The sequence below is a fragment of the Trachypithecus francoisi genome, unplaced genomic scaffold (genome assembly GCF_009764315.1).
Source record: "Trachypithecus francoisi isolate TF-2019V2 unplaced genomic scaffold, Tfra_2.0 Lachesis_group17, whole genome shotgun sequence".
NCBI lineage: Eukaryota > Metazoa > Chordata > Mammalia > Primates > Cercopithecidae > Trachypithecus > Trachypithecus francoisi.
In genome coordinates this window covers 79,397,804-79,541,982 of record NW_022681462.1, presented here as the reverse complement: position 1 = coordinate 79,541,982, position 144,179 = coordinate 79,397,804, and the positions used below count along the sequence as shown (strand labels likewise).

The following is a 144,179-nucleotide window of genomic DNA, read 5'->3' as shown; positions in this document are numbered from 1 at the left end:
TTCTTGTGCAGGAAGGAGAGGGGACAAAAAGAGTAGGCTCTTACACAGTATGAAAGCTTTCGAGTAAAATCTTGAGATGGAGAGATTGAGATTCAAGTCCTAGTTTTGCCAGCAAATCAATGCAATTTACCTTTCTTTTTGTTTTCTAGAGACAGGTATTGCTGTCACCCAGGCTGGAGTACAGCGGCATCATCATTGCTCACTGCATCCTCAACCTCATATGCTCAAGGGATCCTCCTGCCTCAGTCTCCAGAGTATCTAGGACTACAGGTGCATGCCACAGGGCCTGGCCAAGTTTGAAATTTTTTAGCAGAGATGAAGTCTTGCTATATTGCCCAGACTGGTCTCGAACTCCCGGGCTCACATGAGCCTTCTGCCTAGGATTCCCAAAGTGCTTGGATTACACACATAAGCCACCACGCCCAGCCATAATTTAACCTTTCTAGATCACAACTTCCTCAATTGCAAAGTGAGTGAGATTAAAAGTAATTGTATATATTTTTTAAAAAGTTCCCAGCACAATATGTTCACTGCCTTTCTTCCTTCTGCCTTCACATTCCCTATCCTTTGGTTTGGGAGCCAGTTCCTTCCTGGCAACCAAAGCCCAAGACATCAAAAACTGTGCTCAGCCCACCACGCCCTGCCCTCACCCCCTCCCCCGCCCCCCAAGGATTCAAAGGTATCAGAGCATCCCTTGCCCTCCATGCTGCCAGCCCAGCCTTTGTCTCCCATATAGGGTCCAGGTCTGTCTGTAAATTGGAACTAGAATTGTCTTCACGCCTATTGCTCAAGGTAGTAGAAAACACTGAAAGAGGTTTTCTGCCATGCCAAATAGGAATCCTCAATAGATTTTCCCCATCAAGTCTGTTATAATTGGTGGCTAGAGTCCATATTGCCATGGACACTCTTCTATAGTTACATTAAGGACTAAACTGATTTTGCAGACTGATCTGAGAGTTTAACCACCATTTGTATCACAGTCTCTGTGGGAAAATATATTCCATGTTCCAAACAATTGACCCTTTGGAGTTGATCCAGTTCCTGAGCTGGGGACGGCATGTACAATATTATGTTACATTTTGGGTTTTATTTCTATGTCTTAGAATCATAGACTTGTTTGAGCTGGAAGAAGCTTTGGAGATCATTTATTAATGGGCACATTTTGTAGGTAATGAATCTAAGGTTCAGAAAGATAGAATTGTCTAAGGTTATTCAGCTGCTTTGGTCTCCCATCTCCAAGCCAATGCTTTTCCCACTATCCAAGTCATTTTGTGGTCATTTTCCCACATAGTCATTAAACAACTTGAAAGTTGGGAAGTCATTTCTTCTTCAACACAGACTCAGACTCACTAAGTGTTTCATAAATATCTAATTGGTTCATTATTCTTTTTGCTTCAAAGTTCTATTCACTGTAAGGTTTTCTTAAATAACAAGTACCATAGGGCATTTCAATTAAGAATTTATTATGATAGACTGGATCTGGTTTAAATCAAGATTTAAATAATAATGAATAAATATTCTATTTAACCAGTGTGTCCTATATAAAAGACCCATTGACATTGGATGTAACCTGCTGAATATATTTCACAGCTCACAAATAGTCTGGCTTTAGTTTTAACAGACATATGCTATTAATGTTAATGTGGTCTCATATATTATGAGAAGCTACTCATTTTATAACTACATAAAAAAATGAATGCCTTCCTTGTCTTATCTACCAAAATCCAATTGAAACAGACACTTATAAAAACCATTTAGGGCCAGGTACGGTGCCTTACGCCTGTATTCCCAGCACTTTGGGAGGCCAAGGTGGGAGGACTGCTTTAGCCCACGAGTTTGAGACCAGCCTGGGCAACACAGTGAGACGCTGTCTCTACTAAAAACAAAAAAATAGCCGGGTGTGGTGGCACATGCCTATGGTCTCAGCTACTAGAGAGGCTGAGGCAGAAGGATTGCTTGAACCTGCGAGGTCAAAGCTGCAGTTAGCTGTGAATGAGCCACTGTATTCCAGCCTGGGTGACAGAGTGAGGCTCTATCTCGAAAAAAAAAAAAATTTAAGCCATTTAGCAGTAAACCTCCAACTGAAAAGATGAATTATATGTGATTTGGATATACTACAGGAGAAACAGAGCAACAAGAAACAAAATATTGGCCGGGCGCGGTGGCTCAAGCCTGTAATCCCAGCACTTTGGGAGGCCGAGACGGGCGGATCACGAGGTCAGGAGATCGAGACCATCCTGACTAACACCGTGAAACCCTGTCTCTACTAAAAAATGCAAAAAACTAGCCGGGTGAGGTGGCGGGTGCCTACAGTCCCAGCTACTTGGGAGGCTGAGGCAGAAGAATGGTGTAAACCCAGGAGGCAGAGCTTGTAGTGAGCTGAGATCTGGCCACTGCACTCCAGCCTGGGGGACAGAGCCAGACTCCGTCTCAAAAAAAAAGAAACAAAATATTTACAGTACATTGTTTTATTTGTAACAAATATTCACCTATTGTACACTTTCCTTCACCAAACAGTTATTTCCTGGTATCCCTTTCAGTGAGCACATGGGGGGTGGGGAGGCAATAAAAGAGAAACATTCTTACCTGTGTAGATGACTTGCTTTTATTGTAACAAAGGCAACTGGCCCTGTAATCTAATTAGGAGAAAAAAAGGCCACAGATCAATTCTTCAACAATTAAATAGTCATTACTTGTGGTAGCTGTTCATCTAGCTTTAATCGCCTTATAGTTAACAGTTCTAAATAGTCAGTTAACTCCTTCAATTACTAGACATTTATTTTTCAACCAGTTTATCTTGAAAGATACGGATATACTATGGAGTTAGCTTAAGACAAACAGAGAGAGAAGAGAGAGTGGGTTGGGGCCACAGGGGAGGTTATTGACTAAGGACAGAGAAGGAAGCATTTATTTATATTTGCCTTATAATTCTGGGGGGCTAAACTGGCTGAGGACATGCCTTATGGCTTAGCTGATAACTTTGGCACCTTGACTGTTCTCATATGTATAATGAAATGAAACCAAAACTAAATTTTAAGAACAAATCTTGGCCCTGCCTGGCTGTACCACCTAGGCCTGGCTCTGTATTGAGAGGGGTGGCCTCCTACTGATGCATATATGTCCTTGTCTGGTTTTTCAATTTTGTTGAATTGCACTGACTATAAAAGCTTAAGGCATGTACTATAAAGAATGGCTGCCCTCCAGATACAACTAGTAAAATTTAAACTTACTGCTACTTAAGACTTATTAAACACTTGATTGAGAAGAATCATATTTATGGAAGGACAGCCCAATGAATGTTGATTCATTCATTTAAAAGTCATCTTGGATTAAGCCAGAGCAGCAAGAAACTATATATCACCACCTCCACGTTTTGCTACCTAAACTTACTCACTTTCACACCAGATTGGCTACTGGCTAATACTGAGAGGCATATGAGAAAAACATCCCTATGAAAGTCTTTGCTGTGTTTACTAACCAGAGTCACCAGGCTGCTGCTTTCTGTGTTCCAAAATGCCTTCTCTGAGGACTATCCATAGAGACAGTTCTCTGGTCTCAATACAGAGATGGTTGGGTTTCTCTGAGCACTGGTTTGCCTTTATCTGATAGGTAGAGACATTAGCTATTAGTAAAAATAAAATAATAATTTTTTTTAAGACCCCTAAGTCATGATGCCCAAACCCCTACAATCAGGAAGTCTAGATAAAGAACAGGAGTTTCCCTTCATAGACATTTCTGTAATTACCCAAGTATATTAACATGCATGACCCAGATGCCTCCCTAAGCCTAATGGTGTGCTGGTAAATGTTTAACAACCATTGTTCAGAAATAAGACAGGAAAACTGCTATCTATGCCTGGTAAGATTACAGATGATTTTTATATTTTTTTTCTTCATTTTCCCAACTCCTTCAGTAAACACATTTTACTTTGAAGAGGGTTAGGGTGGCAGATAATGTTTGGGATTATGGTGAGCTGCCCCAGAAACTATTGGGTTATTAAGTACCATTTAATTTATGTACCAGTTTCACTTCAAAATCTGAAGCATTCCGAACTCTTAGATAATTATTTTGGAGGGAGATCCCACATAAAAGTTGGCTGAGCCCCTAGGGATAAAGCTCTTTCATACAGTGGCCCATTCTTGCCCAAGACTCCAGGCACTGGAAAACCTGGTGGGGGTGGAGAAGGTAACATCAGCAGGCAAGTACTCAGAACCACTCTCCTATGTCTTCAGAACCACTCTCCTATCTCTTCTTCTCACGACCTCCAAAACTCTGCTGAGACCGGCCTCCCTCTGCCTCACTTGTGATCTTCTCTCGGACACTCGCTTTCTCAATGTGCAATCGTTTCCTTTGGGTGTCCCTTGTCCTTTAAACATGTCTGCATACACTTGAACTCTAATTGTGGACAGGGTTCAAAGTTCTTTTTCATGGGATTCATTGGCCCCATGAAAATTACAGGCCAAGGAGGCATCTATTTACATGCTCCCAGGCATTCTGTTACACTTAAAGAGGCTCATAGAAGAGATCTGGGCAAGTGGCATAACTCCACAAGCTGCTATATTCAAGTCCTAGTTCCAGCTTAGCCAAAACACCTACTCTACTTGCAACTGATCTTTTTCGTGGTTGCTAGAAAACTGGGAGTCATATGTGTGGCCTATCTCCAGCAAACCAATAGGACCTTACACCATGCATTTTGCATATGAAACTGCTGGCTTAATCTTATCTTTCCCACTCACAGTTTTCTTTTGTCCTATTTTTCTCTGTACTCATTTTTAATTTACCCTGCTGTACACATTTATGTAAACTACGTTAAATCCTTTCCTCTGGAATAAAGTAGGGTGTAATAAATTTAATAAAACAACAAAGAGCGATGATGAGCCAGGTCTTCACTCCTGAAGGCCTCAAAATGAACTGGCAGTGATCTGTGAAAACTACAGAGAACTGCCAGTTCATCTCCACAGATTACTGCGGTGTCTGTGAAAACTACTCCAGCGAGGACCACCATTACAGCTTGCTGCCAGTTGTGTTCACAATCGATGCACAAACTCAGTCCTGAAATGGAGAGAAAACTAGGGGGAAAAAAGCATTAGGAAATCCTAGCTCTATGTCATCTGGACATCAGAAAGCACTTGGTTGGACAAAGCTGCTTCTCCCCCACAGCACGTGCCTGTTTCAGCATCTCAGCCCACATTCACGGAGAGGGAGCATATCGCAATTGTTAAGAATGCAGACTCTAGCACTACATGCCTGGGTTTGAATCCCAGCTCTGCTGCTTATTTGTGTGATTTAGGCTAGGTTTTTTAACCATCTGTGCCTCGGTAAATCTCATCTACAAAGCAGAGATAATAATAGTACCTACCTCACAGGGCTGTTATAAGGATTAAATGAGGCAATGCGGGTGTACCATTTAAAACAGTGGCACAGCACATACAGGGATATGAACAAATGTTAGCTACTATTAGTGATATGTGAGTGGGGGAAGTACTGCCTTGGACTCGGAGCAATATCAGATCTGAGTTTCTGGAAAAACACCTGTGGAATAAGTAAGGGTTGGCCTCCTCCTAAAACAGGACAAAAGATCTGGCTTGCTTACTAGATCCTTAGCGTGACTGCCTCTCCTCCTGCCTTTCTAGAGGCAGTATTACGTGATGGAAATATTTGGTGGGTGCTGTGGGCACAAAGATAAGTTAGTGTGTTTTTATCCCCTAGGAGCTGAGTCGAGAGTGGGAGAAAAATGCATAAATAATTACCAGGTAGGATGATTAAGCAATATACTGGAAGCAGCAACAGAAACACACTGTGGAAAAAAGATGCCCACGGCATGGATGGAGATACAAGATGTGTGAAAGCGCTGGACACAGACAGCCATATGCACCCATGTAAAATTGTATTATTGCTGACTCCTACAGGGCCCACTTTAACGCTTCTTTCAACCAGAATCCCTGCGGAACTAATTTTGTAGAACCACCGGGGGTAAAGACCTTTATTTGCAATGTCGAACTCCAGCAGAGTTAACCCCTTCTTGCTTTTCAAAAGCGCAAACCCGGGTTCCAAATGCTGCAGTTCGCGTTTCCCGGCTAACGGAAGAAACACGAGGAACTGCTTGCAGATCTAGAGTATGAAGCCACGAAAAGGAAAGCGAGGCCGAAAGGGTGCAACCACCACGTCTGGAGAACGCCAGTGAAGCAGAAGAGGAGGAAGGTGAGCCCTGCCCCAGCGCGCTCTGCGTAACCTGGGATTCCTACGAGCGGCAAAGCCGGGAACCTCCTTGGCGCCTGCGCCGCGGCGGCGAAACTCGGCGCCGTGGACGTGGAGAGAGAAGGCGACGCACCTGCGCGAAGACGGCGGCGGCAGAAGCCGCTCCAGTGCGGCTGCGCAGAGGCCCAGGCGTCGAGGGGTGCCTCGGCGGGGAGCGCGCTACGCGCCTGCGCGGAGAGGTGCGTGACGCGGCGGCGCGCAAGGGACGTGCGGAGTGAGTGGCGCTGCGGGTGGGGCCGTCGGCGGCGCTGGTGAGCTTTGCGGAGCTGGGCGGTGCCGAGGACGAGGAGGTGGCGGCCTTGGTCTGACGCGGCTCTGTTTGTGGGGGCTCTTCTTGTTTATTTATTTATTTTCCGTGGGTGCCTCCGAGTGTGCGCGCGCTCTCGCTGCCCGGCGGGGAGGGGGTGGGGGGAGGGCCCGGGAAAAGGGGGAGTTGGAGCCGGGGTCGAAACGCCGCGTGACTTGTAGGTGAGAGAACGCCGAGCCGTCGTCGCAGCCTCCGCCGAGAAGCCCTTGTTCCCGCTGCTGGGAAGGAGAGTCTGTGCCGACAAGATGGCGGACGGGGAGCTGAACGTGGACAGCCTCATCACCCGGCTGCTGGAGGGTGAGTGCGCGCCGGGCCGCGGGACGGAGGGAGGTCGGGCGCCGCCGCCGACCCCTGCGTCCACCTCCGCCGCCGAAACGCGAGGGGACCTCTTTCCCGCCCCGAGACAGTCTCTGGGAGCGCGGCGTGGCAGACCAGCCGAGGAGGGGGCGAGGAGGCTGCTGCGCGCCGGGGAGCGGCCTCCGGGAGCGCAGTCAGGGGAGATCGGGGGAGAGGGGGCCGTCCCCGCGGACCCTTGGTGGCCAGGCCTGCCGGCCGGCGGCTGTGCGGAGCGGGTCTGCGGGAGACAGCCTTTCGGAAAGGCCGCCGGGCTCCGCGCGCCGTCGTGCTCGCCTCCGGTGACCCCTCCGAGGAGGGGGAGAGGATGCCTGCCACCGTGCTTTGTGTGTCCGTGGAATCAGTGTTTCTTCTCTGTTCTCTTTGTGCATTGCCCTTGGCTGCCTCCGATTGTCGTTCCGGGAGTGAATTTTATGTGTATATATAAAAACCTGTCCTTAACAGGAATGCTTCGTCTGCTCTGCATTTTTACGCGATGCCATAGAATGGATGATTCTTAAAGAGAGGATAAAATTAGCGGGAATTTATCTACCATTTGTTACTTGGCCTAAAAATATTGTAAGACAAAATATTTGATCAGGTTGAAGATACACGTAAGAAATGTGATGTATGTAGATGATATAGCTTTTGCGTTTGATTTGAGCAGAGCTTAATTTCTGCACAACTTAGTGAAGATCTATTTTTAAAGCCTGTCTTGTGTTCGAAAGGTATTTGCAAGTCTACGCAGCATTTGAACTTTCCGGGCCCTGGTGTGCTTATCGAATAGTTTTATGTTGGTGGGAAGGCAAGGTGGGGAAAGCGAAGACTTGGACTAGCCAGGAGTTAAATGTATTGATTCATTGCAGGATATTGTTCAAAGTTAAATGCCAAACAGTCCCTCTACCCTAAAATTTTCGTCATCACTAATTGTTTTGTGAGTGTGTAGAAAAGCCTTTAATCCCTTTTAAACGATTTAGAGGCCTCTTTGTTAGCTGCTATCGAAGGATTGCATATGTACTGTTTGCTTTCAAATTACCTTAAGATAATTGTTTGCTACAGTAAAGCAACATGTACTTACATTTGGAAAATCATCAAAGAATATTTTAATGGGGGAAGGGTAACTCGTTTTTTTCAACTAATGTGTCGGTATCTAAAACCCAAGTTCTGTGTGTAGCCGTTCTGTAACTAAATACTGTATATTTGCTCCAGATGTGAAAGCCATCTAGCAGTCTTAAGACTGAATAGGAAGCAAAAGTTTTACCAGGAACTCGTATTTACCTTTTCCTTTACTATCAAGTTATTCCTGGGAGGCCCCCTGGTGCCTGCAGTCAGTGTTCACTACCTAAGACTTTGTTTCAGATGTGAACAAGACGTTGCTGGGTCTTTGAGAAATTTGCTTTGAAAAAAAATTGTATTTTGTAACTGTTCTATGAGAGAAATACAGTTAATTTAAAAATGTATATGTCTTGTTTACATTTGGGAAAGTAGAGGCCTACTACCCGCACCCCGCACCCCCCCCCCTCCGACGGAGTCTCACTGTGTCTCCCAGGCTGGAGTGCAGTGGCAGGGTCTCACTGCAACCTCCGCCTCCCGGGTTCGAACGATTCTTCCGCCTCAGCCTCCCGAGTAGCTGGGATTACAGGCACTCCGCCATCATGCCAGGCTGATTTTTTTTTGTATTTTTGTAGAGACGGAGGTTTCACCATCTTGGCCAGGCTGGTCTTGAACTCTTGACCTCGTGATCCACCCGCCTCAGCCTCCCAAAGTGCTGGGATTACCGGCGTGAGCTATTGCGCCGGACCCAATTTTATGTATTTTAAACTTTGCTTGTAATTTAAATATTTTAAAAATGTTTGTATCTCAACTTCTTTATATTTTATTTCATTTTCCATATATTTTATAGGCATAAAATAGATTTATATTTTAAAATGTTTGTGTCCTTTTAAATTAGACGCACCTTTTTATGATTACAGGTACTTAAACTTCACCAGTGGGTTGTGCAAGGTTACTGGAAAAGACATTGGGGGAAAAATAGTCTTAAGTGATTCCATTTGTTTTTGTGAATTCAAATTAAATATTTGGTTTTGTACGATCTTTTTTCCTTTTTTGTGGGGCGGTAAGAATTGTAGTCCAGACACATTTCTCTCAATTTAGCAAGCGTTAACATGTTGACCTCCTCCTTGCCAGGCACCAGCAATCCTAAGACAAGACACAGTCTCTTCACTCAAGGAGCTCCCAGTCTAAACAAGTGACTTTCAGGCTTTTTCAGCCTTCTCTCTGTCCTGTGTTCAGCACACATTCTATCAGTAGGTTTCAGTACTTCTTCATCCTACAGAAGCATATTTAGTTTGACAGTGCCACCCAGGGATTCTTAAATATTCTAGGTTTTTCACCTCCTTCCCTTTTGAGACCTGTTGAAAGACTTGTCCAGAGCAGACTTGAATTTTCCAGTAAATAATTATTTTTAATCTTCAAAGAAAATTTTGTCCACTTGGATTTCAATGATATTACATTCTAGTTCATGATATTTCATAAAGCTGCCTAGCAAGAATAACTGTGGTTAGTGTTTTTAGTGTCAAATGAATGTGTAAGTAAAAATTTGGCAAGAATTTCTCTGCGTTGGGGAGAACATTCAGCAGGATCTGATCTCATTTTAAAATGCTGATTGTAGCCCCACAACATATTCCTGATTGTTTTTTCTTTTTTACTATATTAAATCACCGATCAGCTGTAAACACTTCTGGTGACTACATTTTATGAGTTGCTTTGTTTTTCTTTTTTAGGTGGGCATATTGTTGATAAGTTTTGTTTTGTTTTGTTTTTTTGAGACAGAGTTTTGCTCTTGTCAGCTAGGCTGGAGTGCGGTGGGGTGATCTCAGCTCACTGCAACCTCCGCCCCCCCAGGTCCAAGTGATTCTTCTGCCTCAGCCTCACCAGTAACTGGGACTACAATCGCATGCCACCACACCGCGGCTCATTTTGTATTTTTAGTAGAGTTTCACCATGCTGGCCTGGCTGGTCTCGAACTTCTGTCCTCAAGTGATCCACCCGCCTTGGCCTCCCAAAATGCTGGGATTACAGGCGTGTGCCACCATGCCCGATCTTGATATTTTTGAAGAGTCCTTTAGGTCATTTTAATACATACATGCCATTTAATGTAAAATAAATATTGATTTTATTATTTGGATGGTGCATATTCTTTCAGTATGTTTTCTTGGATTAAGTTTTGCTTGGAACAAAAAACCAAAGACTTCTACTTTATCCCCTGTAGTGACCCTGTTGGCCACATTCTTGTGGCTTATCATAGTGTTTTTGATCATTTAAATTGAAGCTAGTTTGTAGACTATTCTGGAAAATCTTGTAAAAGCTTCTTTCTTAGATGAGTGGTTCTCAGAGAGGGGTGGGAAATGAGAGTATAGCAGAATCATCTGGGGGAACTTCATTCAAACTATAAGTGCTAAGTTTATTTTGGAGGAAGTGAAGTGAATTGAGTAGAATCTAATGCATTTGGGAGGAGGTTAGTATGGAAAACTGCTGCTGGGTGAATAAGATAGTGCCAGCTCTGTTCCCAAGCACAGTCTTGATCCAGGTATTTAAAAACTGGAATGTGCTAGTTGATATGTCTAATATGTATCATATATGTTATAATATGAAACTGTTTAGAATTTGCTTTTTTCTGATTATGAAAGGGCAGCATTCTTTCAAGAAGTCCCCTGTAATTCCACAATCAAGAGATAACTTGTTGAAATTTTGATATATTTTTGTTTAAAGTATACTTAACTTTGTAAAATTCACGTGCTTTACGTCATTAGAATATTCCTTACATAGCTTTTTTTTTTTTTTTTTTTTGAGACGGAGTCTTGCTCTGTCGCCGGGGCTGGAGTGCAGTGGCCGGATCTCAGCTCACTGCAAGCTCCGCCTCCCGGGTTCACGCCATTCTCCTGCCTTAGCCTCCCGAGTAGCTGGGACTACAGACGCCCGCCACCTCGCCCGGCTAGTTTTTTGTATTTTTTAGTAGAGACGGGGTTTCACAGTGTTCGCCAGGATGGTCTCGATCTCCTGACCTCGTGATCCGCCCGCCTCGGCCTCCCAAAGTGCTGGGATTACAGGCTTGAGCCACCGCGCCCGGCCCCTTACATAGCTTTATGAGTTAATTTTTCATGTAGTGTTACATCATAAACATTTTCCCTTGTCATTAAATTGTCTTCAGAAATACCCAAAAGCGATCTGCTATGTGATAGAATAGTTTTACTTAAAGTGTTTTTTAACATATTACCACAAAGCCGAACTTGACTATTACAATATGAGTTGTAGAATATTAGCACTGTGTAAAGTTCCATAGCAAAATGTGATTGTGTTACATTTTTGGCCCACTTACAGTTTTATGAAAATCTTGGGATATGTGTGTACCTGTTTTGTTTTTTAAATTCATTTTTCATTTAACTTTGACCTGTCAGATGTCTGAATTTGTGGCACTGCTTGTGATCTTTTAGTGTCTTTCTTTTCTTTCTTGTGAAACATGTATAGTACTCTTAAGATTTAGTTAGGCTGACAGGCTACACTTTTAACTTTTCCTTTTCAAGACAGGCTGGAGTGCAGTGGCTTGATCATGGCTGACTGTGACCTCGACCTCCTGGTCTCACTCAGTCCTCCTGCCTCAGCCTCCTTAGTGGGTGGGACCACAGGCACATGACACCTCCCCTGGCTAGTTTTTTTTATTTTGGTAGAGACAGGGTCTCCCTATGTTGGTTGCGCAGTCTGGTCTTGAACCTCTGTGCTCAAGCAATCCTCCAGCCTTGGCTTCCCGAAGTGTTGGGATTACAGGTGCGAGCTGCTGCACCCAGCTTTTAGTGGTGTCCTTTTGAAGGTTAAAAAAATAAATGAATGGATTTGAAAAGTGAAATAGATTTTTTTTTTTTTTTTGAGATGGAGTCTCGCTCTGTGGCCCAGGCTGGAGTGCAGTGGCACGATCTCAGCTCACTGCAAGCTCCGCCTCCCGGGTTCAGGCCATTCTCCTGCCTCAGCCTCCCTAGTAGCTGGGACTACAGGCGCCCACCACCACGCCCGGTTAATTTTTTGTATTTTTAGTAGAGACGGGGTTTCACCGTGTTAGCCAGAATGGTCTCGATCTCCTGACCTCGTGATCCGCCCGCCTCGACCTCCCAAAGTGCTGGGATTACAGGCATGAGCCACCGCACCTGGCCGAAAAGTGAAATAGATTAATGAAAGCGTATTAAAGCCCTCTGTTTTAAGATAACAGCTTTATTCAGATATAATTCACATACCATACAGTTTGCCTATTTAGAGTATACGATTTTTAGTATACTACAGAGTTGTGCAGCCATCAACCACAGTAAACTTTATAACATTTTCATACACAAATACCCCCCAAAAAAACCCTATTTCCAGTAGCAGACACTTCCCATTTCTCTCCATTCCCTCCCGGCCCCCACTAATCTACTTTTTTTGTCTCTTAGGTTTGCCTATTCTGGATGTTTCATACAAATGAAATCATACAATACGTTGTCTTTTGTGACTAGTTGCTTTTAATGTTTTTAACATTCATCTTTGTTGTAGTACGTATCAGTACTTTATTCTTTTGTGACTGAATAATATTCCATTGTATGTATGTATCATATTTTTAATTCATTCATCAGTTGATGGACATTTTGTTTTCTTCTTTTGGCTATCGTGAATACTTGTAGTGCTGCTGTCAACATTTGTGTACAAGTATTTTTTGTGGGCATATACTTTCAGTTCACTTGGGTATATAGCTGGGAGTGAAACTTCTAGGTCATATGGTAACCCTATGTTTCACTTTTTGAGGAACTGCCCGATTGTTTAAGGCCACTTTACTGATTAAATTGTTTAATTCCGACCAGCAGTCTAAAGGTTAGGCAGTTTGAAAGAAGTGTCAGTTATTCCTGACAACCTCCACTTCTGTAGGGAAAGTGTTTTGTGTGGATGTACAGCTAGACTCGTTAGAAAAAAAGAGCACGTTGGGGAGTGGGGGAGATCACCTGAGGAATATTTTATCTCCTTGATTCTTCTGGATGAGATACTAGAGGAGACATAAAGGTCGTGGCTTATTTTTTAACTGATTCAGAGATTAGGTGTTTGTTTTCTCTGAATTAGTTCAGCAAGTAAGGGAAACTGACAGTTTGAAGAAGTAGCCCAGAGGTGTTTTTATTTTGCTATCTGAAGGCAGACCTGGAGCTTTTCTGGTAAATATCTAAATCCAAGATGAAAATTCTTTGGAATTTATGAATTATTTAAATTGAGTCTAGAGACAGAGCCATATTAAGATTCAGGATTCATGGGGAAGATAGTTGCATCTAGTAGGTTCTTCTTCTTTCTTACTCTCCACGTTTATTACTTTTAAAAGAGTATACATTCCAATGCCATGCATTATTTATTTATTTATTTATTTTTTGGCGGCCAGGTCTGGCTCTGTCACCAGGTTGGAGTGCAGTGGCATGAACACGGCTCACCTGCAGCCTCAACCTCCTGGGCTCAACTGATCCTTCTACCTCAGCCTCACAAGTAGCTGGGACCACAGGCATGCACCACTAATTAAAAAAAATTGGTAGACACAGAATCTCACTTTGTTGCCCAGGCTGGTCTCAACCTCCTGGGCTCAGGCAGTCCTCCCACCTTGGCCTCCCAAAGTTCTGGGATTACAGGCACCCAGCCCCATTTTCAAACATTTCTAACAGGTAAAATAATACAGGTATGAAGGAATGTTACGATATTTAGAAATACTGACTAAAATTCTGTTATGTATTTCTGAAAGGTTATTCTGGAATCTTGGTGGCATATAGGGAGGCAAGGGGAAGAAATAGTTCATAAATGTTAGTAAGTTTAGCAGTGGTGTGGTGGATGGGGATTCCCAGTCGAGTCTTCTAGGATTTGTGATTGGATACAAATTTATACCCTTAGGCAGTAAGCACTGCTTCTAGCAGCTTTAAATAGCCATTTCAAGGCTTATTCAAGTATAAATAACCAGTAGCCATTTTTTTCCTGGTTTGATAGAGGAAGTCAGTCCTTGGTGTAGATGGGTACTTGTCATACAGTAGGGAAAAGGGCAGGGGCTGTTGTCCTTTATTCTGCCTCTGAACTATTCACATAGAGCACAGTGATTTATGAGAGTATGTATAACCCTCATTGAATATCACTGGCCTCAGAACCCTCCCTTGCCAAATTTACCTGCATCTGTGCAAAGACGAATGGATATGTTGATGATATGTGCATATCCTAGAGGGAATAGCCTTTGGTTTTTGATGCATACCCACACTTGCATAACTGGGAGGTTTTAACATAGCATATTTCACCATAAAGGAATTTTGTTCTAGGAATGTTAATCAGAATATCCCTAAGTAACAGCAGTTCCTGTCTGGTCAGTTGCAAGGTGACCAAAACACTTTCTTGCTTTGAGTATAGTCATATGCTCCATCAAATGATGTTTTGGTCAACAGTGGACTTCATGTAAGATAGTTAGTGGTCCTGTAAGATTAGAATGGAACTGAAAAATTCCTGTCACTTAGTGACATCATAGGTATAATGTCATAGTGCAATGCATTACTCACGTTTGTGGTAGTGCTGGTATAAACCTATTGCACTGCCAGTTGTGTAAAAGTATAACACAGGCCAGGCGTGGTGGCTCATGCCTGTAATCCCAGCACTTCAGGAGGCCCAGGGAGGTGAACCACTTGAGGTTAGGAGTTCGAGACCAGCCTGGCCAACATGGTAACACTCTGTGTCTACTAAAAATACAAAAATTAGCTGGGCTTGGTGGCATGCATATGCCTGTAATCCCAGTTACTCAGGAGGCTGAGGCAGGAGAATCGCTTGAATCTGGGAGGTGGAGGTTGCCAAGAGCAAAGATGGCACCACTGCTCTCCGGCCTGGGTGAAAGAGTGAGACTGCATTTCCAAAAAAAAAAAAAGTATAACACAATTATATAGAGTACATAATGCTTGATAGTGGTAATAAACAGCTATGTTATATACTTACTTTTTTTTTTTTTTTTTTGAGACGGAGTTTTGCTCTTGTTGCCCAGGCTGGAGTGCAGTGACGTGATCTCAGCTCACCACAACCACCGCCTCCCGAGTTCAAGCAATTCTCCTGCCTCAGCCTCCTGAGAAGCTGGGATTATAGGCGTGCACCACCACACCTGGCCAATTTTTTGTGTTTTTAATAGAGACAGTGTTAGCCAGGATGGTATTGATCTCCTGACCTCAGGTGATCCGCCCACCTTCGCCTCCCAAAGTGTTGGGATTACAGGTGGGAGCCCCCGCACTGGGCCCTGGGCCCTGGGCCCTGGAGTGTATTCTTATTTTTAAAAACTAGTTAACTTAAAACCGCCTCAGGCATGTCCTTCAGGTGGCATTCCAGGAAAAAATGCGATGTTATCCTGGGAGGTGATGGCTCCATGTGTGTTACTTCCCCTGAAGACCTTCCAGTGTAGATGTGGAGGTGGAATATTGATGATCCTGACTGTAGGCCTAGGCTAATGTGTGTGTATATGTCTTAGTTTTTAACAAACGTTTAAAAAGTAAAAAATATTTTTAAAGATAGGAAAAGGCTTATAGGATAAGGATATAAAGAAAGTATTGTACAGCTGTATGATATGTTTTTGTTTTAAGCTAATCGTTACTGTAAAATTCAAAACGTTTAAGAAAATTTTTAAGTTTCTAAAGTAAAAAATGTTAACAGTAAGCAAAGCTTAATTCTGGAAGAAAGAAATATTTATATCTTTATTACTGTATATATGTTGAGCCTTTTCTGTGTTTAGATACATAAGCACTCATTGTGTTACAGTAGCCTACAGTATTCAGCACAGTAACATAGTGTGCATCATGCTTTGTAACCTAAGAGCAATAGACTGTACCATCTAGGTTTGTGTGAGTCCACTCTATGATGTTTGCACAACAACAAAATCACCTAACTGCATCTCTCAGGAAGTATCCCTTTGGTAAATGGTGTATAACTGTATTTGTCTGACACCATTTTAACCTTCCCCCTAGTCCTACCTCTCATTCTCAAGATTTGGAGAAATCAAAATCTAAGTTTTCATATCAAGGTTAGGGATGTCGGATATTACATAGCTTTCACTAATGTCATATCTAGCAGTTGTAATCACTTATTTTAAAACTTTAAATAGTAAATTAAGAAGGAATCTTTATAGGTACTTGTATGTTTCCTCAATGTGGTTTGCATCAAGCCTTTTATTTGAATTACTATCGATACTTGAGCCAAACTAGCGAGACAAAAAGACCAGACTTTTTTTTTTTTTTTTCCCGAGACAGAGTCTCACACCATCGCCCAGGCTGGAGTGCAGTGGTGCAATCTCGGCTCACTGCAGCCTCTGCCTTCTGGGTTCTAGCGATTCTCCTGCCTCAGCCTCCTGAGTAGCTGGGATTACAGGCGCCCGCCACCAGTGGGCCCAGCTCATTTTTTGTATTTTTAGTAGAGATGGGATTTCACTATGTTGGCCAGGCTGGTCTCGAACTCCTGACCTGATGATTCACCCACCTTGGCCTTCCAAAGTGCTGGGATTACTGGCATGAGCCATCGCGCCTCTGAGGGGGAGAAACTTGCAAACCTGTCAGTGAGAAAGAGTGAGGTCTAATTTTACATGACAGGAATCGCTTTTGTGAATTTCGGACCCCCAGCTACTAGAATTATGTGAATCCTGAATGATAATCAGATGTTTACTCAGTTAAGTGTTTACTCAAGAAATACTAGTAAATATTGATACATTGGGATGCCATCTTATATAATGATTAAGGACACAGATACTGGGTGTATTTTGGCCCTGCCCCAGTGTCTTCTGCATATATGATAGTGCCTTCAAACAATTCTTGACACATTAAAGGTCAGAAAAAGTTAGCCGTCGTTATTGCTTAGTACAAACCTGAGCTAGGAAGTATGTAACAGAGAGCTCTTTGTGCCACTGAGCCCTGGAACTTCCCTGTACTAATTTCGAGAAGGCTTTCTTGTAAGTATGTGACAGATACTGTTTCCTCCACTTTCTGTTTATTGCATATAACCACCATTCTGGTATGTAAGTATGTATAACAGTTTCGTTACTATTCCCATTATTCAGGGTTTATAATCTGGTTTGACATATCAGTGTTGGTGCTGAGAGGGAAAGATATTTCTAGGTAGGATAACATGGTGAAAAGTGGTTTAGCGCTGTTGTGTGCTTGCTTTTGGCCAGGAACTATAGGGCAGTGTTTCTTAAACTTTGAGTCTTGAGACCCCCTTACACTCAAATTCTCCATATGTTTAAAGAATTGGAAACGAGCTTTTATTTATGTGAAGTATTTAACAATGTTGCATTAGAAGTTAAAACTGAGAATTTAAAACTTTCTGTTTTTGGCTGGGTGTGGTAGCTCACACGTGTAATCCCAGCACTTTGGGAGGCAGAAGCGGGTAGAATTGCTTTAGGCCAGGAGTTCAAGACCAGCCTGGGCAACATGGTGAAATCCCATCCCTTCTAAAAATATAAAAAAGTTAGCTGGGTGTGGTGTCACATCCCTGTAATCCCAGCTGCTTGGGAGGCTGAGGCACAAGAAGTGCTTGCACGCGGGAGGCAGAGGTGGCAGTGAGCTGAGATTGCGCCACTGCACTCCAGCCTGGACGACAGAGCGAGACTCTGTCTCTAAATAAATAAATAAATATCTGTTCTTTAAGTAGCAACTTACTACATTTTAGCATAAATGTTTTTTAGGAAGATAACTTTTCTAAAGCAAAAATGTGAGAAGAGTGCCATCATTTTACGCAAATCTAATTTAGTCTTTTAAACAGAAGACAGCTGAATTCACATCTCTGTTTTCAGTCTTTTGTTACCTTGTTCTAGTTGAATATGAAGAAAATCTGTATTCCTACACATATGTAGTTAGAAAAAGGAGGAGTAGTTTAATAGCTCTTTTAGATGATTGTGGGTATTCTCTGATGTTTTTACCAAAAATCAGGAAGTGGTGGTTTTTTAAAGGTTAATTTTAAAAGAGATGTGGAATCTGAAATTATATCCATGAATTTTTTTGTTCTCTTACATTAAAATCCATTGATCTTTCTTGTACTTTAAATGGATCTTACACATTACTTTATAATATGCATTGTTCATTTGGATAATACTGATTCAGCTGAGTTATGCAGATGTCCAGATGTTGAAACAGCTTATTATGTAATACAGTATCGAGAAATGACATTTGTTGATGTTACAAGATCTCATCAGAAGAGTCCTTAACTATGGGGAAGCTGTCAGATTCATGGTGCTAATTACAAGGTTTCTAGAATTTTGGTTTGTAACTTGAAAACTTGAATTTTACCGTTGGCAACAAGTACTGTCAGTTGTTTTCCTTGAAATGACAGGGTCACTTTGTTCCATTTCATGCATATCTGTTGAATATCTAAGTCTGAATAACCATAGTTCGTCAGTTATACTTTCCAGTAAAAGTGTTTAGTGAAAAAAAGTGTCTAGGTCAACTTGGAACTAAAACAGTCGCAGGAGTGCTTTCCTTTGCGACAGCCATTGTACTTTGGGATGGAGTGGGAGTGCTTTGTGAGCATTTCCCTTTTATCATGTAGATTGTTAAATAGGTGTATTCAAAGATCGAAGTTTAATCAAGTTGATCATTTTTACTGCTTTTCCAAAGGGCATACATGAAGCTGCCTTTTTCCTGTTTCACTTTTGTGTGTTGCAATGAACAACACAGTGACTACCAGTGGGGTTTGGTGCCACTGACTTGGTGTGTATTGAGACACTAACCGTTTTACCCATCCTTGCTTTTGTACTATAAAAGCAGATGTCAATGCAGTGAAAAAAAAAGTCCTTTATTCCTGAAATGTCTAGCCCTCACCTATATCTGTCACTTTTCTTCTTCACTCTTTTCTCATTATACTTGCTATTTGTTTACCAGTGTACCTGAACTGATTTTTAACTTATGCTTTGTGAATTCATGAAAGCCATGGGCCGTCTCAGAAAAATATTTTTATATATACACAATATTACAGACAATTTGTGGTATTATACAGAGCCACTAAAGGCCATTTTGAGCTCTGAATCCACATTAGTTATTCTTTTGTTTTGAGGCAGAGTCTCACTGTCACCCAGGCTGGAGTGCAGTCTCAGCTCACTGCAACCTTTGCCGCCCAAGTTCAAGTGATTCTTCTGCCTCAGCCTCCTGAGTAGCTGGGATTACAGGTGCCCGCCACCGCACCTGGCTTATTTTTGTATTTGTAGTAGAGAAGGGGGTTTCACCATGTTGGTCAGGCTGGTCTTGAACTCCTGACCTCATGATCCGCCCACCTCAGCCTCCTGAAATGCTGGGATTACAGGTGTGAGCCACTGCGCCAGGCCCACATTAATTATTCTTAACAGGCAGGCCTAAGATGAGAGGGAAGTATGGCAGCTGCCTGATTTTTTTTTCACTTAAAACCGTGTGTGTGTTGTGTGCATAGAGAAAGACGAGGAGGAAAGGAAGACAGAGTGGGAGAGGGGGAGGGAGAAGGAAAGCGAGAGAGCAAGAATGAAAAAACAAAGGGGGTCGGGTGCGGTGGCTCACGCCTGTAATCCCAGCACTTTGGGAGGCCGAGACAGACAGATAACGAGGTCAGGAGATCGAGATCATCCTGGCTAACACGGTAAAACCCCGTCTCTATTTAAAATACAAAAAAATTACCCAGGCATGGTAGCATACACCTATAGTCCCAGCTACTCAGGAGGCTGAGGAAGGAGAATGGTGTGAACCTGGGAGGCAGAGCTTGCAGTGAGCCAAGATTGCACCACTGCACTCCAGCCTGGGCAACAGAGTGAGACTCCATCTCACAAAAAAAAAAAAAAAAAAAAAAAGACTCCACATTTTAGCCAATTGTAGAATTTTTATTTTTCTGCCTTTTTGTTACTTAAAAGCAAGCTTTTGTGCTAAATATGGCGAAAATGCTAGGAAAAAATTAGGATGTCTAGATTTAACTGCCGTTAATTAGTGTGTAATCTTAGGGGTGGGGGTTGAGTGAGAGTTAGAATACCAGTGGTCAGTGAAGATTACTAAGATTTTTTGAGGCCAAAGTGGGCGGATCACTTGAGGTCAGGAGTTCGAGACCAGCCTGGGCACGAGACGAAACCCCGTCTCTACTAAAAATAGAAAAAATTATCTGGGCATGTTGGCACACACCTGTAATCCCACCTACCCAGTAAGTTGAGGTAGGAGATTCACCTGAAACCAGGAGGTGGAGGTTTCGTGAGCCAAGATCATGCCATTGTACTCCAGCCTGGGCGACAGAGTAAGACTCTGTCTCAAAAAAAATAAAAAATGTATGAGACACCGTGCATAGGTGTTGGAATTAGTGCTTTTTTCTTGCCATCCTTTCTGTTTTAGATAAGTAAGAACTTGCTGGGGAAAGTAGCAGAAGGTTAGTGAAAAATTTAATATACACACAACACACAGACACGTATATATCACATCCCTTGGATATGTGCATTGGAAAGACAAACTTGCAATGGAAAAATTTTTACACTGATACAAAATGTGAAATATAATAGTTGAGTAAAGGACAGAATTATTTTGGGAGAGGATAAACATTTTGCTTAATTGAGATTCAAAGTTAATGTTCTCTGTCATCAAAATTGATTGCAAGTGGTCATCTCTTGATGCTGATCTGTAGTGAGATTCTATTTATTTCATCTTAGAAGATGTCTTTTTACACAGATGGGAACATACTGCATATTCATCACTTGGAAAGCATTTATGGAATTCTCCTGATATTTGCCTTTTAGCATGTCATTACGTTGCAGATTAATCACTTCCAATAGAGGGTTAGGTGGAAGCTCCTCAGCTGCACAGTTAAATGGATTTTGATATGTGGAAATTTTTTTGCACTTGAGTCAAGGTTTGAAGAATGCTAGTTTGAGTTTGAAAAATGTGTCTGCTGCAAAATTGTGTGGGAATGAAGATCTGACTTGTTTTAACTTGACAGCACGGGTTATATATATACAGCAGTTTGCTGACCGGGTGTGGTGACTCGCACCTTTAATCCCAGCACTTTGGGAGGCTGAGGCAGGACGATCACTTGAGCTCAGGAGTTTGAGACCTGCCTGGGCAACATAGTGAGACTTGTCTTTACAGCAAATTAAATTAGCCAGATGTGGTGGCATATGCCTATAGTCCCAGCTACTTGGGAGGCTGAGGCAGGAGAATGTCTTGAGCCAGTAGGCTGCAGTGAGCCTGATTACACCACTGCACTCTGGCCTGAGCAGTAGAGCAAGACCCCATCTCAAAAAGTAAAAAATTAAACAACTTCTTTAATTCAGACAGTATTAGTTGTCAGAATGACTTACCACAATAGAAGTTTCTCATATATATATCTTTTGCCTTATAATTTTAGGCTGAATTTATTTTAAAACATACAAGGGAGCTTTCATTCTGTTTTGTAGAATGGAGGCTACCTGAAATTAAAAGAAGAAATTACTAGATTGGCTGCAAAATCTAATTTCTAAAACTCTTCTGTGTTTGATAATAGTGATTGAGGGTGATTCTTCTTGTTTAGAAAAAATTCAGTATCAGCCCTGAATGCAAATAAATTGCAATAAAGCTGTCACTGCTAAGCCATCAAAATCCTGTGTGGTTGGCCAAATGAGGATATACAGCTTTTATTACTAACAAATACTCATGAAATTGACAGTGGTTAAGTTCATGAGAGCAAATGAAGTTGATCCTTGATGCTTCTGGTTCAGTAATACCTGATTAAGATATTTTTCCACAAAAAAACTGCACCAGACTTCAAACATCCTACATTTTCTCAGATTTTGTAAAATAGTCCAACTAAGTATTTTTCTACTTTACCATCATCAGTTGTGACATATTTTAGCAGATTCCACTTCAGGTTGTACTAAAATAGTTTTTCTCAGCTGCTTTGAGAATATTCTTGCCTGTAGTTGGTTCCACATAGATTATTTATAGAGGGTAACTTTTCAGTCATTTCAAATCAGGATTGGCTCCCCAAATAACAAGTATTGCTAACACCTGTCATCAAGAGCCAAGGAACACCACTCAGAACCATTTGTCTTGTTTTTTAATTGTTTACTAATTTTGCTCCCAATGTCCTCAACTCTTTTTTACACCCTTTTTACAGAAAGGCTGATGGCCTTTAAAAGTTTATTGTCTCAAGACATACATAGTTCTTCAGCTTTTCCAATCAGGCACAATTTAATTAACCCACCCTTGATAAATGACTTAACTTGGCTAACCAATGAGCCACTTGGAAACTTGAGTTGCGGACTCATTTTCGTTTTTGTGAAGAAATTCTGCTGTGATGAGATTTCGTTTTAATTTTTTAAAAACCTCCCTCACCATTGCTTTACTATGAATTGGGAATGTTGTGGTGACTGCTCCATCTGATACCATCAGTATATGTTGTGTTTTTTTAGCACAGCTACATAATGACCGCAATGCCTTAGCACCCAATTAAATAACAAAATAATGAACACTTTATTGTGTCTTAAAAACACAACATTCAAAGTCCACTTTTCTTGCTTTGACTTGATGAGTATGCACTGGTAGTAAAAGTAAGTAAAATGTTGCTGTGCAGCAATAATCGTGACACCCATGACGCTACCAGGTTGTAACCTCACCTCTATAATTTGTGACGCACCAAAAAGCAGGGTGAAATGATGAGAGTACCATATGTGGTCTATCACAGCTGCTCAGCTCTGCCATTGTAGCATGAATGTGTCAAGTGATAAATAAGTGGCTATGCTCCAGTAAAACTTTATGGCCACTAAAATTTGAGTTTCATATAATTTTTATATGTCACAAAGGATTCTTTTGTTTTGCTTTTTGCAGTCATTTAAAAAATGTAAAAAAAATTCGTAGGCCCCAAGCCATACAAACACTGGCATCGTGCTAAAGTCATTGACTGACTTCAGAGGTACACATAAGCAAGAGAAGAAACCCAGCAGAAAACAGTAGCTGAGAAGCTAAAGATCTGAGCAGACATTTCAGTATCTACCTAATGCCAGAGAGGCAAAAATGGAAGTTCAAATCCTGCCGAATTAGAGAGGCCTTATTACACCGTGAGTTGTCTGTTGTGACCCCATCATGACCACTCCCTAAGATTGAAGGCAAAACTAAAACAGACCAGCCCTCAGGAAAATGAGTTACTGCTGTGCTGCTGCTAAAAGGAAACAGCCTTCTTTGGAGAAAGGTCTTATCTAAAATTTTTGCAATTTTGTACCCGTAATTCAGTATTTCATTCACCAAAATAGGATATGCTATTTTGGACAAGCTAATGAAACTGAATTGTCCAAAAAACCAATAAAAATTATCTAGTGCTTATTCACAATAGCAAAGACTTGGAATCAACCCAAATGTCCATCTGTGACAGACTGGATTAAGAAAATGTGGCACATATACACCATGGAATACTACGCAGCCATAAAAAAGGATGAGTTTGCGTCCTTTGTAGGGACATGGATGCAGCTGGAAACCATCATTCTTAGCAAACTATCACAAGAACAGAAAACCAAACACCGCATGTTCTCACTCATAGGTGGGAACTGAACAATGAGATCACTTGGACTTGGGAAGGGGAACATCACACACTGGGGCATATCATGGGGAGGGGGGAGGAGGGAGGGATTGCATTGGGGAGTTATACATGATATAAATGATGAATTGATGGGTGCTGACGAGTTGATGGGTGCAGCACACCAACATGGCATAAGTATACATATGTAACAAACCGGCACGTTATGCACATGTACCCTAGAACTTAAAGTATAATAAAATAAAATAATAAAATAAAATAAATTATCTAGTGCTGACAGAAAAAAAAAAGTACAGAAGAGAGCGTGAGAGACTAATGTATTGCTAATAGACAGTGGAAAGGTCTATCAGGTATAATAGGAATCCTAGAAAGAGAGGAGATAGACATACAATGGGATGGGAATATTGACTAATAATTTTCCAAAACAATGATATCAAAGCATATATTAAAGAAGCTGTGTGATTCCAAGCAGGGTAAATAGAAAGAAAACCATGGTGAACACAACTGCTAAAAATCCAAGAGAAAGAGAAAATCTTAAATGCTGTCAGGAGAAAAAAGTCATTAGCTTCAGGGAACAATAATACGAATGATGGCTGATCTATCACCTGAAGCTGTGGAAGACAGAAGACGATAGAATGGCATTCTCTTTAAAGTACTGAAAGAAAAAAACGACAACCTAGAATTCTTTATTTTGAGATGGAGTTTTGCTCTTGTGGCCGAGGCTAATGGCATGATCTTGGCTCACTGCAACTTCTGCCTCCCGAGTTCAAGCAATTCTCCTGCCTCAGCCTCCTGAGTAGCTGGGATTACAGACTTGTGCCACCATGCCCGGCTAATTTTGTATTTTTAGTAGAGATGGGGTTTCTCCATGTTGGTCAGGCTGGTCTAGAATTCTAAATCTAGTGAGCATATCCTTCAGTAGTAAAGTAAAATAAAGGCAAACTGAAGCTGAGGAAATATATTGCTGATATGCTGGCACTAGAGAATATTAAAGCAAGTTCTTCATGTTGAAAGAAAATAACATAAAAGCAAAGAACTGCAGAAAGAAATGGACAATGGTAAGGATGAATGTGAGTAAATATAAATTCTGTTTAATAGTTGTGGCTTGTGGAATTTAAAATGTAGAAACAAAAATACAACTGTAGAACAAAAGACTGGAGGGTGGTAATCAGTCAAAAGTATTTGTAATCTCTAGAGCAGCCTCTGAATGAAAAAATAATGTATAATGAAAAGCTAATAGAGGAGAAAATGGAATAGTAAAAAAATAGTTGATTACTCTAAAGAAATGCAGGGAAGGAGAAAGGAATGAATAGATGGGAGAAACAGAACAAATGACAGAATGGTAGACTTAAACCCAGCTTCGTTGGTCACATATATGTGAAAGGAGCAAACATTGGCCGGGTGCAGTGGCTCACACCTGTAATCCCAGCACTTTGGGAGGCTGAGGCGGGCGGATCACCTGAGGTCAGGAGTTTAAGACCAGCCTGGCTAACATGGTGAAACCCCGTCTCTACTAAAAATACAAAAATTGGCTGGCCGTGGGCACCTGTAATCCCTGATACTTGGGAGGCTGAGGCAGGAGAATCGCTTGAATCTGGGAGGCAAAGGTTTCAGTGAGCCGAGATCATGCCACTGCACTCCAGCCTTGGTGACAGAGTGAGACTCCATCCCCCCCCAAAAAAAGAAAGGAGCAAACATTGAAATTAATGCAAAGATCAGAAGACCTAACTATTATAGATACTGTTTACAAGGGATGTATTTTAAATCTAAGGACACAAATGAGGAAGTAAAAAAAGGAGGGGGTGCGGGGAGAGAATATGCACGCATTAATCAAATGAAATCTGAGTTGGCTATATTTATGTTGGAAAAAGCTCTAAGGCCGGAAGTAACACTAGAGGCAAAGAAGAGCATTGTATAATGCTAAAAGGATAAATTTAATGGAAAAATATCTTAAATATTTATGTATGTAATAATACAGGTCTAAAACTAAAAGGAAAGGTTGACAACTGTTATAAAAAGTTAAAATAAAACCACAACCGTAGTCGATCAGTGCTCCTCTTTCAGTAACTAGTAGAACAAACAGGAAAAAATCAGCAAGGGTAAAGGTTTGAACAACACAGCCACCCTGACCTACTTGGCAGATATTGAACACTTCACTCAATAATTGCAGGATATATATGCTTTTCAAATATGTATGAAACATTTACTGAAATATACCATATACTATACCATAAAGCAGACCTCAGTACATTTGAAAGAAATGACATCACAGATGTCAGCCAAAATCAATTTAATGAAAAACTGAAAAACTGCCATACTAGAGTGTACAACATTGCTGAGAGAAATAAATAAATGGAGAGCTACCATATTCGTGGATTGGAAGACTTGAAATTGTGAACATGTCCATTCTCTCTAGACTTAACCTATTTATTCCTTTTTTTTTTTTCTTGAGACGGAGTTTCACTCTTGTTGCCCAGGCTGCAGTGCAATGGTGTGATCTTGGCTTGCTGCAACCTCCGCCTCGTGGGTTCAAGGGATTCTCCTGCCTCAGCCTCCTGAGTAGCCGGGATTACAGGCGCCCGCCATCACACCTGGCCAACTTTTGTATTTTTAGTAGAGGGGAGTTTCACCATGTTGGCCAGGCTGGTCTCTTCCTGACCTCAGGTGAACCACCCACCTCGGCCTCCCAAAGTGCTGGGATTATAGGCATGAGCCACCTCGCCCAGCCTTATTCCCAATTAAAACCTCACAAGTTTGGGGGTGGAGGGGATAGACACAAGCCAATTTTAAAACGTATTTGAAAGTTCAAAAGGAAAATCTAAATAACAAAATTGGGATGTTTATATAACTAGATACCGAGACTTTATAAAGAGCTGTAGTAATTAAGACATTGTGGTATTGATGAAAAAATAGGCAAATGGGGTAATGAGCTATATATAAGTGGCTAGAAACAGACCTGTTCCTGTATGGTCACCTGATTTTTCTACAAAGCTGCCATTGCAGTTCACTGGGGAAAAGGATGATCTTTATGATAAATGGTGCTGAATCAACTGGATATCTGTGTGGATAAAAACCTTGACCTTTACATCAAACTATACACAGAATTAATTTGAGATGGGTTATAGAATGAAGTGGGCTATAACAATAAAATATCTGGAAGGAAACATAAGGAAATATCTTTAGAGAAGGCAAACATTTATTGAATAAGATGCAAAAAGCCTTAACCAAAAAAAGATTGACTAAATTAAGATGTTGTAACATTTAAATTCATTAAAGAACTTCTGTTCATCAAAAGATAGCGTTAAGAGATGGAAAAAGTCCAGTTTTAAAGAATGAACAAAAGACTTAAAATGAGCTTGTCCAAAAAAAAGAGGGGGGGGGATAACCTAAATGGTCTATTAAGCACATGAACAAGATACTCAGTGGCCAGGCGTGGTGGCTCACGCCTGTAATCCCAACACTTTGGGAGGCCGAGGCAGGCAGATTATTTGAGGTCAGGAGTTTGAGATGAGCCTGAGCAACATGGTGAAAGCCTGTCTCTACAAAAATTAGCTGGGCGTAGTGGTGTGCACCTGTAATCCCAGCTGCTCAGGAGGCAGGAGAATCTTTGAACCGGGGAGGTGGAGGTTGCAGTGAGCCATGATCATGCCACTACACTCCAGCCTGGGTGACAGAGCGAGACTCCATCGAAAAAAGAAAAAGGGTACTCAACAACTTTCGTCCTTAGGGATATCAAATTAAATCCAACGAATACCACCATACACCCAACAAAATGACTAAAATTAAAAATACTGATAATTTGCAGTATCAGTAAAGATGTGGAGCAACAGTGTTAGGAGGATTATGAATTGATATAGCCACTTTGGGAAACTGATGATATCTGCTACTTAATAAAATAAGCCTTCTCTGTGACCTGAGCAGTTCTACTGCTTTGTTATATACATGCCTAAGATAAATATGTCTGTGGCTATTCATAGCATTTGTAATAGCCCCAAACTTGAAATAATCCAAATGGAGTAGTAAAGATACTGTCATATATTCATACAATGGAATACAGGTTGAATATTTTTTATCCAAAATGCTTGGGACCCCAAGTGTTTGGATTTTGGATTTTTTCAGATTTTTGAATATTTGCGTTATACTTAACAGTTAAGCATCCCTAATTGGATAATCTGAAATCTGAAATGGTCCAATGAGCATTTTGTTTGAGCATCATATTAGCACTAAAAAAGTTTTGGGTTTTGGAGCATTTTGGATTTCAGATTAAGGATTCTCAGCCTGTATTTCAAGTGACTGTTAAACACAATTATATGGCTGTATGTCACAGATGCAATAATGAGCAAAAGAGCATTCTCATGTTTCTTTTTATCTAAAAGTCTAATTCATAAATATATCAAATCAATATATACTGGTAGCAGTAAGGATAGTAACCTTAGGCATTACTGTCATGGTTAGGGCACAAGGGAATCTTCAGGGTTGCAGGAAGCATTCTGTATCTTGATCTGCATGGTGGTTACTCAGGTATATAGATAGTTTAAAATTCATTGAGTTACACCCACAAAGTTAGTATACATGTATGTAAAATGTTAGCCAGGCGCGGTGGCTCAAGCCTGTAATCCCAGCACTGTGGGAGGCCGAGACAGGTGGATCACGAGGTCAGGAGATCAAGACCATCCTGGTGTACACGGTGAAACCCCGTCTCTACTAAAAAATACAAAAAACTAGCCGGGCGAGATGGCGGGCGCCTGTAGTCCCAGCTACTCCGGAGGCTGAGGCAGGAGAATGGCGGGAACCCGGGAGGCGGAGCTTGCAGTGAGCCGAGATCGCGCCACTGCACTCCAGCCTGGGTGACTGAGCGAGACTCCGTCTCAAACAAACAAACAAAAAATGTTAAAATATTTTCTAAACAGTAATAAGTATGGTAGATATTTGCTATAATGGGATTTTATCTGGTCTGAAATTACAATATGCTGAAAATTTCTAGGAAATTTTTGATCCAAAAATGTTATGTGGTGAAGTGGAAAAAGTACTGGCCTTTGAGTTAGAAGACTGATTGTGAATCCTTCTCTGCTGCTTCTCACTCCCATCAGTCTTATAAAACCTGGGCACTGTGATCTTATGCGAGTTATTTAATCTCTGTCATTGTGCAGTGGAGATAATCGCTTCCCTTTTCAGATGCTGAGGTGTGAAAAGGATTGAATGAAATGATTGATGTGAAGGTGCTTTGTACCTAATGAAGTATGCCGATTTATAGTGTCTTAAAATCCAGCAAGGTTCAGATATCCAAACACTGGAATCCCTCATGGATGCTATGATAGCAGTCTAGTTGCCCTATGTAACAGGTTGCCCGGATGATTTCTTCCTTTTTTCAGAACTCTTGAGAGTACGTAAAGGAGCAGGACTTTTGAATTGGAAGACAGCTGGGATTGCCCTGAGACATCTGTCTTATTCTGTCCAACCTTTGGCTAATTTATTTCTAATTTCTAAAACTCGTCAGAGTTTTGAACATTGGGAAAATGTTTAGCTTCTCTAACTGCATTCGTCAGTTCTTCAGATGTGACTGATTATTAAATACACTTTTATGTGCCACTAAGTTGGGGAGGGGGGGACTGCCAATTATAATTGTAAGAAGCTTTTAATTGCAAGAGTCTCACAACTTCAGAAATATTAATTAAGGGAGAAATGTGCATCCTACAAAGTTTCTGTGCAGTGTGTTTTTGTTTTTTGTTTTGGTAAATTGTTAGTTTCTGTGGATTTGCATGACTTACAAGTTGAAGCACTTTATAGCTCTGTAAAAATGTTAGTTACACAATTACTTGAGAAGTCAAAATTATACAGAGGGAGTAAAATAAATACTAGGTAAAATATTCACCACTGTGATTTGAATGTTTTAAATTGACATACTGAAGTGACTCACATTAGTCTTTTGACTTAGTAGTCAAGTTACAACTAAGTTTTGATAATTTACTGTTTTTCTTGTTCATTGCTATTATCTCTATAAACAACTGATACGTAGTAGGCTCTCAAGCATTTGTTGAATGAGTTAATACAGTTTGTAAGTACTTTTAGCTGTTTGTGTGTTGTCTGAAAGCAGTCTGAGACCTTTAATTCTTCCAAGGCAAATACTTTTTTTTTTTTTGAGACAGAGTTTTGCTCTTGTCTCCCAGACTGGAGTGCAATGGCACGATCTCAGCTCACTGCAACCTCCACCTCCTGGGTTCAAGCAATTCTCCTGCCTCAGCCTCCCAACTAGCTGAGATTACAGTCACCCGCCACCACTCCCAGCTAATTCTTGTATTTTTAGTAAAGACAGGTTTTCACCATGTTGGCCAGGCTGGTCTCAAACTCCTGACCTCAGGTGATCCACGCACCTCGGCCTCCCAAAGTGCTGGGATTACAGGCGTGAGCCACTGCGCCCGGCCACATTTTTTTTTTCTTAAACTAAAATCTTCCACATTTAAAACTAAAGCTGAGATGTCTTTTTGGTGTTAGAAAACCCCAAATGTGCATCAGAAGTAGGTAATTGATGTTTGAGAATGAGCACTAAAGAAACTATGTCAGTTCTCATAATAAAAGCAGTTCTGCCGATCATTGTTTTGAATTTCAGGGGTAGTCTTATAAAGTAGCATATTTGCTAAAGCACTTTTGAATATTATCTGTGTCTCCTCTTTATTGCCTCCTTTCTGCTTTTATATTAACATATTAATGGAATATATAGCTTTTGCATGTGGAGGCCCCCCCCCTTTTTTTTAAAGCCTCTTACTGACCTGACAAAGGAATCAGGAATTTTTAGCAGGAAATATATGGACTTTTATTTTATTTTACTTTACTTTTGAGATGGGGTCTCACTCTCACCCAGGCTGAGGTGCAGTGGCACAATCTCAGCTCTCTGCAGCCTCCGCCTCCTGGGGTCAAGTGAACCACCTCAGCCTCTGAGTAGCTGGGACCACAAGCGTGCGCCATCATGCCCAGCTAATTTTTTGTATTTTTGGTAGAGATGGGGTTTCATCATGTTGCCCAGGGCGACCTCTCACTCCTGAGCTCAAGTGATCCGCTCACTTTGGCCTCCCAGTGTGCTGGAATTACAGGCGTGAGCCACCATGCCCAGCCTTTATTTTTATTTTGCAGAGACAGGGTCTTGCTCTGTCACCAAGACTGAAATGCCCTAGTACCATCATAGCTCACTGCAGCCTCAACCTCCTGGCGTCAAGCAATTCTGCTACTATGCTAGGCTAATTCTGTTTTTTTGTTTTTTGTTTTTTTTTGAGACGGAGTCTTGCTCTGTCGCCCAGGCTGGAGTGCAGTGGCCGGATCTCAGCTCACTGCAAGCTCCGCCTCCTGGGTTCACGCCATTCTCCTGCCTCAGCCACCTGAGTAGCTGGGACTACAGGTGCCCGCCACCTTGCCCGGCTAGTTTTTTGTATTTTTAGTAGAGACGGGGTTTCACCGTGTTAGCCAGGATGGTCTCGATCTCCTGACCTCGTGATCCGCCTGTCTCGGCCTCCCAAAGTGCTGGGATTACAGGCTTGAGCCACCACGCCCGGCCATGCTAATTCTGTTTTTTAAAAAAATCTTTTGTTGACACAGGGCCTTGCTTTGCTGCCCAGGCTGGTTTCGAACTCCTGGCTTCAAGCAGTCCTCCCGCGTTGACCCCCCAAAGTGCTGGAATTACAGGTGCAAGCTATTGCTCCCAGCCTATTTTCTTTCCTTAAGATTAAATGAGAGCTCAGCAGTAAATTTAAGGTTAAAGGGAGTCAGGGGAGATGGTGATGAGAGGAAATGATTACAAGTTGAGTTCAGTGGAGCAAGTAAGGAACTCCTCTCTCTCTCCATGCACCATTCCACTCCCCTTCATCCCGCAAGTTACTGGAAACCATATTATCTTATGGCTCAGTAATGCAAAAATGCCTCAGTCCATCTAAATAGCCTTTAGAGGTTTTAATATAATGCTCTATTGGAAAATAACAATATGTTAAATTTTAATACATAGCTGATATCTTTTTTGTATTTGTTTTGATCAGAAAGTGGAGATAGCAGTAGCTAAAATTTTGGGGACTGCTGGTAACATTCCAAGAAAGTGTGAAGCTAAATCACCTACTAACAATTACAATTTAATCTCCTTTTCTTCATAGCACATTGTTCTTAATGATGCTATTGTGACATCCTACTAGATGCAGGATAAGAAAACAGGCCAGACCTTAAAGGGTGCGGGCTCTGAAATCTCTTTTTTTTTTTTTGAGCTGGAGTCTCGCTCTTGCCCAGGCTGAAGTGCTTCTCAGCTAATTGCAACCTCGCCTCCTGGGTTCAAGCGATTCTTCTGACTCAGCCTCCTGATTAGCTGGGATTACAGGCATGCACCATCACACCCGGCTAATTTTGTATTTTTGGAGAGATGGGGTTTCTCCATGTTGATCAGGCTGGTCTTGAACTCCCGACCTCAGGTGATCTGCCCGCCTCAGCCTCCCAAGGTGCTGGGATTACAGGCGTGAGCCACTGCGCTTGGCCCTGAAATCTTTTAGGTCTCTTAGGCTACTAGGCCCCAGGATGGCCACAGTACAGCAAAAAACAGGACTGCATTTCATCAACAGCAGACTTGAGGAGCATCATCAGGAGCCAGTAACATTGAAAATAGAAGTCAAAGATCATAGAATAACATTATTTTAAACCGTGGGACCAAATAGGGTCGTTTGCTGCCTGTGTGAGTTTTCTGATTTTTAAAATACGGGCATGACTCTTTGTAAAAGATTATTATATGAGTAAATTTTAGAAAACTGACTTTCATTTATTGTTTGTCAGTACGAGGATGTCGTCCAGGAAAGATTGTGCAGATGACTGAAGCAGAAGTTCGGGGCTTATGTATCAAGTCTCGGGAGATCTTTCTCAGCCAGCCTATTCTTTTGGAATTGGAAGCACCACTGAAAATTTGTGGTATGTAAATGGGTAAAGTTGGAAACAACTCTTTTGAATCATGTTTTTCCTCCCATGTTTACATTGAGGATGATCTAGAGAAAACATTTTCTGAAAATTTTGTATAAAACCGATCAGTAGGCTTTACTAAATAAAAGTGTATAAAAATTGAAACTTATAAAAATGACAAGTTACAGACAAGATGAAAGTACTTGCTATATTATATACAACAGATAAAAGGAGTTCTCTTTGTAATATATAAAGAGTTCTTAGAAATAAATAAGAGAAAGTAGTATATAAAAATAACATAGGAAGATGAAGATCTTAGAAGAAATTCAAATGGCCAGTAAACATGAGGACCTCAGCCACTTTAGTAATCAGTGATGTGCAATTTAAAACAAGTCTCCAACTCTAGTCAGATTACAAAAGAAAACCAAAGATTGATGTTTAATGTTGTCAAGGATATCAAGAAAAGGGCATTTTACTACACTGGTTAGAGAAAAATAGGTGTATAATTTAGAGGGTCAGTATGGCAACATCTGTGTCTTCTAACTTTTATTTATTTAAATTTGTTTTGAAGATTATGCTACTTTATAACTTGTATTCTTTTAAGTTTTACAGTGGCTTTTTTACAGTCCTTTGTACGGTGCCCAGCAAATAAGAAATACTAGCTGAGTAAATGTTTGTTTTTTGGTTGGTTGGTTGGTTTTTCTTTGAGACAGACTTTCACTTTTGTTGCCCAGGCTGGAGTACAATGGCACAATCTCAGCTCACTGCAACCTCCACCTCCCGGATTCAGGTGATTCTCCTGCCTCAGCCTCCCGAGTAGCTGGGATTACAGGCGTGTGCCACCACGCCCAGCTGATTTTTTGTATTTTTAGTAGAGACAGGGTTTCTTCATGTTGGCCAGGCTGGTCTCGAACTCCTGACCTCAGGTGATCCACCCACCTCGACCTCCCAAAGTGCTGGGATTATGGGCATGAGCCACTGCAGCTGGCCAGTAAATGTTTTTTGAATGGATCAATTAACTTAGAATATCATACTTTTTTTTTTTTTTGAGACGGAGTCTCGCTCTGCCGCCCAGGCTGGAGTACAGTGGCCGGATCTCAGGTCACTGGTTTATGCCATTCTCCTGCCTCAGCCTCCCGAGTAGCTGGGACTACAGGCGCCCGCCACGTCGCCCGGCTAGTTTTTTGTATTTTTTAGTAGAGACGGGGTTTCACGGTGTTAGCCAGGATGGTCTCGATCTCCTGACCTCGTGGTCCGCCCGTCTCAGCCTCCCAAAGTGCTGGGATTACAGGCTTGAGCCACCACGCCCGGCCTAGAATATCATACCTTTAAGTAAGAGGTAGTAGTTCGGAATTTGGGGAAAATAATCAGTCCCCTGTATAAACTTAAATGAAGCAGATGTAGTTACTTAGAGGTGATCTTAAAATTAGAATTAAAGTATTCTTTGAAGGTTTCTTTAAAATGTAATATAGAAATAACTTGAAGGTAATAGAAGTTATTTGTACTACGTATTTCTAAAGTTTTACTATTTGTCTCCATATTTGGCGTTAAAAAGTGACGTAAGCTAAACTACCAGATAATAAGATTGTTTTAGTTATCTATTGTTGTATAATAAATCATTCCAAAACTTTGTGGCTTACAGCAACATTAATTTACCATCTCACAATTTCTGTGGGTCAGGAATTCAGGAACAGCTTAGTGGGTCCTCTGGCTCTGGGTCTCTCCCAAGGCTCCAATTAAGTCGTGATCTCGGGCTGCAGTCATCTGAAGGTTGAACTGTGAAAGGATTCAGTTCCTTATAGGCTGATGGACTAAGAGCCTCAGTTCCAAATGAGCTGTTGGTCAGAGGCCTCCCTCAGTTCTTTGCTACGTGGGATGCTTCATTAGACAGCTGGTTTCATCAGCGAGCATGGAAGAAGGTGAGAGTGCAAGCAAGATGAAAGTCACAGTCTTTTGTAACTTAATCTTGGAAGTGACAGCCCGTCTCACTTTTGCTTGTTAGAAGTAAGTCACTAAATATAGCCCATACTCAAGGGCAGGGGAGGATTACACAGGATGTGAACATTGGGAATCATTTCATAGAAGCTGCTTATAACAGTAACCAGTTTTTCTAAAACTGACTTTTTCTCTTTTTAGGAGATATTCATGGACAATATACGGATTTACTGAGATTATTTGAATATGGAGGTTTCCCACCAGAAGCCAACTATCTTTTCTTAGGAGATTATGTGGACAGAGGAAAGCAGTCTTTGGAAACCATTTGTTTGCTATTGGCTTATAAAATCAAATATCCAGAGAACTTCTTTCTCTTAAGAGGAAACCATGAGTGTGCTAGCATCAATCGCATTTATGGATTCTATGATGAATGTAAGTGAAAATAAAGACTTAGAAAAGTAATTCATGGAAACATTGCCTAATTATTTTCTGGTTCAAAATAATTCCTTTGATTCAGAGTTTTTTCAAAATAAGATCTATCAGGCATAGGCCAGGAAGAGGAACCTGAAACTGGGAAACATGTTACTAATTAAATTGGTTCCTTGAGATCTCCTTGGTCATGTTTCAGATTGACTGGCTGCAGCTTACCTGGCTGAAGAGGCTCTTTTAAAATTAGTTTATCTAGAAACTATTCAGATGAAACAGAAGTCACTGTAGACAGTGGCTCTTGGTTTTCTAGTGTCCGTTAAGGTTTTAGCTCTCAGCATTCTTGTAGTATGACAGAAGCTCTATTAGTCCTGTGTCACACGAATTGAGAAATTCTGTGAAACTCTTTAAAAGTCAGAGTTTAATATTGTTAGAATTTAAATATGTGTCTATAAACCGTGGAAGACAAAGATACTGAATACTCTGCAGTATCCTTATTTTACTCTCTTTTTCATTAGTAGGAAATCACTGATTTGGTATTGTATGTTTCCAAGTGTTATTATTAAAATACCCTACTAGATTCAAATTTGGTCTTTTGGTTTTATTAGAGTACGAGAGTAAGTATATGTTTGGTTAATTAGAATCAATTATAATTTTCAAATTGAATTCTTTTTTATATTGCTGTCTTCCCTGTTAGAATCTATTTTTGCTTTTTTTCAGTCCTTAATTATGTTAGAGACCTATTCAAATTCATATCTCCTTGATTTACATAATGATTTGACAAAGTTTGAGGGTGTGTTATATGTGCCAGGCACTATTGTGAACACAGTGTGTGAAGCAAGACACAATACAGATGATCTCTGTTCTCATGGAGCTTATATTCTTTTTTTTCCCCCCAAGTGTTTATCCAGCACTGATTGGCCTTACCTGTCCACCCAAATAGCAGATCATCAGCCTAGCTGGGATTGTATGTCCTTGTAGTGAAAAAAGGCTCTGTCAGGCTTCCAGTGCTTAATGAAAATAGCCTTTCTTTTTTCTTTTTTTTGAGACGAAGTTTTGCTCTTGTCACCTGAGCTAGAGTGTAATGGCCCGATCTCAGCTCACTGCAACCTCCACCTCCCGGGTTCAAGTGATTCTCCTGCCTCAGCCTCCTGGTTAGCTGGGATTACAGGCATGCACCACCTTGCCTGGCTAATTTTGTATTTTTAGTAGAGATGAGGTTTCTCTGTGTTGGTCAGGCTGGTCTTGAATTCCCAACCTCAGGTGATTCACCCACCTCGGCCTCCCAGAGTGCTGGGATTACAGGCGTGAGCCACTGCGCCTGGCCATGAGCTTATATTCTAATAGAAATGATTCTGTGTTTGATTTGATACTGTATTTTATTTCTGAGATGTAGTGTGTGGTTTGAATTACTTAGACTAACAGAGGAAATGGGTTGGAGTACATCAAACTACAACATTCTTCCTAAAGCTACATCAGAAATGGAGGTATATTTTTAAAGGATAAAAGACGGGCAAGAATGTCCTTGGGGGTAGAAATGACATCAAATGAAATCATGTATGGGAGAGCAACTTGTAAACAGCGCTTTGAGTTACGTACTTACTCATTAAGGGGCAGGTGGCGGCATAAAAGCACAGGAAGTTAGTACTTGTGTCTTTCATCCCTTCCCTAGCTTAGTAGTTGTACCTTATTACCAAATTCAGGAAAATTGAGTAACTCTAAAAAGGTGAACATACACTTGAGGTTGTCTTTGTCGTAGCTTTTTATGCTAGGCTATAGGAAAATTATAGCCTTTGTGCCTCTATTTATACTTCCTATAATGCCAAATTGTAATTCACACAAGAGAGAATACCAGTTAAACACTTGGAAATTTTCCTTCCTTGGCAGTAAGTTTATACTGTGTTGCTCAATGCATTAGTGTTAAAATGGACAGTTTCCAGAGGCACCCTTTCACTTCTGCTTGCTTGTTTGGCTAGGTATTTAGTCCACATATTGAAGGGAAAAAAATGAGCCAAGAGCCTATTAGACTGTTTAAAAATTGCTGTATTGTAGTGATCTTAAAAGACAAAAATTGTTTGATGTATTTCATAAAACACCTAGCATAGTCTTTGGGTTTTGTTTTTTATGTGTTAAATTTGATTAGGTTTATTTTATTTAAGTTGTCAGAAATTGTATGTGTTTATAATGTACAGCATGATGTTTTGAAGTACATATACATTGCAGAATGGTTAAATCTAGCTGATTTAACATATGCATTACCTCAAAAAGTTAGCATTTTGGGAGAAAACAACACTTAAAATTTAGTGTTTCACGAGGATATAATATAGTCTTAACTGTAGTCACTATGTTATACAGTAGATCTTCTGTGTTTATTCCTACTACCCAACTGATACTTTGTATTCTTTGACCAACATCTTCCCATCCCACCTGTACCCCCCAGCACAATCTTTGAAGTCTTGGTAACTTTACTGAAAGTATTGAATGTTTATTATAGTTGTTGCCTTTTTAAAAGTATGTAAATAACATTTATGCATTATAGAAAAAGTTCTTTATAGATAAACATGAAGAAGAAAATTGAAATCATTCATAATCCTGTGGCTTTGAGATAACTGATGAGAACAGTTTTAGATTTTTAAATTTATTCTATCTGTTCTTTTTATAGGCAAACGAAGATTTAATATTAAATTGTGGAAGACCTTCACTGATTGTTTTAACTGTCTGCCTATAGCAGCCATTGTGGATGAGAAGATCTTCTGTTGTCATGGAGGTAGACTAGTAAATTTGCCTTACAGATTTTTTGTATTCTTCTATTATTCGGAAAATACCTATAATAATTAAGAGACTGTGGGAAAACAAAGCAGTGCTTGTGTGAAAACTCAAGTGATTAAAACTGTTTTAAGCATGGCTAAACCTCTTTTAATAATAGAAATTTATTTATAAATAAAAATGTAATGCTTCTTTAAATAAAGTTTCACATATAAAGAGGATAACTAGAGTTGTTTGAGAAAGTCTCCTTTGCCTCATGTTTTAACAGAAAGACACCCCTGCTATTTGTTAGTGAAAATGAGAGGATCGTTATCTTTCTGCCCATATTGAAATCTTTCATCAGAATCCAAATAAAATTGAGTTTAATATTAACATATATCAAGAATTCTAGGCTTCATATAGTATGTTTGCTTTAGTCTTAACAATAAAATAAAATAATTTTTGGTAGATTGGTAAGTTACTCTGTATGGCTTATGATATAAGCTTGAAGTTTATTTTGAAAGTTTATTTGAAAAATTAGTGTATATGTCTTAACACCTGGCTAGATGCCATGAAAATACGTAGATAATGTATGATCTGACGATCTTGAAGAGTTAAAAACCTGTTGCGAAGATATTTATGAAACATAATTGAATAATAAAAGGTACTTAATATGTCAGAACTTACTAAGACACTAATTAAGAGAAGTCAGGAGGAGGAAAGACTGGGCACATATGTGTATGGAGGCATGGGTTTTAGAGGATAAATAGACTTTGGAGAAGTTAAAAGGACTTGAGACACTCTTTGTTGCTAGTTTAGGGAATGTGTAAGAACTGGCGTGACTAGATAGAAAGTCAAGTACATGCTGGGAAATGATGGGATCAGATTGTGGAGATTTGAATATTGAGCAAAGGAATTTGATGAATGATTTAATAACCATATTGGGTTTTTGTACAGGGAAGTAATTTAATGGAAATAGTGTAAGAAAATTAGTTTTTCATCAGTATACGGGAGGAATTAAAGTGGAAAAACGCTGAAAAGCTAAATGCACTTGCCTAGGCCTGAGGTAATAAATGGTTTATTCTCTGGCAGAACATAATTCACTATATTAATTGAAATATGTTTTCCAGTAGATATTAAACACGTAATGAATTATAGTTCTTGTACATTAGTCTAGCATAAGGATAGAAGTGTAGCAGTATGGATATGAATGTTTAGCTTCATTCCTTGTGATGATACTTGGATTGCCTACCAGAGAGGAATAGCAGCTTATATACCACTTTAAAGATTGCAAAGTATTTTTATGAGCTTTTCCTGTTAATCCTTCTGATCAGTAGTTTGTGACTTCATGAAGATAATGAACATGTTAGAGTGGGCTGTGAAAAGAAGGTCTTAGTCTTAGGGAACCAAATGGGGCACTTTCATTTAGAAGTTGAAATGTTTAAGATTAGTGGCAAGAACTGGCAAAAGTGGTAGGAAGGGTTGCAGTTGATTATGTTTCTATGAAGGCCAGGGAATGATTCGAAAAAAGAATAGTGGGTTTTTTTTCCTTAGGAAGTCTTTTGAAATATAAAGGAATTTCTTTTCCCTAGTAGGGAAAAATGGAAAAAAAATTATAATGCTTTATTATTATCAAAGTGGGATTCCTAATAACTCTGTGTTGCCCTTTAAGACATTAAAAGGAGCCAGGCGCAGTGGCTCATGCCTGTAATCCCAGCACTTTGGGTGACCAAGGCAGGCGGATCATGAGATCAAGAGATCGAGACCAGCCTGGCCAACATGGTGAAACCCCGTCTTTACTAAAAATACAAAAAATTAGCTGGGTGTGGTGGCGCGCGCCTGTAGTCCCAGCTACTTGGGAGGCTGAGGCAGGAGAATCGCTTGAACCTGGAAGGTGGAGGTTGCAGTAAGCTGAGATCACGCTACTGCACTCTAGCGTGGTAGATGGAGTAAGACTCTGTCCCAAAAAAAAAACAAAAAAGACATTAAATGGGACACTTTTCAGTATCTTTGATTTCACATGGTGAATCTATTTTGATTGTATGCTTTTTATTCAGTGACTATTAAAATATTAAAATTTTTAGCTATCAGTACTATGTCTCATCTTTTTATTTTTAGGATTGTCACCAGACCTGCAATCTATGGAGCAGATTCGGAGAATTATGAGACCTACTGATGTCCCTGATACAGGTAAGTATAGAGAGAAGTTTAATTATTTTGTGTAAAGTGTTTTCATGTTTGAACCTGATTACATTTAGTGGAAGTAGGATTGATTTATGTAATAAATAAAAGAGTTTTTTTATAGTCAGTAAGTCAGCTGCAGATTACTTTATTTGCAGTAATACAAAATTCTTCACTTTGCACTGATCCTCAAAATGTGGAACCTTTTTATTTATAGTCATAATATGATTCTGTCACCCTTATTTAATCACAAAAAAGATTTTGCTATTGAGTCCTCATACCTATTTTTCTAAATTCCCTCGTTCATCCTGGCATTGGTTGTTTTTCAAAAACTTGTTAAATTAGCCAAAAGTTTTTTAACTAAAATAATTTGTTCTTTGCTTCTTAGGCAAGGATACAACTACCTTCTTTTCAATTGTCTAGTAGTTTTTTGTTATTTTCTGCATCCTCTATTTCACATTTTTAGAGCTTTTTTTCAAGGGGGTGTGGGAGGGATTTCTCTTTGTTGCCCAGGCTAGACTCGAATTCCTAGGCTCAAGCAATCTTCCTGCCTCAGCTTCTGAGTAGCTAGGACTCCAGGCATGTGCTGTACCTGGCTTAAATTTTTAGAGCTCTTAAGGCTCTAGAGACCTGTGGTCAGTTTTGTGAAAATTACATTGGAAATCTGTGGGAAGACTGGGAGCAGTGGCGCTCACACCTGTAATCCCAGCACTTTGGGAGGCTGAGGTGGGCAGGATCACTTGAGGTCAGGAGTTCGAGACCAGCCTGACCAACAAGACGAAACCCCATGTCTACTAAAAATAACAAAAATTAGCTGGGCATGGTGGTGCGTACCTTTAATCCTAGCTACTCAAGAGGCTGAGGCACGAGAATCGCTTGAACCCGGGAGACAAGAGGTTGCAGTGAGCCGAGATCTCACTACTGCACTCCAGCCTGGGCGACAGAGTGAAACTATCTCAAAAAAAAAAAAAAAAAAAAAAACCACCACAAAAAATGCTACTCAGAACTACACATCAACCATTATAAATGGTATAGATCCTCTGATGTCAGTAGCCATGTAATACGCTGTATGTTGTAATAAATTGTGTTATAATTTATTATAGTTTTTTTTTTTTTGAGATGGAGTCTTTCTCTGTCACCAGGCTAGGGGGCAATGGCGCAATCTCAGCTCACTGCGAGCTTCGCCTCCTGGATTCAAGTGATTCTTATGTCTCAGCCTCCTGAGTAGCTGGGACTACAGGCACCCACCACTGCGCCCGGCTAATTTTTTGTATTTTTAGTAGAGACGAGGTTTCACCCTATGGCCAGAATAGTCTTGATCTCTTGACCTCGTGATCCACCCGCCTCGACCTCCCAAAGTGTTGGGATTACAGGCGTGAGCCACTGCGCCTGGCCTGCGTTATGAGCTTTTTTACATAACACGACTTGTGTTGATTATTTTTAAAAGTATGCATTTTATCACAGTTTTTTATTATAATTATAGAATACATTTGACTAAATGTGATAGAAACTAGTATTTAAATAGGATTTTATTTAAAACGCTGTTTTTAGGCCTTGTGCACTATTCCAGCACTTTGGGAGGCCAAGGTAGGAAGATCACTTGAGGCCAGGAGTCGAGACCAACCTGGACAACATAACACCCACCTCTACAGAGAGAAAAAAAAAAAATTTAATTAGCCACGTGTGGTGGTGCCCCAGCTACTCAGGAGGCTGAGGCAGGAGGATCACTTGAACCCAGGAAGTTGAGGCTGCAGTGACCTGTGATTGTGCTCCTGCACTCTAGCCTGGGTGACAGAGTGAGACCCTGTCTTTCAAAAAACACCCAAAGTGCTATTTTTAAAATAAGGTATAATATAAATATGTATTAGTCATTCTTCAGAATTTGTTTATAGTTCAGATGTAAATTTCAAGTGTGATATGCTAGGCTTCTATTTTTAGCATATTTTATTTTAGCATATTTTAATGAGAAGTTTTTGAGATGCTGAAAACGGTTATGTTAGTCTTTGATAGTGTCTGCAACATTCAGAAATTTAATTTATAAATTAATACATTATTTGAAACAGTCTAGTTGATTGCAATGCTAGCTCATTAAACAATGAATCTTGACTGAAAACTCTTTTTTTTTTTTTTTTGAGACGGAATTTCACTCTTGTTGCCCAGACTGCAGTGCAGTGGCACGATCTTAGCTCACTGCAACCTCTGCCTCCTGGTTTCAAGCAGTTCTCTTGCCTCAGCCTCCCGAGTAGCTGGAATAACAGGCACGTGTCACTGCCCACTAATTTTTGTATTTTTAATAGAGATGAGGTTTCACCATGTTGGCCAGGCTGCTCTTGAACTCCTGACCTCAGGTGATCCGCCCACCTTGGCCTCCCAAAGTGCTAGGATTACAGGCATTAGCCACCGTGCCCGGCCTGAAATTCTTATCTTGACCCTGTTAAGGTTAAAGAATTCCAGATTGTTGTTGCTACCATTATTTGATTTTTTTTTTTTTTTTTTTTTTTTTGAGACGGAGTCTTGCTCTGCCACCCAGGCTGGAGTGCAGTGGCCGGATCTCAGCTCACTGCAAGCTCCGCCTCCCGGGTTTATGCCATTCTCCTGCCTCAGCCTCCCGAGTAGCTGGGACTACAGGCGCCCGCCACCTCGCCCGGCTAGTTTTTTGTATTTTTAAGTAGAGACAGGGTTTCACCGTATTAGCCAGGATGGTCTCGATCTCCTGACCTCGTGATCCGCCCGTCTCGGCCTCCCAAAGTGCTGGGATTACAGGTTTGAGCCACCGCGCCCGGCCTGATTTTTTTAATGCATCGAGATTGTCATGTTTCCTAAACCTTAAACTGTATTCTAATTTTATACAGTTTTATTGTCACACTGAAATTATAGATTGTTAATACCTTAGCTTTCTACTGGAAACAGGCTGGAAAGTGTGAGAGCATTATTAAGCACTGGATGTGTGTATATTTTTGAAGAGTCAGCTTCAGCCAGAAAGGGCTTACGAATTGAGACTGTTCCAGTGGATTTTGTGTGCCAGTGAATTTCTTAAAACATCATACAGGAAGCTTGGGATATATCAACGATAGAAATTGAGTACATTGCCACTAATTCTACAAATGGTTTTATAATGCCTCTATCAAGATATGATGTACTGTAACTGAAAATGAAGATGCCCTTCCCTCCTAAACCATACTGTGATGTTTATGGATTCTTTAAAATTCTTAAAACTGACTGACTTTTTAAAAAATATCTTCTCGGCCGGGCGCGGTGGCACACATCTGTAATCCCAGCAATTTGGGAGGCTGAGGCAGGTGGATCACGAGGTTAGGAGATTGAGACCATCCTGGCTAACACAGTGAAACCCTGTCTCTACTAAAAATACAAAAAATTAGCTGGGTGTGGGGTGTGCGCCTGTAGTCCCAGCTACTCAGGAGGCTGAGGCAGGAGAATGGCACGAACCTGGGGGTGGAGTTTGCAGTGAGCGAGATTGTGCCACTGCACTCCAGCCTGAGACTCCATCTCAAATATATATATATATACACACACACACATTTATACACACACACATTTATATATATATATACACACATATATACACACATTTTTATATATATATATATATATATACACACTTAGCCACTATAATTCTTAGAAAATCACTATCATCATCTCAACATCCACCCTTTTAATATCATCACTACAGTTGGACTTTTACCCACTCTGTTAGCCTCAGTCACCAAGAAACTTACATTAAGCTCTGATGATTTAATTGTAAGTGGCACGTTTTTGGTCTTTGTCCTACTGCCCTTGTTCATGGCACATGTCCTACTTTAGGACAGTTGTTTCCCTTTTCAGGATACCTTTCCTGAGCCCTTTGTCTTGATCATTCCTTCTCAATACTTACGCTCATTCTCCATCATCTGCCTGCCTATTAAATGTTTGGAGTCCTCAGAATTCATTTACTGGTCTTCTCACTTTGTATTCCCAAGGTGGTCTGAGTCCCTCTTAAGATTTCCACTACCATTAATATGATAACAATACTCAGGTAAATATTTTTAACTGTGACCTCTTTTCCAAGGCCCCAGACATTACCAAAGTCAAGGATCTGATCTGATTTTGTTCTTCCACATTTAAAAAAAAATCCTCAGGGCCTCAGTAGAAAATGGTTTTTTCCCCCCTCAAGTGATCTATAGATCAAATACAATTCCAGTGAAATCACAATTGAGTTTTTTATGGAATTAGGGAAATTGTTTTTAATGTTTATGTGGAAGAACAAAAGATCAAAAAGTAACCGAGACAGTCTTGAGAGAAAAAAAAATTGAGGATACTAGCCCTGCCGAATATAAAGACTTGCTTAAAAGCTCTAGTCTGTTACTGGCTCAGGGATAAATAAAATGCACTAACGGAATAGACTGGTGCTCAGAAACAGTGGAACTGTAAGGAAAGGATGAACTATTGAGGAAGAGCCGCTGGTTTCTTTGGTTATTCATATGGAGAAACTACACAAAAGATGAACAGTGTTTTCCATATATTATTGTGCTATAAGTGCCATACACATATTTCCTATATGTGGAAAGGGTTGGAAAATACTACCTTAAGAGGCCATGGAAGATTATATTTGTATGGTTGCTTTAACAAAAATATGAGTTACATAGGCTGGAATACTTGGGCAAGTGATTGTCATTGTTTAGTAAAAAGTAAGAGGGCCAGAGAGGAACTGAAATTTGATGTAGATGTGCTATAAATCTGTAAATTTTGTTCTTAATTGCTGTATTTCTGTCCTTTAAAGGTTTGCTCTGTGATCTGCTATGGTCTGATCCAGATAAGGATGTGCAAGGCTGGGGAGAAAATGATCGTGGTGTTTCCTTTACTTTTGGAGCTGATGTAGTCAGTAAATTTCTGAATCGTCATGATTTAGATTTGATTTGTCGAGCTCATCAGGTATGAAATATAAGACTCTGAAGTGTTTTCTTTTTTTCTTTCTTTTTTTGGGGGCAGACGGGGAGGGCAGACAGCGTCTTGTTCTGTCACCCAGACTGGAGTGCAATGGCGCAATCTCTGCTCACTGCAACCTGTGCCTCCTGGGTTCAAGCAATTCTCATGCCTCAGCCTCACAAGTAGCTGGGACTGTAGGTGTGTGCCACCACACCTGGACTCTTAAATAGTTATTATTTGTTAACTTCACATAAGTCCTCTCATTTTGTTTTGAGGAAACATATCCAAGAAAGCTAAATGAGTTGTACAAGGAAAGCAGCAGGAGAGGCGGCAGAGCCAGTTCCTGGATCTCACACTTAACCATCTAATGATTTGTTAACCTTTTATCACACTAAAAGAGGAAATGTTTAGAAATATTTGGGGACTGGGCGTGGTGGCTCACATCTATAATCCCAGCACTTTGGCAAGCTGAGGTAGATGGATTGCTTAAGCACAGGAGTTTGAGACCAGCCTGGGCAACAAAATGAGATCCCATCTCTACAAAAAAATAAAAAATTTAGTTGGGTGTGGTGGTGCATACCTGTGGTCCCAGCTACATGGGAGGCTGAGGTGGGAGGATCGCTTGAGCCTAGGAGATCAAGGCTGCAGTGAGCCATGTTTATGCCACTGCTCTCCAGCCCTTGTGAAAGAGCCAGACCCAGTCTCAAAAAAAAAAAAGAATGTGTTTTTGTAGTATACAGCAAATCTAACAAAATTTTCAGTGCTGCTTTGAAGCTTTGTAGACATGGTTTAGATTTCTTTTTTTTTTTTTTTTTTTGAGATACTCCAGCTCGTGCAATGGGTGTGAAACCCAGTCTCAAAAAAGAGAGAAAATTTGATTGTAGACTCGGTAATAGGTATCAATTATTTAATCTTTTAATTGTTTATTTTTGTTTGAGGCCGAGTCTCAGTCTGTCATGCAGGCTGGAGTGCAATGGCGCGATCTCGACTCACTGCAACCTCTGCCTCCCGGGTTGAAGTGATTCTCCTGCCTCAGCCTCCCAACTAGCTAAGACTACAGGCGCCTGCCACCACACCCGGCTAAGTGTTGTATTTTTAGTAGAGACAGGGTTTCACTATGCTGGTCAGGCCGGTGTCAAACTCCTGACCTCAGGTTATCTGCCCACCTCAGCCTCCCAAAGTGCTGGGATTACAGGTGTGAGCCACTGCTCCTGGCCGGTATCAATTATTTTAGCTGTGTCATAATCATTAATTGTTATGTAAGAAGAATGTCTGTGTTTTTCCAAGAATGCATACTCAAATGTGTAGAGGTAAAATGACATGCCTGGGATTTGCTTTAAAATAATATCAGCAGAGAGAAAAGGGGAGGGGGAAGATAAATGAAACAAATGTTGCAAAATCATGAAAAGTATTGAATTAGGCTGATGAGTTAATGGGAGTTAATTCAAGTCTTCTTGATCTACTTTTGTGTATATTTGAAATTTTTCATTATAAAAACATTTATACAGTTTAGGGTTTTTGGTTGTCTTTTATGTCCTCCATCACTAGATTGCATACTCTCTAAGGAAGGGATTACGACTTGTATTTGAATCTCTGTTGATTTGTACTATTGCTGACATTGTAGCATATTGTATCATGCACACATAGTGTTGAATAAATTAACTAATAAAAGCATATTTAATTAAGTGTGTGCTGTCCCACAGTACTTCCCTTTTTTTCTGGAGCTTTACTCCCCATGACACTTACTACTGCTGGCTCTTTCTTTGATCCTAAGTGATACAAGTGACTGGCTTTTCATTCTTTGCATATTATATATTACATGCCACTTTTATTTAGCAGGATTTTTTGGTTGTTCCGTTGAAATGAGGTCATGTTCCCACATCCTTTGCTTTTGACAAAGTAGTATTTTGTTGTTGTTTGGCAAAGTAGTATTTTGTTGGTGGTGGTGGTGGTTTGTGAGACGGTCTCACATTGTCACTCAGGCTGGTGTGCAGTGGCACCATCTCGGCTCACTGCAACCTCCGCCTCCCGGGTTCAAGCGATTCTCCTGCCTCAGCTCCTGAGTATCTGGGACTACAGGCACACACCACCCCACCTGGCTAGTTTTTGTATTTTCAGTAGAGACAGGGTTTCACTATGTTGACCAGGCTGGTCTCGAACTCCTGACCTCGTGATCCACCCACCTCGGCCTCCCAAAGTGCTGAGATTACAGGGGTGAGCCACCACACCCAGCCCAGCAAACAGTTTTTTAAATCAGTAAAACTGTGTTTATGATTTTGATAAATATGCCTTCTATTTATTAGATAACAAGGCAGAATTGCTAAGTTTCATAACTAAAATGACCCCTGATAATCAATTTTTTTCAGCCATAGATCTTTATTCACTGCTCTTTTCAGAAATAAATGATGATTTTTAAAAATCAGGTTTCTGAATTGCACTAGCTTGCTGGTCGTCTGTTTTCCAGAAACTGCCAAAATCCTCCTATTGTGCTTATTTTCAAATATTGTCTCTCACATTCTACAAATATTGCCTTTAAAAAAGAAAATTTGAAAGAATGAACAAGTAAGCAAACTAAAAAACCAAGAACTGAAAATACGGAGTCCGTGACCAGCCTGGGCAACACAGTGAAACACGAAACCCTGTCTCTACAAAAAATACAAAAAATTGGCTGGGCGCAGTGGCTCACACCTGAAATCTCAGCGTTTTGGGAGGCCAAGGCGGGTGGATCACCTGAGGTCAGGAGTTCAAGGCCAGCCTGACAAACATGGAGAAACCCCATCTCTACTAAAAATACAAAATTAACCGGGCCTGGTGGCACATGCCTGTAATCCCAGCTACTCGGGAGGCTGAGGCAGGAGAATGGCCTGAACCTAAGAGGTGGAGGTTGCAGTGAGCCGAGATCACACGGTAGCACTCCAGCCTGGGCAACAAGAGTGAAACTCTGTCTCAAAATAAATAAATAAATAAATACAAAAAAAATTAGCCAGGCATGGTGCTACACACTTGTGGCCTCAGCTACTCAGGAGGCTGAGGTGGGAAGATCTCTTGAGCCCCAGAAGTCGTGACTGCAGTGAGCGAAGATTGTGCCATTGCACTCCAGCCTAGGCAGCAGAGCGAGACCCTGTCTCCACACAAAAACACACAGAAACAACTAAAAACATGAGTACCATGCGCTATGTCGAGCAGGAGTCACAGGGATTAGATAATGTGGCTATGGTCTTAGGGAAAAGGTTCATCTAAATTGTACCATAAGGTTATTTCAACAGAAGCATGTTCCTAGTACTGAGGTAGGAGTTATTTTAATAAGTAAATGCCTTTGTAATTGCTTTTTAGTGTTAGCAAGTGGTGTAGGATAATTTTGCTAATTAAAGGATCTCTAAAATAAATTTAAAAATAATCTTGCCCACCATAAATAAACATAAAATATTTACATATTATTGCGTGCCTCAAATTTGTAGACTGAGAGAAAAATTGTTTAAATTACTCAGAAATTGACAACTGGTTCTAGAAATGTTAACTCATCAAGGCCAGGCGCGGTGGCTCATGCCTATAATCCCAGCACTTTGGGAGGCTGAGGCAAGCAGATCACCTGAGGTCAGGAGTTCAAAATCAACCTGGCCAACATGACGAAACCTCATCTCTACTAAAAATATGAAAATTCGTCAGGCTTGGTGGTGGGTGCCTGTAAACCCAGCTATTTGGGAGGCTGAGGCAGGAGAATGGCTTGAATCTGGGAGGCAGAGGTTGCAGTGAGCCAAGATCATACCACTGCATTCCAGCCTGGGTGACAGAGCAAGATTCCATCTCAAAAAATTAAAAATAAAAATAAAAATACAGTCTCTTGGTAGTTAATTTAAGGAGCATGATCTGTGTAAATTAAACTCAACTTAGCAATATTTTCAGTGTGTAGCCAGTAACGTTTTCAGTATGTAGCCATATAATAATAATAGGTATTTTAAAAGCAAAGCAAGAAGTAAGCTCTTTGCAAAGTCTTCCATTGTCTGGTTGTTGCTCATTTAATGAAGGATTCTGTAGTTGGATTGTAATACCCTCATCAAAGTAGTAATTGGTGTCCCTCCAAAACACATGTAGATTAATTAAAATAAAATTAAAACTTAAAAAAATAAAAGTACTTAGTGTCCCAGCTCCCTGTAGTCGTGATACTTATTAGTATATTTTGTTTCGTGGGGAGCCTTGCAAATGGCATGATTTTTAAGCCTTCAGGAGTGATGAATTTATTATTCCAATTAAGCTAAATTGTTGCCATTATAGAAAAGGCACACCAATTTTAATGTTCTAAGCAAAGTTTTAGAATAAAAATCACAACTTCCAAAACAAAACAGGGTGGTTTGAGGGTACGGTGGGGCACAGTCTTTGCCACGTTAATCTTAATTAGTATAGATGGTTCAGAATTACTTACCAATAGATGTTTTTTCTTCTGACATTTCCTTTAACAGGTGGTGGAAGATGGATATGAATTTTTTGCTAAACGACAGTTGGTAACCTTATTTTCAGCCCCAAATTACTGTGGCGAGTTTGATAATGCTGGTGGAATGATGAGTGTGGATGAAACTTTGATGTGTTCATTTCAGGTATGATGTAAACATAAATATATAAAAACTAGAAATCTAATAAAAACTATTATCAGAATTCCTTTTAAATTTGGGAACTTTCCTTGAGCGAGTGTTGAAAGTCTATTTAATTCAGAAGTGATTACCACTCAAAAACTCATTAGATAGTTCTGTTTTCAGTCACAAAGTTTCCAGCATTTGTGGTATATATCAAATACCGTTTTAGGGAACCTAAGTTACGTCAGTCATTCTTGATTCAGATGTTTAAATTGTTAAAATTCCTGTATGACCTGTTGAATAGTGGCTTACTAAAAGAATGTGAATGTAATGAATAGTTTAGGCTTTTGTTTTCTTTTGCAAAGTAAATGGGTGGAACAGACACTGGGAAAAGAGAATTACAAACTCGGATGAAAATAAAGTAAAATAGTTCTCTGGCTGGGTGCTGTGGCTCACGCCTGTAATCCCAGCACTTTGGGAGGCTGAGGTGGGCAGATCATGAAGTCAGGAGATCAAGACCATCCTGGCTAACACTGTGAAACACCATCTCTACTAAAAATACAAAAAAATAAGCCGGGCGTGGTGGCACACACCTGTAGTCCCAGCTACTTGGGAGGCTGAGGCAGGAGAATGGTGTGAACCCACGAGGCAGAGGTTGCAGTGAGCCGAGATCACACCACTGCACTCCAGCCTGGGCAACAGAGCAAGACTTGGCCTCAAAAAAAAAAAAAAAAGTTTCCTAAGGGAAAAAACTTTCAAAATAATATTAAACTCCCCATTTATGTCATAGGAACATTTATTTTTTTTTATAATGCTCAGATTCTTTTTTTTTTTTTTTTGATACATGACATGGTATCAATCAAATCCAGAGTCAGCCACAGTCACATCAACTTTTTCCAGCATTTTTGCCAATTTACTGGAGTCTGAATTATAGAGCTTTTGGCCATAATCATAATCTATCACTTAATATTTTTCTTTTTCAGTATTGGACAGATTGTGCTTAAAGATATTGTGCTTAAAAACATTCTAAATTAAGAACAATCTAGAGTTTTTTGTTTGTTTTTGAGGAAGCACATTGTATACCATGTACGGGGGTTCTTTGCTCACTTTTGTTGTAATTTATATATGCTATTAGGTTCAGGGGGTACATGTGCAGATTTGTTCCATGTGTAAATTACATATTGCTGAGGTTTGGTATATGAATGATCTTATCTCCCAGGTAGAGAGCATAGAGTTTTTCATTTCACACCCCTCCTCACCCTTTCCACTCTAGTAGTACCCAGTGTCTATTGTTGCCATCTTTATGTCCATGTTTACCCAGTGTTTAGCTCCTGCTTATGAGTGAGAAAATGTGGTATTTGATTTTTCTCTTCCTGCATTAATTGGCTTAGGATAAAGGCCTCCAGCTGCATCCATGTTGCTGCAAAGGACCTGATTTCCTTCCTTTTTATGGTCATGTAGTATTCCATAGTGTATATGTACCACATTTTCTTTATCCAGTTCACTGTTGATGAACATCTAGGTTGATTACATGTCTTTGCTATTGTGAATAGTGCTGTGACTGACATACAAGTGCTTGTCTTTTTTTGTACCTACCCAAAGTAGTGGGATTGTTGGGTCGAATGGTGGTGGTTTCAAGTTCCTTGAGAAATCTACACACTGCTTTCCACAATGGATGAACTAACTACACTCCGACCAGCAGTGTTTGAACATTCCTTTTTCTCCGCAAGCTTGCTGACATCTATTATCTTTTAGCTTTTTATTAATCGCCATTCTGACTGATGTGAGACAATATCATGTGGTTTGATTTACGTTTATCTAATGATTAGTGATAGCATTTTTTCATACATTGGTTGGCTGCATGTTTGTTTTTTGAGAAGTGTCTGTTCTTGTCCTTTGCCCATTTTTAATGGGATTTTTTTTTTGCTTGTTGAATTAAGTTCCTTATAGAGTCTGGATATTAGACCTTTGTTGGATGCATAGTTTGTATTTTCTCTCATTCTATAGGTTGTCTTTATTCTGTTGATAATTTATTTTGCTGTGCAGAAGTCTTTTAGTTTATTTTGGTCCCACTTGTCAATCATTGTTTTGGTCACAGTTGCTTTGGGGGACTTGGTCATAAATTATTTCCCAAGGCCAGTGTCCAGAGTGGTATTTCCTAGGTTTTCTTCTAGGATTTTTATAGTTTGAGGTCTTATATTTAAATCTTTAATCCATCTTGAGTTAATTTTTGTATATGGTGAAAGGGGTCCAGTTTCAGTCTTCTGCATATGGCTAGCCAGTTATCCTAGCACCGTTTATCAAATAGTCTCTTCCCCATTGCTTGTTATTGTTGACCTTGTTCAAGATCTGATGTTTGCAGGAGTACAGCTTTATTTCTGACTGCCTCCATCCTATTCCATTGGTTTATGTCTGTTTTGGTACCAGTATGCTGTTTTGGTTACTGTAGCCTTATAGTATACCTTGAAGTTGGGTAGTGTGATGCTTCTGGCTTTGTTCTTTTTGCTTAGGATACTTTGGCTATTCAGGCTCTTTTTCAATTTTATATGAATTTTAGAAAAGTTTTTTTTCTAATGCTGTGAAAAATGACATTGGTAGTTTGATAGGAAGATCATTGAATCTGTAAACTACTTTCGGCAGTATGGACATTTTAACAATACTGATTCTTCTATCCATGAGCATGGAATGTTTTTCCATTTGTTTGCATCATATCTGATTTCTTTGAGCAGTGCTTTATAGTTGTAGAGATCTTTCACCTCCTCGGTTAGCTGTATTCCTTGGTAATCTTTTTGTGGCTATTGTAAATGCAGTTCTTGATTTGGCTCTCAGCTTGGATGTGTTTGGTGTATAGAAATGCTACTGGTTTTTATACATTGATTTTGTATCCTGAAACTTTATCAAAGTTGTTATCAGTTCTAGGCATGTTTTGGCAGAGTCTGGGGTTTTCTTTGTATAGAATCATTATCGTCAGTAAAGATAGTTTATCTTCCTCTCTTTTTTTTTTTTTTTTTGAGACAGAGTCTTGCTCTGCCACCCAGGCTGGAGTGCAGTGGCCGGATCTCAGCTCACTGCAAGCTCCGCCTCCCAGGTTCACGCCATTCTCCTGTCTCAGCCTCCCGAGTAGCTGGGACTACAGGCGCCCGCCTCGTCGCCCGGCTAGTTTTTTGTATTTTTTAGTAGAGACGGGGTTTCACCGTATTAGCCAGGATGGTCTCGATCTCCTGACCTCGTGATCCGCCCGTCTCGGCCTCCCAAAGTGCTGGGATTACAGGCTTGAGCCACCGCGCCCGGCCTCTTCCTCTCTTCTTATTTGGATGCCTTTTATTTCTTTATCTTGCCTGATTACTCTGGCAGGGACTTTCAGTACTCTGTTGAATGAGAGTGGTGAGAATGGTCATCCTTGTCTTTTGTTCCAGTTCTCAAAGGGAATGCTTCCAGCGTTTCCCTTTTTAGTACGATGTTGGCTGTGGGTTTGTCAGATGGCTCTTACTATTTTGAGGTATGTTTCTAATTTTTCGATGCCTAACTTGTTGAGGGTTTTTAACATGAAAGGATGTTGAATTGTATTGAAAGCCTTTCTGCATCTATTGAGATGATCATATGGTGTTTTTAATTTTGTTTATGAGGTGAATCACATTGATTTGCATATGTTGAAACCTTGCACCCCAGGAATAAACCCTTCTTGATTGTGGTGAGTTAACTTTTTGATGTGTTGCTGGATTCGGTTTCAGTATTTTGTTGACAATTTTGCGTCTGTATTCATCAGGGATATTGGCCGGAGGTTTTCTTTTTTCACTGTACCTCTACTGGGTTTTGGTATTACAATGCTGCTGGCTTTGTAGACTGAGTTAGGGAGGAGGTCCTCTTCCTCGATTGTTTGGAATAGTTTCAGTAGGTTTGGTACTAGCTGTTTGTACATCTGATATAATTCAGCTGTGAATCTTTCTGGGCCAGGGCTTTTTTGGTTTATAGATTTTTTTTATTACTGATTCAATTTTGGAACTTGTTATTGTTCTGTTCAGGATTTTAATTTCCTCCTGGTTCAATCTTGGGAGTTTGTGTGTGTTTCTATGAATTTATTCATTTTTTTGGGAGGTTGTGTTTCTCTGAATTTATTCATGTTTTGGGAGGTCGTGTGTTTCTATGAATTTATTCATTTCTTCTAGGTTTTCTAGTTTGTGTGCACAGGTGTTTATAATCTCAAGATATTTTGTATGTCTGTGGGGATGGTTGTAATGTCAACTTTGTCATTTCAGATTGCGCTTATTTGGATATTTTCTTAATCTAGTTAGCAGTCTATGTTATTTATTCTTTTGAAGAACCAACTTTTGGTTTCAACATTTACATTTTAAAAAGAAGCCAGTTTTAGCTTTAGTGTGCTACTACAGATCATTCTTGTTCACTGAGTAAAACAGCTTCAGTGCTTTGCTCTTGCAAAGGCTGTTCTATGTCTTTGATGTACACACACTATATTTCTCTTAAAATGCATTGGGGCTTTCCCATTCCTCTTTCTCTTTATCGTATTATACGGTTTCCATCAGTTAGTACAATTGAATGGTAAATGGTTGCTCATTTACAAATTAAATATAGTAACCATACCTTATCCTTCCAGCAGTTGTCATAGTGGTGTTGGATTAATATCTTCTTTTCACTGAGGCACTATTATGTTCTAAATAGTTTTTTAAAAAATACTTTGTCTTTCTATACTGTTTTATTTTTGGAAAATCATGACTTTTTTATGTATAATGTAACAAGTTTTGGCAAGGATTTGGAGGCATTATAATCTTCATACATTAATGGTGGGGATAGAGTTCTCATATGATGCAGCAGTTTTACTTCTAGGTGTATACCCAAGATTATGAAAACATGTTCACACAAAAACTGTTACATAAATGGGCACAACAGCATTATTCCTTATAGCTGAAAAATTCACACAATTCAGATGTCCATCAGCTACCAAATGGATAAATAAAATGTGGTACATCCATACAATGGACTGTACAACGTACAACTCAGCAATAAAAAGGAATGAAGGACTGATACTTCAAAACTGGTTTTGAAAACCTAAGTGAAAGAAGTCAGTCACAAAAGACCACATATTATATGATGCCGGTTATATGAAATCTTCAGAATAGGCAATTCTATAGAGACAGATAATAGATTAGTAATTGCTTGGAGTTAGAGCAACTAACTCTAAAAGTTAGTTGGAGAGTGGAGAGCAGGAATGGGGAGTGACTGCTGATGGGAACAGGCTTTCTTTTAGGGGTGACAGAAATGTTCTAAAATTAGATTTATATCAATAAAGCTGTTTTTTAAGTAAAAAGATCTATTTATAAGTAAATAATAAGGTCTGAAGAGTTTGTGACTTGTAAGTTAGTTACCCTCCTAAGTTACTGTATCAGAATTATGATGACAACATAGATCTTCTGACTCTTAAACCGGTGTTCTTTTCCTCACAGCACAGATACACTAATTTTAAAAAATTTTTTACTTAAATCTAAGGATTGGATAGTTGATAGAGTTAGTGTACTTTTGTTATTAAAATATGAGTGGAATGACAAAGTTCAGACATTTGCACACTTTAAATGTAAGAAATGTTTATGGAGCTTTGCTATTCTACATTTTTATTGCACTTTTGCAGTTTATGCCATTTATTGAAAAAACTCACAATTGTAACAATTTTCTTAACTTACTGTATATGAAAGAATAACATTATTTGTTAATAATTTACTTTAAGATATTGAAACCATCTGAAAAGAAAGCTAAGTACCAGTATGGTGGACTGAATTCTGGACGTCCTGTCACTCCACCTCGAACAGCTAATCCACCGAAGAAAAGGTGAAGAAAGGAATTCTGTAAAGAAACCGTCAGATTTGTTAAGGACATACTTCATAATATATAAGTGTGCACTGTAAAACCATCCAGCCATTTGACACCCTTTATGATGTCACACCTTTAACTTAAGGAGACGGGTAAAGGATCTTAAATTTTTTTCTAATAGAAAGATGTGCTACACTGTATTGTAATAAGTATACTCTGTTATAGTCAACAAAGTTAAATCCAAATTCAAAATTATCCATTAAAGTTACATCTTCATGTATCACAATTTTTAAAGTTGAAGAGCATCCCAGTTAAATTAGATGTGATAGTTAAACCAGATGAAAGCATGATGATCCATCTGTGTAATGTGGTTTTAGTGTTGCTTGGTTGTTTAATTATTTTGAGCTTGTTTTGTTTTTGTTTGTTTGTTTTCGCTAGAATAATGGCAAATACTTCTAATTTTTTTCCCTAAACATTTTTAAAAGTGAAATATGGGAAGAGCTTTACAGACATTCACCAACTATTATTTTCCCTTGCTTATCTACTTAGATATCTGTTTAATCTTACTAAGAAAACTTACGCCTCATTACATTAAAAAGGAATTTTAGAGATTGATTGTTTTTAAAAACGCACATTGTCCAATCCAGTGATTTTAATCATACAGTTTGACTGGGCAAACTTTACAGCTGATAGTGAATATTTTGCTTTATACAGGAATCGCCACTGATTGGGATTTGTGCACTCTAATTTTTAACTTATTGATGCTCTATTGTGCAGTAGCATTTCATTTAACTTTAAGATAAGGCTCATATAGTATTACCCAACTAGTTGGTAATGTGATTATGTGGTACCTTGGCTTTAGGTTTTCATTCGCACGGAACACCTTTTGGCATGCTTAACTTCCTGGTAACACCTTCACCTGCATTGGTTTTCTTTCTTTCTTTCTTTTTTTTTTTTTTTTTTTTTTTTGAGTTTTTTCTTTTCTTTTTTTTTTTTTTTTTGAGTTGTTGTTGTTGTTGTTTGTTTTTAGATCAACAGTACATGAGAATCCTTTTTTGACAAGCCTTGGAAAGCTGACACTATCTCTTTTTCCTCCCTCTATACGAAGGATGTATTTAAATGAATGCTGGTCAGTGGGACATTTTGTCAACTATGGGTATTGGGTGCTTAACTGTCTAATATTGCCATGTGAATGTTGTATACGATTGTAAGGCTTATGTCACTAAAGATTTTTATTCTGATTTTTTCATAATCAAAGGTCATATGATATTGTATAGACATGCTTTGTAGTGAACTATAGTAGCAATAATTTCTGTACCTGATCAAGAGTTTATTGCAGCCTTTCTTTTCCTATTCTCTCTTTTTTTTAAGGGTTAGTATTAACAAATGGCAACACGTAGAAAAGTTAACATGAAGATTTTAGAAGGAGAGAACTTACAGGACACAGATTTCTGATTCTTTGGCTGTGACACTGTTGGATGTGATTCTAAAAGCTTTTATTGAGCATTGTCAAATTTGTAAGCTTCATAGGGATGGACATCATATCTATAATGCCCTTCTATATGTGCTACCATAGATGTGACATTTTTGACCTTAATATCGTCTTTGAAAATGTTAAATTGAGAAACCTGTTAACTTATATTTTATGAATTGGCACATTGTATTACTTACTGCAAGAGATATTTCATTTTCAGCACAGTGCAAAAGTTCTTTAAAATGCATATGTCTTTTTTTTCTAATTCCGTTTTGTTTTAAAGCACATTTTAAATGTAGTTTTCTCATTTAGTAAAAGTTGTCTAATTGATATGAAGCCTGACTGATTATTTTTTTCCTTACAGTGAGACATTTAAGCACACATTTTATTCACATAGGTACTATGTCCTTGACATATTGAAATGATTCTTTTCTGAAAGTGTTCATGATCTACATATGATGTATTAGGTTAGGTCACAAAGTTTTATCTGAGGTGATTTAAATAACTTCCTGATTGGAGTGTGTAAGCTGAGCGATTTCTAATAAAATTTTAGTTGTACTCTTTTGGTAGTCATAGTGAAGCAGGTCTAGAAAATAAGCCTTTGGCAGGGAAAAAGGGCAATGTTGATTAATCTCAGTATTAGTTAAACCACATTAATCTGTATCCCATTGTCTGGCTTTTGTAAATTCATCCAGGTCAAGACTAAGTATGTTGGTTAATAGGAATCTTTTTTTTTTTTTAAGACTAAATGTGAAAAAATAATCACTGAGCTAATTAATATTGGTCATTAAATTTAAAGGATGGAAATTTATCGTGTTTAAAAGTTATTCAAGCACTCTTAAAACCACTTAAACAGCCTCCAGTCATAAAAATGTGTTCTTTACAAATATTTGCTTGGCAACACTACTTGAAATAAATAAAACTTTGTTTCTTAGGAGAAAATTATTCTGTAATTCCAGTGTCACTAATTTATATTGTTCTTTCCTCTGATTTTTTTCAGGTTAGTGATTTTTTTGTATGCAATTTAATCCAAATGTTATGACATTCAGAAATCATTGAAACACGGTAGATATCTGTTATAATGTGGTGTATCACATGAATTATAAAGCAAAAGTTATGGTCGATTTCTATTCTTGAAAGAATGAACTACAGTGAATCCTTTGCATTTGAAGCCTTAACATGCGCTGCTTTAATTTTGTCCAGGGACAAATTTTAATAATCAGCAAGATTGGTTTGTGCAAAGCGTTGAGTCATCAGGTATTTAGAGCCTAGCCAACTACCCAGTATCCATGCTGCCATGTCCCTTCATTGTAAAAAGTACCTAAACATTCATGAAGTTATTATTATTATTATTATTTTTTTGCTGAAAAATGCTGGCAAGAAGAATTTTAAAGCTTAAAATAGGTGGTAAAGTTGAAATATGAGTGTGTTCAGGAGAAACATACGCTTTTCAAAAAAATTTGTATTCAAGGCAAAGCAAGGAACATCTTGAGATATGTCTCTTAAGAATATAAAGATGTATTATTTTAAGCCAAGGAACTGAAATATGTCTCAGTTTATAAATTCAGGTATATTCTTTTTGTCTCCATGGCAACCATAACTTTTGAACCAAAAAAAATTTTTTTTTACATCTTTATGCTGAAAATGTGTTTAGAGTAGGAATATGGTCAGGCTGAATTTGCTGTTGCTCCCTAACCAAATCCACCTCCTGTTTTCCTTGTGAGTCAATGGCTAAATCAAAGATGCCCCTGAGAAGCCTGATTGTACTAGTGGCATCACTTAGAAATAGCCTGTCCCTCTTCCTAGTAGATCTCAATGTTTTATAATTTCTTAAAACAGCTGAAAATTGGGACAACATACTTTACGCAATGAACGGTAGTTAAATAGGAAATAAATTAGTTCCATATAAGTATACGCCCAGAGTTTTAATTACCTTTATAATGTTTCTTCAACAAAAGTGAAACGTAGATACAATTGTGATTGGATACTTAGATACTAAGTGAAACTTAGTGTAACAATTTTGATCTGTTAAATTGGATTTTACATGTACATTTGAATGCCAGAATTTCTAAATAAATCCCCTGGTTAGGAAATTTTAAAAGTCAAAGCTTGTTTTCTTCAACCAGTACCTTCTACATTGGTTGACTTAGACCATAAGCTTTTTAAGTTTCTCATTGTAATTTACCTTCTCATGCAGATTGCTGATGTTTTATTAAACCTTATTTTTACAAAAATGACCATAAATCTTTGCTTCTTTCCTCTTAGGGATCTTTGCTAGCTTATGTGGTTGTGAAATCTTACTTATAACACCACATTGTGTGGGGTATACAGGGTGTAAGATAGCAAGTGAACAGGGAGTGCGGGTGGGGAGGGGGTGTGTATGTGTGTGTGTGTGTGTGTGTGTAAAAGAGAGAACAGACTAACTGCCTGAGGCTAATAGGTTCAGCATTCCTTTCAGATACTACATACAAAAAGGTGGGAACCCAAGGTCTGTGCCTGGAGGCTTTTCAATCAAGCGTGGCATAGGATGGGCAAGTTAAAGTATGTATTAATTTTTACAGCTGCCTAATCAGAATGATTCAGCAGATTTACAGGCCAAACTTTTCCTCCAAAAGCAGTGACATCACAGCTGAATATCTAGAACTTTCATAGATTATTGTACAAATTTATTAAAAGGCACACTAATTTATGGTCTATCATGTAAACACTGATTCTCGACAAAGCCACAAAGGCAAGTAATACAGTGCAACAGAAAAAAGTAGTCCAGAGGAGTGTTTTTCTTTCTTTCTTTCTTTTTTTTTTTGAGACAGAGTCTTGCTCTTGTTGCTCAGGCTGGAGTGCAGTGGCACGATCTTGGCTCACTGCAGCCTCCACCTCCTGGGTTCAAGTGATTCTCCTGCCTCAGCCTCCTGAGTAGCTGGGATTACAGGCATCCACTACCGTGTCCAGCTAAATTTTGTATTTTTAGTAGAGACGGGGTTTCACCATGTTGGCCAGGCTGGTCTCCAACTCCTGACCTCATGATCTGCCCGCCTTGGCCTCCCAAAGTGCTGGGATTACAGCCATGAGCCACCTCACCTGGCCAGGAGTGTTTTATTAATGTAACAAGTTTAATCTGAAGTAAGTCTTATATCTCCTAGTGTATTTTTTTGGGGGGGGGGGGAAGCCAAGGGAACAAAACCAGAGTGTTGAAATGCTACCTCCAATATATATATAACTCAAACTGACAATTGGCATGGTTTCTGACAGTGCTGCTGCTTACCAGCAGATTATTGACAGACTGACATCTGTTCCATTCTTGAATAAATATGAACTTTGTCTGTCTAGCTCTTAGTTTAATAAAAATCCCTGAGAAGGAGGATATGCAGGGTGGAGTTGCTGGAGAAAAGTTATGTCTTGTAGAAACTCATAACTACTCAATTTACCAACTTAAAAATTAGCTACATATTAGGAAATGTAGCTTGTCACATTTAATAAGGAACTGAGATTATCAGGAAGTCTTGTGTGAGGCTCAGGATCCAACATATAACTGAACCCAGCACATATTACTGTTACCTGACTTCAATAAGAAATTTTGGCCGGGCGCGGTGGCTCAAGCCTGTAATCCCAGCACTTTGGGAGGCCGAGACGGGCGGATCACGAGGTCAGGAGATCGAGACCATCCTGGCTAACACGGTGAAACCCCGTCTCTACTAAAAAATACAAAAAAACTAGCCGAGCGACGTGGCGGGCGCCTGTAGTCCCAGCTACTTGGGAGGCTGAGGCAGGAGAATGGCGTAAACCCAGGAGGCGGGGCTTGCAGTGAGCTGAGATCCGGCCATTGCACTCCAGCCTGGGCGGCAGAGCGAGACTCAGTCTCAAAAAAAAAAAAAGATTTTAGGGCCGGACGCGGTGGCTCAAGCCTGTAATCCCAGCACTTTGGGAGGCCGAGATGGGCGGATCATGAGGTCAGGAGATCGAGACCATCCTGGCTAACACGGTGAAACCCCGTCTCTACTAAAAATACAAAAAAACTAGCCGGGCGAGGTGGCGGGCGCCTGTAGTCCCAGCTACTCCGGAGGCTGAGGCAGGAGAATGGCGTAAACCCGGGAGGCGGAGCTTGCAGTGAGCTGAGATCCGGCCACTGCACTTGAGCCCTGGCGACAGAGCAAGACTCCGTCTCAAAAAAAAAAAAAAAAGAAATTTTAGAAACACAAGTCTGTGCCTCCCAGTGTAATTACCTGAGATTTTGTAGCACATCTCTTAACTGGAGCTTGATAATTCCACTGAAATTAATTCTATTGGTCATATTAAAGAACTAGGTTAAAAAGTCTTTATTGCTGTACTGTAAAGCCTGTTTTGCGTGGAAGACCCTGATCTGCTTTTAGCGAATTCCCCAAACTCTAGGTATGCTCACTGACAACACAAGTTGTAATCCTTTTTTTTTTGAGACAGGGTCTCCCTCTGTCACCCAGGCTAGAGTGCAGTAACCCGATCACAGCTCACTGAAGCCTCAGCCTCCCAGGCTCAAGTGATCCTGCCCCCTTGGCCTTCCAAAGTGCTGGGAGAATTACAGGCCACCATGCCCAGCCCATTTTAATTTTAACATATCAATTATTTGTTATACAGATCCATTAGGATGTTTCCTTTAAAACTTTGTTGTATTTGTCGACTGGGCGTGGTGGCTCACACCTGTAATCCGAGCGCTTTGGGAGGCCAAGGTGGGCCAATCACAAGGTTAAGAGATCGAGACCATCCTGGCCAATATGGTGAAACCCCGTCTCTACTAAAAAAAAATACAAAAATTAACTGGACGTGGTGGCGCACACCTGTAGTCCCAGCTACTTGGGAAGCTGAGGCAGGAGAATCACTTGAACATGGAGATTACAGTGATCCAAGATGGCACCATTGCACTCCAGCCTGGGCAACAAGAGGGAAACTCCATCTCAAAAAAAAAAAACCTTTGTTATATTTGTCTTTAAAAGCCGTAAGGCCTAGATCAGTCTTGTATGTGACTAGAATGTAGCTCCTATGGGCAGAGTTTGTTGTTTTTTGTTTGTTTGTTTGAGATAGGGTCTTGCTATGGTGCCCAGGCTGGAGCACAGTGGCACAATCGCAGCTCACTGCAACCTCCTGGGCTCAAGCCATCCTTCCACCTTAGCCTGCCTAATAGCTGGGACTACAGGCATGTGCCACCACACCTGCTAATTTTTGTAGAGTGGGGTGTTTTACCATGTTGCCTAGGCTAGTCTCCAACTCTTGAGCTCAAGTGATCCGCCCACCTCAGCATCCCAAAGTGTTGGGATTATAGGCATCAGCCATTGCACCCAGGCAGGTATTTTTTTCCTCTTTTGTTCACTGATTCGTATCTCCTCATCGTAGAGTGGCGCCTGCCACATAGAAGGCCTGCAGATATTTGCTTAATGAATGGCAAGTGGGTGTCAAAAATCTCTACTCGTATTACTATTTTGACACCTTGACCTGAAGAAATTAACCACAAATAATAAAACCCCAGTTTTTCTTTATCCTCATGTCTCTTGTCTCTTACAACAAGAATGCTGAAGTCTCAAGGAGAAAATTGATTTAGTCTGTTCAGCCAAAAGAAATAGTTTATCAAAACTCTGCCCCCTACTTTGTAAAATATTGGTAAATACAAGAACTCAGCCAGACACGGTGGCTCACACCTGTAATTCCGACACTTTGGAAGGCCACGGCGGGCAGATCACTAGAGATCAGGAGTTCGAGATCAGCTTGGCCAACATGGTGAAACTCTGTCTCTACTAAAAATACAAAAATTATCCAGGCGTGGTGGCACACACCTGTAATCCCAGCTACTCGGGAGGCTGAGGCAGGAGAATTGCTTGAACCTGGGAGGTGGAGGTTGCAGTGAGCCAAGATCACGCCACTGCACTCCAGCGTGGGTGACAGAGCGAGACTGTATCTCAAAAAAAAAAAAAAAAAAAAACCCAAAGTATTCAGATACTTGAAGGAGCATTTTGCAGCTAGCACCTGACAGGCATAGTGGAGAAGTTGCCTGTTACTGAGAACAAACATCGCAAGATCCTTATGATTACTTTCTTGCCTCCCCTTTTCTGTAGTCTCCTGTTTTATTGATCTTAATGTCACCTTTGTAGTGAGCCACCTCACATATTTTAGGAAAATTGTATAATTTGTGTAATATTTTGTGTTTCAGAATTCACCCAATAAGTATGAGCACTTAAAACTAGGAATCAAACTTGGAGAGGCTGTTGCCTCATCTAGCACAAGTGTTATGTCATACGCAGTATGGAGAAAGATCAACTATCTTTTCTGTAAGGAACAAAAAAGTCTGATACAGTGGAGAAAACTATTCTAGACAGAAAATGAATACAGTTATCTTGTTAGAATGATTGTTCTTTTTTGTTGTTGCTTTTGTTTTGTTTTTTGAGACAGGGTCTTGCTCTGTCGCCCAGGCTGGAGTGCAGTGGCGCCATCTCTGCTTACTGCAGCCTCCGCCTCCTGGGTCCAAGCAATTCTCCCACCTCAGTCTCCTGAGTAGCTGGGAAAACAGGCAGGCCAGAGCACCCGGCTAATTTTTGCATTTTTAGTAGAGATGGGGTTTCACTTGACGTCAGGTGATCCACCCACTTCAGCCTCCCAAAGTGTGCTGAGATTACAGGCGTGAGCCACCATGCCCTGCCAATTGTTCCATTTTTAATACTTCTCAGAGTTTTTAATCTCTTTAACTTAGAAGAACAGTCACCCAGGCTGAATACGTGGTCTCAGCGCAGAATTACATAAAAGAAATTTGGCCCTATTTGTCTCAAAGGCCCTTACAACTCCATCAAGTAAGAGAGGGAAGGGATATTGCATGAACATAGCAACTATCCCTGCATTCAAGTGGTTTATGAGGTTGGGTAGAACCATTTACTAGAAAAGGGTGCTGAAAAGAAAATCTGGAGCTGTCTTCTCTGTTACACTTTAAAAGATCATCTAGTCACAGAAAGCCTGAAAATAAGTTGTCAAGATGTAAACTAATGGGAACTCTTAAAATTGGTAACACTGCTTGGAAAATGAATTTAGCATTTATAACCTTTTAAAGTTGAACATGTGCATGCCCTACAACTCATCAACTTCACTTTAAAGCATTTATAGAAAAAGTGCACCATGGTGCATACACAAGCAAAGTAGTCAAAACACTTGATTTTAAGTCATAGACATTCACCAATCAGACCAGCAGTTAATCAGAACTTAAACAATACGGCCTTGCAGAGGCATTGCTCATGGCATTCACAGTAGCAAAAGGATCCAAATGCCCCCCCAAAAATGACCCAAATACCCATTGACAGGAGCATTGGAATATTATGGTGTATTTCTAGAACAGAAGGCAACAATGAAAATGATTCACAGTATTATGGATTAGCATGGCTAACCCTATGAGGAATACTGAGGTTGAAGAGTTCACAAAAGTTGTGTTTTAGGATACACAAAGAAAAGAGAATGGGAAACAGTCGCCTCCTGGGAATCCTAATGGGAGAAGGAGGAGCATACAGAATCTCAACAGTATTGTTGATGTCCTGTCTCTTGCATGTTAGGTTCATGTGTTTTGGTAGGTGGTGGTTTCACAAGTTTTTATTATGTCTCAGCCTCCACTTATGCTACATGTATTGTTTTGTACATTTTTAAAGTATGTATATGATCCGATTTATATATAATTGTATCTGTATACACAAACATTTTTATTTTAAAAAGCTGGTTAATAAGATTACATAAATGAGAATTTCAGGAAATGCTACAGGAATTCAAGAGCGGCACACAGCCTGCACTTACTAAGCACTCAAATGATGATGAGCTGTTTAATTTAAGCTGTGTCTCAAAGGATGGATACCAGACAAATTTTAAATGAGAGTGAAGAGAGCACACCACAGTATATGCAAGGTCAGAGAAGTGGGAAAGTTCAAAACATTCAGAGAAACACAAGTATGAGTGTTTCATTCTTACTGGATAATAGTGAGGAGATACATTTAGGAAAAGAGAGTTAGGAAAGTAGAATGGGGACAACCTGGAGGCACTGCAGGACACAGTGCAGGAGATGATCAAGTTATGGACAATCAATGCTTTTTTAGTGGGGAAAAGCCATGCTTAGAGACAAAGGAATAAATAGTTCAGTTAAATGTTTGAGTTCTCCTCATCCAATCCCAGGTCAAATGAAAAGAGGCAAGAAGGAAGCTAGCTAACAACACCTACTATGGACCAGTGCACTGCTAGTTTGCTCACTATCAAATTTGTCCCAGACGCTTTTACAGAGTAGGTAGTATCACCCTACCTTTACATTTAATGAGAGGTGCTGGGGTTAAATGATTTGACCATGTTCACACAGCTAGTAAAATGGTAGTACCTGAATTCAAACCAAGTGTATATGATTCTAAGGTATATTCACTTTTCTCCACACACCAACATAGTTTAAAAAACAAAAACTCAGGAATGAAAACACTCAAGAAGGCTTAGTTGGTAGTCACCCTTTACTTGATGTCAAAACTTAATAAGCTGCTTCCCCGATAGCTCAATGAACATTTACGTGTATTTGCTGGCTTTTATGTGCAAGTTTTACATGTTTCCTTTGTGAAGATTTTAGGATCCTAAAGAACCTTCTCATAACTGTATTTTGTGCATTATACAGCCACATGCATTTCCCTCATGGCACAACTCACTGTGCCTTGTATTTTAGTCGTGTCCTTATCTGTCTAGCTTGGAAGCTCTAGAAAGGTAAGGCCATGTTGTCTTCATCATTGTGGTACTCGTCATGCCTCTGTGTTTCTCATGGAGTGGACATTCCTTGTTCAGTAGATATTTTATACTCGAGGCTGGAAATTGATCATCACAGCACCCGTACCTTGCAAAAACTAGGGGAGGAACAGGGAGAAGTCAGGAAGGATCCTTAGGGAAAAGCCAGAGGAATGAAGCTGGAAGCACCCATTTTCCTCAAGATTTTCACAACCAGTTGATGCTTCTTGGCCCATTCTCCCATTTATAGGCCGGGGAGAAATAGTCAAAGGCACATATAAGGAAAAGTAAGTTCCCAGTTGGCCCCTCCTTGTACTTGTAGGTGAATTTGCCATTATTGTGCTGTGTGTGGAAGCACAAGAAGGAAGGAATTAACTCGTTCTTCACAACTGCTGATTGAGGAGCTATTTGCTGGAAGTACCACAAGTAGGCAGAGCCAGGTTGCCTTTTAAGAGTAATCGTTGTATTAGCCAAAAAATCTGGAAGCAATCCAAATACTGAAATGACTTAAATGGTCCATCCACTCTGGAATATTACACAGTCATTGAAAATGTATAGAAAGACTAGCAACATGAAAAAAGCCATGATATGGAGACAAAAAAAAAAAAGTTACACTGGGTGTGGTGACTTAGGACTGTAATCCCAGTGGGAGGATCGCCTGAGTCCAGGAGTTCAAGGCCAGCCTGGGCCACATAGAAGGACTCTGCTCTACAAGGAATGTTTAAAAATTAGGCGGGCGTGGCGGCACCTGTGGTCCCAGCTACTCAGGAGGCTGAGGCGGGAGAATCGCTTGAACCCGGGAGGCAGAGGTTGCAGTGAGCCGAGATCGTGCCACTGCTCCAGCCTGGGCGACAGAGCGAGACTCCGTCTCAAAAGAAAAAAAGCCGGTTTTACCTTAGAGACGTAAGGATGGGGGGATCAAAAAGCTGTGAAGACTTCTTTTTATTTGTTCATTCGACATGCATGTATTAAGCACCCAGTTGGCCAAAGGCTAGGACAAAGCCAAAAAGATCACTGCTGCAGATTCACCGTTACAATAGAACGGCCCCTTCTCCCCAGAAGCCACCGCATTCACACGTTGTGCTCTTCTCAGTTCAAGCGGCCTCTTCCTTTTGAGTAACCCGGGTAACCGCGCTGTGCCCGCGTTTGCCGGGTGGGGAGGGGACGCCGCAGCCCCAGCCCCGCGGGGCCTGGTTGTCTAGTCGAAGGGAAGTAAACGGCCCCAACGCAAGCCTGACTGCGAGACGTGCCCAACGGGGGTAGGTCGAATGAGGAGGGTTGTGTGAATTTTGCGCGGAAGAGCGGGATAACGGAAGACGGAGGCCCGCGGCCGAGGCTCGGGCGGGTAGGGGCGGGGTTCGCCGGCGCGCACTCCCGGGCAGGCACCGCCCCCTCGGCCTGCTCTGCGCGCTGATTGGCCCCTGCCGGCCTCGCGCTCCCTCGCTCCGGGTTGGCGGGAGACCTTCGAGCGGTTACCGCTGCTGGCGAGCTACCGGCCAGCAACCGTCTGAGGCCCGGAGCGCTGCGGCCGAGGCTTGACCGCCGCTGCCCGGTCCTCTCCCGCGCAGCCCCGGGCTTCCGCAGGTACCTGTGCTCGCCCCCGGGAAGGGCCTCGCAGGCCAATCTCCAGTTTCGAGTGTGCCTGGTCCCTGGGTTCGCTCGCCGGCGACCCCACCGCCCGCCTTAGATGAGAAGGCGGTGCTCCAGCCTGGTCCTCACGGCGCCTCCCGTGGGCGCCCTCAGCTGCCTTCGCGGCGACGACACACGCGCTCCCCACAGCGGGCTCTGGGCTGCGGGGCCTGGCGAGGGGAAGCAGTGGCCGCGCAGGTTGGGGCGTTGGCCGCCCGCCGCCCGGCGGCGTAGCGGGTGGAGGTTCCAGGGGGAGGACGGGCAGGGCCGAGACCGGAAGCTGCTCCTGAAGCTGGGCCGCCTGATCAGAGGGAGGGCCCTGGGCAGGAGCTCCCGTCTCCACGTGTGCCCGCCGCCTTTATTGTGGGAGGAATGGAGATTTAGGGGTCTTTTTAATAAATCCTGCCTCCTTATGTCCCATTAAACACCTCTTTTTGCCCCCAAGATCGTCTGCCCCAGAATCTTGAGATCTGAGGTGCTGTGCCTCAGTACCAGGCCCTTAGCCCATGTCTCAGAATTCACGAAGATTCTCTTACATGACATCCGGTAGGACTGGAGGCCCCGTAGTCTCAACCTTTTAAAAAGCCTTATGCCGAGTTGGGCGGATCCTTGAGGCCAGGATTCGAGAGCAGCCCGCAGCGAAAACCCCGTCTCTACAAAAAAAAAAAAAAATTAGCCGGGCATAGTGGCGTCACCTGTAGTCCCAGCTACTTGGCAGGCTGAGGCGGGAGAATCGCATGAACCCGGGAGGCGGAGGTTGCAGTGAGCTGAGATAAAACCCGTTTCTACCAAAAAATAATTTTTTAAAAAAGTAGCCAGGCGTGGTGATGGGGGCCTGTAATCCCAGCTACTCGGGAGGCTGAGGTGGGAGAATCGCTTGAACCCGGGAGGCAGAGGTGGCAGTGAGCCGAGATCGCCTTAATAGCTGGGGTTAGCTGGTTTTGTTTTCTTGGCAAGGTGACGATAAGTAATACTGGAGTGCTATGTGTCAAGTGTTTTATACATGATTTTATTTAATATTTAAAACTGATTTACTGGTTAAAGAATATGGGACTTTGATGTCAGTTCTGCATTCAAATTCTAGCTTTATCACTTACTAATTATGAGCCTTTGGGAAATTTAACTTCTCTAAGCCTCAAATTTCTTATCTAGAAAATAGGATAAAATAATACCTACCACACAGAGATGTTTTGAGAGTTAAATGAGATAATGCATATAACACATTCATCAGTGTCTGGCACATATTCTCTGTGTGTGACTGCACTCATAAGGAAGTTAAGGCTTACTTGCCTGTCCTAACTGAGTTGCCAATGGATATTGCTATTAGGTTTTCCGTATAGGCAAATGAATACCCAAACAACGTATGCTTGTTTCATTTTATGGCTGTGAACCACCACCCTTTATATTACCCCCCAGAGAAGAGGTTATTTCAGGTGCCTCTAGAATTTTTGTGATATACTTACCGAAAAAAGAAAAACGAAGAAAAAAATCCCAGACATCCTATTCAAGTATGAATTCTGGTATGATTTTTTTAATGTCCATGGAGCCCATATAAAAATTAATTGAAGGAGGCCACGCGTGGTGGCTCACGCCTGTAATCCCAGCGCTTTGGGAGGCCAAGTCGGGCCGATCACCTCAGGTCAGGAGTTGGAGACCAGCCTGGCCAACATGGTGAAATCCCGTCTCTACTAAAAATACAAAAATTATTGGGGCGTGGTGGCGGGCGCCTGTAATCCCAACTACTCAGGAGGCTGAGGCTGGAGAATCGCTTGAACCCAGGAAGCAGAGGTGGCAGTGAGCCAAGATCGAGTTATTGCACTCCAGCCTGGGTAACAAGAGTGAAACTCTGTCTCAAAATAATAATAATAGTAGTAAAATTAAAATCATTAAAGGATTTTACCTGATGAGCATAGTTTCTCCTACTTCTCCTTCTTTCCCCATCTCTTGCCCTTCCTGAAATGGCTCATGGCTCATTTTTTTTTTTTTTTTTTTTTGAGACGGAGTCTCGCTCTGTCGCCCAGGCTGGAGTGCAGTGGCCGGATCTCGGCTCACTGCAAGCTCCACCTCTCGGGTTTATGCCATTCTCCTGCCTCAGCCTCCCGAGTAGCTGGGACTACGGGCGCCCCCTACCTGGCCCGGCTAGTTTTTTTGTATTTTTTAGCAGAGACGGAGTTTCACCATGTTAGCCAGGATGGTCTCAATCTCCTGACCTCGTGATCCGCCCGTCTCGGCCTCCCAAAGTGCTGGGATTACAGGCTTGAGCCACCACGCCCGCAGCTCATGTTTTAATTTGGTTTTTGTTCTTTTCTTCTTGCTTGCTCTATCAGAACTCTCATTCTCTTAGTATATCTAAACGAAGAGCAAAATTAAAAGATACCCCTAGGTAGAAATTGACCAAGACTAGCATTGATAGCTTCTCTCCTTCAGCTTGTTCTATGCAACTTTCCTGCCGGTGTTTGCTTATTAATGTCAATGAAGCTCCTCTTGGGGAATTTCAGACATTTTCTTCTCATTCAGTTTTCTGAAACTGTATATGAAACATCCCAATACATACATAACATACATAAGGGAATAGTGTAAAGGCACCTACTGTGGACATATTTTACCTTTTTGATTGATAGAAAATTTGGATTATATTTTTTACCTTTTTGATTGATAGAAAATTTGGATTATATTTTATGATATATCCATGGTTGTTTTAATATAAAAGCACTATTTTAGGTTACTTAGCATTGAGTAAAACTTATCTTCTGGAATATGTGCCACAGTTATTTTGTGTTCTGGTACATTCCCCCCAAGTCTAGCCCCAGCACTCAAATTTGAAGCAGAATTCTTAGCCATGGTACTATACCACTGATAAGTCCACACTAGAATTTGAGAAGCCTGACTACTGTTTAGTTTCTTCTATCTGAATTTAAGGCTGCTCTTACTTAAAAAAAATATGCAGATGAAGCCTCCAGCTGTCTCCCAGATGAGGTGGGCAGGAAAGAGCAGAAAATTCTTACTCAAGTCTCAAGACTCAATTTATCACCTCTTCCTCTTTCTATGGAGTTTATAACCCGCACCCCAAGTACATAATTACCTTCAATTTGGCAGGACTTTAGGATCTAGGAAGAAAAATGGGATGAGAGGAGCAATTAGATAAGTATAATTTCCTCTGCCTAATTCTTCAAAATGTAGCCCTGTACTGTCTAATGTGGTAGCCACTGGCCACTTGTGGCTATTAAACACTTGAAACTGAATAATTTAATTTTTACTTTAAAAACTGAAGGAGCATATTTTTCTCTTACAAATTACTTCATTTTTAAAAATAGGACTGCATTTCATTTTTACTGTTGAAAAATTAGTATCAGAACTGGGATTTGTATGTAAGTATATTCATCTAAAGTAACAACAAAAAAAAGAATTGAGATATGCTTTAAGAGGAAAACACGCAGCAGATTTCAAAGACTTAGAACGTGAACTATCTCATTGATTTTTATATTGATTACATGTTAAAATGGTATTTTGGACATAATGGGTTACATAAACTTTATTATTAAAAGTTATTTTATCTGTTTTGTAAGGTGGCTCTAAAAATACAAAATTACATATGCGGCTTACATTATATTTTGGACAGTGCTGCTCTAACCTTACTATATCCAATCTTATTTTCCAGTCCTTCCTTCAGCAGGGAAATTTCTGAGGGTCAGGAAGGGGAATCTATACCTCACTCCTTGAACACCAAGGGAGGCATGGCTGCCTGAGTCACTGTGAGGTTGCATTCAGAGGTTCTCAGTAGGGTCCTAGAGTAGTTTCCTGTGTTGCCTATTCATACCTCCATTTCCCATTACCCTAGAAATATTTGACCACAAAAATAATACTAAGTGTAGTAATTATGTGAACTATTCACCACCAAAGAAGGTGATGATTATGTATATTATTAAATATTGATAGATTAACTTTGTCTCAGATTTTATTAGATTATAACAACATACATTCATACACACTTACAATCAGTCACTCAAATAGCTTTGTCATACACTTACAACTTTAAAAATTAGAACAGGCCAGTCAGTCATGGTGGCTCAAGCCTGTAATTCCCGCACTTTGGGAGGCTGAGGCAAGAGGATGGCTTGAGCTCGGCAGTTTGAGACCAGCCTGGGCAACATAGTGAGACCTCATCTCTACAAAAATTTAAAAAATTTGCCAGGTGTGGTGGCATACACCTGTGGTCCCAGCTACAATGGAGGCTAAGGTGGGAGGATCACTTGAGCCCAGGAGGTCGAGGCTGCAGTGAGCTATAATCATGCCAGCATATTCCTGTCTGGGTGACAGAGCAAGACACTGTCTCAAACACACACACATACACGAGAAAAAAAGAAAAACAGAAAAGTAAGTAAAACAAAAATTAGACCAATTTATGAAAGGCCTTCAAAGCTCATCTTCATTTTGCTAGAATTGCTTTCAACTTTTCAAAAAATACCAATAAATGCTTATTGAATAAGTGAATTTTATAATATATCAAGGAATTTACCAATAAAGAGATATGGGGTTTTGTGTGTGTGTAGGTGTAGGGGGGTGCTTTGTAATATAATACTTGACATTGATAATAAGTTCTGGAAATAGTTTTCCTTGTTTATAAAAAATTTGAGGTGGCATATAACAACCATATAATAAAATTATGTCAATTCAAGCAGCATAGAAAAAATTAGCAGGAAAAAAGAAGACCACAAATAAATTATGAAGTCAGCATCATTTCTATAATTAACTTTCAAATTTGGTCGAGTTCTGTAGCCAAAGCAAAATGGCATACAGTATCTTATTATTTGGGAAGAGGATGTCTATTTGTTACCCAAAGGAAGCATAGCTTTTCCTAGCACTGAATTTCAAAAGCAATTTTTAATGGGAGTCACTGTCACAAATAACATTTTAATGACAAGTTCAGTAACATTTTATATGACTGCATATGGTAGTATCATCCAGTTGTTTTTATATGAAATGAATGTGTGTGATGAATAATTGTATGTTTTATTTTTACAGGAATATTGGGAAACCAAAATGAGGCACAATCAGATGTGTTGTGAGACACCACCTACTGTCACTGTTTATGTAAAATCAGGGTTAAATAGATCACATCAGCCTAAAAAGCTCATTACTATGAAGCGTCCTATTTTTAAAGATAATTGGCAAGCATTTGAAAAAAATACACATAATAACAAATCTAAAAGCCCCAAAGGACCTTGTCTGGTTATACAGCGTCAGGATATGACTGCTTTCTTTAAATTATTTGGTAGGTTTAAAATATTGTAATAGTGGTAATTATAAGTTTCTAAAAACCTAGAATGTAAACATCTAATCGTTTTCATGCTAATCAAAGAGGATATCATTATTTTTGTATTAAATTTCCCATCTCCAACCAAATTTGTTTTTGTTTTACTTAGTCTTTTTTTTTTTTCAATGTTGGGTTTTTGTTTGTTTTGTTTCCTTACGGATTCAAAATTCATACTCATCTAGCTTCTAGACTACTTAAATCCAAATGTCAAATGTAAATTCTGGGCAATTCGACTTCATAGCCCATGGCATGAGTTTTGTTTGACCTAAAGTTAAATACTACATAAAGACTCAGGTGAGCTAACTGACCCAGTTTGACTGGGCCTAAGGGGTTTCCAGGACTTTCTCTGCTAAACCCAAGAAAACTAGGAAGCTTGGTCACACTAGAGAAGTTTCAGGATAACAGTTTGGGAACATTGTTAAAAATTAACTATGTTTTATCATGTCCATATAATGAAACTGAATTTGAATTTGTTTAGGTTATGAGACAGTGCTACTTTGCTGATACATTTCTTAACATTGGCAACTAGGAAAGAGAGGGATTCTTGTTTTTTTTTTTGGAGGTAGGGTAATAAGGTAAACAGATTAGAAAAAAGGGTAGGATAGATGAGTTCTGAAAAATATCTGGAGTAATGAATCAGGTCAAGTAGATGCTACAGTCCGGGAGATCTAGGTAACAAGCTTCCTTGTTTCCAGAGGAAGGTCAGGTGCATTAAAGCAAGCTAGTTACAATTTAAAGAAAAGCAAAATGAAAAGATGAAAAAGGAAAAAAATGTAAGGAATATAAGTAGAAAAAGATATAAAGATGCTTCCCCATCAGGATTTAGAATGTTAATAAAAGTTGCCCTTCTCTTCATTAAGAGCAGAACAAAATTATTACCTGCAAACATTTTTAGTACCAAAACTCATCATGAGAAACAAGGGAAAATACCCGACTGTACCATTTTAGGTAACTTAAAAACTATTAAATAGAGTCTGGGTGCAGTGGCTCATGCCTATATTCCCAGCACTTTGAGAGGCCGAGGCGGGCAGATCAGCTGAGGTCAGGAGTTCAAGACCAGCCTGACCAACATGGAGAAACCCTGTCTCTACTAAAAATACAAAATCAGCCAGGTGTGGTGGCGCATGCCTGTAATCCCAGCTACTCGGGAGGCTGAGGCAGGAGAATCGCTTGAACCCGGGAGGCGGAGGTTGCAGTGAGCCGAGATTGCACCATTGCACTCCAGCCTGGGCAACAAGAGTGAAACTCTATCTCAAAAAAAAAAAAGAAAGAAAGAAATAGAAATAGAATTAATGGGCCAGGCGCAGTGGCTCATGCCTATAATCCCAGCACTTTAGGAGGCTGAGGGAGCAGATCACTTGAGGCCAGGAGTTTGAGACCAGCCTGGCCAACATGGTGAAACCCCATCGGGAATGGTGGCACATGCCTGTAATCCCAGCTACTTGGGAGGCTGAGGCAGGAGAATCGCTTGAACCTGGGAGGCGGATGCTACAGCTGAGCCGAGATCATGCCACTGCACTCCAGCCTGGGCGACAGAGCAAGACTCTGTCTTAAAAAAAAAAAAAAAAAAAAAGCCAGATATGGTGGCTCATACCTGTAATCCTAGCACTTTGGAAGGCCAAGGCAAGTGGATCGCTTGAGCTCAAGAGTTCAAGAACAGCCTGGGACAATGTGGTGAAATCCCCTCTTTACAATACAAAAAAAAAAAGGTTATCTGGGCATGGTGGTGCACACCTGTAGTCCCAGCTATCTGGGGGGCTGAGGTGGGAGGATCTTGAACCCAGGAGGTTGAGACTACAGTTGAGCTGAGATCACGCCACTGCACTCCAGCCTGGGTGACAAAGTGAGACCCTATTTTAAAAAGGGAAAAAAATTAGCAAGTCAGAAATTACTATTCTCAGGAAATCAGTAGTTATTCTTGGAACTTTCCATGTGACTACATTGATGATATTTTAGTATACATAAATGAATATAAAGAAGTTATGCCTTTTTACTTAAAATGAAAGAGAGGAGACTGGCGTGGTGGCATGCACCTGTAGTTCCAGCTACTCAGGAATCTGAAGGCAGACGATCACTTGAGCCCAGGAGTTCAAGGCCCACCTGGGCAACATAGTAAGACCCTGTCTCTTAAAAAAGTAAAAGAAAGAAAGAAAAGAAAGAAAGAGGGAATGGAAAAAAGCAGATTTTTCTAGATTACATTCTGACACATATTAATATATTTTGAGACTATATATTTTAGCCCTTTAGAATTGAAATAAATATTTTACCTACTTTCTAGATGTTATTTTAACAATGTGTTTGTTTGTTGATCTTTTTATCCTAATAATTTTTTCAAAATGTTAATTATAAATAACTAATGAATTATGAATCCTTTTTATATAGACATTTTCGTATGTATTTGAATAATAGAAAGTGGAATAGAAATAAATAGGAGAAAAGAATGCAAAACTAAAAATACTATTGGATATTCAGTAAACCAAACATTTCTACCATTCTCCAGTCTGAGCCATATATTAAGGCAAATCAGATGGGTTGATGAAGGATAAAGCAGTAGTTTTTTGTACAGTCCTTGCAATGGTAAATACACCAAAGAACTGAAAATTCCACCTTAGGCAATACTGGTTCATTCATTTTTGTTTTATTTCTAAGCACCATGTATAATCTCTTGACATAGAAATTCTTCAAAAGGAAACATTCTGTTTTTAAAGACAAGTTATAGCTATCTTTTGTTGTAGATGACGATTTAATTCAAGATTTCTTGTGGATGGACTGCTGCTGTAAAATTGCAGACAAGGTAAATTTGGTAACAGTATAACCATTAACCAGCATTATAATGTAACTGAACCATTAGAGCTTTAATGAGACCTTATAAGAATTTTCTATCTTATTAGTTATGATTAAGAAAAGAGCTAGTGGCCAGGTGCAGTGGCTCACACCTGTAATCCCAAAACTTTGGGAGGCTGAGGTGGGCGGATCACTTGAAGCCAGGAGTTGGAGACCAGCCTGGGCAACATAGTGATACCCCCATCTCTAAAAAATTTAAAAATTAGCCAGGTGTGGTGGCATGCACCTGTAGTCCCAGCCACCCAGCTGAGGTGGGAGGATCACTTGAACCCAGAAGTTGGAGGATACAGTGAGCTATGATCAATTGTGCCACTGCATTCCAGCCTGGACAATAGAGCAAGACTCTATCTCTAAATAAATTAATTAAATTTAAAAATTAAAAAAATAAGAGCTAGCCTGCGCTGCTCCTTTGAAGCAGAATCTTTACACATTAAGTTTTGGAATTAGCATATAGCATAGATTGAGTCTATACTTGAAGAATTGTAGAATATTATTGATTACATTTAAATGACCTTAAATTTGTATTTGTATTGAAAACAGAAAGCAAAACAGGTGTGGCAGCCCATGCCTGTAATCCCAACACTTTGGAAGGCCAAGGCAAGAGGATCACTTAAGCGCAGGAATTCCAAGACCAGTCTTGGCAACACAGGGAGACCTGGTCTCTAATTAAAAAAAAAAAAAAATTATCTGGACATGGTGACTCATACCTGTAGTCACAGCTACCTAGAAGGCTGAGGCAGGAGGATTGCTTGAGCCAGGGAGGTCAAGGCTGCAGTGAGCTGTGATACCACCACTGTACTCAAGCCTGGGTGACAGAGCAAGACCCTGTCTCAAAAACAAACAAACAAAAAAAAAACCACAAACAAAAAATCAGTATAGACTTAATACATTTTGATCAGTTATTACCTTTTATCAGGTTGTGGAGAAAAAATATTCTGAGATTTACTTTACTAAGGTAGTCTGCATTTTAGTATTTTGTAATAACTCAGAGAAAACAAATCTCAGTAATTTTGTAGGTAAAATTAGTTTAACATGTTCTTTAGGAATCAGTGTTTCATAAAAGAATGTCTAACTTACACACTGGGAGCAGCGATGTTTCTGTGTTCTTTAGATTTTGTTGAATGATTAAAATTTCAGCTTTGTGACTCATGCCTGTGATTCTAGCACTTTGGGATGCTGAGGCAGGCAGATCACCTGAGATCAGGAGTTCAAGACTAGCTTGGCCAACATGGAGAAACCCCGTCTCTACTAAAAATACAAAAATTAGCCAGGTGTGGTGGCGTGCACCCATAGTCCCAGCTACTCGGGAGGCTGAGACAGGAGAATTGCTTGATCCCAGGAGGCAAAGGTTGCAGTGAGCCGAGACGGAGCCACTGCACTGCAGCCTGGGTGACAGAGCAAGACTCTGTCTCAAAAAAATAATAAAATAAAAATTTTCAGCTTTTTATTTTAGAAAAAAATTTCTCGTGCTAAGAATTTTCGGCTTTGTAAATGCCATTTTGTACCAAGCAGTCATATTTGAAAATTAAGTGTGGCTTTACATCACTACTAGCCAACAGTAAAGGGAATGAATGGAAGGTTAGCTTGTGATTAAATACAAAGTACTGGGGTGAACATTTTTATTTAAGCTTAAGATGACAGGGATACACTAGAAGAAGGTTTATAAAATTTTTTAAATTTCATTTTGGAAAATTTAAAACATACACAATTTGAAGTAAATAGAACAAAGAGCCTCCATATGCCTCTCATCTAGCTACAGTAGATCAACTGTGGCCATCCTTGTTTCTTCTAATGCCTCTCACCAAAAACTGGATTATTTTGAAGCTGATCCCAGACATCCTAACATTTTTCCATAAATATTTCACAATATATCACTAAAAGTTAAGGGCTATTTTAAAACAATTACAATGTCATAATACTTTTAAAAATTAACAGTAATGCTGTAATATCAAATATACAATTCATGTGGAGTTATGATGGTTTTTTTTTTTCTTTTTCTTTTTCTTTGAGATAGAGTCATCCAGGCTGGAGTACAGTGGCATGATCTCAGCTCACTGCAACCACCGCCTCCCGCGTTCAGGCAATTATCCTGCCTCAGCCTTCCAAATAGCTGGGATTACAGGCATGTGTCACCACGCCTGGCTACTTTTTCCGTATTTTTAGTAGAGATGGGGTTTCACTATATTGGCCAGGCTGGTCTCGAACTCCTGACCTTGTGATCCACCAGCCTCGACCTCTCAAAATGCTGGGATTACAGGCTTGAGCCACAGCGCCCGTCAGGAAGTTTTAAACTTTACGGTTTTAAGGTGCATTAAAGTTGTTGCACAGTAGGGGGCAGTGTTTGAAAAGTAACTACTGTATCTTAACACTATCTCAAGAGTACTTTACTGGAAGTTACTGTGAAAACTTAGTATCACCTTTGTGGCAAATCCTGTTACAATAGGATGAATAAATGTCTTATGAGAGATAATCTGATACATTATTATAACTTGTTTTTAATTTGAACAGACAGAACCTGGCATATGTGCTAATAATCAGGCTAGAGATGTATCTTTCTAATAATATCTTTAAAACACATTCTCCCCATGAAAATAGAGCCATGTTATTCTAATTTCTGAAGTCATTTGCAAATCATTTTAAAAAGTTATTTTAAAAAGTGAGTATGGATGTCTGCAACTAACTCAAAGGGCTTAGAAAAATTATATATACACATACATACACATAAATAGAGATAGCAAACATGGCAAATTTGGTGCATCTAAGTGAGGATGCATGGCTGTTCATTTTGCTGTTACTTCAATTTCTGTATAGATTTGAAGTTTAAAATTAGATAAAAGTGGGATTTTAGCTCAAACTATTCACAATAATAAAATTTAGGAGTCCGTTCTAGTAAATAATGATATAATAAATAGTCAAGAATTACTTTTCACTGTTCACATGGTGGATTACAGAAAGTCAAAAAGTAAGTACACAATTCTATAATAAGTAACACTTTATTGTTTTAACTTATTCATCAGAAAATTTTAATGTTAACTATTTTAAAGCAGTTTTATTTATGAAAGCAAAATATTAATATTAATTTTTAACTTTTTTCCTTGTAGTATCTTTTGGCTATGACCTTTGTTTATTTCAAGAGGGCTAAATTTACTATAAGTGAGCATACCAGGATAAATTTCTTTATTGCTCTGTAAGTATACTTTCTACTAAGTGATTTTTGTGTTATCTGTTGTATATATTACACCTTATTTAAAACAGAGGCTGTTAAAAACCTTATGTATATCTTTGAATAGGCCTTCCTGTATAAATGCTATACATTTTTACTTTAATAGGATATTTTTATGTTTTTTTCACTTATGCTATATGCCTAAGATTTCCTTTTTTTTTTGAGATGGAATCTTGCTCTATTGCCAGGCTGGAGTGCAGTGGCGTGATCCTGGCTCACTGCAACATCTGACTCCCTGGTTCAAGAGATTATCCTGCCTCGGCCTCCCAAGTAGCTGGGATTACAGGCATGTGCCACCACGCTCAGCTAATTTTTGTATTTTTAGTAGAGACGGGGTTTCACCATGTTGGCCAGGATGGTCTTGATCTCCTGACCTCGTGATCCACCCGCCTTGGCCTTCCAAAGTGCTGGGATTACAGGTGTGAACCACTGCGCCTGGCCAAGATTTCTTGGAGTATTCCACTTCAGTTTGTATTGCATGTTTTACATTTATCAGAACGCTTCCATGTAAATTATCCCAAATTCTCCTCTTTGTGACTTAAATATTTTTTCAAACCAGAATATTCTCTGAAATTTTCCATTAATATATAGTAAAAATCACCATCATCATTGCCCTTTTACATTGAACAACTTGTGGAAATGCTCTAAACATAATCTTTGTGGACCTATATATATAACATAGGCATTATTCATATTTGATACCATTAGTATTCACTGGCTCTTTTACTAAACACACTGAGCTGTGACAAAGGAATACAGTTTGTTTTCCAATTCTTCGATTGACTTTATATTAGTTTATATTATCCTTGTAATCTGTGAAATGATTTTCCAATCTATAGGTCAGAATTCATTTAGAATTTGTATTATTTGAGAATATATTTCCAGCTGGGTGTGGTGGCTCACGCCTCTAATCCCAGCACTTTGGGAGGCTGAGGCGGGTGGATCATCTGAGGTCAGGAGTTCGATACCAACCTGGCCAACATGGTTAAAACCCCGTCTCTACTAAAAATACAAAAGTTAGCTGGGCATGGTGGCGGGCACCTATAATCCCAGCTACTCGGGAGGCTGAGGCAGGAGAATCGCTTGAACCCTGGAGGTGGAGGTTGCAGTGAGCTGAAATCACACCACTGCACTCCAGCCTGGGAGACAGAGCGAGACTCCATCTCAGGGGGAAAAAAAATGTATATATATATATCCTTTTCTACCCTATAGCTGGATATAATGCTGCAGTTGGGAATGCATGAATATACATATATATGGTTTTTTTTTTTTGAGACAGAGTCTCACTCTGTCACCCAGGCTGGAGTGCAGTGGTGCAATATTGGCTCACTGCAACCTCTGCCTCCCGAATTCAAGAGATCCTCCTGCCTTAACTTCCCAAGTAGCTGGGATTACAGGCGCCCGCCACCACGCCCAACTAATTTTTTGTATTTTTAGTAGAGACGAGGTTTTACCATGTTGGCCAGGCTGGTCTCGAACTCCTGACCTCGAGTGATCCGCCTGTCTCAGCCTCCCAAAGTGCTAGGATTACAGGCGTGAGCCACCGCGCCCGGCCACATGAATATAATTTTAAGTGTTTAACTAGAAAACACATATAAAAAATATTTAAGTTTAATATCTCAATAGCTGTCAGCACTGAAGATTAAGTTTTTACTCAAAGTGTATCTAATTCAGAATCAAAGAGTGATTAAAGAAATAGGACTAGACTGGGTATAGTGGCTTATGCCTGTAATCCCAGCACTTTGGGAGGCGGGGTGGAAGGATTGCTTCAGGCTGGAAGTCCAAGACCAGCCTGGACAACATAGCAAGTCTCTACAAAAATAAAAATAAAAAAATTAACCAGGCATGGTGGCATGTGCCTGTAGTGCCAGCTACTTGGGAGGCTGAGATGAAGAGGATCACTTGAGCCCAGGAGTTCAAGGCTGCAGTGAGCTATGATCACCACTGTACTCCAGCCTGGGCAACAGAGCAAGATGCTGTCAGGGAAAAAAAAAAAAAGGACTAGAAGAAACTGATTTTTTTTTTTTTTGAGACGGAGGCTCTCGAGATGGAGTCTCTCTCTGTCACCCAGGCTGGAGTGCAGTGGTGTTATCTTGGCTCGCTGCAACCTCCACCTCCCAGGTTCAAGCAATTCTCCTGTCTTGGCCTCCTAAGTAGCTGGGACTACAGGCACCTGCCATCATGCCCAGCTAACTTTTTTGTATTTTTAGTAGAGACGGGGTTTCACTGTGTTAGCCAGGATGGTCTCGATCTCCTGACTTCATGATCCGCCTGCCTCGGCCTCCCGAAGTGCTGGGATTACAGGCATGAGCCACTGCTCCTGGCCGAAGAAACTGATTTCTACATGTATTCAGGAGATACATTTTCCAGTACACAGGGAAAAATGAACTCAAAATTTGGGATGATTGCTAAACTGGAAAAATATAATAGTATTAGGTAATACTGAGTACTATGTGCAAGGCACTACAAAAAATTTTAATGTAGTATTAACTCATTTAATTTTCCCTATGAAATATTTTATTATCCCCATTTTACAGATGAGGAAACTGAGAGGAAGATTAAGTACTTGCTAAGAGCAAACAAGTTAGTAAGCAGCAAAGCAGGGGCACAAACTCAGGCATGGTTATCAATGACCAAATTCAGCCATCGACCACTAAGTTAAATTGCTGTTTATATATCTCAGTATTGTATTGTATTTGTAACTTGATGCAATATTTATTTTGTGGTTTTTTCACCTGAGAATTAAAAACAAACTAAAAGAAGCTTCAGTTTAAATCTTACTAGATGCCTGAAATTGAATTTGTTTCACTTGTTTTATAAAGTTATTACCAGTAGAGCACTATTGAGTTTATGCAATACAATTGTCTGTAAGGTTGTATTGCATGTTGTATTATGTAAGCCCCATATTAAAAATAACATGAATTATAATTTCCATTTTAAGTATAATCATACTTTTTGTATGGCCTCAATAGTTCTCATTAAATATTTTCTCAGCCATAGTTCTAAAGCTCAAGTTCTTTTCCTTTTTATACAGTCTTACAATGTTTCCTTTCTGTTTATTCTTACAAGACTCTGAACTTCTATTATCATTCTTCTACATTACCTTTCACAATTATTTGTTTCATACTCACTTGCCTTCTCTACTTAATTGTAGGCTCCTTATGGTCAAGGAACATGTAACTTTTTATTTCATCTTCCAATTACTAACATATAGGAGATTCTTAATTTTTTTTTTTTTTTTTTTGAGACAGGGTTTCACTCTGTCACCCAGGCTGGAGTGCAGCAGCATGATCTTGGCTCACTGCAACCTCTACCTCTAGGGTTAAAGTGATCTTCTTGCCTCAGCCTCCTGAGTAGCTGAGACCACAGGCACATACCACCGTGACACCCGGCTAATTTTTTTTTTTTTTTTTTGTAGAGATGGAGTTTTGCCATGTTGCCCAGGCTGGTCTCAAACTCCTGAGTTCAAGCCATCCTTCCCAAAGTGCTGGAATTACAAGCGTGAGCCACATACCTGGCCTTCTGGCTGCTTTTAAGACCTCTTTGGTGTTTGGCACTGGTTTCTTTTTAATAACCTACTTGGGATATGGTAAGCTTTCTGGATTTGAAGATTAAGGATCGATGTTTTTTGTTTTTGTTTTTTTGTTTTTTGAGATGGAGTCTTGCTCTGTCACCCAGGCTGGAATGCATTGGCACGATCTTGGCTCACTGCAACCTCCGCCTCCCAGGTTTAAGCAATCCTCCCACCTCAATCTCCCAAGTAGCTGGGACTACAGGTCCTACCATGCCTGGTTAACTTTTGTATTTTTAGTAGAGACAAGGTTTCACCATATTGGCCAGGCTGGCCTTGAACTCCTGACCTCAGGTAATCCACCCGCCTCAGCCTCCAAAACTACTGGGATTACAGACGTGAGCCACTGAGCCTGACGTGAAGATTGATGCCTTTCAACAGACAACTCAGAAAATTCTATCCACTGTCTCTTCAAATATTCCTCTTCCTCTGCTATGTCCTTTTTCTCCTTTTGAAACCAGTTAAACTTGTTATGCCTCATTCAGTCTTCCACATTACTTATTTTTGAAGATTTCTTTTTCTTTCTTTCTCTCTCTCTCTTTTTTTTTTTTTTTTAAGACAGTCTCACTCTGTTGCCCAGGCTGGAGTGCAGTGGTGCGATCTCAGGTCACTGTGATCTCCACCTCCCAGGATCAAGTGATCCACCCACCTCAATCTCCCAAATAGCCGGGACCACAGGCATTCACCACAACACCCAGCTAATTTTTTGTATTTTTTTGTAGAGACGAAGTTTCTCCATGTTGTCCAGGCAGGGTTTCGAACTCCTCAGGTCAAGCAATCCACCTGCCTCAGCCTTCTAAAGTGTTGGGATTACAGGCGTGAGCCACCGCACCCATTCCCATCTTTGCTATTTTCTTTTTCTCTTCTTCTTTTTTTTTTTTTTTTTTTTTTTTGAGATGGAGTCTCGCTCTTGTTGCCCAGGCTGGAGCACAGTGGTGCCATCTCAGCTCACTGCAAGCTCTGCCCCCGGGTTCATGCCATTCTCCTGCCTCAGCCTCCCGAGTAGCTGGGACTACTGGCGCCTGCCACCACGCCTGGCTAATTTTTTTTGTATTTTTAGTAGAGACGGAGTTTCACCGTGTTAGCCAGGGTGGTCTCGATCTCCTGACCTCATGATCCACCCGCCTCAGCCTCCCAAAGTGCTGGGATTACAGGCGTGAGCCGCCGAGCCTGGCCAATCTTTGCTATTTTCTATCTATGTTTTTTTGGGCTGCATTTTAGATCATTTATTTAGATTTATCTCTCAGTTCACTAATTTTATCTTCAGCTTATGTCTAATATGCTAATTAATTTCATTATAAAAGTTTGCATTTATAAAAGTTCTATTTTCTTATTTTTCAAATATGCTTTTCCATTTATCATATTATCAAGGTACTTTTAATTTTTTTACATGTACTGGAAATAGTTATTCTTACATTTTGTGTCTATTCCATTACTTTCAGATTTCAGGGTCTGTTTCTGCTCTTGGTACCTTGTTCCCCTATGTGTTTTGTAGTATTTTTATTATAAGTTGCCTGTTTTTCTTGGTAAGTCATCTGTGAGACTTGTATTATTTCCAATGAGAAATCTACCCCATCCTAATCGTGGTGCCTGTGTTATCTAAATGTTATTTTTTCTCTGACTACTTTTAAGATTTACTCTTTATCACTGGTTTTGAGCAATTTGATTATGCTGTTCGTCGGTTTAATTTTCTTCATGTTTCATGTGCTTTGAGGTTCATTGAACTTCTTTGTAGGTTTATAGTTTTTACTAAATTTCAAAAAGTTTCAGCTGTTATTCCTTCACATATCTTCTGTCCACCTGATTTTCTGTCTGCCCTATTCAGATTACAGAGCATTGAAAGAATCCTGCATTGTTATTGATACTGGCCTTCAGTCTCCAATTTCACCTATTCCTTGAAGTCCCACATCAAACTGATGCTCTGCTTATTTATTCCTAATTGTTTTTCTTTTCTTTCTTTCTTTTTTTTTTTTTTTGAGACAATCTCCCCCTGTCACCCACGCTGGAGCACAGTGTTTCAATCTCAGTGGCTCACTGTAACCTCTGCCTTCCAGGTCCAAGTGATTCTCCTGCCTCAGCCTCCCAAGTAGCTGGGATTACAGGGGTGGGCCACCACGCCCAGATAATTTTTGTATTTTTAGTAGAGAGAGGGTTTCACTGTGTTGGCCAGGCAGGTCTCCAACTCCTGGCCTCAAGCAGTCCGCCCACCTTGGCCTCCCAAAGTTCTGAGATTACAGGTGTGAGCCACCATGCCCGGCCCTCATCCTGTGTTTATGATTTTTGTTTCTTTTTTCTCTGTGTATTTCATCTTGAATAGTTTCTATTGTGTCTTCAATTCACAGATGTTTTCTTTGTGGTATTTAATCTGCCATTAATCCCAATCAGTGTATTTTTCATTGTAGACATTGTAGTTTTCATCTCTAGAAGTACATTTTCAGTATGTCTAACTTTTTGAACAGAAATGGTTATACAGAATAGTTATAACTGTTTCAATGTCCTTATCTTTTATGTCAACCATGTCAACCATGGGTATCAGTTTGGGGTTGATTTTGATTTATTATTCTCCTTATGATGAGTCATGTTTTCCTGCTTCTGTGCCTACCTGCTCCCCATCTAGTATTTAGCAGAATACTGAGTTTCATATGTGTATAAGAAAATTACCTGAATCTGGGGAAAGATGTTAAGAAAAAATTAGGAGGAATACTGCCTAACATTCACATAGGGCTGCAAATAGTGGCTGTTCCCATCAGCCAGGCTGAAAAGATTCATAATTCATGGACTATTGAGAAGAGTATTCAGGAAGGTCTTGCTTCAGTAGTGAGGAATAACTAGCCCCAGACTGAACATTGTTCCAGATCCACCTAAAAAATCATAAAAGCAACATCTGAAAGAATCAGACTATTTCAAAGTAATTTTAACTGCATCCCAGAACAAAGCTCAAGATTTGTAGGAATAAGAAATACAGAAATAGAACCCAACAAGGTAAAATTAACTAAATCTCTATTTTTGAACTGCATTTCTTTAAGTAACGTTGAACACCTTTCATGTGTTTATAAGCCACTTTTATGTCTTTTGGTATGTGTGAACTACCTGTTTCTGTCCTTTACCCATTTCTTTTTTGGGTTGTGATCTTCTTTGTTAGGTATCTGGCTAATACAGTTGAAGAAGATAAAGAAGAAACCAAGTATGAAATTTTTCCATGGGCTTTAGGGAAAAACTGGAGAAAATTGTTCCCTAATTTCTTAAAGTTAAGGGACCAGCTCTGGGATAGAATTGACTATAGGGCTATTGTAAGCAGGCGATGTTGTGAGGAGGTAAGAATTTTAAAAAAACTTTACATATGTAATTTTTGTTTTCTGTTTATCTAATTATCCTTGTTTTTTAAATGTGCTTCTAATGTTTTGGTATTCTGGGTTTTTTTTTTTCTTTTTTTTTTAATATGTAGAGTAGACCATTGATCATTACCATGAATACAACTTGTGTATTACAATGTTGCTGTCTTATTATCACCATAACTAAAAACTGTCAGCCAGGCAAGCCATGCTCACGACTCTAGTCCCAGCACTTTGGGAGGCTGAGGCAGGTGAATCTCCTGAGGTCAGGAGTTTGAGACCAGCCTGGCCAATATGGTGAAACCCCATCTCTACTAAAAATACAAAAATTAGGCCGGGTGCAGTGGCTCATGCCTGTAATCCCAGCACTTTGGGAGGCCAAGGTGGGCAGATAACGAGGTCAGGAGATTGAGACCATCTTGACTGACATGGTGAAACCCCGTCTCTACTAAAAATGCAAAAAAATTAGCCGAGCGTGGTGGCGGGCGCCTGTAGTCCCACCTACTCGGGAGGCTGAGGCAGGAGAATGGTGTGAACCCAGGAGGCGGGGCTTGCAGTGAGCATAGATTGCACCACTGCACTCCAGCCTGGGCGACAGAGCGAGACTCGTCTCAAAAAAAAAAAAAAAGAAAGAAAAAGAAAAATACAAAAATTAGCTAAATGGGGTGGCCAGTGCCTGTAATCCTAGCTACTTGGGAGGCTGAGGCAGGAGAATCACTTAAACCCAGGAGGCGGAGGTTGCAGTAAGCTGAGATGGTCCACTGTACTCCAGCCTGGGCAACAGAGTAAGACTCCATCTCAAAAACAAACAAACAAAAAATTGTTATTTCTATTTTTCAGAGCAGCCTACTTCTATAGTACGTACTTTTTTTTTTTTTTTTTTTTTTTTTTTTTTTTTTTTTTTTTTAGACAGTCCCGCTCTGTCGCCCAGGCTGGAGTGCAGTGCTGCAATCTTGGCTCACTGCAACCTCCATCTCCCGGGTTCACACCATTCTCCTGCCTCAGCCTCCCGAGTAGCTGGGACTACAGGCGCCCGCCACCATGCCCAGCTAATGTTTTGTATTTTTAGTAGAGACAGGGTTTCAGTGTGTTAGCCAGGATGGTCTCGATCTCCTGACCTCGTGATCCACCCGCCTCAGCCTCCCAAAGTGCTGGGATTACAGGTGTGAGCCACCATGCCCGGCTTATAGTAAGTGCTTTTATTTTAGTGTATTTCTTGTGTCTAAAGGATCATCAATGTATTGAAAAAGGGTGATATGAACAGACCAAAATACCTTATTTAGGATTAGAATAACACTGGAGTTAAGTAATAATTTCTGCTCAATAAAGTATATGAAATTTCAGGTTCCCAAAATTGAAACACTATTTAACACGTGTATTAAATGGTATATACAATTTAAATATTTTTTTAAAATCATAACTCTTTTCACAGAGAATATATTGTTTCTTTGATGCTAAATCTTATTAGGATAAATCAGCAGGACACTAAAAATTTAATAATCAAGTTATTTTATTAAATGTTCTGGTTTTTAATAAAGTCAGTATTTCAAACTACAGAAAAATTCTAGAGTAGAAAATTAAATGGAAAGCAGTGGTCACTGTAAGCTTTAGTATTAGTTCAGAAAAATATGATAAATGTGGGCTAGTTGATATACTTGCAAATCTTAAGATTTGATAGAATTAACGTATTCATTAATATACATTGACTTAGTGAGCACTTAGTAAGTATCTACCAGAAACTATATTATTTCTTTTAATTTAAAAATGGCGGCCGGGCGCGGTGGCTCAAGCCTGTAATCCCAGCACTTTGGGAGGCTGAGGCGGGCGGATCACGAAGTAAGGAGATCGAGACCATCCTGGCTAACACGGTGAAATCCCGTCTCTACTAAAAATACAAGGAAATAGCCGGGTGTGGTGGCGGGCGCCTGTAGTCCCAGCTACTCAGGAGGCTGAGGCAGGAGAATGGCGTGAACCTGGGGGGTGGAGCTTGCTGTGAGCCGAGATCGCGCCACTGCACTCCAGCCTGGGGCACAGAGCAAGACTCTTGTCTCAAAAAAAAAAAATGGCAGCCAGGTATGGTAGCTTACATCTGTAATCCCAGCGCTTTTGGAGGCTAAGGTGGCCTGGATCGCTTGAGTCCAGGAGTTCAAGACCAGCCTGGGTAACATGGCAAAACACCGTCTCCACAAAAAATACAAAAAATTAGGTAGGTGTGGTGGTGCACACCTGTAGTTCTAGCTACTTGAGAGGCTGTGGTGTGAGAATCACCTGAGCCCAGGAGACTCAGGCTGCAGTGAGCCATGGTTATGCCACTGCACTCCAGCCTCAGCAACAGAGCAAGACCCTGTCCCAAAAAATAAAAATAAAAAAGGCTTGAACAATAATAGCAGTATTACATCTATTAATTCCAGGCAGTAGGGATATGGATATTTGTTATATTATTCCTAATGCTTTTTCATAATTTTAGAATTTAGCAACATTTAAAAATCTATTAATAGAACTTGTTTTTCCTCTTCAAAAAGGTCACCTTATTTAAATGAATTTAATTCCGTTATCCTTATCACAATACTTTGTTTCTTTCTGTAGCACTGAATAAAATTTGTAATTATTTATTTACTTATCTATTGTCTAAACAATAAACTGTAAATGTAATGAAGTGAAAAATCTAGTACACTTCTAATATCTCCCGTCTGTCCTCACACTTCAATTACAACAATCATGCATTATTCTCTTTTACTGAGAAAACAGAAGCAGAACAGACTGTCCACATGCTCACATCATATCGTCCATCCTACCTACATGTGTACCCCTGTATTCTGCCTTCCCTTTGTTACTGTGAAAGAATGATCTTTGCTCCTATCCCAATCCATTCCCTCTACTTGTGCACTAGATCTCATCTTTTCTTGCTTTCTCAAGGACATCACATTCCAGTAATTGTCCCCTTTCCAGCATTTCACATTTTTTATTTTATTGGATCACTGCCATCAGAATATAGAATTGCTCTAAGATATCCATCAATAAAAATAAAAATGAAAACTTTATCCCCCAGCTACCACTACATTTCTCTGCTTTGCCTTCCTTATAACCAAACTCCTTGAAGAACTGCTTGTATTCTGTCTCTACTTCTGTTCTTTCCATTCTCTTTGAACCTGTTGTATAAAGTCTTTTTTCCCTCATTCTGTAGAAACTTGTCAGGCCACCAAATATCTCTATATGGCCAAATCCCAAGGTTAATTTGTAGTCCTCAATCTACACAATTTAGCAGCATTTGACACTATCCCTCATTTCTTCCTGAAACACTGTTTTCACTTGGTTTTGAGGATACCAGGTTTTTTTCAGTCACTTTTGCCAGTTCCTTTTTACCTCACCAACTTCATTAGAGTGTCCCAGGGCTGACTTAGGATCTCTTCTCCTTTCTATTGGTATTAACTTATTAGGTGACCCCATTCACTCTCAAGGCTTTAACACTAACAACTAATAATTTCTTCCAATTCCAGATCTGCATACCAAATTGCCTGTTGATATTTTTTGTCTAATTGATACCTCAAACTTTTTTTTTTTTTTTTTGAGATGGAGTCTCGCTCTGTCGCCCAGGCTGGAGTGCAGTGGCCAGATCTCAGCTCACTGCAAGCTCCGCCTCCCGGGTTTACGCCATTCTCCTGCCTCAGCCTCCCGAGTAGCTGGGACTACAGGCGCCCGCCACCTCGCCCGGCTAGTTTTTTGTATTTTTTAGTAGAGACAGGGTTTCACCGTGTTAGCCAGGATGGTCTTGATCTCCTGACCTCGTGATCCGCCCGTCTCGGCCTCCCAAAGTGCTGGGATTACAGGCTTGAGCCACCGCGCCCGGCCTGATACCTCAAACTTAACATGCCTAAAATTGAACTCCTGACTCCTTGACACAGACCTCCAGATCTGCTCCTCCTGCAGTCTTCCACATATTCATAAGTAGCAACTCTATCATTTTAGTTGCTCAGGCCAAAACAATTATTTCCATTTACCCTTCTTTTTCTTATATTTGTACCTTGAAAAAATATCCAGCATCCTACCATTTCTCACCACCTCCACCACTAATACTGTACTTTTAAATTGTCACCTCTTGCCTCGATTATTGGCATAAGTTTCCAAATAGTCTCTCCCACCCCCCACCTTTTTTTTTTTTTTTTTTTTTTTTTTTTTTTTTTAAAAAGACAGGGTCTTACTCTGTTACCCAGGCAGGAGTGCAGTGGTGTGATCATGGCTCACTGCAGCCTTAACCTCCTAGACTCAAGTGATCTCCTGCCTTAGCCTCCCAAGTAGCTGAGACTACAGGCATGTGCCACCATGCCCAGCCAATTTATTTTTTGTAGAGATGAGGTCTCGCTATGTTGCCCAGGCTGGTCTCAAACTCCTGTGCCCAAGCAATCCTCCCACCTTGGCCTCCCAAAGTGCTGGGATTGCAGGTGTGAGCCACCATACGCAGCTATAATCTATTCTTCATACAGCTGCCAGAGTAATTTTTTTTTTTTTTTTAGGTAAGTCAAACCATGACTTCTGTATTCAAAAGCCTCCAGTATCTTCCAGCCATACATAGGGTAAAAGACAAAGTCCCTGTCATGGTCCAACATGGTCTATCAGCCCTCCTCTCTTACCTCTTTGATTTCATCTCAAATCTTTGCTCTTCCACTCAAGCTACATCAGCCTCCTTACCTCAAAGATACCAGTTACACTCCCATCTCATGGTCTTTGCACTTACTTTTCCCATAACCTAGAATGTTGTTCCCCAGATATCAGTATGCTTCACTTCCTAACTACATTCAGGATTCTGCTTAAATGTCACCTCAGAGAGACTTCTCCTTATCACGTTATATAGAGTAGTATCTCCCTCCATGGAATAGAAGTGCCCTCATAATTATGTTCAATTGAATTTTGACAAGGGTACCAAGAAAATTCAATTGGGAAAGTGTAGTCTTTTCAACAAATGGTGCTGGGACAACTGGATATCTACATGCAAAAGAATGAAGCCGAACCTCTGGTTCATACCATATATAAAAATTAACTCAAAATGGATCAAAGACCTAAATGTAAAACCTAAAACCATAAAACTCGTAGAAGAAAACATAGGGATAAATCTTCATGACCTTGAATTAGGTTTCTTAGATGTGATACCAAAAGTAACAAGTAACAAAAGAAGATATAAAATAGACATCATCAAAATTAAAACCTTTTGTCCTTCAAAGGATACCAAGTGAAGAGATGACCTACAAAATGAAAAAAATGTTTTTGCAAGTCATCTATTTGATAAGAGTCTTGTATCTAGAAATATAAAGAGCTTTACAACTTAACAATAAAAAGACAATCAACTTAAAAAATGGGCAAAGAATCCAAATAGACATTTCTCCAAAGAAAGCATGCAAATTGCTAAAACATACACACACACACACACACACACACTTGAAAAGATGTTCAACATCATTAGCTGTCAGGAATTGCAAATCAAAAGCACCATGAGATATTACTTCACACCCACTATGATGGCTATAAACAAAAATAAAAGTATTGGAGAGGATGTGGAGATACTGGAACACTCATACACTTCTTATGGAAATGTAAAATGAGGAAGATGCTTTGCATAACAGTCTGGCAATTCCTCACAAGGCTAACATAAAGTTACCATATGACCCAGAAAGTCTAGTCCTAGCTATATATGCCAAAGGATAAAAACAAAACTATGTCCACACAAAAAACTTTAACATGAATGTTCATGGCATTATTCATAATAGCCAAAGTAGAAACAACATAAATGTCCATCAGCTGATAGAATGGATAAACAAAATAAGGTATATCCCTACAATGAAATATTACTTGGCAATTAAAAGGAATGAAGTACCTGGTACAAACTACAATGCAGGTAACCTTGAAAAGATTATGCTACATAAAAGAAACCTGTCACAAAAGACAACATATTGTATGATTCAATTTATATGAAAGATCCAGAATAGACAAATTCAGAGACAGAAAGTAGATTAGTAGTTACTATGGGCGACAGAAAGGAGAAAATGGAGTGTGATTGCTTTATTTATAGAGTGATGAAAATGTTTCAAAATTGAGTGTGGTTATGGTTGCTCAACTCTGAATATATTGAATATCATTGAATTGTACATTTCAATTGGGTGAATTGTAAGGTATTTTAATTACATTTCAAAGCTGTTAAAATTAAAAGTAGTTGCTCCTACTATTACTCTGTATTCCCTTCTCAGTTCCAATTTTCCTCATAGCACTCAACCATCATATAACAGACTCCTTTTTACTTATTTATCTTGCTAACAAACTTCCTCCCACTAAAATATAGATTCCAAGAGAGCAGGATCTTTGTTTTGCTTTTGTTTGTTTTGTTTTGTTTCTGTTTTTGAGACAGGGTCTCATTCTGTTACCCAGGCTGCAGGCTACAGTGTGCAATCATAGCTCACTGCAACCTTGAACTCCTGGGCTCAAGCAATCCTCCCACCTTGGCCTCCCAAAGTTCTGGGATTACAGACGTGAGCCACAGTGCCTGACCCTATTTTTGGTTTTTTTTTTTTTTTTAGACAGAGTTTCATTCTGTCACGCAGGCGGGAGTGCAGTGGCACAATCTCGGCTCACTGCAACCTCCACTTCCTGGGTTCAAGCAATTCTCCTGCCTCAGTCTCCCAAGTAGCTAGGATTATAGCTGGGATTACAGGCATGCGCCACCACACCCGGCTATTTTGTATTTTTAGTAGAGACAGGGTTTTCACCATGGTGGCCAGGCTGGTCTCAAACTCCTGATCTTAAGTGATCCACCTGCCTCGGCCTCCCAAAGTGCTGGATTACAGGCGTGAGTGCCCAGCTTTATTTTGTTCTTATTCTATCTCCAGAGCCTAGAACTGTGCCTGGCACATAGTGGGTAGTCAATAAATTATTTGTTGACTGATCAAATGAATGGAACTTCCAATTCTGTTTCATACCTTCTTATCCATGAAATAGGGAAACAATAAACTATAATTATTCACTGAGCTCACTTTGCACTGCCCCTTACTCCAGTGGCAGATAGAGAAGCTGTTCTTTGGCTGTTCCAACAAGGTACATTTGAATCATGTTGGAGTACAGAAAAGGTAACTGCCTAGTAGATTTTATCCTGTTCTGTTAAGTGTTCACTGGATAACTACTTTATGAATAATACACCAAGTTCAGTGCCCTGGGAGTTTATTGTAAAGAAGTATTATTTCACCCCATTCCCATTCCTGAAGTAGCAAGACATACTGTTGAAAATTTAACTATTCTATACATTTGTTACTGAAAGCCTAGCACACTGTCAAATGGAACATTTCTTTAGTCCCATATCCTAAAATAACCTCAAGTTAGGACAGTAGCTACAAACTAGCTTACAATAATAATACTTTACATTTGCACAGTGCTTTACAAATTATGACTTTTCCCAGAAATTATCACACAAATAGCTGTGAGGGTGGTGGCATCCCCATTTCACAGCTAATGAAACTGAGGACCAAAGAGGCTGGGATTTACTCAAAATCATAGAAGTGGCAGAGCCAGAACATCTAATGACTTCCTAGTGTTCTCTTTTTTCTGTGACATCTAGCCTCCATATAAGCTTCTCATATTGGTTAGTTTAGAAAATGCATTTATATCTTGTCTTGGGAATTAAATAGCCTCAGTATTCTCTCCGTTTCACAGATGCAAAAACTGTGGCTTAGTAAGATTGTGATTTGTCCATGGCCATGAAGTTAATAAGTAGCAGACCCAATGTACTTAAACTTAGTGCTCTTTGCATTATACACCACTGACATAAGAAAGAACAAGTGCTGTCTTTTCAAATAATGAGTTTTGTAATTTTTCTCTTTTATTTGTTTAATCTTGGCTGCAAAGAAGCTAACAGCCAGGTATTATCCTTGACCACATCGACTCTTATTACATTTTATTACTGGCATGTCTGCTTTCCCCTTTTAGTCGAAATTTCCCTTTTGGGTCTAAATTCAATGAAGTTTTTTCCCCCTTTTTTGTCAGCTGCCTCATTCTTTTTTGGAAAGAGATGGGGTGTGATTAAATTGGAAAATATATGTAGGGCTTCTCCAGAAAAGAGTGGACTATTTCTTTGTTTATTCCGATTTTTATCTTCTTACCTGATGATCTTATCAACAACTCCTTTGAGGTGGGATTTTATTACATTGGTGATGGCTTAATTTCTAAACTGGTTCACACATTAGGGAGGATGCCTATCTAATGAGAGTTAAGACTACACTTCCAGCCCCTTTCATGCATCATGGAGGGTGGCAATTTAATCAAGAAGTTTTTCTCTATTCCAGTTAATATTCTGGCCAAGATGCCACAATATCATCATAGCTGAGTTCTTCACTATCTATTACTTGATTCCAGATTAGGAATTTAGAAAGCAATGAGATAAGTAGTGTGTTTTGATAGAATAATCCAATGACAGTATGCAGAAGAGATCCAATATAGGGAATGTGTTGGAAACTGCTAAACTTGCTATAGCTGGAAACAAGGGTGTGATGAAAATTGATAGCAGTGCTGAAGAAAATGAAACACATGTTAGAAATGTTAAAAAATTATAATTATCATTACCTGGTGACCAGTTGGATATAGGGTACATGGGAGAGGGAACTGTCAGTTTCAAATCTATATAACAGGAAGAGTAATGGGTTCCATAATGGAAATAAGGAAGGCTACAGAAGCAAACTGGATTCTTTGGGGAGATAAGGAATTTGGTATATAGACATGAATTTAAGGCAGTAACTGGATATAATTAAATGAATGGTCAACAGGTAGAGTAAAAGTCATTACATATAAATGATGCTTAGAGTATTTAAGAGATTCAAGGTGAAAGTAATATTAATACTTTTTAAGAACTTTCCAGGCACTGTTCTAAGTATTGCCCATGTATTAACTCTCACAATTCTTAGATCTGGCTAGGTAATCCCAGATAAGAAACTAAGGAACAGAGAGGTTAAGTGACTTCTCCAAGGACACACAATAATTAAAGCAGCACTCCAGTATTCAAACCAAGGCAGTCTGACTCCAGAGTCAGTGCTTTATTTTTATTTTTATTTTTTTATGCCTATATCTGTCTCCTCCCCATTCCTCCCCATTCTCCTCCCTGCCAGGGAGAGGAGAAGCTCACTGGGTTGGTTTTGAAAGTCAGTGCTTTTAACACCTTTTATACTTTACTACCTCTTGAGATCACAGATAGGGAGAGTATATACACAGAAAAACAGAGGGCCAAGTATCAAATTTTAGGAACACTGTTGCCCAGGCTGGGTTTCGAACTCCTCAGCTCAAGCAATCCACCTGCCTCAGCCTTCTAAAGTGTTGGGATTACAGGCGTGAGCCACCGCACCCATTCCCATCTTTGCTATTTTCTTTTTCCTTTTTTTTTTTTTTTGAGATGGAGTCTCGCTCTGTCGCCCAGGCTGGAGTGCAGTGGGGTGATCTCTGCCCACTGCAAGCTCCACTTTCCAGGTTCATGCCACTCTCCTGCCTCAGCCTCCCAAGTAGCTGGGACTACAGGTACTCGCAACCACGCCCGGCTAATTATTTTGTATTTTTAGTAGAGACGGGGTTTCACCATGTTAGCCAGGATGGTCTTGATCTCCTGACTTCGTGATCCACCCGCCTCGGCCTCCCAGAATGCTGGGATTACAGGCGTGAGCCACCGCGCCTGGCCAATTAATTGTTTTTTAACCCAATACATTCCAAAGTTAAGAATTACATATTGTTTTGGAGTAACTGTATTATCTTTCCCAAACTTAGAGTATTCAGAATTGAAAAATAAATACCCCGATAACCTGGAAGTTTGCTTCAGTCCTATTTCCTGTTTAAAATAATGTACTTTGTCGATTATTGTCTTAAAGATCCAAGCAATGAGTCACTTTTTAGTGATGATCCTCCCAGCCTTATCTGGAAGTGTTTTGTTTCATAAATCAGCAATTTGGATTTTTATCTTCACTTTAGAGACAGTTGTTCTTGAGTTATAATTTTTGAACTTAAATTTTGAGTTATAATTTTGAAATATTACTAAAATTCTAAAAGTAAGCTTTCCATTATAGGTTATGGCCATTGCACCAACCCATTATATCTGGCAAAGGGAACGCTCTGTTCATCACAGTGGAGCTGTCAGAAACTACAACAGAGATGAAGTTCAGCTGCCCCGGGGACCTAGTGCCACACCAGTAGATTGTTCACTCTGTGGTAAAAAAAGAAGATATGTTAGACTGGGATTGTCTTCATCATCATCTTTATCCAGTCATACATCAGGGGTGACAGAAAAACATTCTCAGGAGTCATACAACTCACTGTCAATGGACAAAATAGGTGATCCTTCTCAAGCTTATACCAGTTCTCAAGATATGATTTAGTAATATGCCAGAATTAGATTTATGCATGTTGTTTACTGAGCTCTAGTCAGTCCTTGCTGGCAGGGATACATAATAATTTATATACTTCAACAATATGAGTTAAATTAATCTTGAAACTTTCTCCCCTTTCCGTTACTTTTTGTCTTGTGTCCATATCTGTTTTGTGGTGACCCAACTAAACAGATTTTTAATGTGACCTATGTTAAGTTGAAAACTAATGCACCATAAGCCTCAGTATTTTAAGAGCCTGAATCATTTTTTTGAAATGTTTATTTTGTTCAAAAGGGTTTCAAGAAGAAAATTAATTTACTTGTAATCTCACCTTCCAACTATCGGTTTCCTTCTGTATACTTTTCTAACAAAATTAGAACCATACTATATCTGGGCTTGCTTTTTTCATTTATAACAAAGTATTTTCCTATGTCATTACTGAGTCCTCCAAAACCAGTTTCTTTTTTTTTTTTTGAAACAGAGTCTGACTCTGTTGCCCAGGCTGGAGTGCAGTAGGACAGTCTCTGCTCACTGCAGCCTCCACCTCCCGGGTTTGGCTGATTCTCATGCCTCAGCCTCCTAAGTATCTGGGATTACAGACATGTGCCACCATGCCTAGATATTTTTTGTGTTTTTAGTAGTGAGGGGTTTCACCATGTTGGCCAGGCTGGTCTCGAACTCCTGGCCTCAAGTGATCTGTCTTCCTTGGCCTCCTAAAATGCTGGGATTATGGGTGTGAGCTACCGCACCCAGCCCAAAACCTGATTTTTAATTCTGATGTGGTATAAGTACCATAATTTCTTTATATATTTCATTTTGTTGGGATTTAAGTGGCTTTCAGCAATAGTGTATTAATTAGAAAAGAATCTTATTAGCTGGAAAAAATACAACTGCACCATAATTTCACTCAAATTATTTTTATATATAATATTATCTGACATGTATTTTCTAGAAATGTCTAGAAATAGCACTAGAATAATATTCTACTACTATCAGTGATCCTTTCTATTACAAAGCCTTCCAGGTTTTCACCCATCTCAAGACAGGGCGGACAGATTTTTCATGGTCTTTTCTAATTCTATCATGAGAAATTAACACACCTGCATTATTTCAGAATTTTACCTATTTGTTTTTACCACAAAGAGATTAATAGTGGCTACTGAAGCTTTACTAAGGGAGAAACTAGACTGTAAGATTCTTGAAGGTAGGGGTTATGCCTCGGTCATTGTTCTATTTCTTGGCCATAGTAATCACTCAACAAATTTGCACTGCAGTATAGTCTCTTCCTTTTCAACATCTTCAGGCATATTTTTTATTATGCTGAGGCAAGAGGATCACTTGAGACCAGGAGTTTGAGACCATCCTGGGAAACACAGCAAGACCCCATCTATTTAAAAAAAATTGTCTTTTAGCATCCTTCCTCTCCCAGCTTCCTTTACTCTTTGATCCTTATAATAGGTAAGCTTTACTGAATGTTTACAATGTCCAAGGCAATATATAATGCATTTTGTATTCATAATATCATTTAATATTCACAGCCAACTTCAGGGTGAATACTATACCTCCACTCAGCAGATAAGGAAACTAAAGCTTAGAGAAGTTAAATAATTTGCCCAAGGAACTGGAGTGACATGTGAACCCAGGTCTCTGACTCAAAACTAGAGCCTGAATTCCTAAATATTATGGTCTACTGCCCTTTTGATGCAATCCTGCCGTTGGCAGTGAAAATAAGCTGCCACAGAAGCCTTCTAGCCGACTACTAAGGAAGTGGCAAAAGCATTAAGAACCAAGTCACTGCTGAAAGGCTACATGAAGTGAGCTGGGAGAGAATTCCAAGAATTTGAACAGATATTTACAGAAAGCAAAAGAGAAGCAATTATACGTATTTTATTCAGACCAACCACTGTAGATATCAATGGTAATAACACTCCATAGTATAGGCCTTGACATCTCAACAGGAAATTTGAGTGCACCCAGGGAAGAGGGGGTTCTGCCAGTCAGTATACTTTGGAGAAAAAATAAAGGTCTTTGAGGGATTATGGATGAAAAGTGGGGTATTAACTTAGGGGAGTTGTAGAAGGAACTGTGTGCTTTCATCCTTTCACTGGATGAAAGCCATGATTTAGGATTTATAGGTCCTATACAGGAAAGAACAAATATTTACCCATAGCCATTTTGTTCTGAGTATTAACCCATGGTTAACAGTAAAACTCTTTGTTTCAGGATGTCAGAGGGTAAGCAATACAAAGGAAAATTGATTGTACACATATTTTACCGGTAAAAATATACATTCATTTTCCTCCTATAGTTTTAATGGAGAGTGAGCTCATTGGGAGTAGAGGGGAGAATGCAGGATAATAGGGACACACGATGCTACAGGAGTGGGATGAGTCTCTCACTGCCTAAACCGCTGCTGAGTTAGTGACCTCTACTAGCAAACTTTTCTTCCTCCAGTCCACCTAAGGTTGGAATCATCTGATAGTATGTGGTTGCAAAAAACTGAATTCAGCATTCTTCAAGAAAGACACAAAAAGTTTATGCTCTGCTTTAGACTTCTGTGCTAAACTTAGCATAGATGGTGATCAGTGCTTCCACCTTTCTTTCAAACACAAGCAAGCAACTCCTCAATTTGCAGGTAAAGACATATTTTCCTACCTTAAAATATTTTTTGTTAAAAACAACACATTTAAATAAAAGTTTTAGATAAACATGTTTATGACATTTATTAAGAACAAACTGTTTTTCAATTTGACAAGGTGGGGTATAAATACTGTCAAAAATTTGACTTTTGGGGCTGGACACGGTGGCTCGTGCCTGTAATCCCAGCACTTTGGGAGGCCAAGAGGGGGCAGATCACCTGAGGTCAGGAGTTCTAGACTAGCCTGGCCAAGATGGTAAAACCCTGTCTCTACTAAAAATACAAAAATTAGCTGGGCATGGTGGTGCATGCCTGTAATCCCAGCTACTCGGGAGGCTGAGGCAGGAGAATCGCTTGAACCTGGGAGGTGGAGGTTGCAGTGAGCCGAGATGGTGCCACTGTACTCCAGCCTGTGTGAAAAGAGCAAAACTTTGTCTCAAAAAAATAAGAATTTTAAAAAATGACTTTTGGGAACAATAGAGGAAGCATTCTTTTTTTTTTTTAGATGAAACATTCTTTACATATTTATATACATGACAATCACCAATCACATGCTAGATACTAATTTCATTTAACACCCACCCCCTAAGAAATCTTGAAGTGGCATTATTATATTCATTTTACTGATGAAAAAATAAACTCAGAAAATATCACACCATTACCAGGTAAAACAATAACAGAAACAAGAGTGGGAACCCAGTTCTATCTGAATATATAACATATTTTTATAATAACTAAACTACAATTGTTTCTCCTTACCGAATGCTGTTGTGAGCTTTATGATGCCTGGGCTGGTCCATGTGAAACATAGATATATATTATGTATTATCTGAGGACCCATGAGATTTTAAAGCGAAGTCAAGGGAAAAAATATATACCAAGCTTTAGCCTTGGATCATATAGGGAGGCATGTAACATTCCAACTGTTAAATAATCTAAAAACCAAATAATTTTTCCTCAAAAATAAATCATTCTTTGAATTTTCTTACTTATTTTTGTCATTACCACTGTTCTAGTCATCCAGGTTTAAAATTCTTACACTTAATGAAGGCATAATTAGGGCATATAAGTTAATAATGTGATAAGGGCTATGCAAAGTATATGATCAACATTGAGGAGCACAATAGATTTCAGAATTCTGTGGGGTGAGAGGTTTGGTAAAGGTTTTTCAAAGTAAGATATTAGCTGGGCATTGACTGAGTCCTGTTTTGCCCAGAGAATTAAGGGAAGAGTCTTCTGAATAGCAGACAGAAGTTCGAAAATACAGCTGGTCCTTGACTTACCAATGGTTGCTATACGCATTCAGTGGAAAGCTGTATCATGGTCTCTCTTGATGCTGGGCAGAGGCAGTGAGCTAGCTGCAGCTTCCAGGCAGCCATGAAATCATGAGAGTAAACAACTAATTTTTGACAGTGTACTGTATTGCCAGATGCCGCTGCTGCCCAACTGTAGCCTAATGTAAGTGTTCTGAGCACATTAAGGTAGGCTAGGCTAAGCTGTGATGTTCGGTGGTTAGCTGTATTACATGCATCTTTTTAAAAATATTTTTTGCCGGGTGCGGTGGCTCACCTCTATAATCCCAACACTTTGGGAGGCCAAGGCAGACGGATCACCTGAGGTCAGGAGTTCGAGACCAGAGTGACCAATATGGTGAAACCGTCACTACTAAAAATACAAAATTTAGCTGGGCGTGGTGGCGGGCGCCTGTAATCCCAGCTACTCGGGAGGCTGAGACAGGAGAACTGCTTGAACCCGGGAGGCAGAGGTTGCAGTGAGCCAAAATCATGCCCCTGCACTCCAGCTGGGGCAACAGAGTAAGACTCCATCTCAAAAAAGAAAAAAATAAAATAAAAATATGTTTTAAAAATAGAGATGGGGTCTCACTACATTGCCCAGGCTGGTCATGAACTCCTGGCCTTAAACAATCCTCCACGTCTGCCTCCCAAAGTGCTGGGATTACAAGTGTGAGCTACTGTGCCCAGCCAAATGCTTTTTTTCCCCACCAGACAGGATCTTGCTCTGTCACCTGGACTGGAGTGTAGTAATGTGATCATGGCTCACTGTAGCCTCAACCTCCTCTGATTCAAGTGATCCTCCTACCTCAGCCTCCTGAGTAGCTGGCACTACAGGCATGTGCCACCATGCCCAGCTTTTTTTTTTTTTTTTTTTTTTGTAGAAACTTCCTATGTTGCCCAGACTGGTGCTGGTCTCGGACTCCTAACCTCAAGCAATCCTCCCACCTTGGCCTCTCAAAGTGCTGGGGTTACAGATGTAAATCACTGCACCTGGCCCAAATGCATTTTTTACTTAATGATATCTTCAAGTCACAAGTGTTTATTAGGACATAACCCCATTTTAAGTCAAAAAGTCTCGATATATACATTTTTCTCTCTGCATCCAATGAATTACTAGCTTATCTGGTTCTTCTTTCATAATATTTTCTTTGTTTCTTTGTTTGTTTGAGATGGAGTTTTGCTCTTGTTGCCCAGGCTGGAGTGCAATGGTGCGATCTCAGCTCACTGCAACCTCCGTCTCCCAGGTTCAGGCAATTCTTGTGCCTCAGCCTCCCCAGTAGCTGGGATTACAGGCATGCTCCACCACACCCAGCTAATTTTTATATTTTTATTAGAGACAGGGTTTCACTATGTTGGCTAGGCTGGTCTCGAACTCCTGACCTCAGGTGATCCACCTGTCTCAGCCTTCCAAAGTGCTAGGCTTATAGGCATGAGCCACCCCACCCGAACTGTCTGCTCATTTTCTACTATTAATCACCTTATATATGTATTACTATGAAAGCTCTGATTTAAGTTTTTTCCTCCAGTTAAATTCTCATAGACACCACTAACAGATTAACTTAAAATATCTTTTACATGACTATAGAAACTTCAGAAGTTCCCACTGCCTCTGAAAATGTGAAGTTCAAAATGAAAGCCTCCCACAATCCCAGAACTATATACTATGTATACCTAAATTGCCCTCTAGAACAACCAAGTCAACAGACAAACCAATACATGATCCTTGGCTGGGCATGGTGGCTCACGCCTGTAATCCCAGCACTTTGGGAGGCTGAATCAGGCAGATCACTTGAGGTCAGGAGCTCGAGACCAGCCTGGCCAACATGGTGAAACCCTGTCTCTACTAAAAATAGAAAAATTAGCCAGGCATGTTGGTGGTGCATGCCTGTAATTCCAGCTACTCCAGAGGCTGAGGCAGGAGAATCGCTTGAACCTGAGAGGTGGAGGTTGCAGTGAGCTGAGATTGCACCACTGCACTCCAGCCTGGGTGACAGAGCGAGATGCTGTCTCAAAAAACAAAAACATGATCCAGTGTAGGCTTAAAGATATCAGGAAACTTCTAGTGACTATTTACTGGGTATAAAAGGTAGGGCCCCTGGAAGGCATTGGGATGACAGTTTTCAGTCAGTCTCAAATATTTAGTTTACAGGACAGCCAGACATGGACATAGAAAACTAACATTAGAAGGTATCTGTCCCATAAACCAGACTGTAAACACACTTACTGTTTGGAGGAGGGCTGAAGAAAGGGCTTAAGCTGGGCCTTGATTGACTAGAATGGACAACTACCAAAGAAAAAGAAGAGAAAGAGAAGAAAACTACAAAAAACAAAAACAAAACAGTGTGGGGGTGGGGGAACTGAGGGGAAATGGATACTGTTCAAAAGGTCTTGTTCAATTCAACATCTACTGAGCACCATGTGCCAAACAGAAACTAAGTATTCTCCAAGAAACAGGAGTGAAGGGCAGAAATTTTCTTGGCTCTTTAAGCCAGCCCCTTCTCAAAGTAGACAATCGGGGACTGACACATAATAGGCATTCAAAGCATTCAATGAATGACATAATTTCATTACTAGCTAAATAGAAGAGTAGAAGAAAAGGGAATATTCCATGATGGAATTAAAAAATGGACGTCAGGCCAGGCATTGTGGCTCATGCCTGTAATCCCAGCAGTTTGGGTGGCTGAGCCAGGTGGATCACCTGAAGTCAGGAGTTTGAGATCAGCCTGGCCAACATGGTGAAACCCTATCTCTACTAAAAATACAAAAATTAGCCAGGCCTGGTAGCGTGTGCCTGTAATCCCGGCTACTTGGGAGGCTAAGGCAGGAGAATTGCTTGAACCTAGGAGGCAGAGGTTGCAGTGAGCCAAGACTGTGCCATTGCACTCCAGTCTGGGTGACAGGGTGAGACTCTGTCTCAAATAGAAGCACTTCAGAGCTTCTGTATAGTCATGTGCTGCATAATGACATTTCACTCAAGGTGGGACTGCATACAGGATGGTGTTCCCCTAAGATTATAATGGCCGGGCATGGTGGCTCACACCTGTAATCCTAGAACTTTGGGAGGCTGAGGCAGGTGGACGGATCACTTAAGGTCAGGAGTTTGAGACCAGCCTGGCTAACATGGTGAAACCCTGTCTCCTAAAAAGATACAAAAATTAGCCGGGCATGATGGCACATGCCTGTAGTCCCAGATACTCGGGAGGCTGAGACAGGAGAATTGCTTGAACCCAGGAAGTGGAGGTTGCAGTGAGCCAAGATCGTACTACTGCACTCCAGCCTGGGCAACAAGCAAGACTCTGTCCAAAAAAAAAAAAAAAAAAAAAAAAAAGGAGAAAGAAAAGAGAGAAAGAAAAGGTTATAATGGATCTGAAAAATTCCTATCACCTACTGACATCATAGCCCTGTAGTGCAACACATTACCTTTTTTGTGTTTAGATACACACATACTTACCATTGTCTTATAAATGCCTATGGTAGTTAGTACAGTAACATGCTATCCAGGTTTGCAGTCTAGGAGCAGTAGGCTATACCATATAACTTAGGTGTGTAGTAGGCTATACCACCTCGGTTTGTGTAAGTACACTCTATAATGTTCACACAATGATGAAACTGCCAACTATGCATTTATCAGAATGTATTGCCACTGTTAAGCAATGTATAACTGTATCTGGAAATGTTATAAAAGCTATAAAGGCATCATTATTATATAAATGTTCAGCTAGTTATCATACAGAAATGTAACACCAGAATATTCTGCTCCTGATTCAATCACTTGTCTAAATGCAGCCAGAGTGATTTTCAAAACACGGATCTAAACATGTCACCCCTTACTTAAATTCTTCAATGGCATCCCATTTTTCTTAGAATAGACCAATTCCTTCACAGGCATGTAAGAACTTGCATGGCCTCATCCCTATCTATCCAGTCTTTTCCACTCGACCCCAGCATCACATTTTATTCCCATTTTCCCTGCTATAGTTAATTCCTACTTACCATTCAGGTCTCAGCTCAACTGTCACTTGCTAGAGCAAAGTCCCCCATTATGGTTACTCATAGTACCTTGTACTTATGAGTGGGGGGAATTTATAACAGTTTTAGTTTTTTGTCTGTGTGACTATTTAATGTCAAGCTCTATCATAGACTGTAAACTCTAAAAAGGCAGAGATTTTAAAATGTTCTACGTTCTGTAATACGTTATTTAATCAAAAATTTACACACATGTATAATTTTAAATACTTCTAGCCTAAGAGATAAATCTAGGAATGGCAGCATTTATCCTCCAAGGCATTACTATTTTACAGCCCATAAAAGAGGCCAGGCATGGTGGCTCCACACCTATAATCCCAGCACTTTGGGAGGTCAAGGCAGAAGGACTGCTTGAGCCTAGGAGTTTGAGACCAGCCTGGGCAACACGACAAAACCCCGTCTCTACCAAAAACCCCACAAAAATTAGCTGGGTGTGGTGGCATGTGCCTGTAGTCCAACTACATGGGAAGCTGAGGTGGGAGGCTTGCTTGATCCTGGGAGATTGAGGCTGCAATGAGCCATGATCATGCTACTGCACTGCAGCCTGTGTGACAGAATGAGAACCTCAAAAAAAAAAAAAAAAAACACACAACCAAAAACCTATAAAACATCTATATTTAAACAGTGACCTAATCACTCTAAGTCACTGTTTATCTGTAAAATATGGATAACCTGAAAGATAAGTTGTCCATAGTAAGTGAAAAACATATATAAAGTTTTCAAAACAATGTATGATATATGGTAAATGCTAAATAACTGATGCCTATGAATATAATAAGTCCCATTTGTAATTCATGTTTCTAAAATGTATCGCCCAAACTTTTTTTTTTTTTTTTTTTTTGAGACGGAATCTCACCGTCACCCAGGCTGGAGTGCAGTGGCACAATCTCAGCTCACTGCAACCTTCGCCTCCCAGGTTCAAGCGATTCTCCTGCCTCAGCTTCCCAAGTAGCTGGGATTACAGTCGTCCGCCACCACAACTGGCTAATTTTTATATTTTTAGTATTTTAGTAGAGACAGGGTATCACCATGTTGGCCAGGCTAGTCTCGAACTCCTGACCTCAGGTGATCTGTCTGCTTTGGCCTCCCAAAGGTGTGAGCCACTGTGCCCAGCCCCCAAACATTTAATTTACGTAGTAACACTGAACAATTCTGATGTTTTTTCAAGCTGGTTAAAAAGATTCTGAGGGGGATAAAAGAAATTCAAGAGCTGTTACATATTTTGTTACAATTTTTAAGGTGATTATATCATTCTTAAGTTTCCCCCCATTATTTACTGTAACCCAGACTTATTTTTTAAGACATATACAAGTCATTATAAGATGTATTTAAAATGGACAGATACATAAAGTTTATCTTAAAATGCATATTTTATTTCAGTAGTCAATGACCATCAATCAAATAAAGGAAAGAAAACTAATTTCTTGAAGAAAGACACATCTATGGAGTGGTTCACAGGAAGCGAAGAATGAGATGGCCCAACTAAACCAATTTGGAATCATTAACTACAAAACGTCAAACCAACTGCAAGACAAGTGTCAAAATGGGACGTTTAAGCAGTTTTGCCATGTTATACATCTTTTATTTATTTTCAAATTATATGTAAAAGTTATATAAGTCACAGTAATAGCTAAAAATGCCAATCTATGAAAGTAGTGATTTTCAATATAAAGTTCTATTTTGATATTTTTCCATCTTCAAGTCAGTTGCTGTCATCTGGAGTACTCAGTTGCGGTTTGACCTTCCTCAACTTGACAAGAAAAGCTAATTTAAGAGAAGAAAAACATCAAGTCATTATATTAATTAGAAGAAAAAACACCATTTAATATGTTCTGAAAACATTACTCACCTGTATGACCATGTTGCCAGTGTACTGGTCTAGCAACATAGGGAAATGATCCATATGGAAAATCAGAATGTGATTCTTCTGTTGTAAAAAATATATGTACTATAAGCTACATAAAATATTTTCTAATTTTTTCACAAAACTGTTAAAATATGAGTTACTCTAAGTTTTTTCTCTTTTTTTTCCTTGTGTTTGTTTTAGAGCTACTCTGCCAGTTATTATACAGAAATGATTTGTCAATGATTATATAATAAACATGTGATTTTATAACCAAATGGATAAGCCCATATCATAAATCAATGGATACTTGAAAACTTGTTCATGGCCTAAATAATGTGCATATATGACAAAGACCTAAAATCAGTTATTTCAAGAATTCCAGCAGCAGCCGGGCACAGTGGCTCAAGCCTGTAATCCCAGCACTTTGGGAGGCCGAGACGGGTGGATCACGAGGTCAGGAGATCGAGACCATCCTGGCTAACACGGTGAAACCCCGTCTCTACTAAAAACTACTACAAAAAACTAGCCGGGCGAGGTGGCGGCGCCTGTAGTCCCAGCTACCCAGGAGGCTGAGGCAGGAGAATGGCGTGAACCCGGGAGGCGGAGCTTGCAGTGAGCTGAGATCCGGCCACAGCACTCCAGCCTGGGTGACAGAGCGAGACTCCGTCTCAAAAAAAAAAAAAAAAAAAAAAAAAAAGAATTCCAGCAGCATCTTAGAAGTTGCTTTTTGGAATATTAGCTATTTGCCTATCAGGTTCCATTAAATTCATTCCCTTCAGTAATAATCAGTGATCTAAATATAAAACATCCGTAACATACTTAAATTATTTCACAAACCAAGCTCCTTGTGACAAGTAAAATATGAAGATTATAAAAAGCTCAATTCTTCAAAGATATCAGAGTTTTATGTAAAAGGCAGGAAAAGTCATTATTCTGTGCCTTATACATCTTAGCAAAATATCACACTTCAATTTCTATAGAAAATTGCTGAGGAATATTTTTATAATCTATTGGTCAGTATACTCAGGAACTCATTCTCCATTTATTACTACATGCATAAAGTAAAATTGAAGCTCACCATGGTCATCCTCTTGAAACAGCTCACCTTCAACTCCAGTTTTCTTTTGAGAATCTAGTTGTACATCTATGTTGATTTTAGGTTCTACTTTTTGAGCTAAAATTCCAGTTTTCCGTTTTGCAAGGCAAACCAACCAATCTTTGACAATGACCTCGCTTATCTTTTCACACGAAAGAGCAAGTTCACAGATGCGAATTCCATCTAAAAGTTCGATAACCTGTGTGATGCTTTCAGAAAAGTGAAAAATGTACATTTCTACTAAAATAATATTCTATTTAAGTTCCCTATACCTCTTCCCACATTTAAATACTACAGTTAAATTAAGGCAGGAGAGGGTTTAAATATTCAAGTTAGGAGGCATAAAAAATACTTTCACAAAATTCTAAGTAAACAAACACAGAGACCATAATTTAACATTACTGTTCACATTATACTTTTAAAAAGTTTCTTCCAGATTGTCAGAAGAAAATGCGCATCTTGTATTACTATTTATGTAAAAAATGATTTAAACAGTAATATAGGGTCGGGCGTGGGTCATGCCTGTAATCCCAGCACTTTGGGAGGCCGAGACGGGTGGATCACGAGGTCAGGAGATCGAGACCATCCTGGCTAACACGGTGAAACCCCGTCTCTACTAAAAACTACTACAAAAAACTAGCCGGGCGAGGTGGCGGCGCCTGTAGTCCCAGCTACCCAGGAGGCTGAGGCAGGAGAATGGCGTGAACCCGGGAGGCGGAGCTTGCAGTGAGCTGAGATCCGGCCACAGCACTCCAGCCTGGGTGACAGAGCGAGACTCCGTCTCAAAAAAAAAAAAAAAAAAAAAAAAAGAATTCCAGCAGCATCTTAGAAGTTGCTTTTTGGAATATTAGCTATTTGCCTATCAGGTTCCATTAAATTCATTCCCTTCAGTAATAATCAGTGATCTAAATATAAAACATCCGTAACATACTTAAATTATTTCACAAACCAAGCTCCTTGTGACAAGTAAAATATGAAGATTATAAAAAGCTCAATTCTTCAAAGATATCAGAGTTTTATGTAAAAGGCAGGAAAAGTCATTATTCTGTGCCTTATACATCTTAGCAAAATATCACACTTCAATTTCTATAGAAAATTGCTGAGGAATATTTTTATAATCTATTGGTCAGTATACTCAGGAACTCATTCTCCATTTATTACTACATGCATAAAGTAAAATTGAAGCTCACCATGGTCATCCTCTTGAAACAGCTCACCTTCAACTCCAGTTTTCTTTTGAGAATCTAGTTGTACATCTATGTTGATTTTAGGTTCTACTTTTTGAGCTAAAATTCCAGTTTTCCGTTTTGCAAGGCAAACCAACCAATCTTTGACAATGACCTCGCTTATCTTTTCACACGAAAGAGCAAGTTCACAGATGCGAATTCCATCTAAAAGTTCGATAACCTGTGTGATGCTTTCAGAAAAGTGAAAAATGTACATTTCTACTAAAATAATATTCTATTTAAGTTCCCTATACCTCTTCCCACATTTAAATACTACAGTTAAATTAAGGCAGGAGAGGGTTTAAATATTCAAGTTAGGAGGCATAAAAAATACTTTCACAAAATTCTAAGTAAACAAACACAGAGACCATAATTTAACATTACTGTTCACATTATACTTTTAAAAAGTTTCTTCCAGATTGTCAGAAGAAAATGCGCATCTTGTATTACTATTTATGTAAAAAATGATTTAAACAGTAATATAGGGTCGGGCGTGGGTCATGCCTGTAATCCCAGCACTTTGGGAGGCTGAAGCGGACGGATCACTTGAGGTCAAGCATTCCAGACCAGCCTGGCCAACATGGTGAAACCCTGTCTCTACTAAAAACACAAAAATTAGCCGGGTGTGGTGGCTCACACCTGTAATCCCAGCTACTTGGGAGGCTGAGGCAGGAGAATCACTTGAACCCGGGAGGCGGAGGTTGCAGCGAGCTGAGATCACAACACTTGCACCCCAGCCTGGGTGACAAAGCGAGACTCTGTCTCAAAAACAAACAAAAAGAAAAAACGAAAAAAGGTTAAAAAAAAAAAAAAACTGACCGGGCGCAGTGGCTCACGCTTGTAATCCCAGCACTTTGGGAGGCCGAGGCAGGTGGATCACGAGGTCAAGAGATTGAGACCATCCTGGCTAACACGGTGAAACCCCATCTCTACTAAAAAAAAATAGAAAAAATTAGCCAGGCGTGGTGGTGGGCGCCTGTAGTCCCAGGTACTCCAGTGGCTGAGGCAGGAGAATAGAGTGAACCCTGGAGGCGGAGCTTGCAATAAGCCGAGATCGCACCACTGCACTCCAGCCTGGGCAACAGAGCAGACTCCATCTCAAAAAATAAATAAATAAATAAATAAATACTAAATAAATATACAATATAAATGAACTTGGGACTTGTCATTTTAAAACAGTTGTGTAAGATGCCATGTACACTTTATTCAGTTACAAAATGAGTATTTTGGCTGGGCGTGGTGGCTCATGCCTGTAATCCCAGCACTTTGGGAGACCAGACAAGCAGATCACCTGAGGTCAGGAGTTCAAGACCAGCCTGGCCAACATGGCGAAACCCCTTCTCTACTAAAAATAGAAAAAATTAGCTGGGTGTGGTGGTGGGTGCCTGTAATCCCAACTACTTGGGAGGCTGAGGCAGGATAATTGCTTGAACCGGGGAGGTGGAGGTTGCAGTGAGCCGAGATCATACCACTGCACTCCAGCCTGGGTGACAGAATGAGACTCTAGCTCAAAAAAAAAAAAAAAAAAATTTTTTTAAGTTTGGAACTTAAGCAAAAGTGCACTTAAAAGTCACATTACAAGGAAAAACAGTTCTATTACTCACTTTGCTAGATATACAGCACATACACCACCATGCTTAAGACGTGGGTAAAAAACAGGCAAAGTAATATGAGGGTTTAACATATCCAAAGCTACCTGTGTGGGGGGAAAACAGAACTGGATCAGTCTGATTCCGTTTAAATAAAGCGTAAGTTTTCTTATTGTGGTGAAATGATACACTTTTGGACAGCAATCACTCAAGGTATTTCATTTTTTAGAAGGTAGTATTATTAACTATCATTTTACTTCTCCCAAAAGGGTAGGTTAATTATTATACAGTTGGGCAAGGTGGCTCCTGTCTGTAATCCCAACACTTTGGAAGGCTGAGTCAAGAGGATCCTTTTGAGGCCGAGTTTGAGACCAGCCCAGACAACACAGCGAGACTTTGACTCTATTGAGAAAAAAAAAAAAGTAGCTGGATGCAGAGGCCCAAGCCTGTAGTCCCAGCTGCTCAGGAAGCTCAGATGGGAGGGTCACTGGAGCCTAGGAGTTCAAGGCTGTAGTCACCTATGACTGTGCCATCATACTCCACCCTGGGCAAGAGTGAGATCCTGTCTCAGGGAAGAAAAAATAATTTGTCATAGTACTTGATGATACTGAAAAATCATAATGATATGTCTTGTACTTGGCATATTAATATGGAAATATTGATTTGGCTATGTATGTATATATGAATATAACCAAAGAAAGATTCCTGTATGCCTGTATTATCAATATTGCCAAGTGTAAAACACGCCATTACAACATAAAAAATTTAAACATTTGAGACCATGTGAATTTCTTTTTTTTTTTTGAGACAGGGTCTCGCTCTGTTGACCAGGCTGGAGTACAGTGGCATGATGTCACCTCGCTGCAACTTCCACCTCCTTACCTCAAGCAACCCTCCTACCTCAGCCTCCCAAGTGGCTGAGATGACAGGCAGGCACCACCATTCTCAGTTAATTTTTTGTATCTTATGTAGATACAGGGTTTTGCCATGTTGCCCAGGCTGGTTTTGAACTCCTGGATTCAAGCGATCTGCCCGCCTCGGCCTTCCAAAATGCTGGGATTATAGATGTGAACCACTGCACCTGGCTGACAATGTAAATTTCTATTGCCAAAACTTATAAATCTAAATGCTTTATTTCAGCTTTGGCAACAGAAATTCACATTGTTGGCCAGAGGCAGTGGCTCATGCCTATAATCCCAGCACTTTTAGGAGACTGAGGTGGGTGGATCACCTGAGGTCAGGAGTTTGAGACCAGCCTGGCTAACATGGCGAAACCCTGTCTCTACTAAAAATACAAAAATTAGCTAGGTGTGGTGGTGCACACCTATAGTCCCAGCTACTGGGAAGGCTGCGGCAGGAGAACTGCTTGAACCTGGGAGGTAGAGCTTGCAGTGAGCCAAGATTAAACCACTGCACTCCAGCCTGGGGGACAGAGTGAGATTGTCTCAAAAAAAAAAAAAAAAAAGAATCATATCCTTTATTTCCTCTTTATTCTTCTTTCAATTTCAATTGCAGTGTACACAGCTGTAGTCACAGAAGATGCCAATAAGTACAAAAGATAAGTGAAAAATTTTCAAATAAAAATTAATTAAAAACAAAAAATAAATCTGGTCAAAATAGAAAATAAAGTAACATTTACTGTTGTATTAACTCCAGAAAGCTTGGAGTTATGCTGGCATATCTATTTACTAAATGAGAAAATATTAGATTGTTTATGTGTTTTTTAAAAACAGTACTAATCGGTCAGGGACATCTTATTAATTCACCAAATATTTATTAAGCACTCTCTACATGACAAACATTTTTCTAAGTGGTAAGGATATAGTTGGAACTTATAGTCTGTTTCATGGGATCTAATGAAGGGGTAGACATTAAACAAAAATTAAAAAATATATAAATAAATAGGACAGAGGGTGGTGAGTGACATGAAGAAAAACAGTTATAAAGCAGAATAGGCGTGGTAACTCACGCCTGTAATCCCAGCACTTTGGGAAGCCAAGGCAGGAGGACTGCTTGAGCCCAGGAGTTCCAGACCAGCGTGGGCAATACAGTGAGACCTCACATTTATAAAAAATAAAAAAAACAGCCAGGCACGGTGGCTCACGCCTGGAATTCCAGCACTTTGGGAGGCCGAGGCGGGTGGATCACCTGAGGTCAGGAGTTCAAGACCAGCCAGGCCAATATGGCGAAACCCCATCTCTACTAAAAATACAAAAATTAGCTGGGTGCAGTGGCGCACACCCGTAATCCCAGCTACTTAGGAGGCTGAGGCAGGAGAATAGCTTGAACCCGGGAGATTCAAGTGAGCAGAGATCACGCCACTGCACTCTAGCCTGGGCGACAGAGTGAGACTCGTCTCAAGAAAAAAAACTGCCAGGCGTGGTGGTGTGCACCTGTGGTTCCAGCTACTTTGGAGGCTGAGGAGGGAGGATCACTTGGGCTTGGGAAATCAAGGCTGCAGTGAGCTGTGATTGTGTCACTGCACTCCAGCCTGGGTGACAGGGTGAGACTCTATCTCAAAATAAACAAAACAAGCAGAGTAAGAGGGAAAGAAAGTGACAGGTTAGGGAAACGAGGTGTCATTTTATACACAGGCTGGTCAGTGAAGAGATCTGAAGAAAATAAAATTAAGTTTAACCCATGGAAATGTAGGGAAGAAGTGAGTTCCTGGTGGAGGGAACAGCAAATATTTAATACAAACACCCTGAGGTAGTAGGCTACTTGGAGAGTCTGTTGAGGCTACTGTCACTGCAGTGGAGATAAAAGGGGGGAAGTGGTAAGAGATGACATCGAAGGTGGTGGACACAGATTACATAGAATCACGCAGTCTTTAGCTTTACTTCTCAATTGAGAAGCCACTGAAGAATTTTAAAGAATGACATGATCTGAACTTTTTAAAAAAACTTTTTGTGTGTGTGGTAAAATCAACATTGCCATTTTAAGTGTACAAGTCACTGTCATTAAGTATACTCTGACTCACTTTAAAATCTACATGCAGAAAACACTGAGAATGCAAGGAAGGATGACGGTGGCTGGTAATAGCAAAGAGCAGTTGGTGTGGTAAGAAGTGGTATATATTTTGAAGACAGAGCCAATTGGAATTAGGATTAGGATTGGCAGTAGGATGTGAGAAAAAGAAGACTGAATTCAAAGTTTTTAGCCTAAGCCACTGAAAGAATGCAGATGTCATTTACTAATGAGGAAAATGATGAGGATTATGGGAGAGCAAGCTTGAGGGAAATAAGAATTCAGGTTTGGATATGTATTTAAGATGCCTATTAAATATCCAAGTCGAGGCCAGGCATGGTGGCTCATGCTTGTAATCCAAGCAGTTTGGGAGACCCAGGCGGGTGGATCACCTGAGGTCAGGAATTCGAGACCAACCTGGCCAACATGACAAAACCCTGTCTCTACTAAAAATACAAAAAAAATAGCTGGGCGTGGTGGCGGGTGCCTGTAGTCCCAGCTACACAGAGGGCTGAGACAGCAGAAATGCTTGAACCCGGGAGGCAGAGATTGCACTGAGCCGAGATCGCGCCATTGCACTCCAGCCTGGGCAACAGAGCGAGACTCCATCTCAAATAAATAAATAAATAAATATCCAAGTGAAGATTTCAATGACAATCAAGGGTCAACATGATGACATAAATGGGCTCTTAGACTGTAGTTTTACTATGTTATTGTCAAGGATCAAAGTTAGATAACCAAAAAAACTGCAAATCCTCTTGAATGCTCAATTCTCAGTTAACAGCATTTATCCAGTTACTCAAACCAGAAACTTAAGAGTCATCATTTTCTTTTTTCAAAGCCTAATCAAGAAGCCATCATTTTCTTCACCTGGAATTCTCTTTTGAGACTCTGGGGTTTTGGTGCTTCTGTTTGAATTAAAGTCTCACAAATCTACCTCCAGTGTTTCTCAAATTAATCCCACTGACATTGACTTAGGTCAAGACCTCATCATATCTTGTTGAAATATTATAATACCTTTCTGCATAGACTCCAGCCTCCATTCTTTCTCCAGAATTACTCTAAAACAGAAATCTAGACAGTCTGCTCTCCTACTTACAAGATAATGTCCATACTATCCAGCTTGATAAACATACAACTTTCTTTATTATCTAGCCCCTCATGACTGCATTTACAGCCTCATCTCCTCATACCAAGTTCTACAGCCATGGTGTTTTATACTTCTGAGTCTTTTTAGTAACTGTTTATGTGTCCATTTCATTTCATCTTATTTAATTAATTTTTTTTTTTTTTTTGAGATGGAGTCTTGCCCTGTTGCCCAGGTTGGGGTGCAATGGTGCGATCTTAGCTCACTGCAACCTCTGCCTCCCAGGTTCCAGAGATTCTCCTGCCTCAGCCTCCTGAGTAGCTGGGATTACAGGTGTGTACCATCACGCAAAACTAATTTTTTTTTTTTTTTTTATCTTTAGTAGAGACAGGGTTGCACCATGTTGGCCAAGCTGGTCTCGAACTCCTGACCTCATGATCCACTCGCCTCAGCCTTCCAAAGTGCTGGGATTACAGGCGTAAGTCACTGCACCTGGCCAATTTAATTTAATTTTTGAGACAGACTCTTGCTCTGTCACCTAGGCTAGAGTGCAGTGGCGCGATCTCAGCTCACTGAAGCCTCTGCCTCCTGGGTTCCAGAGATCCTCCTATCTCAGCCTCCCAAGCAGCTGGGATTACTGGCATGCACCACCACCACACCCAGCTAATTTTCATACTTTTAGTAGAGATGGGGTTTCACTATATTGGTCAGGCTGGTCTCAAACTCCTGACCTCAAGTGATCCACCAGTCTCAGCCTTCCAAAGTGCTGGGATTACCGCCATGAGCCATCATGCCTGGCCAACAGCTATTAATTTTTAATTTTTTAATATTTCTTATTCATTTTTTGTTTTTGAAAGCTCTTTTGAATGTATAATTTTTGTCTTAGCACAGCACATGGCACATGGCAGGTTCTTAATAAATGCTTATTGACTCCAGAAACAAAGTGGTTCAGAAATTCAGAGGAAGGTAATAATCCTCTGGCTAGATGAGGCAGGATATTTCATGCAAGAGATGACCTTTAAGCTTTGAAGGGAGAACAGAGTATAAACAGGCAGAGAAAAGGGAAAGGAAGAAAATCAAAATGATGAAAATCGTAACTAACATTTATTCATTGCTTACTATGTACCAAGTACTTCACATGAATTTTCTTATTTAATCCACAACAACTCTATGAAATAGGTACTTATCATTACTGTTTAATACATGAGGTGACTGAGGCATGGAAAGATTCAGTGACTTACCCAAGGTTACACTGGCGATTATGGAGCCTGGTGGTGGACCAACCTGAATGGACCCCAAACTTATCTCCCTCTATTCCTTTTCCTTCCTTTTCTCTCCTCAGAAACAGTCAGTGTCCAGAAGTTGGTAATATTCCCAAATTTTATACTTCTACAACATATGTAAATAGCTACAAACAATACATGTTGTGTAGTTTTAAATTTTCCATGTACGTAGTCATTTTACACACTCTCTTATAATGCTTTTTCCACCAAACACCAAGTCTTTCAGATTTATTGATGTAGCTAGAGTACATTTATTGTTAGTATTCCATTGTGTCCACTCCCTTTTGACGGCTAAGCTGTTTCCAAAATGTGTTAAATTCTTTTATTAGTCACGCTTTTTTCTGTTTTTCTTTATTGTTTAACACCTTTTTTATTCATTTAGCATCATTTTGGTTGGCATGTATGGAGTTAGGTTACATAAAGGACTAGAGAAAGGAAGGTTCAGAACAGATTCTGGACACCAGAAATCTTTGAATGAAAAGCTCTGGAATTGTTTTTTCAGCAGGAGAATGACAGTATCAGAAATACATATATATACACATATATATTTGTTTTTTCTTTTTTGCTTTTTTGAGATAGAGTCTTGCTCTGTCGCCCAGGCTGGAGTGCAGTGGCACAATCTTGGCTCACTGGAACCTCCACCTCCCAGGTTCAAGTGATTCTCCTGACTCAGCCTCCCAAGTAGCTGGGATTGTAGGCACCCACCACCACGCCTGGCTAATTTTTGTATTTTTCTTTCTTTGTTTTGTTTTGTTTGTTTGTTTGTTTTAGAATGGAGTTTCACTCTTGTTGCCCAGGCTGCAGTGCAATGATGCAATCTCAGCTCACCGCAACCTCCAACTCCCAAGTTCAAGCGCTTCTCCTGCCTAAGCCTTCTGAGTAGCTGGGATTACAGGCACAAGTCACCACGCCCAGCTAATTTTATTTGTATTTTTAGTAGAGATGGGGTTTCACCATATTGGCCAGGCTGGTCTCGAATTCCTGACTTCCCACATTGATCGGGCTGGTCTCAAACTTCCGACCTCAGGTGATCCACCCGCCTCGGCCTCCCAAAGTGCTGGGATTACAGGCATGAGCCTCTGCGCCCGGCCTAAATTTTGTATTTTTAGCAGAGACGGGGTTTCGCCATGTTGGCCAGGCTGGTCTCGAACTCCTGACCTCAGGTCTCCCAGAGTGCTGGAATTATAGGCGTGAGCCACTGCACCCAGCCCAGAAGTATATTTTAGGAAAATTACTCTAGAGATGACGCGAATGGATTAGAAGAGGGAAGGCCCAGAAGGTGAGATGGCAGCTAGGAGAAGAATTAAGTAGACAAAGGGAGCAACAATTAAAAAAAAAAAAAATGGTGGGAATGTGAAAAGAAATTTGTTTGTTTGTTTGCTTATTTTGAGACGGAGTCTTGCTCTGTCACCCAGGCTTGGGTGCAGTGGTGCAACCTCAGCTCACTGCAACCTCCGCCTTCCGGGTTCAACCAATTCTCCTGTCTCAGCCTCCTGAGTAGCTGGGATTACAGGCAACTGCCACCACGCCTGGCTAATTTTTGTATTTTTAGTAGAGATGGGGTTTCACCATATTGGCCAGGCTGGTCTCGAATTCCTGACCTCAGGAGATCTGCCCGCCTCGGCCTCCCAAAGTGCTGGGATTACAGGCGTGAGCCACCGTGCTCAGCCAGAAATTTACGTTTAACATATGCCTTTTGATCTTTGATCAAACATCAACCCTCACGCAGTACTCTTACCAATGTACAATTTTTAGAAACATTCTTAAGAAAAGGAAATTATTCATGATCTAGCTTCTATTTAATAGTTCTGTACTTTGGGAGGCCGAGACGGGCGGATCACGAGGTCAGGAGATTGAGACCATCCTGGCTAACACGGTGAAACCCCGTATCTACTAAAAAATACAAAAAACTAGCTGGGCGAGGTGGCAGGCGCCTGTAGTCCCAGCTACTCGGGAGGCTGAGGCAGGAGAATGGCATAAACCTGGGAGGTGGAGCTTGCAGTGAGCTGAGATCCGGCCACTGCACTCCAGCCTGGGCGACACAAAAGAAAAAATAAAAAAGTTCTGTATCATAATTATTTATGAACACCAACTATAATTCTTTGGTCCTAACGGTATATAACTCTTCCTCAGCAGCTGACACCCTCCCCCTGTCCTTCTCTATTCCCTCATATTGAGTAATCATCTGGCACTATTATTCAAGAGAGATTCAGCTGAATAAATCTAAAAAGGAGTATTATTTTTAGATCAGGAATGGTTCAGTAGGTTTCTACAAAGCTTCAATGATATCATTAAAATCCTTTGTTGTTTCATGCTCATCAAACAAAATTCTGATGACCTATTTAATCCCCCAGGTATTTTTGACATTCCTATGGATGACCTAAACAGAGCCCTTTCCCCCTTATTGAACTGTAACAAGCAAGTCATAGGTGAGAAAAATGAACTGAGGTCTTTCTGTACAGGAAGCTGTGTCACTAAAACTATAAGCTTTAGTTATATCAGAGCTAGAAGCCAGTGCTGATAAAAATCATTTTCACGGCTGGGCACAGTGGCTCATGCCTGCAATCCCAGCACTTTGGGAGACTGAGGCAGGCAGATCATCTAAGGTTAAGAGTTCGAGACCGGCCTGGCCAACATGGTGAAACCCCATCTCTACTAAAAATACAAAAATTAGCTGGGCATGGTGGCATGTGCCTATAATCCCAGCTATTTGGGAGGCTGAGGCAGGAGAATCGCTTGAACCTGAGAGGCGGAGGTTGCAGTGAGCTGAAACTGTACCACTGCACTCCATCCTGAGCAACAGAATGAGACTCTGTCTCCAAAAAAGATAAGAAGATTTTCTCTCCTCTTTGAACTTTGCTTCATTTCTCACCAAAGTAGTCTATCCTTCCAGCAGCCAATTACGGAAAGGAAGGAAGACTCCTAACCAAGGCCTCAGTTCATAGTGTGAAGCTATGAACTGTGAAGTGGCATCACCAAGGACAGGGCAACCTACTCTGGAATTCTGAAACTCTTAAGCCAGCAAGTACTTCCATGTCCCAGATCTCCACCATGTTTGATCACAGCTTAATGTATCCTCTCTTGTCATCTATCTTTTTACCTTCATCTTCTCTGCTTCTTTTCCCTAAGTCAACCTCCCAGTGTTTCTCTTCCTCACAATGTCTCTGCTCCACTTTCTGGAGCTTTGTCCATGATAAACACCTCCGTCCTCGACATCTCCAATGAACACACTGCTCTGGACATCCTGCCTTTAACTTTCTAGTTAAAGATGCCTTCTGTCTATTCCCTGTCAAATGGAAGCTACTTATTCCCCCAAATCTCAAAATTCAGGTTAGGTGCTGCGTTCAATATGCTTTCAATGCTGCTTCCAAAGTACGATTTGTCCTGGAAATGCTGAGGTTCATGATGCTTGACTAGTCTTTGGTCCTAGTTTTCAGTCATCATTCCACATTCAATGACAACTTCAGCACCCAACTCGGTAACTCAGTATGTCTTTCTGCCCAAAATCCCACCATGAGATTAAAAGGCATGAAACGAAAATATTCTTTCCATCCCTAGAGATAGACATGAAGCAAATGAAGGAAGACCCTTGCCCATGCAAAAGAAGCCTGATCCCTATCTTCTCTGTAGTCAAAGTAATAACACAGGACCCACGTTAGAAAACTTACTGCGTCAAATGTTAAAGCTTTGATGTCTTCGGTTGCTCCTGAAATATCCTTATGAATAAAATCCACATTGTCTGGCCACTCTTCTACATGACTTAATTTCCATGAATCACGCCAGTGTTTGTAATTCTTCTTAGCCAGATCATGGTGGTCTTTTCGTACCTCAAAACTTATGACTCGTCCTTGTGATCCAACTTAAGTAAAAAATAATTTGATATTTCACAATGTTAATCAGGTTATTAAAAAGTGTCAAAAATGTATTTTGCAAAGGTACTACATGTAGGTGAAAAAAATAATTCAAATAGTTCAGTGTTACAAGTCTTCCTCCCATCCCTGATCCCCAATTAATCTCCCTCCCTCTTCAGGGGCAACCACATTACCAGCTACTTACCTTTCCCGTGATAGTCACTGCCTATACAAGCATGCAAGTATCTATCTCTGTTTTTTAATACACAATGTGGTGTATTATACACACTGTCCTGTACCTTCCTTCTTACTTACCAACAATGTCATTTTAGTGATTCTAGATGTACTGCATTCTTTTTTAAAAAATTGCATTCTTTTTAACAGCCATTATATTCCAGTGTATGGCTATGACGAACATTTAGCTTGTTTCTAGTCATATGCTAATACAAACAATATGGCAATGAAAATTCTTATACCTATGTCTTTGTATCAAGCCAGTATATCTCTATAGGATAAAGTCCTAAAAACAGAATTGCTGGCTCAAGGGTCATATGAATTTATTCACATAATATTACATTGTCCTCCACATAAGTGGTGTCAACTTATATGCCAACCAGCAATGTATTAGAATACCTATATCTCAGGCAGGGCGCAGTGGCTCACACCTGTAATCCCAGCACTTTGGGAGGCCAAGGCGGATGGATCACGAGGTCAGGTGATCAAGACCATCCTGGCTAACACAGTGAAACTCCATCTCTACTAAAAAAAAATACAAAAAATTAGCCTGCATGGTGGCACATGCCTGTAGTCCCAGCTACTCAGGAGGCAGGAGGACGGCATGAACCCGAGAGGCGGAGGTTGCAGTGAGCCCAGATCAGATGCGCCACTGCACTCCAGCCTGGGCAACAGTGCAAGACTGCATCTCAAAAAAAACAAAACCTATATCTCCATACTCTCCCTGAAAGTTTTTGAACTTTTTATCTGTGTCAATCTAAAAAATGAATAGAGTTTATCATTTTTAATGTAGATCTTTGAGGTTCTTTTTTTTTTTTTGAGACAGGGTCTCACTCTGTCACCTAGGTTGGAGTGCAGTGGTGCAATCATGGCTTACTGCACCCCCCGCCTCCCAGGCCCAAGCAATCCTCCCACCTCAGCCTCCTGAACAGCTGGGACGACAGATGTGTGCCACTACACCCAGCTAATTTTTTGTATTTTTGGTAGAGACGGGGTTTCGCCATTTTGCCCGAGCTGGTCTCAAACTCATGAGCTCAAGCAATCTGCCTGCCTCGGCCTCCCAAAGTGCTGGGATTACAGATGTGAGCCATGACGCTCAGCCTTTTAATGCAGTTTTAACTTGCATTTCTTTTACTATGGATGAGGTTGAATCTTTCACATATTTAAAAAGTATTTGTGGCCTGATACAGTGGCTCGCCAAGGTGGCTCGCCAAGGTAATCCCAGCACTTTGGGAGGGCAAGGCAGGCAGATCACTTGAGATCAGGAGTTTGAGACCAGCCTGGCCAACATGGTGAAGCCCTGTCTCTACCAAAAAAACAAACAAAAGGTATTATGTATTTGTGTGTGTGTGTGTGTGTGTGTGTGTGTGTGTGTGTGTGAAGAACTTTTAAACTAATTAGCACAGTAATACTGCAATTCCAGAGAGGAGTACTACATTTTAACTTAAGGCAATTAACTTTCCACCCACCTCTATCTGAAGCGATTTGATACCATTTGGAGATTATCCCAGATCAATCAGTTTACAGTTTACTAAAGAAGTTTAAATTCCAAGGTATCTTTTGAAATGTAACTCCAACTGCAAGTTATGAGGTTCTCAGGAGATAAAAATTAATGTTAATAGTAACATAAGCTGGGCGTGGTGCCCCATGCCTGTAATCCCAGCACTTTGGGAGGCTTAGGCAAGATTGCTTGAGGCCAGGAGTTCAAGACCAGCCTGGGCAACAGTGAGACCCAGTCTCTACAAAAAATTTAAAATATTAGCCAGCTTTGGTGGTATGTGCCTATTGTCCCAGCTACTTGGGAGGCTGGGACAGGAAGATCACTTGAGCTCCGAGGGTCAAGGCTGTAGTGAGCCACGATCATACCACTGCATTCCAGCCTGGGGAACAGAGTGAGACTCTGCCTCAAAAAAAAAAAAAAAAGTAATATAAACTAAACAACTGGAAAAGAAATTATGGAGAAAAATATCCATAACATAGGTAAATAGCAATAATTTCTTGCACATTTATAATTTAGGATTATTCAAGCCATGACACTCTTCTGATACTATATATTTTAGAAATAAAGGCACTTATCCGTTCTTACCAATTTTTACGAATCCAATGAAATCCAATTCAATCACTTTGTCAAATGACACCGTGCAGTTAGGAATTTGTCATAGATTATGAGAAAATGACTGCCTTTAACTATGTATAGAAAAGTCAAACAAAAGATTGAGGAGCCCAGAATGAATTTACTGGGTTAGTATAATCTAGATAATATTCACATGTGAAGACATTAGGTCAAAGAACAAAAGGTGTGAGTTTAATTTCAGCGTATTTCTACCTGTAATCTTTATAAAATCTACTCAAAGAAAGTACTGTGACTATTCAGCAGTCTACCATTATGTAGGGAAGAGAACACTGTACAGTCAGACCACCCAAAACAACCCTGACACTCAGAGAAATTAGGTAGGCAAAGGGGTACTAATCAACTAGCATAAAAGTAACCAGAAATTAAGTGGTAGGAACATGAAAAAATATATATGTTTAATATACACCTCTTGATTTTTGATCAGACACCCACCTTCAAGCAGTACTTTTACCAACTGACAATTTTTTAGAGACTTTTTGGAAAAAACAGAGATAATTCTTCATGATGTAGCTTTTTACTTAATAGCTCTGTACTATGATTAATTTATTTATGAACACCTACTATAATTCTTTGGTCCTAACAATGTCTAACTCTCCCTCCAGCAGCTGACAACCTCCTTCCATATTCCCTCAGGCTAAGTATTCACCTGGCACTATTATTCAACAATAACATGACAAGTACACAAGGAGGTTCCGAGCAGCACTGTTCATAATATCCAACTCAAATGTCTATCAACAGTAAAACGGGTACATTGTGAAGAGAGTACTATACAGCAACTAAAATGAAAGAACTACTGCTGTATGCAATGAGTGAATCTCACAAACATAATGATGAACGAGAGTAGCCAGATACAAAGGAGTACATACTGTATGATTCCATTTATATAAGTTCAAAGGAGGCAAAACTAATCAGTGGTGATAAAAGTCACAATAGTGGTTTCCTTTGGTGATAATAAGGACTGGGAGGGGACACGAGGAGGCATCTATGGGGCAGAGACACTCCCTACCTTGATCTGGGTAATAAGTACATGAGTGGTCACTATACAAAGATTCGCTGAGGTATACACTTACGATCTGCACACTTGTCTGTAGCTATGTTATATTCCAATAAAAAGTATACTTAAGAAAAAAGCAGGCCGGGCGCGGTGGCTCAAGCCTGTAATCCCAGCACTTTGGGAGGCCGAGACGGGCGGATCACGAGGTCAGGAGATCGAGACCATCCTGGCTAACACGGTGAAACCCCGTCTCTACTAAAAATACAAAAAACTAGCCAGGCAAGGTGGCGGACGCCTGTAGTCCCAGCTACTCGGGAGGCTGAGGCAGGAGAATGGTGTAAACCCGGGAGGCGGAGCTTGCAGTGAGCTGAGATCCGGCCACTGCACTCCAGCCTGGGAGACAGAGCCAGACTCAGTCTCAAAAAAAAAAAAAAGAAAAAGAAAAAGAAAAAAGCAGCAGCATTAGAGAGCATGAAGGAAACAAGACAAAGCAAAGAAAATGGAGGGAGGATTAGAAAGAGACTGACTGGAATAAATGTACAAAATGGAAAGAAAAATAGTTGTTTACATTCAGATTCTAGGAGAATGCTATCTCAACGTTAGGTATTTTCCCAAATATCCTCATAACTTTCTGTTATTATGAACAAATTGAACGTTTTCTTTGTTACCGAGATCCAGCTCAATCCAATCTCTTACCTGCTTTGGATAAAAATAAGCTCATTCCACCAGAGCCTGAGCCAGCTTCCAAAACAGTATCACCTGGGCTGATATCCATCATCAAGAGAATCATATTAATATCCTATGATTGAAAACAGTATGGGTGACTCAGCAACCAATAAATATGTATTAAGCGCCTAGTCTTATCTTACACTGTCGAGTATAGAGAAGAAGGGAGTGAAAAAACGAATCAGACTCTGGACCTGCCTACAGGCACTCTGCCTACAGAGTTTATATTTCACTTGATGAAATAAGAGAGATCCAAGAATCAGTTAACAAATAAGGCAACACTTAAGAATAATACCAAAATTACAGACAATATAAGTTCATAGAGCAGTAGGATGGCCTAGTTTAAAGACAAAGAGTAGACAATTTATGGCAACAATCACAAGGTAAAAACAGCTTTAAACAAAGCAGAGGTAGAATAAATACAGTTTGTTATCTCAGGAGAGATAGGCAGAGAACTAAATGCCAGTATGAGGCATTAGAACTTGGCCTGATAAGCAACCAGGGTGTGTCACTGAGGTGATATAAATGGCATTTTATGAGGATTAATCTGGCAGAAGAATACAGGATCTACTGGAGAAAAATCAAGAGGCAGGAAGACCAGTTAGGAATTTACCATATAATCTCTGCATAAAATGATGAACTTCTTTTTCTTTTTGGAGACGAAGTCTCGCTCTTGTCCTCCAGGCTGGAGTACGATGTGATCTTGGCTCACTGTAACCTCCTGGGTTCAAGCGATTCTCCTGCCTCAGCCTCCCGAATAGCTGGGATTACAGGTGCCTGCCATCATGCCTGGCTAATTTTTGTACTTTCAGTAGAGACGGGGTTTCCCCATGTTGGCCAGGCTGGTCTCGAACTCCTGACCTCAGGTGATCCGCTCGCCTTGGCCTCCCAAAGTGCTGGGATTACAGGTGTAAACCACCGTGCCCAGCCCAAAATGATGAACTTATTTATTTTTTTTGGGACAGAGTCTCGCTCTGTCACCCAGGCTGGAGTGCAGTGGTGCAATCTTGGCTCACAGTAACCTCCGCCTCCTGGGTTCAAGCGATTCTCCTGCCTTAGCCTTCCAAATAGCTGGGATTACAGGCACCTGCCACCACGCCCAGCTATTTTTTTGTATTTTTAGGAGAGATGGGGTTTCACCATGTTGGCCAGGCTGGTCTCAAACTCCTGATTTCAGGTGATCTGCCGGCCTCAGCCTCCCAAAGTGCTGGGATTACAGTCGTGAGCCAATGTGCCCGACCAAATGATGAACTTCTAATTTAGAATTAAGATACTGTATAACAGCAGTCCCCAACCTTCTGGGCACCAGGGACCCATTTTGTGGAAGACAATTTTTCTACAGATTGGGGAGAGGGTAATGGCTTTGGGATGAAACTGTCCCACCTCAGATCATCAGGCATTAGTCAGTCTCTTATAAGGGGCATGCAACCTACATCCGGCACATGCGCAGTTCAGAAGAGTTTGCACTCCTATGAGAATCTAATGCCATGGCTGAGCTGACAAGAGATGGAGCTCAGGCAGTAACGCTCACTACCACCGCTAACCTGCTGTGTGGTCAGGTTCCCTGTTACAGGCCATGCACTGGTACCAGTCCTCAGCCTGGGGGTAGAGGAGCTCTGCTATATAAGGAAAAAAAGGCACTATGCTAGAAATAGATTGGAGGACCCATTTGCCAAACATATAATTGGAAGTGTTTTTGTTAACACAACATGAATATTCTGGATGACATTAATAAGAACTGTTTTTTTTTTTAATTTATTAAACAAATTTTTTTGGTGAAAGGGTCTCACTCTGTCACTCAGACTGGAGTGTAGTAGTGCAACAGTAGCTCACTGCAGCCTGGAACTTCTGGGCTCAAGCAATCCTCCCACCTCAGCCTCCAAAGTAGCTGGGACCACAGGCATGTACCACCATGCCCAACTAATTTTTTTCTATTTTTTATAAAGATGGGGTCCTGTTATGTTGGCCAGGTTAGCCTTGACCCTAGCCTCCAGGAGTCCTCCTGCCTTGGCCTCACAAAGCACTGAGATTACAGGTGTGAGTGACTGCACCTGCCCCCTCACCTTTTTTCTGAGACAGGGTCTTACACTGTTCCCTAGGCTGGAGTGCAGTGGCAAGATCATGGCTCACTGCAGCCTCAAACTCCTGGGCTCAAGCAATCCTACCATCTCAGCCTCCTGTGTAGCTGGGACCACAAGTGTGTGCCATCATACCTGGCTAATTTTTTATTTTTTGTAGAGACAAAGTCTCCCTATGTTGCCCTGACTGGTCTCAAACTTCCGGGCTCATATGATCCTCCTGCCTCAGCCTCCCAAAATACTGAGAATACAAGCGTGAGCCACTGCACTCAGCCTCCAGCCATACTTTTTAATACTAAGATGGAATTATGTAATTCTAACAGGGAGATCAGTTTTTAAACATCAGTGGAGGTATTCCCTCAAGCATTTCGAAGTTGTAAAAGTTGAAGTTAAACTATCTCCAGCTACTACTTGGAAGCTATAAAGAGAAGTCAACACCTAACAAATTTAGTACTTAAATTCCTCCTTAGAGTAGAACAACATGACTTATATCTGTAACAAATGGAAAAGCAGAAAGTACACTAAAGATGCATATTTATAACTTCATGAAATGTAACTAATCTTTCTTGATTTTGTCTAATGGGGAGAAAGGAGACATGAGGAAGCAAGATAAAATTACAAAAGTCTTTAGTTTTTTTCAAGACCTTACGATAGCATGGCCAGGAGTGGTCATTCTCACCTGTAATCCCAGCACCCTCAAGGGAGGATCCCTTGAGCCTAGAGAAGTTTGAGACCAGTCTGGGCAAGTTAGGGTGACCCCAACTCTAAAAAAAAATTTTTTTTGATTAGCTATAGTGGCGTACACCTGTGGTCCCAGCTACTCAGAAGGTTGAGGTGTGAGAATTGTTGGAGCCCGGGAGGTTGAGGCTACAGTAAGAGGTGATTGAGCCACTGCACTCTAGCCTGGGTGACATAGCAAGACCCTGTCTTTAAAAAAAAAAACTTATTATACCTCAGTAGCCTAAGCTTCTGAGGAAAGTTTTCTTAGTCCCTGGGTAGATCGTTTAAAATACAGACTGGCGGTGGCTCAAGCCTGTAATCCCAGCACTTTGGGAGGCCGAGACGGGCGGATCACGAGGTCAGGAGATCGAGACCATCCTGGCGAACACGGTGAAACCCCGTCTCTACTAAAAATACAAAAAACTAGCCGGGCGAGGTGACGGGCGCCTGTAGTCCCAGCCACTCGGGAGGCTGAGGCAGGAGAATGGCGGGAACCCGGGAGGCGGAGCTTGCAGTGAGCTGAGATCCGGCCACTGCACTCCAGCCTGGGCGACAGAGCGAGACTCTGTCTCAAAAAAATAAATAAATAAATAAAAAATACAGACTGGATTCCTACTCAGAAACTTCTAATGGTCCTTCACTACAAATGGAATAAAATACTTAAACCACACCTCATACAGGGACCCTCATCTGACCCAGAGGCCACAACAGAAACTCTGCAGTATTCCTCCCTTTGCAAGAACAATTCTCGTCCTAGATCTTTACAAGGCAAGCTCTTCCTTATTTAGGTGTCCTATCAAGTGTACCTCCTTGGAGACCATCTCTACTCACTTGACATAAAGTATGCTCATACCCCAGGTCACCCCAAACAATGTCATTGTTAATATATTTGTCTTCATGACACTTAATACTACTGGAAATGACCTTATTCTTTCATTTACTTGTTTGTTCTTCGTCACCCCTTCTAGAATGTAAGGTCTATGTTGAGAGTGAGGACTGCAGTTCAACACTATAGTTCCCTAAATAGTGCCTTGAGTATGGAAGGCAGTCAATTATTTGCTGAATAAATAATGAATGAATCCTGATCTGGAGAAAGGAGGAGTTGTGTTACACAGGAACATTCTACTCAAGGACTGTGACTGTGACTAAGGATTGAAATAATCTGCTAGCAATAGATGATTAGCATAAACTTCAAACTAGGGTTGGGGCGCAGGAGCTCCCGCCTGTAATCCCAGCACTGGGAGGCAGAGGTGGGCGGATCACTTGCGGCCAGGAGTTGAAGACCAGCCTGGGCAACAAGGCGAAACCCCCGCCGCCCCCCCGCCCCTCCCTGGTCTCTACAAAAATTAGCCTGGGGTGGTGGCGCATGCCTGTAGTCCCAGGTACTCAAGAGGCTGTGGTGGGAGAATCGCTTGAATCTGGGAGGCAGAGGTTGCAGTGAGCCAAGATCGCGACACTTCACTCCAGCCTGGATGACATGGTGAGAACCTGTCTCAAGAAAAAAAAAAACAAACTGAAACTAGGCTTTAGGCAGTTAACTTTTTAATAAAGAAAAGTTATTTTATGGTTGGCGTTGAATGTTAGCTATTTTAACATAAAACTCTATTTCTTCCCTAAAGGAAAAAGCACCGTAATGTATCTACTGTTGATAAAATATACTCTTGTAACATGATTATTAAATATTATTAAAATATCATCATAGTAGTACTAAAAAATTGTTCCCTAAGAGTTCAACATTCTCTTGAGTCCTGAAGTTGTAAACTTAAGACTAATGGGGAACAAAATTAGTACTTATTATGTACCTAATGAATTCACATCACCCTAACAGAAAGTTGAGATATTATCCACATTTTACAAATAAGGGAATCGAGACTCCCAAGTTAAAATTAAAATCTGGGCGTTTCCTAATGCTAATTTTCATTATGATATGTAAAAGTTATATCCATTGGTTTATCTTAAAAGCCTGAGTACAATAAAAAATTCAAACGTCTGAGATATGCTTTGAATACAGTAATCAGGACTGAGTACTGCATCTGTCTTTGCTCCTCCTGGAACCAATACACACCTTATCTCCATCACATTACCTTTGGGAATGTTATGGCAGTCCCTCTTTTCATCAATAATACATAGTCTTCCAATGCTGGCCTCCTCAGCGTGAACTGCTTACCCAAGGAACTCCTCAGTATCTGGCCGGGGAACTTGCCCACGATCTTGCTGAACGGGACTGCCCCCCAGTTACTATTTAAGAGTCCGACTTTGTCCAATCTAAATAATTTCCTAAATTGTGTTTCTCTCTTCTCAGTCTCAGCTAAAATCAGTTCCCCAACCTGAAAGGGTCTCTCTCTGGAAGTTGAACAAGAAGGGGAGACGTGAGGCTCTTCGATCTCGGTAGCGGACTGGGCCTGCGAGAGCATCGAAGGATCCTCGGATACCTGGTGTGCCGGACCGCACCGGCCCTGGTCTCCCCTCGAGTCCTCGCGCTCTCGAGGGGATGACTCTTCCCGCGGAGTAGGCAGTCTGAGGTTTTCCAGTGACGAAAGACATCCGGTCCCAATGTCCGAGATGCTCAGAGGGAGAGATGGGCAAGACTCTGCTCCTGGGGCTTTCCTTTGTGCCGCCTCGTGCTCTCTTTCTCCGTCTCGCAGGTCTCTAGGCGAGGACCTGCAACACAGTGACCGAGCTCCTTCGAAGGGCTCTTGCCCTAGGCCGCGCAGGAATGAATTGGTTCCGAGTCCCTGCCGCAGGCATAGCAAGACAGGACCGCTGCACCTTGCCATCAGCATAGTGTTTCGCGCAGGCGCCGTCGCAGACGAGTGACGCAGACCTAGCGCGACCCCCTCCTTTCCCTGTCGCGCGCATGGCGCGGCAGCCCGACGGCGCCTGCGTCGGGGAGGGGGTGGTGCGTTACGTCAAGCAGGGGCGCCGGAGCAGCGGCGGCGTCCTGGTTGAGTGACCATCAAGGAGTATATCCTCGCGCGCGGGCGCCCGTTTTCCTTTTCGGAATGTGAGTAAAGAATTTACCGCTGGCCAGGCGCGGTGGCTCAAGCCTGTAATCCCAGCACTTTGGGAGGCCAAGGCGGATCATCTGAGGTCGGGAGTTCGAGACCAGTCTGACCAACTGAATAAACCACGTCTCTACTAAAAATATAAAATTAGGCAGGCGTGGTGGCACATGCCTGTAATCCCAGCTACTAGGGAGGCCGAGGCAGGAGAATCGCTTGAACCTGGGAGGCGGAGGTTGCGGTGAGCCGAGATCGCGCAGTTGGACTCCAGCCCGGGCAACAAGAGCGAAACTCCGTCTCAAAATCAATCAATCAATCAATCAATCAATTTACCGCTAACAGACGTCCTCCAGGTTCGCTCGCGTACAGGAAGATTGAGACAAAACTTAAAGCGTTGTGCAAACTGAAATGCCAGGCTTAGCACGCTGGTGTCTTGAACACGGACATCACCTAGTCACCCCCAAGATGTATGAGTAGAGCTAATCCGGAGATGCGTTTGACAAACGGCGTGGGATGCTCCACTTGCTGATTGGTTCTCCTTTCCCAGTTGACTGCGACATCTCCCAGCCCCAAGTCCCTTTTGAAGGGGCTGTGACAGCCTGCCGGTCCCCTCACCCACCCCTCACGCCCAGAGAGTCCGAGAAGAAGGTCGATTAGAGTACTCACTATGTGCTTATGTAACAGATGTTTTCATTATTAAAATATAACTAGTTTACCCTCCCAAAACTAAATAGAAGTGCCTTAAAATGGAAACAGGTATCTTTGGAGGCCAAAGTTATTTAACGTTAAATATCACTAGCCTCCCCGCAGTTTGGGAAGCCGAGGCGAGCGGCTCATTTGAAGTCAGGAGTTCGGGACCAGCCTGGTCAACACGGTGAAACCCCTTCTCTACTAAAAATACAAAAATTCGCTGGGCGTGGTGGCACGCACCTGTAATCCCAGCTACTCGAGAGGCTGAGGCAGGAGAATCTCTTGAACCCGGGAGGCAGAGGTTGCAGTGAGCTGAGATCGCCGCAATGCACTCCAGCCTGGGCGACAGAGCAAAACTCCTCTTGGGAAGAAAAATTAGTCGGGCGCGATGGTGCACGCCTGTAATACCAGACACGAGGGAGGCTGAGGCACGAGAATAGCTTGAACCCGGGAGGTGGAGGTTGAGGTGAGCCAAGATCGAACTACCACTGCATTCCAGCCCACGCCACACGGCAAAACTCTGTCTCAAAAAAAAAAAAAAAAAAAAAGAAAGAAAAAGAAAAAAAGGAAAAATCACTAGCTTCTTTGCTGGACATTAGTTGACTGGGTAAAAGTTTACTGAGAGTCTGGCAATATGAGGCATGCTAGACAGTCATTTAAGTTTACAACAATTCTGTGTTAGAAACAAATCCATTTTATGAGTAAAAGAACTGGCCCAGGGAGATTAAATAATTTGGGGAAACCAGGCATGGTGGCTCACACCTGTAACCCCAACACTTTGGGAGGCGCAGGCTGGAGGATTGCTTGAGCATAGGAGTTCAAGACCCACCTGTGCAACATAATAAGTTGGTCAAGAAGCACAGCTGACAAGTAGCATGGCAGAGTTTCCCATTTGGTCAGTCTGGTTCAGCAGCCCATGCTCTTTGTACTGTAACCCCATTTGGAAAGACTGGTCAACTGTACAGTTGAACTTCAAGTATATTCAAAGGACTGGGAAGTCAATGTGAACTCTGTTTAAATTTGATGAAATAAATCTTGTTTTTGTTTTGTTTGTTTGTTTGTTTGTTTTTTTAAGATGAAGTCTTGCTCTTGTTGCCCAGGCTGGAGTGCAATGACATGATCTTGGCTCACTGCAACTTCTGCCTCCCGGGTTCAAGTGATTCTCCTGCCTCAGCCTCCTGAGTAGCTGGGATTACAGGTACCTGCCACCAGGCCGGCCTAATTGTTGTGTTTTTAGTAGAGATGGGGTTTTGCCATGTTGCCAGGCTGGTCTTGAACTCCTGACCTTGTGATCCCCCCACCTCAGCCTCCCAATGTGCTGGGACTACAGGCGTGAACCACCGCGCCCGGCCGTTATTACTTTCTAAGACATACATTAATACTTTCTAATCGGTACTTTCTAGGACATCAGCCATCATAAACTCTATCAACAGGATTTCTCCCTTCTTTTTTTTCCTTTTTTTCTTTTTGAGACAGAGTCTCGCTCTTGCCCAGGCTGGAGTGCAGTGGCATGATTTCGGCTCACTGCAATGTCAGCCTCCCAGGTTCAAGCAATTCTCCTGCCTTAGCCTCCCAAATAGCTGGGATTACAGGCATGCACCATCATACCCAGCTAATTTTTGTATTTTTAGTAGATAGGGTTTCACCATGTTGGCCAGGCTGGTCTCCAACTCTTGACCTCAGGTGATCCACCCACCTCAGCCTCCCAAAGTGCTGGAATTAACAGCCATCAGCCACCACACCTGGCCAGATTTCTCCCTTCTAATTCTAAAAATGAATAAAGAAACTGCTCTCTCCACACCCCAACTGCATGTCTCACTTTGTGTAGTTTGATTTTTAGGAAAAGTTCTTATGAGCAATATTTTCTGGAGTTGTAGGCTTTTCTCACTACTGTTTCTTGTGATAGGCTTTCGAAGACAGCAACTCATTTTTGATTACAGAATTCTTGAAATTAAGGAGATTATCATTGCCAAACATGGGTCTGAGCCGGAACCTCCTGAACTCTAAGCCCTGTGGTGGTTTTAAAATTTATCATACCGGCCAGGCACGGTGGCTCACGCCTGTAATCTCAGCACTTTGGGAGGCCGAGGCGGGCGGATCACCAGATCAGGAGATAGAGACCATCCTGGCTAACATGGTGAAACCCTGTCTCTATAAAAATACAAAAAATTAGCCGGGCGTGGTGGCGGGCGTCTGTAGTCCCAGCTACTCGGGAGGCTGAGGCAGGAGAATGGCGTGAACCCAAGAGGCGGAGCTTGCAGTGAGCTGAGATCCGGCCACTGCACTCCAGCCTGGGCGACAGAGCGAGACTCCGTCTCAAAAAAAAAAAAAAAAAGAAAGATTTTCTTTTAATTTTTATGTTGATATAATTTAAAAAGGTGCACAAAGGTCTCCCATACCTGTTTTCCACATTCCCCAACTTTTTACATTTTTTTCATCCCTTTGCTCTTTCTTTTATTTTCTTTTTTCTTTTTTCTTTTCTTTCTTTTTTTTTTTTTTTACAGAGTTTCGCTCTTGTTGCCCAGGAGTGCAATGGCACGGTCTCAGCTCACCGCAACCTCCATCTCCCGGGTTCAAGTGATTCTCCTGCCTCAGCCTCCCGAGTAGCTGGGATTACAGGAATGTTGTACCACACCCAGCTAACTTTTTGTACTTTTAGTAGAGACGGGGTTTCTCTAAGTTGATCAGGCTGATCTCGAACTCCTGACCTCAGGTGACCCGCCTGCCTCAGCCTCCCAAAGTGCTGGGATTACAGGCGTGAGCCACCGCGCCTGGCCCCGTTTGCTTTTTCACTCTTTCTCTCTCGCTTTCCTTCTCCCTCTCCCTCTCCCACTCTGTCTTCCTTTCCTCCCCGTCTTTCTCTATGCACATAACACTACACATGCATAGTGTTCTATGCATGAACACTTTTCTTACTGAACCATTTGAAAGCAGATTAGAGATATGGCATCCCTTTATCCCTAAACACTTCAGCAGGTATATCCTAAGAACAAGAACATGTTCCCACCTAACCACAGTACAGATGATCACATTAAGGATGTTTAACGTTGTTATCATACTATTATCTGATATAGACCACATTCAAATTTTGTCATTTTGCCCAATAATATCTTCCACGTTTTTTCCAGCCCAGAATCCAATCCAGATTCACATATTTCATTTAGTTGTCATGTCTCTTTAGTCTTCTTCTATCTGGAAAAAAAAAACAGCTCCTCAGCCTTGCTTTATTTTCTTGACCTTGACAGTTTTGAAGAGTACAGGTCAGTTGTTCCATACGATTCTCCTTGCTTTGGGTTGACTGATGTTTCTTCCTGATTAGATTTGGATTATACATTTTTAGTAGGAATATCACTGAAGCCTCAGTGTGGTGGCTTACACTTGTAATCCCAGGACTTTGGGAGGCTAAGGTGGGTGGATCACTTGAGCTCAGGAGTTTGAGACTAGCCTGAGCAACATGGTGAAACCCTATCTCTACTAGAAATACAAAAATTAGCCAGGTTTGGTGGTGTGTGCCTGTAGTTCCAGCTATTTGGGAAACTGAGGTGGGAGGACCACTTGAGCCGGGGAGTTTGAGGCTACACTCCAGCCTGGATGACAGAGTGAGACCCTGTCTTAATAAATAAATAAATAAACAAAAAATTACTACTGAATTGAAGTTTTCCTTCATAAAACATCATATCAGGAGTCATATGTTGCTGGTTTATACCTATATTGGTGATGTTAACTTTGCTTAGTTAGGTCAGATTAATTATAATATCTCCACTGTAAAGTTACTATTCTGACTTTGTAAATTAAAAAGTAATTTATGGGAAGCTACATTGAGATTAGTTTTACAGTCACTGATGACTTTTTCTGTATTTATTATTAGCACTCTACTATAAAAAAAGATCTTAGGAAAAGTTTTTCTTTTTTTGTTAAACTTCATTGAGGTTAATTTATATACAATAAAATTTAACAATTGTAAGCTAAATTTTAATAAAATTTAGAAATATTTAGTAAGCAAACAATCCAGTGATTTTTAGTAATTTAATAAAATTGTGCAATCATTACTACAAACCAACTTTATATTATTATTTTTAATTTTTTTTGAGACAAAGTCTCCCTCTGTCCCCCAGGCTGCAGTGCATGGCATGATTGTAACTCGCTGCAGCCTTGAGCTCCTGGGCTTAAGGGATCCTTCTGCCTCAGCCTCTTGAGCAGCTCAGACTACAGGAGCGTGCCACCACACATGGCTAATTTTTTATTTTTTGTAGAGATAGGGTCTTACTACATTACCCAGGCTGGTCTCAAATTCCTGGCCTCAAGCGATCCTCCTGCCTTGGCCTCTTAAAGTATTGGGATTACAGGCCTGAGCCACCCCAGCTGGCCACAGTCCAGTTTTAGAACATTTCTATTGGCCGTGCGTGGTGGCTAATGCCTGTAATCCCAGCACTTTGGGAGGCCGAGGCAGGCAGATCACCTGAGGTCAGGAGTTCGAGACCAGCCTGGCCAACATGGTGAAACCCCATCTCTACTAAAAATACAAAAATTAGCCGGGTATGGCGGTGGGCGCCTGTAATCCCAGCTACTCGGGAGGCTGAGGCAGGAGAATCGTTTGAACCTGGGAGGTGGAGGTTGCAGTGAGCTGAGATCGCGCCATTGCACTCTAGCCTGAGAGACAGAGCAAGACTCCATCTCAAAAAAAAAAAGAACATTTCTAACATTTCTATCATCGTAAAAATTGCCCTCATGCCTGTTTACACTTCATCTCCGTTCCCACCCAGCCCAAGGCAATTATTCACCTGTTTTCTACCTCTAGAAATATGCCCTTTCTGAACATTTCATATAAATAGCATTGTACAATATGTAGTTGTTTTGTATCTGACTTCTTTTACTTAGCATAAGATTCTTGAGCTGGCCGGGCGCGGTGGCTCAAGCCTGTAATCCCAGCACTTTGGGAGGCCGAGACGGGCGGATCACGAGGTCAGGAGATCGAGACCATCCTGGCGAACACTGTGAAACCCCGTCTCTACTAAAAAATACAAAAAACTAGCCGGGCGAGGTGGCGGGCGCCTGTAGTCCCAGCTACTCGGGAGGCTGAGGCAGGAGAATGGCGTGAACCCGGGAGGCGGAGCTTGCAGTGAGCTGAGATCCGGCCACTGCACTCCAGCCCCGGCGACAGAGCAAGACTCCGTCTCAAAAAAAAAAAAAAAAAAAAGATTCTTGAGCTATATCCATGTTGTAGCATATATCAATACTTCATTTTTATTGCTGCATTATATATATATATATATATATATATATATATATATATATATATTTTGAGTCAGAGTCTTGCTCTGTTGCCTAGGCTGGAGTGCAGTGGCACCATCTCAGTTCGGTGCAGCCTCCGCCTCTTGGGTTCAAGCTATTTTCATGCCTCAGTCTCCCTAGCAGCTGGGATTACAGGCATGCACCACCACACCCAGCTAATTTTTGTATTTTTAGTAGAAATGGGTTTTCACCATGTTGGCCAGTCTGGTCTCAAATCCCTGACCTCAGGTGATCTGCACGCCTTGGCCTCCCAAAGTGCTGGGATTACAAGCTTGAGCCACCACGCCCAGCCTATTGCTGAATGATATTTTATTGTTTGGATATATCATATTTTGTTTATCCATTCACTAGTTGATAGACATTTGTATTGTTGATGGTTTTTTACTACAGAAATAATACTCCTGTGAACATTCATGTACAAGTTTTTGTATGGACATATGTTTTCATTTTTCTTGGGTAGATACTTAGGAGCAGAATTGCTGGATTGTATGGGAAGTTTGTCTTTAATTTTTAAAAAGAAACTACCAAAGTATTCTCCAAAGAGGCTGTACCTTTTCACATTTCCCCAAGCAATGAACAACGGTTCCGGTTTCTTTACATCCTCACCAACACTTGTTGTTGTCATCGCCTTTTTTATTGTAGCCATATTAGTGGGCATGGAATTGTATCTCATTAATGTTTTCACTTGCATTTCCTCAATGGCTAACTATGTTGAGCATTTTTCATGTGCTTATTAACTATTCATATGTCTTTGGTGAAATGTCTATTCGAGTTTTTTGCTGATTTTTAAACTGGTTGTTTACTTTTTTGTTTATTTATATATTCTTTGCATGTGGATATCAGTTGGCCCAGTACCATTTATTAAAAAGACTATTCTTGGCCAGGCGTGGTGGCTCACGCCTGTAATCCCAGCACTTTGGGAGTCCGAGGCGGGTGCATCACCTGAAGTCAGGAGTTCGAGACCAGCCTGGCCAACATAGTGAAACGCTGTCTCTACTAAAAATACAAAAATTTAGCTAGGTGTGGTGGGGCATGCTTGTAATCCCAGCTGCTTGAGAGGCTGAGGCAGGAAAATCACTTGAACCCAAGAGGCAGAGATTGCGGTGAGCTGAGATTGTACCATTGCACTCCAGCCTGGGTGACAGAGTAAGACTCTGTTTCAAAAAAAAAAAAAAAAAAGAAGAAGCAGGTCAGGTTAGGATCTGGAATATGATGTTTGAGGCAATCCATAGGGAGTGATGCTGGGGAGGTTGGCAGGGACCAGGTTGTAGATAGTTTTATAATCCATATGTATTAAGCGGTATAGATTTTTTCCTGTACATGCCAGCAAGGTTGGGAAGGAAGGGCTTAAAGTAGAGAGAGATGGCATGGTTACACTTATGATTTGCAAAGATCATACTTAGGTACCAGCCTGGAGGAAGAGAGTCCAATTAAAAGCAGTAGTGGCAGCTTAGGTGAGAGATGTAAAGGCTCAAATAAGAACAGAGGTGATAGAATTGGATGGAGGTAAGGAGATTGAATGAGGAATTATTTAAAAGATAAAATAGAATCTGATGATTTATCTGATGTGTGTATGTGTTTGGGTAAAAGTGAGATGTGGGGCTGGGGAGTAAAGAGGACTGACTTCTGGCTTTCTGCAATGCTAACTGGATAGCTGGTGGTAGCACCAACTGACTCAAAGAATACAAAAGAATGAGCAGAATTAGGTCCAGCTGCACAACCTAATATATAGTACTTGGAGAAGAAAGTTCATTTTCTCTCATCTAAATGAAGTGCAGGCACGGTGGCTCACACCTGTAATTCCAGCATTTTGGGAGCCCAAAGCAGAGGATTGTTTGAACCCGCAATTTTGAGACCATCCTGGGCATAATAGTGAGACCCGCCCCCGCCCCCAACACACACACACAATCCCTACAAAAAAAGAAAAAAAAATTAGCAAGGTGTGGTGGTACACACCTGTAGTTTCAGCTACCTGGAGGCTGAGGAGGGTGGATTGCTTGAGTCCAGGAGGTTGGGACTGAAGTGAGCGAGCCATGCTCACACCACTACACTACAACCTGGGCAATAGAGTGGGACCCTATCTCAAAAACAAAAAACAAAAACAAAAAAAGTCCAAAGGACTTGGTCCAGGGCACATGTAATTCTTCTGGGTTTCTAGGTCCTTTAGTCCAGCAGTCTAACACGCTGCCATTCTCACTGTGTTATTTTCTCCACAAAGCCCATGTGGATGTTCCAGTCGTGGCTGTCACATTTAGTTCCAGGGATTAATAATGAAAAGGCAGTGAAGAAAAGCATAGTCTCATTTTAAGAATATTGTTCTACAGTCCCATCTCACATGGGCTCACCTTATTTCAAAGAAGGCTGGACAGGCTGGGTGCGGTGGCTCACACCTACAATCCCAGCACATTGGGAGGCTGAGGAGGGCGGATGACTTGAGGTCAGGAGTTTGAGACCAGCCTGGCCAACATGGTGAAACCCTATCTCTACAAAAAATACAAACATTGGCTGGGCATGGTGGCATGCACCTGTAATTCCAGCTACTCGTGAGGCTGAGGCAGGAGAATCGCTTGAACCCAGGAGGAGGAGGTTGCAGTGAGCCGAGATTGTGCCACTGCATTCCAGCCTGGGTGACAGAGCAAAACTCTGTCTCAAAAAAAAAAAAAAAAAAAATGCTGGGCAGTGTAGTCTTTGTTATGGAAAGGTTTATGCCAAGGTAAAAATGGAAGGTTTCTTAATGTAGTAGAGAAATTTAGGGATAAATGGAATTTAGGGTACAATTAGTAGACTCTGCAACAAGATGTTTTAGAGGGAATTACGGGGACTTCCATTAGGACTCGTTGAGCTTAAGCTGCTCATGGTGAATTGTCCATGTGCAAATGCCTTGCAGATAGTTGGATATGCGACTCCTTTTCCTAAAGTGCAATTCTCATAAATTCACTTGTCTGCCCCAAACTTTCAATGACTTTTTACTCCTTACACTGGCATTGAGCACCAGGCTACACTTCCTTTCAAGGTACTAGCTGACAAAACCACCCCCTATCCTTTGAATGTGCCCCATCCTTTTCTGTTTGCATGCCTTTGCTCTTCTAGTACCTTCTGCCTGGAATGCCCTTTCGAGAACTCTTGTTCATACCTAATAAGTCTACCTCATTGGATCCTCAAAAATTGAATCAGATGTTACCATCTTCTAAATTCCTCTAAAAATTTGCCTACACTTCTGTGCTTATCATCTTCTGTTTTGTACCTAAAAAGCACTCAACAGGGCCTGGTGCAGTGGCTTACACCTGTAATCCTAGTGCTTTGGGAGGCTGAGGCAGGTGGATCACCTGAGGTCAGGAATTCAAGACCAGCCTGGTCAACATGGTGAAAAACCCCGTCTATCCTAAAAATTAGCTGGGCGTGGTGGTGCACATCTTATAGTCCCAGTGATTCAGGAGGCTGAGGCAGGAGAATTGCTTGAACCTGGGAGGCGGAGGTTAGAGTGAGCCGAGATCGCGCCACTGCACTCCAGTCTGGGCGATAGAGTGAGACTCTGTCTCAAAAAAAAAAAAAAAAAAAAAAAGCACTCAGCAAACATTGGTGAATTGCATTGCCTTTGGCTTTGTTATTTATCCCTCAAAGTGGCTGAAAGATCTATATGAGATTTCCTACGTGAGGAAACAATATGCTTTGGACAAGGGTGAAATACCGCCTTTCTAAATGTCTTCGATGTGTTTTCTTAGAGAGCTCTTCCCTGACCCCGTCCCTCCATGCCAGCCTACTTTCTCTTATGCCCTGTACTTTCCTTTGTTAGCACTTACCACAAGTACTCTTTATTTTTTGAGATGGAGTCTCGCTCTGTTGCCCAGGTTGGAGTGCAGTGGCACCTGGCTCACTGCAACCTCCGCCTCCTGGGTTCAAGCAGTTCTCCTGCCTCAGCCTCCCAAATAGCTGGGATTGTAGGTGCCTACCACCACGCCCGGCTAATGTTTGTATTTTTAGTAGAGGTGGGGGCTTCACCATGTTGGTCAGGCTGGTCTTGAACTCTTGAGAGTTCAAGAGTTCACCTCAGGTGATATTCCCACCTTGGTGTCCCAAAGTGCTGGGATAACAGGCATGAGCCACGGTGCCTGGCCTGAGTTTCATTTTAAAGGAAAGATTGGGACAGTAACTGGAGGGGGAAGTGGAGTCAAAGGAATTTTTTTTTTTTTAGAAAGGATAAATAATAGCATGTTGATATCTTGATGAGAAGGATGAAGTTGAGAGGTAAAAATGGATGCTGGCAGAGAGGGAAGGCTTTTTAGAGTCACATTCTTGACTAGGCAAGAGGGGATGGAACCTAGAACTGAAGTGCGGGGCAGCCTTTGCCAGGAGCATAGGCTGTTCACTTAGAGTAGCAGGAGAGATGGGGCACGGGTGGGTGGATTCTGTGGGACTGGAAGCTTGTGGAAGTTCTCTTGTGATTGCCTCTATTTTCTCAGGAAATAAGAAGCAAAAGTCATTTGCTGGGAGTGAGGACGGAGGAGTAGGTTTGAGGTAATAGACTATATGAACTAGGGGAAATGAATGGACTAGAGTAACAGTTGTTCAATAACTGGGCAACATTGACTTCCCACGTGAATTTCAAGTGGATAAGAGTCGGAATCCCAGCACTTTGGGAGGCCAAGATGGGTGGACCGCTTGAGCTCAGGAGTTTGAAACCAGCTCAGGCAACATGGCAAAACCCTGTCTCTTAAAAAACAAACAAACAACAACAACAACAAAAAAACAAAAAATGTAGCCGAGTGTGGTGCTGCGTGCCTGTAGTCTCAGCTACTTGGGAGGCCGACGCAGGAAAATAGCTTGAGCCTAGGAGGCAGAGGTTGCAGTGAGCGAAGGTCACACCATTGCACTCCAGCATGGGTGACAGAGTGAGACCCTGTATCAAAACAGAAACAGGCCGGGTGCGGTGGCTGACACCTGTAATCCCAGCACTTTGGGAGGCCGAGGCGGGTGGATCACCTGAGGTCAGGAGATCAAGACCATCCTGGCTAACACGGTGAAACCCTGTCTCTACTAAAAATACAAAAAAAACTTAGCCAGGGGTGGTGGCACGCGCATGTAGTCCCAGCTACTCGGGAGGCTGAGGCAGGAGAATTGCTTGAACCCAGGAGGCGGAGGTTGCAGTGAGCCGAGATTGTGCCACTAAACTCCAGCCTGGGCGACAGACAGAAGCTCCATTTCAGAAAAAAAAACAAAAAAAACCAGAAACAAAACAAACAAAACAAAACAAGTCGTAATAGAGCGGCTATGGCTTCTCTTTAGTGACCTTCAGGTGTTTGCAGTTGGATAGTCTTTCCCAGGCTTGTGGTTTTACCAAGGCAGGAACGTGATATGAGAAACAAGCAGGGGAATTGAGGGTTATAATTATATAGTTTAAGTTACATAGAGAGGGAAGTGCAGCCATCAGAGAGAAGAAATGAAAGATGGTGAAAAGAATGTGGACTCAATGGTAGAAAGATGGACTGGAGACTGAGAACTAGAGGGAGCAAGCTGGAAGATAGGAGTTGGTGGTAAGAGAGGGGGTGTGGAAATTGAGATTATGGAGTTGGTGCCATTATTGTAATGACAAGGTATGGGACATGACCATGGGAGGGACTGGCTGATGTAGGGTAGAGGCCAAGATTATTGAAGAGGAGCAAGTCAAGGAATTGATATGCTTGGATATGGGAGGGTCATACATGTGAACCCTACATGTACTCATTGGGTAAGATTGTCAGAACCCAAAGATAACTTGGGTTAGAAATCTAGCTCCTTTTCTACTTCCTAGCTCTATACCTTAGTTTTCTTATGTGAAAAATGAAGATATTAATAGTTTCTACATTGTAGGGCTATTGTGAGGAGCAAATGAATTAATACACATAAAACACTTAGAATAGAGAGTGACATATAGTAAGTGCACAATAAGCTTTTATTTTTATTTGCATATTTATGACTAACAAATCTGATAATTTTAGCTCAGAACTTTCTTCATGCAAACTCATATCTGCTCTTTTATAACAAAAATCCTTGAAGTAGTTGTCTATACTTATCTTAAGTTTTTCACCTCCGTTTTTCTTCTCTACCCTTCACAATAAAAATTTCCCCCTACCTCTCTACTAAGAATGTTTTGTTGTTGTTGTTTTGAGACAAGACCTCACTCGGTTGCCCAGGCTGGCGTGCAGTAGCAAGATCACTGCTCACTGCAGCCGTTACCTCCTCAGCTCAGGCGATCCTCCCACCTCAGCCTCCCAAGTAGCTGGGACCACAGGTACACTCCACCACACCTGGCTAATTGTTAATTTTTTTTGTAGAGATGGGGTTTCTCCATGTTGCTTGGGCTGGTCTTGAACTCCTGGGCTTAAGTGATCCTCTTGCCTTGGCCTCCCAGAGTGCTAGGATTACAGGAGTGAGCTGCTGCACCTGGCCTAAAAATGCTTTTGAAGGCATCAATGACCCCGATCTTCCCAAGTCTACTAGTTAATTCTTAGTTTTCATCTTTGCTGCATTTGACATGGCTTTATCATGTTTTGCTTCTGAAATTATAAAAATTTAGTTTCTGGGTCACCTTGTTCTCCTGGGTTTTCATCCTGCCTTGCTGTTGTCTCTTCTCAATCTCCTCTACAAGATCCTCTTCCTCTCCTTGACCTCTAAAGATTGGCACAGCTTGGGGCTAAATTCTTTTCTATCTATACTAACACTCAACATGATCTTTCCAGTCCCACGGTTTCATATAGCATCTGTATGCTAATGCTTCCCAAATTCATATCTCTAACTGTGATGTTTTCTCCAAGTCCCAACTCATATATCTTAACTTCTTATTGAACAACCCTACTTGAATGTATAGTAGGTATCTCAAACTTAACTATCCAAAACTGATTACATTCTAGTCAGGGAAGCAGATAATAAACTCATTTAAAAATGAATCTCTAGGCTGGGTGCAGTGGCTCACACCTGTAATCCTAGCACTTTGGGAGGCCGAGGTGGGCAGATCACCTGAGGTCAGGAGTTCGAGACCAGCCTGGCCAACACGGTGAAACCCTGTCTCTACTAAAATACAAAAATTAGCTGGGCATGATGGCAGATGCCTGTAATCCCAGCTACTCGGGAGGCTGAAACGGGAGAATCACTTGAACCCAGGAGATGGTGGTTTCAGTGAGTGGAGATTGCGCCACTGCACTCCAGCCTGGGTGGCTGAGCAAGACTCCATTTCAAAAAAAAAAAAAGAATCTTTATTTCAGCTAGTGCAAACTGCTACAAGGAGAAATAAAGCAGAGAAAGGAAATGAGAGCTTAAGTATTCGAAGGAATTAGGAAAAGCCTCACTCAGGCCCTGCCAGGTCAGAAGGAAGGGCAGTCAGTGTGCAGAGAACAGCAAGTGCAAACATTGATCTCCATTCCACCCAAAACTCTTTCCCCAATTTAGCTAATGGTATCACTATTCACTTATTTGCCCAGGCATCAGAGTCACTCTTCATCCATCTGTTTTCCTCACCCTTCACAATCAATTCATGTAGCAATTCCTGTTGGCTCTAACTTCAGATTATATTTGGAATCCGATCATTTTTCGCTACCTTCATTGCTTTCATCAGAGTCCTACCAATCATTGCCCTTGTTCTGACTACTCCTCCACAGCCTTCTACCTTGTCTTTCTGCTTTCATTCTTGCCTACAGACTTCATCTAGCAGCCAGGAGGTCTTTCAATAATATAAATCACATCATGTTATTTCATTGCTCAAAACTGCAGTGGGGTGGGATGTGGTGGCTCACACCTGTAATCCCAGTACTTTGGGAGGCCAAGGCAGGAGGATCCCTTGAGCGCAGGAGTTCGAGACTAGCCTGGGCAACACAGAAAGACCCCATCTCTTTTAAAAAAAACAAAAAAAAAAACAACTCTCCAGTGGCTTATTTCTGTCATACTTAGAATAAAATCCAAATACTTTAATTAACAAGGTACTAAATAATCTCCCTCCCTCTGAACTCAGCTACTACCTTTCATTTTTCTAGTTGTCACTATCTACTCTAAGTTTCTCCAAAGCTTTTTCTTTCAATTAGTCAAGGTCTTTGTTGCCTCAGTCTTTGCTCTTGTTATTCTTCCCACACTGACTGCTCTTCCTTCTGATCTTGCATGGTCTGAGTGAGGCTGTCCCTAATTCCTTCCAATACTTAAACTCTATTTTCCCTCTTTATTTCTCTTTATAGCAGCTTGCACTAGCTGAAATACAGTTTTATTTGTTTGTTTATTATGTGCTTCCCTGACTAGAATGTAAGCTTCATGAAAGCAGGAATCTTGTCTCTCATGATCACTGGTGGATTCCTGGTACCCTAAAACAGTGCCTGGCACATAGCAGGCATTCAGTTTGCTTGAGTGACTGAATGAATCCAAGTACCAAATTAGATGTCTCAAATTTAGGATTCCCAGACTAAAGACACTATCATCCACTTGCACAAAAATCTTCCAGGATTCACTATCCTAAGTGAATTGGGTCACCAACCAGTCTCTCCCAGTAAAAGCTCAGTGAGTAATCCTTGGCCCTTTCTCTCTCTCTCCCTTGGCCACTTGAAATCTGGCTCACTGTACATAATAAACATCTCTTGAAACTTCCTTGCATCGCCATTTCTCCAAGCCATTCACCATCATCTCCACCCGGGTTTTCGAGCCTCCAACTTAGCTTCCTCCTAACACATTCATTACACTGTCTCCATGTAATCTTTCTAAAATGCAAATCTTGGCCAGGCGCAGTGGCTGGCGCCTATAATCCCAGAACTTTGGGAAGCTGAGGCGGGCGGATTACTTGAGGTCGGGAGTTCGAGACCAGCCTGGCCAACATGGTGAAACCCTGTCTCTACAAAAATACAAAAATTAGTTGAGTGTGGTGGCGCTCGCCTGTAATCCCAGCTACTCATGAGGCTGAGGCAGGAGAATGGCTTGAACCAGAAGGTGGAGGTTGTAGTGAGCTGAGATTGTGCCACTGCACTCCAGCCTGGGCACAGTGAGACTCTGCCTCAAAAAATAAAAACAAACAAGAAAACAAAACAAAACAACACAATAAAATGCAAATCTCACCATGCCATTCCATACCTGTAAAAGCTTGAGCCTTTCAATGGCCCTGAGAGTGGTTTTTATCTTTCCTGGCAGGCAATAAGCTCTGTGTGGGCAGAACAGTACCTGGTATTCCTTAAATTAGAATGCATTGATTTGGTGAAATATTTAAGAGAAACATAAAAATCTACCCCTCCCCCCCCTTTTTTTTGGATACAGGATCTCACTATGTCACCCAGGCTAGAGTGCAGTGGAGCAGTCATAGCTCACTATGGCCTCGACCTCGTGGGCTCAAGCCATCCTCCTCCCTCAGCCTCCAGACTATGGGTGCGTGCCTAAGAATGTCTATTTGATGTAGCAACATGAGATAAATCTGGAGAAACAGGAGGGAAGAGCCGTTTCAATCATTACTTTTACATTATTATAACTGAATAAATTGTTGTATTTTAAATGATTACAGCCTGGAACTGAATAGGGGAAAACGGAAGCAGTTGTTACAAACATCATGAATTCAAAAGTGAAGATTTCTTCTCTCTCTCTTTTTTTTTGGGGGACAGAGTCTCGCTCTCACCTAGACTGGAGTGCAGTGGTGTGACGATCTCGGCTCACTGCAACCTCCACCTCCGGTTTCGAGGATTCTCCTGCCTCAGTCTGCCGAGTAGCTGGGACTACAGGAGCGCGCCACCACTCCCGGTTAATTTTTGTATTTTAAGTAGAGACAAGGTTTCGCCATTTTGCCTAGGTTGGTCTCACCTCGGGCGATCTGCCCGCCTTGGGCCTCCCAGAGTGCTGCCGTAACAGGCGTAAGCCACCGCGTTCGGCTGGAGATTTCCTTTAAACCTTTCGTTCTACCTTATCATTTTTAAAAAAGTTTTTAAAATTATTATTTATTTATTTT

The 144,179-nt window shown here is 40.9% G+C and overlaps 3 protein-coding genes across 10 annotated transcripts; 2 read left to right on the top strand and 1 right to left on the bottom strand.

Annotated features, from left to right (window-relative positions):
* Positions 1-5,876: 5,876 nt before the first annotated feature.
* Positions 5,877-58,674, top strand: PPP1CB (protein phosphatase 1 catalytic subunit beta). 4 transcript variants are annotated; one of them, XM_033176169.1, is made up of 9 exons: positions 5,877-6,509; positions 6,727-6,862; positions 32,246-32,377; positions 34,502-34,732; positions 37,389-37,493; positions 39,590-39,661; positions 44,430-44,581; positions 49,033-49,167; positions 54,881-58,674. In XM_033176169.1, exons 2-9 carry the CDS (start codon positions 6,811-6,813, stop codon positions 54,983-54,985), a joined length of 984 nt encoding a protein of 327 aa, XP_033032060.1. In that variant the 5' UTR covers positions 5,877-6,509; positions 6,727-6,810; the 3' UTR covers positions 54,986-58,674. The 4 variants fall into 4 exon arrangements, with proteins under 4 accessions (XP_033032060.1, XP_033032063.1, XP_033032062.1 ...); XM_033176172.1 differs by having other exon boundaries at positions 6,370-6,472; XM_033176171.1 differs by having other exon boundaries at positions 6,509-6,613.
* A 7,661-nt stretch (positions 58,675-66,335) lies between these two features.
* On the top strand, positions 66,336-105,548 carry SPDYA (speedy/RINGO cell cycle regulator family member A). 4 transcript variants are annotated; one of them, XM_033176167.1, is made up of 7 exons: positions 66,336-66,763; positions 71,831-72,080; positions 74,858-74,916; positions 78,068-78,153; positions 84,903-85,074; positions 95,169-95,433; positions 104,811-105,548. In XM_033176167.1, the coding sequence occupies exons 2-7, from the start codon at positions 71,849-71,851 to the stop codon at positions 104,897-104,899; spliced, it is 903 nt and encodes a 300-aa protein (XP_033032058.1). In that variant the 5' UTR covers positions 66,336-66,763; positions 71,831-71,848; the 3' UTR covers positions 104,900-105,548. The 4 variants fall into 4 exon arrangements, with proteins under 4 accessions (XP_033032058.1, XP_033032056.1, XP_033032059.1 ...); XM_033176165.1 differs by having other exon boundaries at positions 104,808-105,548; XM_033176166.1 differs by lacking the exon at positions 66,336-66,763 and adding an exon at positions 66,777-67,006 and having other exon boundaries at positions 104,808-105,548.
* Positions 104,779-128,079, bottom strand: TRMT61B (tRNA methyltransferase 61B). Of its 2 annotated transcripts, none has more exons than XM_033176163.1 (7): positions 127,343-128,079; positions 122,431-122,533; positions 118,190-118,380; positions 109,200-109,291; positions 107,560-107,786; positions 105,277-105,354; positions 104,779-105,191 (listed from the first exon to the last, which is right to left on the bottom strand). In XM_033176163.1, the coding sequence occupies exons 1-7, from the start codon at positions 128,039-128,041 to the stop codon at positions 105,130-105,132; spliced, it is 1,452 nt and encodes a 483-aa protein (XP_033032054.1). In that variant the 5' UTR covers positions 128,042-128,079; the 3' UTR covers positions 104,779-105,129. The 2 variants fall into 2 exon arrangements, with proteins under 2 accessions (XP_033032054.1, XP_033032055.1); XM_033176164.1 differs by having other exon boundaries at positions 107,587-107,786.
* Between the last annotated feature and the right edge of the window lie 16,100 nt (positions 128,080-144,179).

What these genes read in the sequence shown, in the direction of transcription:
- SPDYA (XM_033176165.1), top strand. Translation starts at nt 71,849, where the DNA reads ATGAGGCACAATCAGATGTGTTGTGAGACACCACCTACTGTCACTGTT. An exon ending in ATAAATTTCTTTATTGCTCT is followed by an intron (nt 78,154 to 84,902) that starts GTAAGTATACTT and finishes CTTCTTTGTTAG; the next exon opens with GTATCTGGCTAATACAGTTG. An exon ending in ACTGTCAATGGACAAAATAG is followed by an intron (nt 95,434 to 104,807) that starts GTGATCCTTCTC and finishes ATTTTATTTCAG; the next exon opens with TAGTCAATGACCATCAATCA.
- PPP1CB (XM_033176169.1), top strand. Translation starts at nt 6,811, where the DNA reads ATGGCGGACGGGGAGCTGAACGTGGACAGCCTCATCACCCGGCTGCTG. An exon ending in CATCACCCGGCTGCTGGAGG is followed by an intron (nt 6,863 to 32,245) that starts GTGAGTGCGCGC and finishes ATTGTTTGTCAG; the next exon opens with TACGAGGATGTCGTCCAGGA. An exon ending in CTTTGATGTGTTCATTTCAG is followed by an intron (nt 49,168 to 54,880) that starts GTATGATGTAAA and finishes ATTTACTTTAAG; the next exon opens with ATATTGAAACCATCTGAAAA.
- TRMT61B (XM_033176163.1), bottom strand. Translation starts at nt 128,041, where the DNA reads ATGCTGATGGCAAGGTGCAGCGGTCCTGTCTTGCTATGCCTGCGGCAG. An exon ending in AAGCTTTAACATTTGACGCA is followed by an intron (nt 109,292 to 118,189) that starts GTAAGTTTTCTA and finishes CCCCCCACACAG; the next exon opens with GTAGCTTTGGATATGTTAAA. An exon ending in CTGGCAACATGGTCATACAG is followed by an intron (nt 105,192 to 105,276) that starts GTGAGTAATGTT and finishes CTCTTAAATTAG; the next exon opens with CTTTTCTTGTCAAGTTGAGG.